General features: G+C 36.4%; 3 protein-coding genes and 1 long non-coding RNA gene across 4 annotated transcripts; 2 read left to right on the top strand and 2 right to left on the bottom strand.

Moving 5' to 3' along the window:
• Nucleotides 1–8,630: 8,630 nt before the first annotated feature.
• On the bottom strand, nucleotides 8,631–20,637 carry LOC113121062 (desmoglein-2-like). The gene is made up of 14 exons (XM_026291290.1): nucleotides 20,355–20,637; nucleotides 18,446–18,574; nucleotides 17,264–17,425; nucleotides 17,007–17,148; nucleotides 16,049–16,212; nucleotides 15,638–15,769; nucleotides 15,373–15,558; nucleotides 14,026–14,396; nucleotides 13,784–13,926; nucleotides 12,651–12,872; nucleotides 11,799–12,047; nucleotides 11,352–11,479; nucleotides 10,932–11,237; nucleotides 8,631–10,762 (listed from the first exon to the last, which is right to left on the bottom strand). Exons 1-14 carry the CDS (start codon nucleotides 20,406–20,408, stop codon nucleotides 9,740–9,742), a joined length of 3,411 nt encoding a protein of 1,136 aa, XP_026147075.1. The 5' UTR covers nucleotides 20,409–20,637; the 3' UTR covers nucleotides 8,631–9,739.
• A 12,112-nt stretch (nucleotides 20,638–32,749) lies between these two features.
• LOC113121061 (desmocollin-2-like) lies at nucleotides 32,750–44,677 on the top strand. Its single transcript, XM_026291289.1, has 16 exons — nucleotides 32,750–33,055; nucleotides 34,949–35,051; nucleotides 35,778–35,968; nucleotides 36,057–36,170; nucleotides 36,325–36,480; nucleotides 36,590–36,731; nucleotides 37,447–37,601; nucleotides 37,698–37,832; nucleotides 38,046–38,231; nucleotides 38,717–38,964; nucleotides 39,233–39,375; nucleotides 41,333–41,554; nucleotides 41,710–41,943; nucleotides 42,881–42,996; nucleotides 43,091–43,381; nucleotides 43,505–44,677. The coding sequence occupies exons 1-16, from the start codon at nucleotides 32,972–32,974 to the stop codon at nucleotides 43,715–43,717; spliced, it is 2,733 nt and encodes a 910-aa protein (XP_026147074.1). The 5' UTR covers nucleotides 32,750–32,971; the 3' UTR covers nucleotides 43,718–44,677.
• Nucleotides 44,678–46,822: 2,145 nt separating this feature from the next.
• On the bottom strand, nucleotides 46,823–48,427 carry c1ql1 (complement C1q like 1; the record flags this gene model as incomplete). Its single annotated transcript, XM_026195265.1, has 2 exons — nucleotides 46,823–47,118; nucleotides 47,816–48,427. Coding segments are annotated over 2 exons (792 nt in total), but the record flags the coding sequence as incomplete, so codon positions are not given.
• Nucleotides 48,428–68,811: 20,384 nt separating this feature from the next.
• On the top strand, nucleotides 68,812–111,928 carry LOC113121060 (uncharacterized). The gene is made up of 5 exons (XR_003294664.1): nucleotides 68,812–69,761; nucleotides 98,940–99,039; nucleotides 101,410–101,668; nucleotides 105,959–110,237; nucleotides 110,816–111,928. It is a non-coding gene; the product is annotated as an uncharacterized LOC113121060 (long non-coding RNA).
• The last annotated feature ends 32,251 nt before the right edge of the window (nucleotides 111,929–144,179 follow it).

Here is a 144,179-nt window from a genome sequence, read left to right as displayed (position 1 = left end):
GAAAACTAATGGCAACTTTAGAATTCCAGAAAACACCGTTTTTTTCTTTTTTTTTTTTTAAAGCCTTTTGTTTTACTGGAACACAGGACATGTCCTCATAAACCATGTTTATGTTGTTGTACCCATGAAATTATACACATTTGTGTTCTCATAAACCATACATACACAAAATTAAATAAATATATAATAAATAAATAAATATAAATATAAATATAAATAATCTGCTGTAGAATTTAAAAACAACAAGGAGTGTACTACAACCTTTAGAACATGAAAAAAGTGAATTAGGTGAATTAGTTTTTAATGAAAATATTTGTGTACTGTACAAGCAATGAATGTGTTATTGTGAAAATGTAACCTTTGGTAAGTCAGTGTGGTCAACCTTTGTAACAAAACTGACTTGCCACAGGTGAAATTTTGACAATATCTTCCTTACTGTACGTACAGTACATAATTATTCTTTGAAATACAATTACTGTAAATCACCAAAAGGGTTTTTTCATGTTTCAAAGGTTGTAGTATGGTTGTAGTTACAAGAGTGACCATATATACACAAAATTAAATAAATAAATATAATAAATCAATAAAAATGAATATAAATATAAATAATCTGCTGTAGAATTTAAAAACAACAAGGAGTGTACTACAACCTTTAGAATATGAAAAAAGTGAATTAGGTGAATTCGTTTTTAATGAAAATATTTGTGTACTGTACAAGCAATAAATGTGTTATTGTGAAAATGTACAGCAACTACGAATGTACAGCAACCTTTCAAAAAAAAAAAAAAAAAAAAACACTTGGTAAATTTAATTTTTTTTACCCACTAATAATTATGCACTGTTTGTACAGTAATGGAGATATTGACAAAATTTCACCTGTAGTAAGTCAGTCTTGTAACTACAAACATACTACAACATTTGGAACATTAAAAAACCCTTTAGGTCAATTACAGTAATTATTTTCTAAGAATAATTATTTACTGTACATACAGTAAGGGAGATATTGGCAAAATTTCACCTGTAGTAAGTCACCTGTGTTGTTACTACAAATGTCCTACAACCTTTGGAACATTGAAAAAAAAAACTTTTGAAGAATTATATATTTTTAAGAAAATAGCTTGTGTACTGTACATACAGTAAGGGAGATAATGTCTGTAGCGACATATTGGTTAAATATTTTCAGTCAGTTTGCCCAAAACGCATTTACTGTGGCATTGAAAACATAATTTGTATTAATTATTGGACTTCGTTATGTATACTGAGAGGTAAATTTGCAGACGGTCCCTAAAGCAAGCCTAGGCGAATATCCAGCGAATATCAAACCTAAAACTAACTAACCGCGCTGTCTGAGTATCTGGGGCATGTTCAAGTTCAAAACGGTGCGCAACGTTTTGCTACGGTTTCCGTGTTGAACGTCATAAGTCGTCTTAAGTCGCCTCACGTCTAACACCCACCGTTCACTTCTCCGGTCGCCAAGGCCCCGTACGAGGTGTTGGTTAGAGGCGATATGTGCGGCTTGACTATGAATACAGTGATGCACTGGAGTTTTTCCACTTGCTCGCTCTTCCCCACTCGAACGTGTTAATCAGAGCAGATTTGCTTTTTCTACAATGTTTGTCTAACTGTGGCTTCGAACTCAGAGTAGGCTCCACCAAGAGGTTTCGAGGTCCTGGAAGCAGCCTTAATCAGCGCATATCACGAACGCCGTGGGTTTCGCCACGATTAACTGACATGGCGGACTGCTATTATACAGTGATGCCGTTTGACTATCTCTCTAGCCAAACGGATCGCGCCGAACTCGGCCGCGGCCTAAGTCTCGTCGAAGGCGTATCGAGTCGTGTCTAATTTAGGCAAATTTAATTCTCTTTATGGCGGTTCTTAACGGGAAGCCTCTCTTTCTTAACCCCCATGCTCTAACATTGACTGTGTCGCAGCACAGTCACCTCGAGCGTCATTGAACTGAGCTGTCATTTGAGCGCCCCCTCAGACACTGCACAATTCAGTCTTCAGAGTTTGAGGGACGGCATAAGAGGCTGGCAAATATGGCCAGTTTATGACGGCTCACACAGCTGCCGCGTTCTCGCTAGCGGCGTGGCCCGATGTTTATATTGTTGGATTAAATCCTGCCGTGGACACGCTTCAGGATTATACACAACGAAACGCAGCGAGTTTGACGCATGCGCTTTCCTTCAATGTTTGCCAGGGTCTGTGCCCTCCACTAGAGAGTGCTGTTGGACTGCTAATGCACATCCAAACCTCTCACTGCAGTCCCCACGCTCTAACATTGACTGTATCGCAGCAAAGGCACCTCGAGCATCTTTGGATTGAGCTATCATTTGAGCGCCCCCTCAGACACTCCGCACAATCCAGCCTTCAGAGTTTGAGGGACGGCACAAGAGGCTGGCAAATATGGCCAATTTATGATGGCTCACACAGCTGCCACGTTCAGCGTGGCCCGATTTTTATCTTGTTGGATTAAATCCTGCCGTTGATACGCTTCAGGATTATACACAATAAAACGCAGCGAGTTTTACGCATGCGCTTTCCTTCATGTTTGCCAGGGTCTGTGCCCTCCACTAGAGAGTGCTGTTGGACCGCTAATGCACATCCAACACTCTCACTGTCGTCCCTATGCTCTAACATTGACTGTCTCGCAGCAAACAGCGCTTCGAGCAGCATTGGATCGGGCTGTAACGCCAAACGTTCCCTCAGACACTCTGCGCAATCCAGCTTTCAGAATTTGAGGGGGGATTCAAGGGTCCTACACAGACGACCCGTTTATGACGGCTCGCACAGCCGCTGCTTTTTCATTAGCGGCAGAGCCCCAATGTTCAATCCGTTGGCCTAATTCCTGCGGTGGACATGTTTCAGGATTATACACAACGGGACGCAATGGCTCTTATGCATACACTTACCCTGTGCACGAATGCCTCAGGCTTTTCATGCCTGGACATTTTAACGTGTATGACAGCATTGCAGAAAGCGGAAATTTTGAGACCGCTAGTATTGTTTCGGGCCGTGTGGAACGCTTGCCCGGCATTTCTCAATGAATCATATGAAAAATGAAAATGAAAAATGAAAAATCGTAATGTGGATCCAGTTTTATGCCCAGTGGCTTCAGTGCTGGAGTTTTTTCAGGATTGTTTTTCGAATAGAGTGACGCCAGTCACTCTAAGGTTTACGTGGCAGCTATTTCAGCTCACCACGAATATATAGACAGTACCTCAGTGGGCCGTCATCTACTGGCTTCTCATTTCATACAGGGTGTGTGACGGCTGAGGCCTTTCCGCCCCGTGCGAGTTCCTTCATGGCATCTGTTGAGCCCTTGGAAACTGTACCGGATAAAATCCTGACACTTCTTCTTATGGCTTTATCCTCCCTCAAGAGAGTTGGGGATTTACAGGCTCTCTCTGTCTCACCCTCGTGCATGGAATTTGCACAGGGATCTGTGAAGGTGTTGTTGCGACCGAGGTCTAATTATGTTCCTAAGGTCGCATCTAATCCCTTTCGCTTTCAGCAAGTGGTCCTGGAGGCTTTATCCCCTGCTGAGGTGGGGTCAGAAGATCTAAGTCTTTGCCCTTAGAGCTTTAAAGACTTATGTGGATCGTACAGCCCCATGGCGTGAGTCTGACCAGCTGTTTGTCTGTTTGGACATAAGAGTAAAGGCCATGCGGTTACAAAACAGCGCATGTCCCATTGGCTGGTGGAGGCAATATCTTTAGCCTATGATGCGCGCGGACTCGCTTCACCTTTAGGAGTTAAAGCTCATTCCACGAGAGCAGTGGCTTCTTCTCGAGCTTTTCTCAGTGGATCTTCTATGGATGATATCTGTGCTGCGGCAGGATGGTCCTCACCGAGACTTTTATCAAGTCTTACAGTCTGGATGCAAGGATGGCTCCTGGCTTCCGGGTTCTCTCCGCTTGAGCAGATGCTTCCTTGGATCCCAGCTATCAGGTACGTCAGGCATTATGGTATAGCGTTCCCATAGCAGGTAGGGCGGTGCCAAGCGCTATTTGGCCAATAGGATTGGCGGGATGGTATAGGGCTTCAGACATTCGTCACACCGAAGGTGTTCCCATAGCAGGTGATGTCACTGCAGCATCTTCTCGTTCCCTATTCAGGGAACCATGGTTACATATGTAACCCAGATGTTTTCTCTTGTTTGGTGGGTGTGTCAGAACTGCAATGGGTTTGGGGGTCAATGAGCGCTTCAGAACTCCTGACCTGATATATTTATACTATTCTTCAATAAATATATTTGTTTGACAGGGAAGCTGTGCACAAACAGGAATATATGTTATAAAAAAAAAAAAAAAAAAAAAAAAACTCCCCAGAAAAAAGGGCACTTTCTCTCCAGGAATAAAAAGGGCAGGTGCTCAAGCCCCCTTTGATGTCTATGTGTGCACATGCCTGCTCAGGACAGTTGACGGGCCACTGCTGCGCATCGTCACAAAAGCTTATCTTTTTCGCTTGCTTTTAAGCCTTACCGCTTGTCGATTTAAACATTAAAGCATCCAAACACAAGACGCGGAAAAGCTGAACAGAGAAGCTGGTTAGTCACGCTGTGTTCGGTGCGGAGAAAGATCGAGAGCCACGTATCACGGACAGCGACACTGAACCGAGCTCTCTTCTGCGAAGTTCTCCTCGAAGTCCCTCCTGCACCTGAACGAACAAATACAAATCGCAGTTTGAACAAACAAAAAGATGTGAAAGAGCCCAAATCAGTACTCGCGGTGTTCTGTTCTTCAGGGCTCACGCAGAGAAAGGCGTCTCGAAACACTTGAACATCGAATTTGCTTATTTTTGCTCTTGTGCCGACAAATACATACAAAATATGTCAAAATATCCTCCTTGGAAATTATGCTCAAAAAAACGGTCAGTTATTTCTTAAGTGAAAGTAAACAGTTGAGGAAAAAAATGGGATGTGTATTATATTGGATGCGTTCATCCTCTCTTAAAGTGACTGCGCCTAATTTAGCTACTGGCTGCTGTAATGTTAATCCAAAAAAATGAAAATCACTCACTGCTCTTGACTACTTTGTAGTTTTAACAGTAAAACCCCAAAATTATTCAGACACCAGATATATTTTTTGATATATATAGCAAAACTGTAATAATGTGAGAAATGTTGAAGGTGTCTGAATAAATGTAGGTTTGATTGTATATTTCATGTTTACACTGAAGACTATCCAGTGCTATTTCACATTTAATTATTTGGTTTCTGTACCTTGACACCTACAAACTTGAAAAAATACTTAAACATTGTGTAAATAGCACAAATAAATAAAAATAAACGAACATACAAATTAAACAATTTCAAACAGGGCCCACTGGTACAACCTTCACCGGGTCCCTGCTGACCCCAGCTACGGCCCTGCTCACGCCTGTTTCACACTTACTCCGTGTGCGTTACGTATGTGGTGCAGCACGGCATGGGCGTAGGTTTGGTCTCAGCTTTGGTGGGGACACCACCATAACCCCTCCCAACCCCCCTATTAGTTTGTTGAAAGATACCAGTGATTAAATGGTCATTTAAAATAACTGTATAATCTCAAAAATGCACTCTCAAAAAAAGAAAAATCTGAGACTGTGTAATGCTGAACAAACAAAAGTTTTATTAAGATAAATTATTATGTACATTAGTATTTACACTAACAAAAAATACTCTGCCACAAGGAAACCAACCTAAATAAATAATATAATAACCTTTTTCTATTATAAACACTATTTAACATCCAGTACACTCATGTTTATGTTGACTGTAAGATTCTAAGTTAAGGTAACTTACAGGCTAATTGACATTCAGTTACTTGCTAACATAGCATTCTATCATCCTGGGTAACACATACTATCACCAGTTAATACTATTTTCCACAGTAGAATCTGCATTCGAAAGCCTGGTCAGTCACTACTGCTAATTTATTTTTGTGGCTAGCTAGTTATTTTGCCTACTTGCACTCTGACTCTGCATTATGAAAAAGCTTCCTATGTCCCCTTTCTTCTTCTTGGGTGGCATCTACAAATTACAAAAAGGGGCAAAAAACAAACAAACAGAATATTAAAATGTTTTTACTCTGGCCTTTGTATGTGGCAGAGAGACAGCCCTTGTAACTTACCGTCGGCGTCGTCAACATGCGCGCGCACACAAGCCACCCACTCGCTGCTAGTGCAAGCACAAAAGTAGTCCCGTCCCGCGCGTGTAGCCAGTCAGATACCCCGCCGCCAGTCAAATTATGGCGTTTCTTGTACTGTCGTCGTCCTGGCCGTTAGAATTGATCCAAATAGCAGTTCAAAGGAGCTTGCTAAATATTGGTGGGGACAAATTTGTCATCTCAAAATATAGATAGGGACTAGTACCTAGCGTCCCCCCCTAAACCTACGCCCATGCGGACTCGATGTTCTAATGCACCACCTAGCTTGATATACCCATTCTCAAAGACTTACTGTTTGTCAATTTTATTTGGGTAACACACATATTCTGAATGCCTTCGGCAGAATTCGAATGAGCCATTTTAATCTAGATTAATCTAGATTAATTTCAAGATCACATTGAGATTAATCTAGATTTAAAAAAATTAATCTATGCCCACCCCTAATATATTTAAATATATAATATATTTATAAATATATTTAATATAAATTTACTATGAGTTACTGAACAAGCAACACATTACTAAGTAATTGTTCTTTAGAAATGTTTGGGTGTTTTGAAAGTTGAGTTATATACATGAGTTATTAATAGTACAGTTCTAAAGAATTACTCTTGTTAACATCCAACCCATAACAGCTAAAGGGGAAGGTTTGCCAAGAAACTATCTGAAAAACCTGATCAAATTAGATTCGTTTTTTATTAAACCAGTGCGAGGAATGCATCACATTTATGTCGTTGAGTTCTGAAGAAGAAGCCCTAGATACTTTCTTTTTCCAAGGTAAAAGTTTTTAGATGTCATTAAAGAAATTACACGTTTTCTTTAGCAGATGTCTGTCTTTGATTTGAACAGCTTTCATAACTAATAGGTTCAAACACACAAAGCAGTTTCTTATGAAGTTACCTGACACTTGAATGTATTAGATTTTATTTAACATTTATTGACTCATCAAAGCCATAAAAAAAAAAAAAATCCCTTTCACTGAACTTATGAAGGCCATCCGTAAAGTGACCTTTTAAAATCTCCACTGTTCATTTCTAAAATATAATACAGTATGCAAAAGTATATTGCGTAAGTATATATGAAGAATATATTTTTGCATTATTATTGCAGCTGGATGCAGTCATCGCATGGCAATGTGCATTGGCTAGTTTAGTTTACACTCAAAGTGGATTGGTCTCTCTAAGGGAGATCCCATTACTGACATGACGCCTCTGTTCCCTTCTTCAGGGAACGACGGTTACATACCTAACAAGATGTTTGTATCTCACAATTCAGACTTTTTTCTCAGACTTCTAAGTTTGTTATTTCAAAGTTCTGACTTTATATCTCAAAAAATCTTAATTAACTTCTAAATTATTATTATTATTATTATTTTTATTCCATTGTGGAAATGACTTCAACCCAGGATATTATCACATTAAAATATCTATTTTCCCAATGATAAAAATGAAGCATGGCAGAAAGTGTACATGATTGATAAGGATTACTTACAGTGAAATTATTTGATAAGATGTATTATCTGATAAGAATACATTTCTTTTGAGTGGCAGTTCCTAAAAGTATTTTAAAATGCAGTAGGCTTGTTTGGAAAAAATCTGATATTCAAGTGGAATACTAATGTTTGGGGACAATTACAGTGATCAAAATGCAGACAGTCTCACATATTGTTAGCTTGATTCAGGGCCCTGCAAGTCATACGCAAGTCCCACATTTCAATATGTCTGTATTATTTTTAATGACTAGTCTTGTTATCAGTGATGGGAAAAGTTACTTTTAAAAGTAATACATTACAATACTGCGTTACTCCCTAAACATTGTAACTAATTAAATTTTCTTGGAAAGTAATGTGTTACTTTTGAGTTACATTTAACATTTGAGAAGGACTCACTTGTTTGTTTTTAATATAAAAATATAGTTCTTCTTTTACAAATGTAGAATGAGATGAAAGTTCAACACTATTTAGCAATGACCAAAAAAAATGTAACACAAATGTGTCATTTTTGCTTATTAATATGGTTAAATTGGATCATCAAAGGTCTGCAGCAAATACATTAGTTAATAAAATGGGATAAAATCCATAATAATATTTGTCTATTTAAAAAATTTATTATTGCAGGTTTGTTTAATATTCTGAATTTGCATTTTGAGGAATACTGAATCTATTTTTGTGCAAATGAGTAAATACATGTTCATATTTAGTCTAGAACTACAGTAACGTCATGTTCACACAGCGCACACACTGCCTCGATTTCTCTCAACATGGCAACATGAGAGCTGTCAGTCAAGACATGGGAAACAAAGTAACTGGTGCTACTGTTTTGAAAAAGAAACCCAGCCATGGGTTGTTCTTGCCAATTTTATTGTCTGAAACTGAGCTTGTGAAATTGCTGGAGGAATGGCTGGCCTCCCTTGAATTACTAGTTTACAGATTCAAGTTTTTGTTAACACTTGTCCAAAGACACAGTTTTACACAACGGATGGCATTTAAAAGACTTTTTATTGTCTTTTGGAATTCTGTTCTACAGTGAAACATATGAAACATTTATAAAATCAGCATTAAAAAAAAGAAGTTCTAAACAGTTTTACGCTGCTTTACAATATTGACCCCTGAAAAAAGTTTCTATGTGAAAAGTAGTGACACACTTTCCCAGCATGTAGCTGATGAGTCGGTTTCTGGGAAAGTTGGAAACCACTAGCCAACCCTTCAAAAAAAAAAAAAAAACTTCAAGAAAATAAAATATTTTTTGTACCAAACCAGAGCTGTGAATAGAAAAAAAACCCAGCACCAATGTAATTTTTTTGTTTTTAGCATTAAATTCCAACGACTAAACAAAAGAAATGTGCTTTAGCTACTGTATTCTTAATACAAAAGCATTTTGAGAGAAAATATAAGACATTGTTACATTCATTTCATACATATGATTATTATTGCTTGGAATGTGGGTTCTTATTTAACCACACTGCAAAGAGAAACCACAAGCTTCTAAACACAGACTTACTAATCAGACTTCATATTGGATTACAAAAAGTAACTAAGAAGAGGAATGAAAGGTAGTGTAAAAACTGGTTAATATAACACACTGATCATTTTTATAAACAGCTACCCGAAATATACATTGCCACAACTGATTCATGAATTGTCTTTTACATCACTATACTTTTCTAAAACAAACAATCAAAATCAAATAAAAACATCTGTCCTTCTATAGTCTTTTGAATTGACTCTTTCTGGCTGTGTTTATGTTCTCATATATCTGCACTTAGCTTTCTGCTGATTTGCATGAACTGAACAGGAATGGCCTCAGGACAACTTGTGCATATTTTCCGCAAACAACAGACTTTACAGAGGACACACTGAATACACACATACAGTAACATATAATTTATAGGCATGGGGATAAATGAAAGGAAAAGAAAATCAAGTATAATGCACTACACATACAGAGAAGTAAACCTCAAGGTAGTTTATTAAAAACCAGTTTTCAAGCATTATTTGCATATTCTATGTAACCTAACATGGTAACAGCATGAAACTCTAATGATTTGCACGCATGAGCTCTGAAGACAAGTACTGAATGAGTGTTATATTATTGCTTGACACTTTGTGTTGTCACAACCTTTCTCTCCTGAACAACGACTTTATGTGACGATGGGTTTTGGTTAATCTGGACAGATGACCCACCTAATCCGATGCTACTGAACGACCCTGTGGACATCATCCCCCTTTGAACCCCCCCACCTGATCCCCCTTTGCTGTCCATATAAAGGACATTTTGAGATCCACCCTGAGTGGAAACACCTTTTTTGAGGGACCCCTGAATCACCTGACCCCCTTGTCCTTCCATGACTAGCAGGCCCTGAGATCCAGCAACCCCTCTCCGAAGCGTCCCCTGAAGGACTTGACCGCTCGTGGCTCCCCCATCAACCAGGAACATTTGTGACCCGGACATATTACCTGTGTGCAGCATCCCAGCCTGAGCAGGTGCCCCCCCGTCCACAAGCACCATTCTCTCGCCGCGGGTCAGGGTATTCGTAGCTATGTTGGCGCCCTGGACTACAACCCCCTCGGCTACCGGGCCGCTGTTCAGCACGTACATGTTCTGTCCCACGGCGGGCCTTTCAGCGAGCAGTACCGTGCTGGGCTGCGGCTCCACCATGTAGTACATTGGCTGCTGTTGCACCAGGAGCGTTTGAGCCGGTTGGACACTTGTAAACACTGTGGGCCGGCTGTCTGTGACCATGACGTTCTCCACACGGGTAGATGATGTCGTAGCCGTGTTGGAAGCTACATTCAATGCGTTTGAAGATATAGTTCTGTTAGTGGTAATATTCACAGGATTTATAACGTTGGTTGATGAAGACACCACCTCGGTACGGCCCCCCGTGGGTTTGGGAGGAAGAGGAAGAGGAGCAGGGACCTCGCTCTTTTTACCTCCACATATTTCAGCGAGAGTAGTGAACTTGGGCCCGAGGTCATTGAGAAACTCTAGGTCATTGTTATCTTCGAGGATGCTGCAGCAGCCCACAGAGCCCACAGGAGAGCCCTTCCCTTCATAGTCATACGCCTTAGACTCGTTCTTAGCATATCCATCCTCCATTGCATGGCTTTTCTGTAACACACATAGAGCAATACATATATATATACACGTGAGCTACATAAATAATACAATACAGCAATATAATAATAGTATGATAATAATGATAGAGTGATAGATTGAACAATGAAACGATAGATAGAATATGATAGAACAGTAGATAAAAAATTTTTTTTTTATTAACCTGTGAGTAGTATTCGCCCAGGAACAAATCATTCACGGCCATTCCATCAAAATCTCCAGCCGCTCCTCTACTCCTAAGAGTCTCACTTCTTCTGATTGAGTCTATGTAGGACATTTCCATTTCATTGTAGCCATTGAAGCCATTGTAGCCATTGTGGCCACGAACACCCATTGTGGAAGTGGATTCCATGAAGCTTGCTCCTCCTGCTCCTCCTGCTCCTCCAGCTCCGATAATACGCATGCCACCCACATCTCTTGATGCAAAACCTAACTTTCCATAATCAATAACATCGAGTGGTGGAATATCCTATCAGAGACAAAAGGGTTTGATTCATTTCGCTTTGAGATCAAAATAACATCTTAATCAGATTTTGTTCCTGGTAACATACATTGCAGTTCAATCAGAAGTTCAAGATCTTACCCTGTCCTCTCCCTGGCCCTCGGTATGGTAAGAGATGAGATGCTCTTTAGTGTCATAGGGCATTTCTGCGAAAGCGCCTGCCATCCCAGCAGTTCCACACTGACACAGCAGCATCAGGAGTGGAATGACTGTAACAGAGGAGAAATACAGCAATTATTTTCACACCATAACTATCAGTCATAACATCTTCTTTGTGTTCTCCAGAATAATAATAGTTGTTAGGAGAGCACAATAAGGTTAAAGGAAGTAAGGTGCAGAATGTTTTTTAAAAAATATGTCAAAATAAATTGTACTATAAGTATGCCATTCATGGGTTTATTTCTAGTGACTCTAGTTCTGCAGAAACGGCATACTTCAGTTTTTAGAAAGCAGGAAATTAACTAAATGTTTAGAAAAAGTCAATAAAGTCAGATTTACCTAGTAGACTAAGATATTTTACAAACTTACGTAATAATGAAAGGAGTCCGAGGAAGAGCAGGCCGATTCCAGCTGGTCCAAACCTGGATCCCTTAAATGTTCCTGATTGTCCCATTGGTCCTGCTCGGGCACAGGCTCCCTGGTGGGTACAGGTGCAAACATCCACCTGGATTTTCTGAGGTTCTGGACATGACAACCCCTGCTCGTCCTTGACGTCTACCGTCAGCTCATATTCTCCTGGCCACAGCTTTTCATGTATTCTGAAGATGGCTGTGGTATCTGATTGGAAGAAAAACAGAAGATCTCAACCCCAAGGTCAGTAATGGCAGGACGCCAGCTCGTGTGTCATCAGCACCAGATGTGTGTGTTCTGGTAGTTTTGTGTATGTGCGACGAAGACTGAATGGATGAAAATAAATCGTTGAATAAAGTGGTTGTTTTTGTTTACTTTTTGCACAAAAAGCATTCTTGTAGCTTCTTTAAAATTAAGGTTAAACCACTTATGTCAGATGGATTATTTTAAAGATGTTCTTACTATCTTTCTGGGCCTTGAACTTAGTTGTCTATGCAGGGTCAGAAAGCTCTCGGATTTCATTGAAAGTAACTTAATTTGTGTTCTGAAGATGAACAAATGTCTTGTGGGTTTGGAACCACAACAACACATCTCTGACTAGTACTTCACAGTTTTGGATTCTTACAATAGTTAGCTTTTAACATGTAGGCCAACACCCCCTAGTGACACATGGAGGTACTGCAGTAGTATTTTTCTATAGGTATTCATGAAAATATTTTAAATGAGATTTAACTGCAATGCAATTTTTAAATGTTATGTCAGTGAAGTATTGTTGTGGGCCAAACATTAACCTTGAAACATCTGGCTTACCGTTTAAATGCTCGACTGTCCATTTCCCATTAGTTCCTTCTGGGACAACATTGAAGGTGAATGGAGCTCCATTGGGTGGTGCATCCTCATCCACTGCAGTGACTAACACGGCATCCTTGTCAGTACAGAGTGTCTTAACTTTGCTCGTCAAAGTTGGGCAGTGGTCATTAAAATCCTCTACTTGGATAGCAATAGTGCCTGTTGCTGTCTTTGAAGGCAAGTCTAGGAGAGAAAAGGAAACTATTATATAATATACATACACACACACACACACACACACACATATACATACATATACATATATATATATATACATATATATATATATATATATATATATATATATACACATGTATATATATATATATATATATATATATATATCAAAACACAAATATTAATGTGAGACAAATGTTATGATACTGTAATATATAATTAAAACGAATGTATCGTAAAGTAAACTAAAAAAGTAAATAAAAGCTTTCGGTCTACTTTCACTTAAAAGGTTTTTAAAAAGTACTAAAATATATATAATAGAATGCAATGTAAACAAATGGATTAAATCAATTAAATCAAATAATTTTTACATCATAACTTGCAGATAGTTAAGCATCCAAATATTGACCAAGTTTTTAATTGACAATTTTAGCTGATCAGTGTGAAGATGGCGCTATCTTCAGGAAACGTTACGTACCTGCAATATCCATTGTATTGCATAATATTGCATACTGGAAGTATGATTGTTCTTTAAGTTATTTGAATAACTTAAGTTGATTTTTTTTTTTACTTTTTATATTCAGTTTTTTTTTTTTTTATTCGATTTCTTGGTGATTGTTTTATGTTTTCCATTTATTTATTTATTTATTTATTTATTTATTTATTTATTTATTTATTCTTAATAATGTATTAAATAGTTTCAGTTAAGTACTTTAAATCAAAATGAAAAATGTTGCCTTGTCAACTAGCTGAAATAAAATCTAATTTAAGTTTTAGTTATATTGTTGGTAACAAGTAGCAGGTAGCTATTGACATCCACTGTATGGAAAGAAAAGACTATGGAAGTCCATGGTTATCAGCAACTGCTTGGTGTCTGTTTGGAACACCTTAGGGTGAGTAAATGATCTTGAACTTGCCTTGAGTTATACTGTAAATCTGGGCGTAGTATGTGCCGTTAACTAGATACTTGGACTCGCGGTCAGGAGCCTTGTTCATTCTAATGGCTCCAGTTTTCTCATCGATGGTCAGCCAGTTATCTGGGTCAGATCCTTTAACATACCTGTAAGAAATAGGAATTAGTTAGCTAAAGCTCATTTCTCATAGTTGTATATGCCATTTCCTCTTAACTGTTGACAGAATTATTTCTATGTAAACGTACTTTACGTTGGTAGCTTCCTTTCCTGTGTCTGTATCAATGGCGGGGTATCTTGCGATGACCTCATTGCTGTTAAAAGTCTTGCCTTCTGAGATGGGGATGGCTTTTGTTTGGGGCAGGAACCTGGGTCCTTCAGGCTGGTTTTTCACATTGATTTTCACATTGTATATCTGACCCCCTGACCATGACCATGAACCGCCTCCTCCTGAGCTGCCACCGCCACCCCCGCCGCCCCCGCCGCCTCCGCCGCCTCCGCTGCCCCCAAAGCTTACACTGGTTCCTTTTCCTCCTCCAGTCACAGAGGGGTGGTAATCAGCAGCGTTTTTTACAACAATGCCAAGGTTCAGGTCTTTGACATCCTCATAATTGACAGCCTGCAGGGAAAACAGACATGAGATCATTTTTCAAGCAAATATATAATCTGTGTATCCCTGTCAAAAGTACCAGTACTTTTAAAGTAAGTTGATACTATAACAAGGTAACAATACTGGCCTTTCTTCTGTATCAGTATAACCAAGAACCCATTCAATTTATCATCTGAGTGATGTCTGACTAACATGTTTTTTGATGGTAAAAATGCTGTGTAAATTTATGTAAATACAGTAAATTATGTCTCTTGTGAATGTTAATAGAATCCTTTTTGATGAAAAATCTAAGTATATTACTATTCAAATGTTTGGGTTCAGTATTTTTGTTATTTATTAACAAGTAGAAAATTAATTAATCGAAATTTAGAGTAAAGACAAAATTTCTATTTCAAACAGCTGCTTGAAAAATCAGCTTTTCCATAATAGGAAAAATTACATTTGAGAATTTATTTTTAAGTATAATACTATTTCACAAAGTTCACAAACTTGTTAATCAAACAATAATACTGAAAAGAAAAAGAGAAACAGCCATGTTATACTTTTAATTAATCGAAATTTAGAGTAAAGACAAAATTTCTATTTCAAACAGCTGCTTGAAAAATCAGCTTTTCCATAATAGGAATAAATTACATTTGAGAATTTATTTTTAAGTATAATACTATTTCACAAAGTTCACAAACTTGTTAATCAAACAATAATACTGAAAAGAAAAAGAGAAACAGCCATGTTATACTTTTATTATCGACTGCTTACTTGAATAATTACTTAAAATAATTATCTGTTTACCTAATTGAAAATTTATTTCAATGTACAGTACATGATAAATGAGTTATTACAGTTTCATAATGAAAGTTTTTCCTGTGGTGTCGAAATTGGCATTGAGAATGGAGAAATATGAGCAATATTGGTATCAATACTGACATTTTGGTATCATAAAAAAAAAACATACTCTGATTATTATGAAAGAAATATCATTGCACACCTTGTCAAGCATAATGACTGCCTCATTGGTCTTTTCGTCCGTGTGAATGCTGAAGTATCCAGCCTCATTGCCCGTTGCAATACTGTACTCAGCCTTCCAGTTGTCTGTGTTCTCAAGATCCAGGTCGCTTGCTTTGAGTCTCATCACCTCTACTTTCTCTGTATTTTCCTCAATACTGGCCTCCAACTATGGAAAAAAAAAAATTAAGGGACCACTATAACAACATAACTGTGTGGATGTAAACATAGTGAAGATATTTTCTTACTGGGCCTTGCAGTGTAGGCACATTATCGTTGACGTCATTGATCTTGATGGTGACCGTCCCTGTGGCCGCATTGCCACCTGGAGCTCCATTCAGGTCAGATGCTTTGACAAGCAGGACATACTGATCGATGGTCTGAAGAGAGAGATGGCGTGTGAATAAAAAGGTGGAATCGTCTACATCTTGCTTATTATGCTAAACAAACGCCGTCACTGCGTCTTTATCTGTTCATGCATTACTCGTTTAAAATGAAACAATAACAGATTAATGAAGCTCATATGTGCTGTAACTGAAGAAGAGCCAGTGCTGTGCGTGTGTGAGTGTGTGTGTGTGTGTGTGTGTGTGTGTGTGTGTATGGTATGTGGCATGTTAGACACCAGAAGCACATTTGATACAGTGATGGTGGCCTCTCACCTCTCTGTCCAGGTTAGGATTGACCACACGGACTGTGCCGTCACTGTCTACTCTGAACATGTTGTCCCCAGCTGGCTGCTGCTCAACAATCTCATACCTGATCTGAGAGTTTGGGTTTCCTGGCTCATCGTCATCAAAGCAATTAATCTTCATTACTTCAGTTTCTGTATCAAATAAGAGAACCCACGATAAATGAAAGGACAAATCTACTTTAAAACATGTGCTATGCATTAAACTGACATTAAAAACATTTGCAGTTGTAATAGATATTTATATTTCAAATACATGTTGTTCTTTTGAACTTTCTATTCATCAAAGAATCCTGAAAAAAATATATATTTCCACAAAAATATATATTTTTTTACATTAATAAAAATATTTATTGTAATAATATTTTAATAAACTATATTCATATGTTTATAATTTTAATTTTTATACTAATTTTTAATATAAAAAAATGTGTTGGTGTACATAAGAAACTTCTTTCAAAAACATTTTAAAATCTTACAGACCCCAATTGTTTGAACTGTTGTGTATATGTAAAGTACCACATTTTACAGCTAACCTTATATTACCAAATATTCATAATATATAAAGGGCAGCTGATTTGTTACCGTAATTAATTTCTTATTAAACTTTTGTTAAATAATAATAAGATTTTAATAAATAATAATAATAATAAGATACTATTATTTATAAAATAATTAGCAAACCTACCATATAAAAGAAAAATGAATTATGATACAGAAAAGTATATAGTATATCAAAATTAGTATATGAAAACATTTAAAATTAATTAATTAAAGATTAAAGATTAATTAATTAAAAGATCCAGAACAAAAACAAAAAGTGTTGGTTTGAACCAATAACCTGCATATTATCACCATTATGTATATTGTACAAACTTCGTCAACCTTTTTTTATACATATGTATCTGTAATAACTTCAGATGACATACCTGGTGGACTGAGCTCGTCTACAGCCCCAGGATTCATCAGACCGAAAACAGGCGAACAATCATTCTGATCCTTCACTTTGATTCTCAGCCCAATGTCATTTTCTGCAATCCTGCCATCTGTGAACGTAGCAACGCCTGAAAGCTGCAGAGGAATACATTCAAGATCACCATCCATCATAATCAAGTGTAGGTGTTAAAGCCACCTTCATCATCATCATCATCGTCGTCGTCATCGTCATCACAGCCATTTCACTTACATTGTATTGTGCGATTTTCTCTCGGTCAAGGATCCCCGTTATCCTGACATATCCATTTTCAGGATTCACCACAAATAAATTGAACGGCGATTGGTCTGCACCGACGCCCTTCAGTGAGTACCTCACATTTTTCACTTTGAGGTCTTCCTTATCTGAGCGAATCTAAATAAATAAGACACACATTTATTTAACACAAAATCCGATCCAGCCTACAGTGACTGGACGCATGAGGCATTGTAAATCTTACATGCTTACATTTGTTGATGATACTGTTGCACTGTATTTCACACATGTGAACTACTTTTGCAATAATGATACAGCAGACATCAGTTTTATATACAAAGTTTGAATTACAAGACGTTAAAGTTGTCATTTTTCATGTATATTCTACATGCAATGTCTATGCAGAATTTCTATGTCATTTCTATGTGTAAGATAAATTTAAAGGAACAGCTCACCCAAAAATGAAAACTTGCAGAAAATGTACTTTCAAAGATGAGATTTAGACAAATTTTAATATGTCACTTGCTGTGAATATGCCAATGGATCCTTTGTAGTGAATGGGTGCCGTCACAGAATGAGAGTTCAAACGGCCGATAAAAGCATCACAAGAATCTACAACTAGCCCACACGACTCCAGTCCATCAGTTAATGAATTGTGAAGTGAAAGGTTTGTTGTTTGTAAGAAACAAATCCATCATTAAGGTGTTTTTACTTTGAAACATTGCTTCTCCTCTCAGACAGTGGGTTAGTTCATGAGTTCCTGTTTCGTGTTTGAATCTCAAATCTCTTTTTGCTTCACAAGCCGTTCATTCAGTTGAGTCATGTTGATTACTTGTGGATAATTTTGATGCTTTTATCAGCTGTTTGGATTCTCATTCTGACGGCACCCATTCATTGCAAAATATCTGTTAGAAGCAAGTGACTTAAAGCTAAATTGCCTGCAAATCTGTTCTGATAAGAAACAAATTCATCTTGGATGGCCTATGGGTGAGTAAATCTTCAATAAATGTTTACTTTTGGGTTAACTATTCCTATAAATTGCAATTACATGAGATTTTATTTTTCCCTTTTTAACACCCCGGTGAAAAGGTTGATGCCTTGTTGTTTTTACACTTTGATTGTGCATTAAGATTGATGTTTGCATATCAATGTGTTTGAGACAGGAAAACTCTCACTCACTTTTGCAATGAACTCTCTCTTGGTGTAATCCACATTCTCCTCTAAGATTTGGGGAGGGACAATCCATTCTCTCTTCTGCCTGTGGAGGTCCACAGAGCGCTGGAATCTGGCTTCAACCTCAAACACATGCTGTGGGAAAACAGAAATGCACATCAACAATTTATGATGAAAGACTTATCCTTCCAACCTTCTCATACAGCAGGAGAAAAAAGTGTATTTGTAAAAGATTCACTGGGGAGTCATTATAAATGATCGAATCTGCGGCTGCAACTTGCACGCATACATATTTTGACACTAAGCTTTTCCCATCTGAACATGGACAAAATTAAACAGATGCTGTAATTTATGTTAAATGAGACCAGAAAGTGATATAATAATATAAACTTGAAAAGATTTGCAACCACAGAAAAAAAAAAAAAAAAATCCCTATACAGGAGTCAACAACTTTAAATTAGCAAATCTCTAATTAAGAAAGATAAGATAAAGAAATACTTGGCATAAGCGAAAGTCGAGATCACCCTTATCAGACCACACATCTAAGATAAAACATGCACAGGGCAGAAAGGAAATAAAACCTAAAATATGTCTTAATAAAGTGGCTTCTTTGTGGCTGTGCATTTCTGAATTGCAACTACAGAAACTTTGTTTTAGTGTTTAGAGTTACACATGGAGATTTCACATTTTGTGAAGTAATTACATAATGTTGGATACATGCATTTTACACAAACTGAAGGCCCAATGATCGTCGTATAAAAAAGTTGAATCTTTTCATTTGTGAACAGGAAATAGTAGGTGTTAAAAACTGTGATTAAATGTGCTATTCGCTTCCTCATACAAACTCTGTGTATGACATGTGTATGGGTATAATGTAAGCAAAAATATTAAAATCGAAAGCCAAAACAACCATGGCTGTGCTCTTGGCACATCAACCCAGCACGTACTGAAAAAAGCAGTACAGTTCTCCTTCACTGAGATTGTCCCGCGTAAACTATTCCAGATATTTCACCATCATTTATGTAACCATGTTAACCGACTGTTGCTAGGTGACTCATCTTCATTAGAATTTGAATAATTATTACTGAGAAATGTAAAATCGTTGAGGTGCCGCAGGGTGGGGATTTCAACACACCTGTAATTGAATAGGATAGGCTAGGCTATACTTTCTCACCCTTGCAGATCCAGTTTGACTGCTGTAGTCTGTCTGTTTATTCTACACAAAACTGCTCTGAAATGCATTTTACGAAAATACACCATGGTAAATAGTGGAAGTTCCCAACAAAATACTAAATTTACGATGATAACATATACATATACATGTGTGTGTATGTGTGTGTGTGTGTGTTTGTATTATTAATATTTATCTCCTGATTGACAATATCATTAACAAATAATATAATAGACTATCATAATATTGTATATTTTATATTTTGTATAGTAAATTATAAATAAGTCATAGGTTACACTGTAAACAGACAATTCGAAAGACATACAGACAGATAGATAGAGAGAGAGAGAGAGAGAGAGAGAGAGAGAGAGAGAGAGAGAAGTTGAATAGATTAACAAAAAAAGAAGCATAATGTAAAGTTTTGACGTCTTTTTTTACATTTAGTTGTACATTTCTGTAAAGGGTTGGACAATTGACGCGATTGCTTCCGGTATTTTAAGAGTTAAAGACAAAACAAGGCCATTTTTTACACTAACTTTAAAAAAATAAATGTGGTTGTTATACATATCGAGAGTGCTACAACCGACCCGGCTCCCAAACAAACGAACGTAAACAGTTTCAGTTTTGTGTGCGACATGATTGTTTCGGTTTACAAAACGATACTTTGTTATACAGAAGAACGACTCAAATGGAGTAAGCTACGTTGATATCTTTTGACTGACATGTTTAAAAACACAAACTTACCGTAAGTCCAAAGCAAAAGAGAAAAGCGACAGCAGGCGATATACGCCGGGCCATGGCCGGAGGAGCACACGGTAGTTCCTGATCACCTGAGAGCCGCTGCTGTCACCAGCTGCGTGTGGAGAGTTGAATAGATCCTGCCCGCGTGAGAAGTGCGTCCGGTGCTGTGTGATGCGCGATAATGAGAACGAGATCGATCCGAAGAGCTTTACACTAACCCCTTATTCATTGTTTCTCCCACACCCTTACCTAACGTCACAAATAGGGTGTGTGTGTGTGTGTGTTTGTGTGTGTGTGTGTGAGAGAGAGAGAGAGAGAGAGAGAGAGAGAGAGAGAGAGAGAGACTGCGTGAGCGTTTGTAGCCTATGAGAGAGAGAAAGAGAGAAAAGGGTTGGTAATATATAATTTTCATAATTACATTTCATGTATCATAAGGGGTGGCAAGTATTCTCACCCAGTAAGTATCAACATATATTCATAAGACCCATTCTTAACCCTCTATGTGATGTTCTATGAGTAACACAACTTGGATCATAAAATAAATAAATAAATAAAAATAAATAAATAATAATAATAATAATAATAATAATAATAATAATAATAATAATAATAATAATAAATACAAAATATAAATTATTATGATTATTTTATGAATATATTATTAAAGAAAATGAAAAATAAAAGTGAAAATGTAAAAGAAATAAAATGAAAGTGATAGAAGAAGAAAATTTTACTTGTGTTGAAAAGTTCAAACATAGTTTTTTTAATGGGTTTCTGCAATTTTTTTTTTTTTTTTTTTTATAAAGGGTATGATGTGTTTATGTATGCATTTATAAAACCCTTAATAAATGTATAAACAAATGGTGTACATAACACATATTTGCTAATCAAGAATTTGGAAACACAGGTCTGGGTCAAAAGGCAAAAATTGTATCCTCATGGGGAAAGACGGACAAACAATACTGAAAAGTATTAATTTTTTGGCATGCTAAAATACCTTTAAAAACACATAGTATCACTATTAAAGTCACTCAATTTGCACATACAGTATGTTTGTGACACAAAAGGTATGTGCTATTGTAAAATGCATCCATTCACAGTGTGCTTACATGTGCATGTTTTGACACCACCGGTTTTATTTTGTTTAATACATCGTAAAATTATTCTGAGATCGTTCATATTTAAATAACAAACAATGTATTTGCTTTTCAATAAAATCATCTTAAGATCCTTAAAACAAGATACATTTAAATGAGAAGCACAATTATGTGAGATACTGCATTAGGAATTATTTTTATATTTCTCCCTGGCATTGTTAAATAATAAAATTAAATATATATTAATGAAAAATATTATTATTATTATTATTTTATAAAGATATTATTAAAGTTAATCAATAAAGTAAAAATACATATTTATATAAGTTATCTGTAACATTTTAAATATTATGTAAGAGTTAATAAATTGCATTGTGTCATCTTGAGATAAATTAATACATTTTAGCATATGATGGAACTTGGACTAGCAATGCTTTAAAAGGTGACAGGTGAAAGGGTGGACAGTTTTATATTTCAGGATTTCACAGTAATGTTTTCAGTACAAGGTGAATCTAATGCTGCTATTTCTGTAAATATCAAGTTATTAATATCGGTAATCAAATGGTCAATTTCATTTCTTTAACCGTTTCTTATACTGTCATACATAATAAACATTAAACAAAATACAAAATAAAAGTGATAGGAGAGGAAAATTGTACTTGTTTTGAAAAGTTCAAAAATATTTTTTTAATGGCTTTCAACATATTTTTAATAAAGGGTATAATATGTTTATGTATCCATGTATAAATGCCTTGATAAATGTATAAACAAACAGTTTACTGTACATACACAAGTTGTAAATAAAGGTCTGGGTCAACAAGTCGAAAATCTATCCTCATGGGGAAAGATGGACAAACATAATACTGAAAATTAAGATTTTTATTTATTTTTTTGGCATGCTAAAATACCTATAAAAACATGTAGTATCACTATTCACACAATTTGCACATACAGTATGTTCGTAACACAAAAGGTATGTGCTATTGTAAAATGCGTGCATTGACAGTGTGCTTACACGTGCATGTTTTGACACCACCAGTTTTATGCTTGTTTAATACATCTTAAAATTATTCTGAGATCGTTCATATTTAAATCACACAAAAACCTTCGAGCAATCATGTGTAGTTTTGCTCAAATCTATTGTGCTGGCCTAGAGATTAACTTCATTAGCAGATCAGAGGCAATGCTCTTTAAGGTGCTCTTCTTTAGAATTAATATTAATCACAATTAACACGAATCGATGCCTCACAAGCTCACACCTTAACATCTGCTAATTAAAAGTTGGTCATACTTAAAACAGCCTAACTGAAACGTGTCTGAGGGTTTGCCCAACTAAACAATTAATCAGCAAACAGTTTTTCTGCTGTGTTTTATTTATGAAGGATATGTGATTGTATGCTATATTATTTCTGGAAATAGTTTTTATCAGTAGTCTTGCATGAGATTCATGTATAGACTTATTTGACCGTGATAAGACTACCAAATATATCCTGTTGTGTTCTGTGACAAAGCTTCAGCCGAAAAGAGGGAGCGTTTTGAGGAAAGATAATGTCGTGGAATGACTGCTTGCTTTAAAAGAGGTGTAAGAAAAGAGAGAAAAAAAAAAAAAAAAAACACAGAGGTTGGGCGAGAAAACTTTAACAGCTTATCCTTCTCTCGGTCGATCTGTCTTTCACTTACTCACTCCCGTTCTGTTTCTCGTACTTAATTTGTTACTTTGCTGACTTGTCTCAATTTGAAAAATATAATAAAATAAATCAAAATCATTGTGTCATTAAGAGTGAGCACAATACTTCAGCATTAAATATGCTTTTCTAGATGTTAATAAGCCCTCCGGGTCTCTCAGACTGGAAATAGAATATGAGGGCTAAGAAAATTCAAAGGGTGATTCAGAGGCCCTTTAGATAGGCTCTCGATAGCACGTCTTTGCCATTTGCACACATTTAGAGAACATCCTGAATGTGGGCTCCATTCAGATGAAGCCTGCGCTGTCTGAGCCGCCATAAATCTGTTTCTCAGACACAACTGCTGAACAAAGACTCTGAAAGAGACCAGAAACACAGAGAGATTCCATGATGTTTACTAGGTCAAACATTCTCTAGAAACATTCATTCAGAAACATAGAAATAGACTCATTTTTGATTAGATATATATTGGATTTTACTCAGAAGTTCGTAGTAAATTTCACAATTTATTACATATAAACAGTAAGGAACACCATTAATTAAATGTTACATTTTAAAGTAGCAAGACTGAAGCAGTAAAAAGCACCAAAAAAAAAAAAAAAAAAAAAAAACATTTTCAGTGTAATAAAAATAAAATATAAAATGTTTTATTTGTTTTTCAATAAAATTATCTTAAGATTCTTAAAACAAGATACATTTACACGAGAAGCCCAATTATGTGAGGTACTGAGGCTTTTTAAAAAGAAAATGCATTTAGAATTATTTTCATTTTTCTCCCTGGCATTGTGAAATAATATTTCTCTCGCCAAAAAAAAAAAAAAAAAAAAAATAGAAGAAGAAGAAGAAGAAGAAAGAAACGGCAATAACAAACTGTATTTATAAGTATATTAAATCATATTTAAATAAGAAATGTTAAAGTTATTTAAAAATATATATTATTCTTATAAAATGTGCTATAATAATTTTTGTTTTACTTAAAACTTCTTTCAAGTTCTTAAAATAAGACATTTACTTATGTACAAGATAACAAGACTTATTTTAAGTAAATGTATATCTTATTTTGTTTTTTGTATTTTGTATTTGTTTTACGCTACATTTAGTGAGGTTTAAACTTAAAACAGCACTTTGCCAATAGTGTAAGAGAATAAATTAAATTCAAGATATATTCTTAGAAAAAGTCTTGATCCTTATACACAGTTTTTATCTTCTTTTACGAATGTTTGGACATTTTTGTAGAGCGTGCGTTACAATTTTATCTGCTGGTATTCTTGGACGGAGAACGAGAATGGAGAGTACAGAAAACCAGTCGTGCTGGAAACTCCCTTGAGTTTGGATGGTAAACAGTCACGGGTTTGTATCTGTAGACACTGCATGCACACACTTATCACCTGTGCACAGTGATTGTATGATTCATGGTGAAATCAGTGAGAGAGACTGGGAGGGTCTGGCTGGCTTAAGCTGGGTGTGTTTAAGGAAAGGGTTGTACAAGCAACACCCAGGTTTTCAGCACTCACATGGCAAACCACCGGATGCAGACCTAGCTGAGATGGTATATCCATGTGCTCATATTTAATTAGCAGTTGTGGAGGCACACTTCTTTCACACCCCTCCTTATGTATGTTTGCCAAATATTTAAGATACAGTAACAGTACCAGGTTAGTTTCAGTGTTTTGTTATGTATCACTGAAAGTTATTATCACTTTTCTAGATTTTTTTTTTTTTTTTTTTTACTATAATAACCCTGGTTAGTTTTGGTGTAGACCTTAGGGCTCTGGTGAGATTTAGAGTACAGGTTAAGATTAAGTGTGGTGCTAAACTTAGGGGTGTGTATAGTGAGACAAGGTATTACGCACACTTTTGTAAAGGCTGGGTTGGGTTATTTTATGTTAGGTTGGGTTGTGGATTTTCATTTCCACTGAATCTCTACCAGTTTGCTTATTCTGAGAAGAGGGTGAAGCATGAAATATTTCAGTCTTCTTCTTAGGTTAAAGAAACTGAACACACGTGGTGCACTTGTTTCCTCACAGTTGTGAGTTTGTATCTCACATTCTTTTTTTTCTCTCTCTCACAATTCTGAAATATAACCTAAGAACTGCAAGATACAGGATATTATTGTGAAATGTAAACTCACAAATCTGAGAAGAAATGTCTCTATTGCAAAATATAAATTCACAATTGTGAGAAAATGTCTTTTTCAGTTAAAATAATTCCTTTTTATTAAAAAACTAGAATTGCAAGAAAAAAGTAAAAAATTCATGTTTGTCACGCAATTCTAAAATGTCTGCAATGTGCAGGTGCATCTCAATATCTTAGAATGTCATGGAAAAGTTCATTTATTTCAGTAATTCAACTCAAATTGTGAAACTCTTGTATTAAATAAATTCAATGCACACAGGCTGAAGTAGTTTAAGTCTTTGGTTCTTTTAATTGTGATGATTTTGGCTCACATTTAACAAAAAGCCACCAATTCACAATCTCAACAAATTAGAATACTTCAGAAGACCAATAACAATAAATAAATAAACGTTTTTAGTGATTTGTTGGCCTTCTGGAAAGTGGAAAGTATGTTAATTTACTGTACATGAACTCAATACTTGGTAAGGGCTCCTTTTGCTTTAAATTTCCTTTTAATTACTGCCTCAGTTCAGTGTGGCACGGAGGTGATCAGTTTGAGGCACTGCTGAGGTGGTATGGAAGCACAGGTTTCTTTCACAGTGATCTTATGCTCATCTGCAACTGTTAGATCAGCAGTCTTCCCCATGATTGTGTAGTCTAGTGAACCAACCTGAGAGACCATTTTGAAGGCTCAGGAAACCTTTGCAGGTGTTCTGAGTTGATTAGCTGATTGGTCACCATGTCACCATATTCTTGTTTGATGAGACACATTTTGTTAAATGTGAGCCAAAATCATCACAATTAAAATAACCAAATACTTAAACTTCAGTCTGTGTGCATTTAATTTATTTAATACACAAGTTTCACAATTTGAGTTGAATTACTGAAATAAATGAACTTTTCCATGACATTCTAATTTACTGAGATGGACCTGTGTGTGTGTGTGTGTGTGTATGAATGATAGCTCAGTGCAGACTGTGGATGTGTGCCTGAGTTTATGAAGATCGCTTGGCTTTTGACACACCCTTGCATTTCACTGACATTCCTATACAACTCTGCTCTCTTTTCACCCCATAATCAGTGTCTTTCTCTCTGTCTCGCTCTGTCACTTCCACTCTGTTTGTAATGTTACAGTTCTCATTCGCCACAATCTCCATTTGTCTTTCTCTTCCTCCCTCTCTCTTCTCTTTGTATGAGGGCATTCTTTCTTTAAGCTTCTTTCTCATTCCCTCTGTTTCGAAAGAAAAAAGAAAACAGCTCCATGACAACGGCTGGGAGTGAAACCTTAGCTCAACGATAAAGCCTGAGAAACGGGAGGCGTGTCTAGAGTCTCAAATAAACAGTGATTCCCAGCACTCGGTCATGCGGAGCTAAAACTTAAGCCATCCTTTTGCTATTTCTATTCACTAAAGGCTATAACGAGTAAATCTACACTTATATTTTTTGATCCAACATGGTTTCTGTTAGTATAGCATATTAGCCCAGCTTTGTTTGTTTGAAGTGCCTGCATGGGGGCCCTCAGCACATTATAAATTGTTTGGCATTTAATTTAAAATTCACATCTAAACACACTAAACAAGAACATATATCCACATTTATGGTAAATGATTATTTTTTTTATTTTTATTTTTTTTAAATTAAAATTTATAATTGAATAAAATAACTGTTATAGTAACAAATAAAGGACATTCCACACATAAAATAATAATTATTTTTATTTTAAATAATTTTGTTATCACTTATATACAGTAACATAACAATAATTACATTAATAACAATAACAGCTAGTGTTAAGTTAATGTTTACCTTTTAAATTTTGGGGACTGGTAAGATTTTTTTTTTGTTTTAGAAAGACGGCTCTTATGCTCATTAAGGATGTATTTATTTGATTGAAAATACAGTAATACTGTGAAATATTATTACAATTATATATATATATATATATATTTTTTTTTTTTTTTTTTTTTTTTTTTTACAATATAGATGTCATACAAGTGTAAATGTCGTTTCTGCGACCTCTGATAAAATTATTGTGTCATAAATAAGATAATTAAAATTATAAATTTTAATTAATTTGATTCAAAACTTTGAAAACTAGAGCAAAAGGCAGATTTTGGTTTAAACATATTGGTATATTTACATTATATCACTTAATGAAATAATTAGTTATACGTTTTTTTTTTTTTTTTTTTTTTTTTTGTAATTTACTGAAAATTCGTAAAAAAAAATTGTATTCGACTGTATTGACGCACAGAGATAGAATCCGAGAGCTTGTTTTGACATGGATTGAATGCCATGAGAGGCCAGTGGGGGTGAAACCTCTGACTCACTGTCTGACTGTCATCAGATGTACCTATCTGTCACACGTCAGTAAAAATACGGCACACCCAGAGTACAAATGACGCTTTCATGACAACTTCCAGTGTCCCCAAATTACATTTGAAATGCACTAAAAATGTCATATTTAAAAAAATGTAGAAAATATCTTGTTGCGATACATTTTTTGTACATACTGTTACAATGTTTCACACATACTTGATTGTTTACATTAGTTTCATTTTAGAGTTTACTTTGAGGTTCCAAAATGAGGGAAAGGAAATGAGAGAGAGTGGGTCACACACCTTCACTCTGAAAGCGAACAGACCAAGCGCAAAGTGATCTGTCGTGTTGAATTACATGCATGCATCAGCGCTCATGCAGGCAGAATGTATTATCCTAAACAAGATGTGTCACATAAGTATGTTTGTAAGCTATCTGAAAATAAATCTGTTTGAGAGGGAAAGTGTGGTTTGTGCTTGAGGTGTGGATGCATCTGGGACATTTGCTGTCAGTGTGTATCAATAGCAGCTGGACCGTCACTGTCAGTAGTTATACCATCCCATCTCACACTTGATTTAGTGACTGGTATCTCTTTCTCTCACTATCTCAGTATCACTCTCTCTCTCTCTCTTATCTTTTTCTTTTATACTGGGATTTCGCACCATTCAGAACTGAAGTATGATTTGAATTGAGGCAGCAAACTGACTCAGTGAATTTAACAGAGTAGAATGAAAATGGGATGAAATTCATATAACTGCTTTAACGTGTACTGTAGATTTTAATAATACATAATTGATGGTAATTTTTTTTTCTACTTAAATTACACAGAAACAGCTCATCATATGGGGCATCCAGAAACTGTTGAACTATTTTTTTATTATTATTATTATTATTTTTTTATCTATTATTAGATTTAATAAATGATCTTCCATTTTTTATCATCATAAAATTGAAATATTTCAGGTCTTTTATTGTTTTAATAGTGATGATTTTGGCATAAAGCTCATGAAAACCCAGAATTTCAAAAAAATTTGCATATTTCATCCGACCAATAAAAGAAAAGTGTTTTTAATACAAAAAAGTCAACCTTCAAATAATTATGATCAGTTATGCACTCAATACTTGGTCGGGAATCCTTTTGCACAAATGACTGCTTCAATGCGGCGTGGCACGGAGGCAATCAGCCTGTGGCACTGCTGAGGTGTTATGGAGGCCCAGGATGCTTCGATAGCGGCCTTTAGCTCATCCAGAGTGTTGGGTCTTGCGTCTCTCAACGTTCTCTTCCCAATATCCCACAGATTCTCTATGGGGTTCAGGTCAGGAGAGTTGGCAGGCCAATTGAGCACAGTGATACCATGGTCAGTAAACCATTTACCAGTGGTTTTGGCACTGTGAGCAGGTGCCAGGTCGTGCTGAAAAACAAAATCTTCATCTCCATAAAGCTTTTCAGCAGATGGAAGCATGAAGTGCTCCAAAATCTCCTGATAGCTTGCTGCATTGACCCTGCTCTTGATAAAACACAGTGGACCAACACCAGCAGCTGACATGGCACCCCAGACCATCACTGACTATGGGTACTTGACACTGGACTTCAGGCATTTTGGCATTTCCTTCTCCCCAGTCTTCCTCCAGACTCTGGCACCTTGATTTCCGAATGACATGCAAAATTTGCTTTCATCCGAAAAAAAGTACTTTGGACCACTGAGCAACAGTCCAGTGCTGCTTCTCTGTAGCCCATTTCCTGCACACGCCTGTGCACGGTGGCTCTGGATGTTTCTACTCCAGACTCAGTCCACTGCTTCCGCAGGTCCCCCAAGGTCTGGAATCGGTCCTTCTCCACAATCTTCCTCAGGGTCCGGTCACCTCTTCTCGTTGTGCAGCATTTCTTGCCACACTTTTTACTTCCAACAGACTTCCCACTAAGGGTGCCTTGATACAGCACTCTGGGAACAGCCTATTCGTTCAGAAATTTCTTTCTGTGTCTTACCCTCTCGCTTGAGGGTGTCAATGATGGCCTTCTGGACAGCAGTCAGGTCGGCAGTCTTACCCATGATTGCGGTTTTGAGTAATGAACCAGGCTGGGAGTTTTTAAAAGCCTCAGGAATCTTTTGCAGGTGTTTAGAGTTAATTAGTTGATTCAGATGATTAGGTTAATAGCTCGTTTAGAGAACCTTTTCATGATATGCTAATTTTTTGAGATAGGAATTTTGGGTTTTCATGAGCTATATGCTAAAATCATCAGTATTAAAACAATAAAAGACCTGAAATATTTCAGTTGGTGTGCAATGAATCTAAAATATATGAAAGTTTAATTTTTATCATTACATTATGGAAAATAATGAACTTTTATCACAATATGCTAATTATTTTAGAAGGACCTGTATATTTGATTTTATTAAGTGATTTGAAAACAATGTGTTTTAAATTTTGTGGTCCTGTATGGCAAAATCAAATCTCTCTTAAAGATTGGAGACTGTATTTAAATAGTTCAAGAATATAAATATTAGAGAAATATTAAAGTTAAAATATTCTGCAGTTCAACAGATTATTCGGTAAATTTAATTATGTAATTATGTTACAAAAATACAATACAATTTTTTTTTTTTTTTTTTCAGTATGCTGAGCAAAGCCAATTCAATTCAAATTATGACTCATACATTGATATCAAGCCAATTCTCAGATTCTGATTTTGCCTCACCTTGTTTCACACACTGATTTTCTCATGATTCAGCTATAATGACAGATTTTCATCTGTCAGTCTGGTGTTGGGAGGGGTAGCAGGTGCTCACACCCAGAATCAGGAGAAGCTTCAGGGCTTCAGCATTACCCAACAATCAATGCTCATCATCACATCAAGAAGATCAGGATTTTTATTTCTTATGAAAGGGGAGTTTTTTCATAACACAGTCACCACACCAAAAAGATTATTTACAATTACAATACACAAAGTGAAATAAATAAATAAATAATAATAATAATAATAATAAAAACATAAAAATGATTATTACTCAATTTTAAATGGGAAACCTGATGAAAAACTATTCCTATCTTAAAATAATCAATGCAAATATATATGCTGTTGAAAATCGTTCTGCTATGTTGAGCAAAAATTAAATGTATGCTAAATCAAGGTACAAAAGTTGTCACTAGGGTGGTACACTTTGTACACTTTTCAGTACTAATATGCACACTTTCAGTACAAATATGGACCCTTTAGGTACAAAGGTTTGAAAAGGTACCACCCCAGTGACATTTTTTGTACCTTTCTTCTGGAAGTGTACATATCTCAGCTGAGAAGAACTTGTGCAGTTTTTTAGCTTGAGTGAAGCACTACTTTTAAGAAAAGTGTAAAATATCATCAGTGGGTGGGGACTGGAAATGTGCACATGCTGTTCACCTGGGGCCTGGGTGCTCCTCGGCACAGGTGTCACGATAAACATAGCTATTCAAGCTCCAGGGTGGGTGAACCAGGTGGAAACCATCCACCTTTGCTATTTGAGTCATTGCCATGGCGATACAACATAATTTCTGCAATTTCTGTTGACTGGCTTGATGTACTTTATATGGCCTCCGTTGCTCTGATTTCAGTGTTTTACATTAGTCAGGCATTACAAGTAATTAACATTTATCATTTGATAATAAACACAATTCCACCTATTTAATGACAATGAGCTGTTCTTTTAATTAAATGCCTTTGAAGATGATTAAGGAATGTGCTGTTTTTAGTGATTCAGACCTAAATGTCCCTATATAGGCCAATTATCCACTAACTAGTTCTAATATCGTTAAACTATTTGCCTAACTACAAGATGTCAACGGTTTCTCTTCTTTGTTGATCGTGGATGTTGTAGCACTTCTTTAACAGACATCTATTTGTGCTTTAGTAAAATAAAGGTTGTAAATGTATAACAGTTCAGCAGGCTGTGCACAATAGTTCACTGAACACTCACTGACGGGGCTCTGCCAAATTCCTTTCCACCCAACCCAGCCCATCCTCCACCTCCCCTGCACACAAACACATCATATTGCAACATTCTCATCTCTGGGCTGTTGTGCTCTAAACTACTACATCAAGACATAGACGGGTCTCAAAACCTGACAAATGACCTCCAGAAGAAAAGAAATGCAACTTTTCTGTTAAAAACAATACCTGACTTTGTCCATTGTTTGCCACTAATCCCCTTTATCTGTCTCTCTTATCAGTCTTTCTGCAAAAAAGGAAGACTAGTTTAGAAGCTGACGCTGTCTGCTATGTGGCCCGAAATGAGTTAAGCAAATAAAGTTGCATACTTTAAAAATATGTTCAAATAACATTTTGTGCTTTACATAAAAAGGTAGAAAATAGGGCCTAAAATGAATAGAGTCAGTAAGAAATGATGAAATTGACTTTTTCATGAAAAGACAATTTTATGATCAAATAATTTATCCTATTTATCTTATAGTTTGCACAACAAAAACATTAGATCTGAAGCTTTAATGTAAAATAATAATAATAATAATAATAATTTTTTACCACATTTAAAGGGCTTAATATTGTCAAATTTTGAACACTTTTCTAGAAATTTGAACCCTTTTCTTGTGTTGTTTGAATAAATCAGTCTGAGTCATTCTCTTATCAGTTTAAGTGTTTTGGTCGAAGCACATCCTGTTCATTCCTCTATATTTTTGTTTAACACCCATTCCCTTCCAATTCCTCACAGCAAAACTGCATTCTGCTGAACTTTTGGTCAACAGTTCGCATATTTTCACTTTTAAGGCCTAATGCACCAAAGTTATCAAGCGGTTAAATACAAAGCCACACTCTTGACCAGGTATCAATTCAAAACGAATAAATCATCCCACGTGAAAAGGCGTGCACATGTGAGTGGTTTCAAGCTAGGGTTTTTTTTTTTTTTTTTAAATTGGGCTTAACGGGTGATTAAACCCAAAAATTGTAAAAAAGTTTCTTTCCTTTGCTAAATGTGTAAATGTGATGACTGTCTGTATAATCACCAGTACCTCCTACACTCCACCCAAACAGATGAAGATTAATTTTGGCATGCATTAATCATGTCTGAAAAGTCAGATGGTATAACGGGTAAAAGTCTGTTCTGTTAAAGTATAAACCCAACTCCCCCTCTCTCTCTTATCTCTCTCTCTCTCACACACACACAAAGTCAGAGGGAGTTTCAGGGGGCAGTCTGAGGTGGAGTCTAAGCCTTTCAGAGCTTCCCAAGCTAAGGAAGTCAGGGACAAAGCATAGTTAAGTATGTTTAGTGTACTCAAGACTAAACATTCAGTCCTATTGGTATAGAAAGTGAGAGGCTGGGGCTGCCACACCCATGTTAAAGACTTCAATCGCATGAGAGCCACACCGAACCCAGAGGACTTTATCTGAGCACTTGTGTCTGTTACATGCAGTGTAATGTTAGTGGAGTCCAGAGAAATTCATCACACACACAGCAGGATGTTTGAACGCGCACTGTTCGCTCTCTGCCTGCTTACTTTGGTAAGTTAAAGTTACGGTTGTCATTTTTTTTGTTCCTTCTTGTCATTTTATTTTAGATCATTTAATATACGTTTATCATAGGCCTACCTGAATCTTGGTAACCATGGTTTCGGTCAAATTGATAGTTAGTTGTTATAAAACATACAAAATCTGAGTTATGAGCATGTATTGTGAATAACATTTTATTAATCGATATTATGTCCCACCCCCATTAATACTACTACTACTACTACTACTACTACTACTACTAATAATAATAATAATATCTAAACACCTTTAAATCAACATGAATCAGAATCAGTTTTTTTTTTTTTGTTTTTTTTTTTGATTATAAGAGAAGTACTTGCTTTTATGTTGGCATAAACGTCAATGAATTTTAGGCTAACTGAATACAGCTCAATACACTACTATAGCCTTCTCATTTCTTTTTCTTTTCGTTTTTAAAGAAAAATAAATAGGGCTGGTGAATTGAATGAATGAAATAAATTAATTAATATATATTTCTGTCATTTTAATGCCTTATTCTGTCATGACAGTTTTGGTTAGTCAATAGCTACTTTACTATGGTAATTTGGTGGAATCTATGTTTACCATGGTTCATTTGTTTTCCCCAGTGATAATATTAAATTACCTTTTTCCAAACTATTTGGAAATTATTTAATTGGTTAATTGTGTGTTGTGGATTTCAAAGGGATGAAGCTACTTGAAGATTAACTGTTTAGAATAATGAAGTTCTCACTAATTATTTAGTCCATCTGCATTTGAATAGCCTTATTGACTGTTTTGTTTTGTTTTCCATCTAACGATTGTGTTGCTATGCTTGCTTAGTGTCATCAAGGGCGAAACTAAGCAGCTGACCAAGTAAATCAGTTATAAAATCTTTTTTAATTGATTTGTTTTAAAGAAACCATAGGGCTATTGTAAATGTCTTCATTCACTGATCACTAATGTTGACTAAAAAGAAAGTTGCTATCACTGGGTGGGTCAGTTATTCAGATTTTCTTTTTTTTTATTGATGGACTTGTTAGAACCTGCATGTAAGTTTTAAACTTTGCGATTTCCTGATATTGTTCAGGTTCATACACTGTTGTATACTCATGTTTCATTGCCGTATGTTTATTGACTCCAATGTTGGTGTCTGTAAAAGACGCATAAAGCCAAAATTACAATAAACCTTAAAGAATTAAACTATAGAAAAACATGTTTTCACATATTATTTTCAAGTCTTTAGTTCTACAGGTTCTACTGGGCAGATTAGTCTAGTTCGGAGATAAGAAGAGCTGAAATGATTGTATAACCGAAACCCATAACATTACACAATATAATGAGACAGAATATCATATGTAGAGTACTTGAAATCTGCTTTATGTCTTGGCTTGTGGTTAACATTTCCTGATTTTGTCTAGCTAGGTTCTTATTATATTGTTATTAGCCACAGTTTCCTATGTTGTTCTTGAGGTATGCGAGTCATTGTTTCGTTTCACCGTCGTTTGTTTGCCGCACACAAAAAGAGGCACTGGTTTAATGCTTTCTTGTAGCTGTTTAGAACTGAAAGTAACAATCAAGAGATTATGTGATGAGGTTTTTGCTGTCTAAAACAAGCAAATAAGATACTGATTAATAATGTTTTTTGCAAGTCAAACACCCCCATTAAAGTAACCTATATTACAACAAAAAGGATTAAATAGTCATATTTTATTAAATATATTAATTTCATACAATTAACATGAATCTGATTATCACACAGCCCCAATCCTCAGCTGAATTGTTAGGATTAACATCTGAAGTCATATGTTGTTTCAAACTACATTACTCACGTTTTGCTCGGTCACAATGGGGAAATGCAATGCTCCATTGATTCTCCCTTTCACTCGCTTTCAATTCCTCCCTCAGGTGCTGTTTCAAAGCGCTGCGTCTTGTGAGTTGAGGCCTGTGCTTGCTCAGGTTCCTAAGAGGCTGCCCGCTGGTTATGTCATCCCTGAAACCAAGGATGGATGTAAGATTTGTGGTTTCACTAAGCCTTTTCATACCGCATGTCATGACATGAAATGACCTTTTATGCAGACTAAGCTTTTCCTTCATTTGATGTTGGTAATTAGGCTACATAACATGACGTTTACATAAAGATAATTAAAGAAAAAAATCTGTTCTACCAAATATTTTACATCCCATCATCATTTATTCACTCTCATGTTGTTCCAAAGCTGTGCAATTTTGTTTTAGCTTCTACGGAATGAATAAACACAAAAGCAGCATAACAATATCATATAAGTCAAATGAATGTGAAGATTATTAGTGAATAATGATAACACAGGATGTTCAGGTCTACTGGAGCTAGTAAATGAGTGGAAATTGTGTGTACATTCACTCAGTCCTCATATTTTCTTGGCCTGCTATTAGTGGTTGTGTGTGTGTGTGTGTGTGTGTGTGTGAGAGAGAGAGAGAGAGAGAGAGAGTCTTTAAGAGTGTGAGTGTATGTGTGAGTTTCCATTACCACACAAGATTGTAGGAATTTAATGTTCTTTTTCAGATTTTTATTGTTTTATATTGATAGTAATTTCTGATACTGCTGATACTTTAATGGCACTTTTGCATTCTTTTTAAGCTTGAAAACTTTAGTGATGTGAAAAAACAAGCAATGTATTCAAACTGCTTTTGATTTTGGAAAGGCGCGAGGCTTAGTTGTGGAATAATTACCGGACATTGTTGTGTTTTTTCACAGTGAGTCTCAAAGGCTGTGCGGCCAAACCTGTGGCCTATACTTCCAGTGACCCTGACTTCACTGTGAATACAGATGGAGCCATTATCACAGTTCATGGTTTGGAGATTACGACAAAGCAGTTTTCTGTACTGGTGCAGGATGAGAATGGAATGGATTGGAGGGTGGACATAATCTTGTCCTGTAAAGATGAGGTAAAACTACAGCCTGTAAGTCTTAACTATAAACCGTTTGATCTGGTCAGCAGCGTGACAAATGCTTCTCTATATGTTCTGGCTTCAGGCATCTCAGAAGTCTAGCAGTGTGGCTCTCAAGCGCACTAAGAGAAGATGGAGACCGTTGCCTTTCAATTTAGTTGAGAATGACAAGCCTCCATTCCCAAAGGATCTGGAGACGGTGAGACCGAGAAACATTAGCTATATCATTACTTTAGTCATTCCTTTACTCCCTTCCTGTTTCCTCCTCCATTCCATGAACTCAGTTTGACCTTTTGTTATATTTCCTGTTTTCTTATGCTCGCTGACACATTGCTGTGTTCATCTTTTCTCAGATTGCATCTGATTCTTCAGTAAATTACACAGTGTATTATGTAATCAGTGGGCAGGGTGTTACTACAGATCCTGTAGGCCTTTTCACCTTAAACAGGAACACTGGCTTGCTGAAGGTGACCAGGACCGTCGACCGTGAGCAGTACCCACAATTCAATGTGAGTCTGAATATTTGAGGCCTTATACAGAAAACAGTGCATGAGCTGATGGTCTGGAATATGGTTATAGCATCAGTACAACTAAATATGTCTCTTTCTCCTGTTGTAGTTTATCGCTCGTGTGTTTGACATGAGTGGCAGGGAAACAGATGAATATCTGCCCATCACTGTGATAGTGCAGGATCAGAACGATAATGCCCCTGAGTTCATAGGAGGTCGATTCTTCACTGTAGAAGAGCGGTGCAGGGCAGGTATGAAAGAGAAGGACAAAAGATGCATTTTCAAGTATCAAGTTCAGGCCATATATCACACCAAAATGTGCATATTATTTTCATAACAACTCACATTACTATAATTATCAAAAAGATAATTCTTCTTATATTCTTAATACTGTTATGCAATAAAATTATTATGCATATTTTATTTGTCCATCATGGTAACATTTGTTTTACAACCTTTAATTTATGTAGATTTTTATTAGGAAAAATCTGTTGTACAACCATATTTTTTTACTGAAGTAAAAATATGTTATATTACAGTAATGAGAAAATATATATATTGTTATTGTTATTGTAGTATTGTTTATAAAATATTAGATTTACATTTATTTATAAATGCATTTATATTTACCTTTATTATTATTAATTAATTATAAATTATAATTTTATATTATAAATTATATTCATGTATGTTATTTAATAATATAGCATATATTTTTTAAAACTTTAAATTAACTTAAAATTAGTTATCTGCATACTGTGTAATTTCTTTTATATATATAGCTTTGTGTTAGCAGTGCAAAAGGTCATGGGTTAAGTTCTCAGGAAATGCACATACTGGTAAAAACAAAAACAAAAAAAAATGCGTAGCTTGAATGCACTGTAAGTTGCTTTGGATAAAAGTGTTTGCTAAACATATAAATGTATTTTGTAGTGTATTAAATTATATTTGCATTTTGTCTTTCAGGTACTGTAATAGGAAAAGTGAATGCCACAGATAAAGATGAGCCAAACACCCCCCACACCTTGATCAAGTTTACGCTGCACAACGCTACTGACATGTTCTCCATCGATTCTTTTACCGGAGTAATAACTTCTAAAACTAACACCTTAGACAGAGAGGTATTTTTCTGGTTTGGTGTTGTCTCTACAAAGCCTGTCTGTTCAGATGATACAGTCTGCCAATAATTCAAATGTTTATTTATTTATTTTTCTCAGACCCAGGACAAAGTCTACGTTGAGATAGAGATCAGAGATATGGGCGGTGCTCCTAGTGGGCACTTCAGCAGAGGAACATTTGTGATTACTCTCACAGATGTTAATGACAACCCTCCTACCTTTAAAGAGAAGTTGGTAGGGCCCTTTTATTGTCAATCCAGCAATAAAACAAAACAAATAACCTTCTAAACCAGTCAGGAGATAAATAGAATTGTATAGCTTTCATCTTGAGATATTAACATAATTAACAAACATCTATAAGTGAAAGGCTTTATGTTGGAAATTGTGGTATTGGAACTTTATTTTTGATTTATTTATTGGATTTTTTTTTTTTTTTTTGGTAAACAGTACAAGGCCAGCGTTCAAGAGAACCAAGAAAATGTGCTAGTTACCAGGATACCGGTGGAAGATAAGGACTTGGTGAACACCCCCAACTGGAAGGCCCTGTTTGAGGTCACAAAAGGAAATGAAAGTGGGAACTTCAGGATGGAGACAGACCCCAAAACCAACGAGGGGCTTCTGTATGTGATAAAGGTGAATGGTTTTAAATGCATTCAAATAAAAGTCTGCACAGGAAGTTATTTTGTGGAAGCATAACCTTTTTGACAAGAAATAGAAACCAGATGTCTTTGAAGAATTCGTTGGAATTTCGCTGAATTTGCCCTTTGCTAGTACATTCTTAGCAGCGATAGCTTCCTCTGAGGGTCACAGTCATTATCTTGAGAGCTCTCTTCACTCTCTGACAGGGTTGTGTTGGTTTTATTTATAGAGGCATTGCAGGGTTAGCTCACCATTTCAGAGCTGTGTGTGAAAACGTCTGTTCGATAAGCATGTGCGGTTCAACCACATCCTGTTATTTAAAGTACATCCATCAGGCAGGCTGGTTCTTCTCTTCGAGGAGCTTTTGACTTCTCTTCACACATAGTATTGGTGCTTTTGGGTTAAATAAGCAAGTTTTATGTAGATGCACTTGCGTGAATTCTTAGTGTTCTCATTCCCCTTCAATTCTTTTCTTTCAGGGTTTGGATTATGAAAAAACTCCACTGGTGAAGCTGGAAATAACTGCTCGTAATGAGGCTCCACTGGTTGGTCCTGAGAATAAATGGCTGTCTGTGCCACTCGAGCTCAGTGTGGGAGATGTAGATGAAGGACCAGAGTTCAACCCTGACACTCTATTTCTCAAAGTCAAGGAGAATGTGGCCAACGGAACTGTCATTGGAACCTATAAAGCTCTGGATCCAGAAAAGAAGAACAGTGACGGAATAAAGTATGTTCTTTGATGAAGTGGGCTTATTTGAGGTTAACTAAAAAAATATTTTTAAAGCAACACCTTACACATTCAGTTGGTCCTTGGTCTTCTGTTCTGTCATGCTCTGACTAGCTGTTTTTGAAGACAAGCAAGAGCATGTCTTATGTAATTTTTTATTTATTTATAGCATCTAGTGTACTGTGGTAATGTACTTGTACATGATATATACCTTTATACTGTATTTTGAATGCACTTTCTCACTTTTTTGACTTTATTTATGTGTAAGGTACTATAAGATGACTGACCCAGGCAACTGGATCACTGTGGTGGAGAACACTGGAGAACTGAAAACAGCCAATACTTTAGATCGAGAATCACCTTTGGTCCGGAATGATATGTACAACATAACCATCAGAGCTGTGGATGAGAGTGAGTCTGGACTTGATGTCACACATTCAACACCATAATTAGATTAAATCTGAGATCTTAATTTAATAATGTGGACATTCAGCACATCAACACTGAAACATTGTTGTGTTTCTGAGTAGACACTGTACTCTATTGTTCTATGAATGGGTGTGTTTTCTCTTACTGTTAATGTTAATGGTTGGGTGCGGTTGGGTAGACTAGAAACAGCTTCAGGCCTCTGCAAAAATGTCAGGATTTTGTGGTGTGATGTAACATTTCTTTTTGATGATGATCAACGTTCTACCTGGCACTAAATGTTCAGTTAAAGACTGAATGTTGTTGAATGGCATTCCAGGAAGTACTGAGTACATTTGTCCTTGTTTAACTCTTATGCAACTTTTAAACACTTTTTTTTATCTTTGGAGATCAGAAGGTTGCAATGTTTTCACTGCTAATGGGCGTTCTTGCTGTGAAGTTGGTCATAGCTTTTTAAAAACTGATCACAAACGTATGCATGTATGTAAAACCTGTTTCATGAACGGAGGTTTTTGAGACAAAGGAAGTATGCATTTGAGATGTAGTTGCAATTATAATAAACTGTAAAGTCACAGTTATGAGGAAGCTGCAATTACGAGATAAAAAGACAGATTTATGAGGTGTGAAGCTTGTTAGAAAGTTGTTATTGTGAGAAAGCTGTCAAAATTTTGAGGTTGCAGCTATGAAATATAAAATAGCATTTGTGAAATGTCTCACGATTGTTACTACATACACAGATTAAATTATCAGATGTAGTCATAATTGTGAGTTAGAAAGTTGCAGTTATGAAATATTTATTCACAATTTCGAAATATTGCAATTGAGTGAATTATTATAGACAAAGTTGCAATTATGAGAGTTTCAATTAAGAGATAAAAAGACGCATTTATGAGATCTGAAGCTATATTTGTAAGAAAGTTGCAACCGAGATATAGGGCCCTATCATACACCCAGCACAACGTGGCACAAGTGTTTTTGCTAGTTTTACTTCTCACTGAAACTGAAAATAGACTGCTCCATAGACCACCTCAAACCTGGTCTACAGTTTAAAGTCAATGGTGCAATATTTAAAGGGTGCATTATTAGAAAATGCACAACTGGATGGGTCCACAACGCGTGTTCACTTTGCTTACACACAGTAAATGACTGAAAGAATAAAACATTAAAATGTAAAAGATTATTATTGTGTACATAAATATAAAAATGTCATAATGGATAATCATTACATGTATCAGAATTAGGTTAACTATATTTGCTCTCACACAAGATGCTCCGTTTCCTCTATGGAGATGCATTCAAAATTGTGAGAATTGTGCAATTGTAAATTCACAATTATGAGATACTGTATGTAGTCACAATTGTGACAGCATTGCAATTGTGAGATGTAGAAACTATTATGATATGTCACAGTTGTTAGTTAGAAAGTTGCAGTTATGAGATAAGTAGTAACAATTGTGAGATATTAAGTCGCAATTATGAGATCTAGTTGCAGTTGTGAATGATAGTCACAGTTATGAGACATGAAGTTGTAGTTATAAAAAAAGTTGCAATAAAGAGATTAATAGACACAATTATGAGACCAAAATTATGCAAGAAAGTCTCAATTGCGATAAAGTTGTTGTAATTATGAAAGAAAGGGTTGCCATTGTGAGTTATAAAGTTGCAATTATGAGCTATTTAGTCATGATTTTGATATATATATATATATATATATATATATATATATATATATATATATATATATATATAGTTGCAATTATTAGATATAATTTCACAGTTATAAGAAAGTTGCAATTGTGAGATGTGAAGTCGTAATTGTAAGAAAGTCGCAATTGAGATAAATTTATCACTATTGGTAAAATTGTGCATTGTAAGCAAGTTGTATTCTGGCAATTTGTTTCTCTAACGTTACATTAAGCTCACTGAATCTCTCTTTCCTCAGGTAAGAAGACAGGAACAGGGACAGTTATAATCAAGATACAAGATGTTAATGACAACATCCCTATGATTACAAATCCAGATCCGATCTTGTGTAATAAGGGTGATACGCTGAGCTCTGTTTTGGTTGAAGCCATGGACCTGGACAGGCCACCTTACTCTATTCCCTTCATTTTCGAACTTGGAGCAGATCATGATGGGAGCTGGAAATTGAAGGATACTACAGGTAAGGATAGAGGGTATGGATGTTTCGGATGGGGATTTATCAAAAATGTGTACATTTTATTTTACAATTTCTCAATTTAACAATAACCATAAAAGGCTGATAAACTGAAAGTGTTGCAGTATGATCACAGACATCATGTCTTTCCTCTGATGCAGATTCTTCTGTGGTGCTGGAACAGACTATGCCAATGCCCAACGGTCTCTACAGCGTTCCTCTCTTGGTGAAGGATCTGCAGGGATTCGGGAAAGAGCAGACTGTGAATGTGCGAGTGTGCACTTGTGAGAGGGAGGATAACGGAGGAACATGTGGGGCTCGGAGCGCCTCTTCTTCTTTGGGCAGTTTGGGAATCCTTGCCTTAGTTCTCTCTGGCCTGCTGCTGCTACTTTTAAGTGAGTGCCCACTTCTGGCTATGACCACCATATAATGCATACATTTATTTACATACGTTTACATATTCATATATTTGCCAATAGACACACTACCATTAAAATGATCATTACAGAACTATTGTCCTCACCAAGGATGCATTTATTTGATAATATTAATATTATGAAATATTTGCAATTTAAAGTAATTTTTTATAGTTTAATATATATTGAAATGTTATTTATTTTTGTGATGGCAAAGCTGAATTTTCACCATCATTACTCCCGTCTTCAGTGTCACATGATCCTGCAGAAATCATTCTAATATGTTGATAATGAAGAACATTTCTTATTATTATCAAAGTTGAAGAGTTGTGCTGCTTAATAATTTTGTGGAAACATTAATACTTTTTTAAAGATTATTAGTTTGATTTGTTCAAAGAACAGCATTTATTTGAAATGGAATTGCTGCAACAATTTGAATGTATTTACTGTCACTTTAGATCGGATTGATGCATCCTTGCTTAATAAGGTCCATAAACTACATTAGTCAACATTTGAAGCGGATCAGAAAAGTTGTCCTAAAACGTCAAACCAAAATGCGTTCTTGTCTTTTGAGCCACTTCAAATGTCAACTAGTGTATGTATACACAGGTCCAAGAGTCTGAGAACACCAGTTTTTATTTTAACATTTAAAAAATATATCAGCATAATAATTTGAAAGATTAAATTGATTTTTAATTAATTTCTAATGGATTTTTAATGATTTCAGAATTTCTTTAGTATTCAGCATTTGTTTTATGTATTTATTTTGTCAAAACCTCTCAAAGCTGATAGGTTTAAAAAAAAAAAGAAAAAAAGAAAAATTCAGATTCTTTTATAGTCTCAGACTCATTTTACGCTCATAAATGATTATCAGAAACACCAATAAATTTGCCTTCTGTTTTTCTTGCCGTATCAGGTCTGTTGCTCATCTTCATATGCAGCACTAAGAGAGACAAGCTTTACATCAACGATGACACAGGAACAGGTGGAATGCTGCTGAAATCCAACACTGAGGCTCCTGGTGAAGAAGTGGTTAGTAAAACACCTCTTTTAAATGCTTAAATGAATCCGAGAAACCACAAGAAGAGGTTGACCATATTTGGCTGGAATGTCTTTCTCTTTTTAGAAAGAAGGTGCTTTGATGATAATTCCTGGGATAGGGCTAGATGTAGTGGACGGGTCACTGCAGAGCGGCCTCATGGAAAGTAAGAACGTGACTACAGCTTCAGGGCGCTACGGGCAGTCGTTTTTCCAGGGAGGAGGCGTGTACAACACCACCACTCAAGAGTTTGGGACAGAGAAGTACTACTCATCTGGACGCTATGATAACAACTTATACGGCAATGCCACGATGCAGAAACTCACCAATGCGAGTGCTCTGGACACATGGAAAACTAACGGACGCTACTTGGACAGGGTAAGCTGAATTTATACATTGATTGACCCAGGAAACTCATATTTCACATTGTCCCTGTTTTACATTCAAGCTTCACTGAAGTTATTTTCATGTGACCTAACTTGCGACCTTATTTTCTGACAGAAACTGGCTTACTTCGGAGACGAGGAGGAGGGGAGGTACGCGGATGACCTGCTGAAGACTTATGGGCATGAGGGGATGGGATCTCCTGCAGGCTCTGTAGGATGTTGTAGCATCGTGGGCGAACAGGAATCGTTGGAATTTTTGAACACTCTCAGCCCTAAATTCAGACCACTGGCGGACGTCTGCTACACCACAAATCGAACCGGAAACTAAATGCTGAAGGCTGTTTGCCAGAGGCCTTCAATGCAGAAAATCATGTTCCTAATCAGTATATTTGCCTCGTGTTCTAGTTAAAATATCAAAATGTCCTTAAGATCCATGATACATATTCTCTAAAATGAGTCTTAGCATCTCAGTTTTGCTTCTTATGTAAATTTACCAAGGATATTTTGAGGATATTAAGCTATTTTTACTGGAAAAACGAGACAGAAATGCTGATTTAGAAAACTATTTTAGCAGTACGTGCCTTTCTGATGGATTAATCAAGTGCCTGCGTTTGTTTGTGTCTGTTAACTTTTGTAAGTTGAGTTTTTAAGTGTTTGAACGATGCAAATAAGCTTTTCTGTGATTGTTTTGCTTTGCTTTGCAAACCTCTTCCTCACAGAGCTGAGGAAGGACAGTTTCAATATAAGTATACAGAAGAGACATTATTTCCTCCCCGATCGATTGTAATTCTCAGCCGTGTGAAGTATTAACTGAGTCTATATTTACAAGACCATGATGAAGTGTGCTCATAAACATTTTTTTTTGGGGGGGCGTGTGGAATTTAGAGCGCTCTTCAGCTCCAAAAGCACTTACACACGACATCAACTCTGGACACTGAACTCATCCTTAGGCCATGATGTATTACTGAGTTTGTGTGTTATTTTCTTACAACATTTAACAGTATAGTTGCTGAAGGGATTTTTCATTTCAGTTGAAAGAAACCAAATATTTTGTATGTAAGTCACTTTATGCTTTAAATGAAGATAGAGGTGAAAGGGTGAAAGAACAGGTAAATTTGGGGAAAAATATGTTTTGATATTAGTTTTGGTCTGACAGCACATTTTTGTTTAGGTTTTTTTTGTATTTTTGGTAAATATTACCAAAATAGATGTTTAGAGGATTGTTCTGATTTTACACTTAAAGGGATGCTCTTTGTAAATATTTGAATAAAATTGATTACAGACCCTACTTTGTCATTTTGTGAGTTTGTATGAACTGGAATGCCGTCTTAAGCTGGAGTTCCAACTCAGAATCTCCAAGGAATCACAACAACTCCCAACTTCAGAATCCAGTATGGCTGCTCATCGCATCAGCAGAGGAGAAACAATAGAAATACATTGTAAATTAGCACATGTTGTTGTTGTTGTCTCAAAGTGAGTGATGCACACAGTTCTATCAATTTGTATGGCTTGCATGGTCCTGTGGCGTTATCTGTGCAAAATAACACTTTTTATGTGCTTTTATGGTGTTGCTAACAATGGACACGTCTATCTTGGTTTTATGACTTCTCTACGGGAACATGGTACACTTGGGTGAGTTTTCATTCACAGCTCTGGCATCCGACTTACCCAACACTAACCTGGTCTGAACAAGTCTCCAGTTAACCCTCTCCAGGGCCCAAAAACACCCTCAGATCCCAGAGGGTTAGTGAATTAGTTAGTGAACTCTGCTTCCAAATGAGCCATAAACCGGAAGCAATTATAACAAATGCACACAGGAAATGAGAGATCCAATTGCAGTGTTTCAATGGGGTAATCCAAAATCAAAATACCAAAAACACTCTAGAGGTCAATAACAAGAAAAGCAGTCCAAAAACAAAAACGGTGACTTGACCTTGCCCATGAAGAACACTGGTGACTTGACTCCTGAGGTCTAACTGTGGTAGTACTTGACTCATGAGTGTAAATGGTGACTTGACCTGACTAGACTCTGGAGGGTCCACGGGGACCTGACTCGACTTTGGAGGGTCACCTGTGGCTGCCATCTTGTGCAGTGGCGCTGTGCCGACGGCCACCTTGTGCTGTGGCGCCGGGCTGGCGGCCACCTTGTGCTGTGGTTGCCACTGGCCCGGCAGCCATCTTGTGCAGTGGCGCCGGGCTGGCGACTAAATTGTGCTGTGGAGCTGGGCTGGCGGCCACCTAGTGCTGTGGCGTTGGGCTGGTGACCATATTGTGCAGTGGAGCTGGGCTGGCGGCCATCGTGTCTGGAGAGACGGGTGTGGTCAGTGTATCCCTTTGACTCTGATGGTGAAGGTAACTGGTGAACCCCCAAAAGTCCAGGACCTTCAGATAGATACAGAGCGGTTTATATAGACAGGTGAAAACGCTGAAAGTCGAGACATCTGAGTGCAATTAACAGATGTGCAATTAACCGTGATGAAAGGGACACAGGCTTTGTAGGAAATGAAGTGCCTGCAGTGGGTTGACTATGGGGAAGTGAGACCACTAGTGGACACCCAGGGAAACACAGACCAGACACTGTGACAGGAATATCTGTAATATAATAAATAAATATCTTATAATAAAGTTATAAGGCTGATTTTTAACCATGTGTAAGAAAATATATTTTGTTTTCACGTGTATACTGCCAGTCTTTTTTTTTTTTAATTATCTAAAAATAGGCTATTAGGCAGCTATAAATGATAATTGATGATAATCAGAAATGTTTCTTGAGCGCCAAATCAGCATCAGGATCATGAGGCACTGCAGACCACAGTAAAGGCTGCTGAAAATTCAGCTTTTTATTCTAGGAATAAATAACATTTTGAAGTATATTAATATATAGAACATTTTTATTTTACCTGTTGAACTATTTGAACTATTTCACAATATTACTGATTTTGTTGTCTTTGTGTAAGACTTCTTTCAAAAACATAAAAAAAAAAATATATATATATATAATTATCATTCAAACTTTTGACCGATAGTTTAATAGTTAGAGAACAAAAAAAAAACTTAGATTTAATTATATTTGTCTGTAGTGCATTGCACTTCATTTTTATTTAGCCGTTAAAGGATGTAAAAGTATTAAGTGTATTACTTCCTGCCTGCTGTAGGTTAAGTGAAATCAATAATCCAGGGCTGGATTTGGTCCCACTAGTCTCTTACAGTGAATCTGATCTGAAGCCCTTAGCTTTGTGTGAGACAGGGCTGTTAAAGCGCTGTGACTGAGCTGCTGTTGCTGAGTGTATATGTCTGTTGTGTCATTCTCAATCTCCCTGAAGTCCAAGTCTAATATTTGTGCCAGTGCCCTGTGAAGTATCTCGCCAAGGTCTCGGCCTTTGAAAATGGAAGAATTAATTTGATAATCAATGAAAAGTCATAGGCAGGCAAATTGCCAGAGAATTAATTCTTTATTCAAGGAAACGCCCACAGTCTGAATGCAAAGAGGCCTCTTTAAACTAACAGAAAGAGGTTGAAGCAGAAAGAAATTATTTTTGTCTGTTGGTATCAGATCTCGTAGAGCAGGTAACCAGAAAAGATACTGAAGCGGCTTTGTGACTCCCTCTTGCTTAGTTCACTGTTGCTCAGCCGAATAAACAGCCGATCTCCAGCTTTAAGCTGCAGGACTACATTGTTGCTTGCGGTGTCTGTATGAAGAACATCCACTGCCACCGCACTCGCCACAATCTACAACACACGACAGTGGAAATGAGCAGATTTATCAGACTTAAAGTATAATGCTGCAAAAGATGTGAGTCCTTAATATTTTATTATGTAGCAGCTGTTTTATTAAAGCAAAAAAGCAGTAGTTTATTTATTTATTTTAATCAAATCTTATTTATTTATTTATCTTGATCAAATCTATGAAATTGTAAGGCTTACAAATTAATGTATTAATTTAAAATTGAATTAAATATATTCAATCCAACAATTTCTGACCTGGTTTCATCAAACCAATTATAAAGGTTTATTTTTAAAATTATTGAATAAATAAACTTTCAGTTGATGGATGTATTGTTATCATATATAGATACAATAGATACATCTATTAAAAAATCTGGAACTTTTTTTTTTTTTTTTTGCTGGCTTTGTGGTCCAGAATCACATAAATAAATAAATAAATAAATAAATAAATAAATAAATAAATAAATAAATAAATAATGTTTCCTTTTATATTCTTGTCAAAAATTAAGGGATTAATTACAGTTATACTAATCCCAGTTAGCTTTTTTTTTTTTTTTTTTTTTCAGAAATAAATACATCTGCATAAGCTTTTGTAAAAAAATAAAAAAAACAAGAAAAAGAACAAAAAGAAAAATTCCTCATACTTAGATGTTTTTGTTTGAAAATCCTTGCAAAAAACATCATTTTGAGGTAAACTCACCGTTTGGTCATTAAGAATCAAGTCCACTCGTAGGTTTTGGCCGGTCTTCACAATGCTAAAGATGAAGTAGTACACTCCCGCTGTCTTACAGGTGAAAGTCCCGGTCGAGGGGTCATAACCTCCTCCCAGATTAGTAATCACGTCGTTAAACTTTATCACATCATTCCTGCTGGAGGCGTCCTGCACCGCAGCACTGAACGCGACACCTCCCTTAGTCGACGAGCCTATACCTGAGGGCCCGGCTGGGCCAGGAGGACCTGCTTTACCTGGAGGTCCAGGTGGACCAGGAGGTCCTGCTGCAGATGAGGTGAGAGGGATGACTAAGCCATTGCTCTGGTCTTTAGAACGATCTGAGGAGGGGTCACACACGATCCTGCAGGAGCCAGGGAGGGTCTCGCAGACGCCTGCCCTGGTCAGAGACAGAAGTGTGAGGAGAACTGCTATCCAGTGCTTGGTCATGGTGAAGTACCAGTTCAGAGAGGTGAAGGGACTCAAATGTAAAGCCCATGGTAAGAAGTCACACAGATTTTGGGCTGTGATTGGTTGAGTTAGCTGGTAACGTGATGAAGTTGAGAAATTGTTTGTCACCTGACATTTTAAAGCATCAGCAAAAAAATAATATCATGCTTCTTTAAAATGAACTTATGCTTCCCTATGAGTCTTACGAAACTGTTGTTGTGCAACAATGCTGTCAGAATATTAGACCCCTGAACTTCATGTGATCAACCAACAAATATTAAAATAATGTGAGTGGGTAAAAGCTTTGCAACAATCCACAAGTAATCCATGAAAAGTCTTAACGATGGATTGTTTTTCTTACAAACATGCAGCTTTTCATTTCATAAGGCGTTAACTGATGAAGTCGTGTGGATTACTTTTGGATTATTGTGATGTTTTTATCAGCTGTTTGGACTGTTTGACGGCACCCATTCACCGCATCCATCCATCCAATGCTAAATTTCTCCAAATCTAATCTTGGAAGGCCTGAGGGCGATATATTATTATATAGGTACATATGTTGCACAAGCGTCAGACTATTGCAGTGATAATTTTGTCAGGGATGTAAATGTTGAGAATCCTTACGCTCAGATTCACAGGATATACCCTCAACACATCTTTCAGGAAATGTCACTGCAAATAAAAATTCCCCAAATGTCAACTTGAATGTCAAGATCTACAGTTAACGTATTCAAACACCTCCGCACACACACAAACCAACACAGTTACGTCTATGTCTATTACAGCTGCATGGGTTATGTATATGAATGAAAGGTGCCTTAGACCTCCCAGGGTGTCTCTTTATGACCAGCAGTCCCACGCACAACCACCAGAGGTCTGACAGACCTCATCATCAGTTACCCTGAACACACAAACACACACACACACACACACACACACACACACACACACAACTCCATTTTGAATGAGTTAACAGCTTGTTTTGTTTTTTTCCTGGGGAACAAAAAGTGTCCTCACAAGGGATTTGGATATTGCCATCGTTGTTTAACGTTCAGAACAAAACTTAAGGTTGGGGTTAGGGTTGAAGTTGTGTTCATTTTCCACTAAGGGTTTTAAAGTGCCTGACATTATTTGGATCATGTTTGCATTATTTATTTATTTATTTATTTATTTACCGGTTGCAAAGTTTTTGAAGTAGATTATAGGCTTGCAATTTATAATATACATAAAACTAAAGCTTTTTGAGCTTAGCTTTGTCTAAAAAAAAAAATGTATGAGAAAAAAATTATACGCCAGTGGGTCAAGAAATATAACATAACAATTGTAATATAATATAATATAATATAATATAATATAATATAATATAATATAATATAATATAATATAATATAATATAATATAATATAATATATACAAATTTACACTTATTTGGTAACAAATTAATTATTTAATAATTCCTTTCACAAAAAAAAAAAAAATCTGCTCTGCTTTCAAAGAAATAAAACTATACATCCATACATAATCTTTTTTTTTCACCCATATTTAATTCACTAGGGAAGCAAAATTGTTTTGGAAAGTTAAACCTATTTATCTTGAATTAAATCAATTTTTAACCCATTGAAAAAAAAATGTTTTCATTTTAAATATTACTATGTTGTATTAAATAAATAAATACATTATAATAATAATAAAAAAATAATAATAATAGTAGTAGTAATAATAATAATAATAATAATATAATAATACTAGGGACTTTAAGCAACAGCTGCGAATGGAACGGCTACAGCGACCGGAAGTTTGCTGTCACACCATTGTAGCCAAGAACGTAAAAATCACTAAGCAGCGGTAAACAGGACAGCGCAACGCGGCATTAATTCACTTATTGGGATACAAAAAAAAAAAAAAATGCAATTTAAAAAGCAAGAGAAGGATTGCTTTTGGCGTTAATTGACAACCTTTTGTCAGAAGAGGAGGAGTTTGTAATATTGTATGATGTAAATAAGTCTAAAAACCTAGATTTACCATGTAAGCAATACTTGCCTTTTAACCTTGATTACATGGAGGAAGACGAATGCTAAAATGAATTTCATGTCAGAAGTATGTGACCTACCAATTCTGGTAGATGTTCTCGGGATTCCCAATGAGATCGTTTGTGATCAGACAATCATAAACTGATGCAAATTACAGTGTCATATGCCATGAAACATAACATTTATTTACCTAACCTCTCACGTTGTAGCGACTCCGGCAAATCAGCTGTTCTCCCGTAGTACACCGTTAAAGTAGAACGTCACAAAGTAGCAGTTAAATTTGCGCATGCGCAATACAACGCCAGACTGGCGTTGCCGTTCCACCAGAGGCTGTTGCTTAAAGTCCCTAATATCTCTTAAATTAAATGCACTGACAGTTAGGGCTACTTCTGCTTCCAAAACCCCCTCAAGCTTTCAGTTCTGTATTGCTTAATGCATTCTGTTGTATTAACTTCTCTTTGTGAGCCAAAAAGGCTAAGAAATGCTACATTAGGAGAACATGCCCTTAAATATTTTCACAATTAATACATGTAATAAAAAACTAAATAAACCCAGTGCTTTGTATACATATAACAATCACCACAATTCTGAATTTTGTTTCAACAGCATTTCTCCATAAGATTTAATTATCTGCCATCGATTAAAGGCCATTTTTTGTAAAGAGTGCTTTAGGGAAGACGCATTAAACGTGATCACTTTAACAAAACAGATCTTTAGTGAGGAAGAGTTTTCTGCTACTTTAGACTCCCAAAGGATCTCATTAAGAGCTTTGAAGAAGGTACTTTTAACATTCACTAAAACGTCCTGTGACAATGTGGCAGGAGAGGGAAAGTAAAAGATAGAACCTGTTTTAAAAAAAGTCTTTTTGCACAGAATTTATAGTTATGTTTAATAAAATGGATATGCAGTATTGGGTCTGACAGAAAAAGCTGCAAGTTTGTCAGTAATAAAATCCATCATTAATACCATTTTATGTATTAATTGTGGATTATTGTGATGTTTTTATCAGCTGTTTGGACTCTCATTCTGACGGCACCCATTCACTGCAGAGGATCCATGCAATGTTAAATTTCTCCAAATCTGTTCCAGTTAAGATACAAACCCATCTACATCTTCGAAGGCCTGAGGGGGATACATTTTCATGACCTTTTCGTTCATAAAAAGTAAAAAAAAAAAAATTGTGTCATGGCCATTTTGCACCTCGACCCAATTGCACCTCAATTTGGCACGAGAGTAGGGACGCATCCAGTTAAAATGGTCCTGTGAATGTCCCCTCAGTGGGATGCTTTCAAATCCCTCAGTGGGACGGCTGGATTTGTCTATAAATCTGATTTAATCATGTTCCTCTCCATCCACCCTTAGCACAGCGAGACACATCATTTTCTTTTTACTGCCATGTGCAAACATTCAAAAACATCTCCAATGGCGGCTGTTCATGCCAAAGAAATATCTGCTTCATTGAGATGATTTACACAGACACTGGGAATAAATTTGAGCGGGATGGCAACTAACTAGCATTTTATTCTCGAAAGAAGATCTTTTTTGCAGTCCATAATAAAAATGATGTAATCGATGAAACCCTTATTTAATGTGCTATTTCCGCCCCTAATGACTAAAGAGTCTTCATGGCAGCGATGCGCCTTATTAAAACAGAAATGTTACCAGAAATCTTTATTGCTTTGAGACTATGAGAGATGTTTTTCTGCATTAAAGGGAGCGAGGGAGGCTGGTGTGAGCTGTACGGAGGCATCATCAGATGAAGATCACATTATCGCTCTGCTAGTCTGAACAGTCTGCTTCAGCCTGTAGGCCTCTACTGCTGTAGGCTACAAGCTCTGGATAAATGCAAATGTTTAACCAGATTCTGGAGTCTCAGGTGTAACGAAAGTGTTTATAAGCTTACATCTTGTTCTATAAATTGTGCAATCCTTCATAATGCTTTATTTGCACCTGAGACTCTAAAATCATATTGAACATTACACTGTGGAGTTCACTAGGTTTGTTTTTGTGTACAGTTAACAAGTAAGCTAACAAAGTACCATGGTATGTTACAGTTTTATTTTAGTATCATTTATATGCTATTATGGTTTTTATAAAATTTTTGAATTAGATTATATTTTTATATTATCTGTTGTTTTTTTTGTTTTTTTTTGTAGAAATGTTATGTTTCTCTATTCATTTGTTTGCCTCTGTGAACAGTTACAGCATATGATGATGATGATGATGATGATGATGATTTTTTTATCTTCTTTAAACGTTGACACGAACATTACTTTTTATTTCTAAGTATTGTATTGTAATGTGACATTCAACCTTAGGAATTTGCTGCCACTGTAAAACAAAACAAACAAACAAACAAACAAACAAACAAACGAAAAAACAAACAAACAAACAAACAATAAATTATATTCTTTGAGGAAAACAGGCATGTTACCAATGTTGTTTTCACTGCCAGTTGTACTATATTAAGGTTTATCAGTTCAGCACCTTAATATTAAAACCACTTTTTACTGTATAGGGCTTTGGAGTTGACTGTGATTTTTATTTTTAAAGTATTGGTTACATTATAGGTTCACCAGATCTGTGTATTAGGGTGCTTTAAAACACTTGTACACTGATGGCTTCTGACTACATAAAAAAATAAATAATCAAAAATAAGTCGACACTCCTGATCTTCGTTGTTATCAAGTGGCAATTGTGTGTTTTGGAGACAGATGTTTTTCCTTGTATGGCCACCTGATGGCACTGTTGTTCCTTCCTGCGTTTTTTGTCAAACTGTAGTTACTGCTGTGAAAAACAGATCAGATGTGTCATGGTATGATATATTTTCACAAATAGGTGTTATAGGCTATTTATTTGATTGCGAATGAGCTTGACGTAGCACCAATGATGAAATCCAAAAACAAACCCTTCTTCCCAGCATGTGCGTCATTTGCTGTCCCTATATTCATTCTCCGTTATGCATTTCTTAATATATTGGATAAAATATTAACCATACACTTTTTAAATATGGAATTCATATTACTTAACTTTCTTTTTTAACAACTTAACCATTTTTAATGAGAAAATAATATGTGTAAGTATAGTATGGGTTTAATAAAACCTGTGATGTACTACTTAATTGGTTTGTCTCAATGTAAAACATTTTATCCTGTTTTAAAATGAAATTACAGACAACTGCTTTACATTAACATTTCAAAAGATGGTTAAAAATACATAATTAGATTAAAATCGACCTCCTTGTGTAAAATTACTCTAAATTCATTACAGACTTAATGTAGATCTTCTTTCCATCCAGGTTATAATCCTGTTAAAAGGTGTATTTCCATTTTCCTGGCAGGAATTAAATTCATTTTTTATTATCAATGTGGAAAAAAAAAACACAAAACAAAACAAAACCCTCTTTTACACATACACACACAACAAAGAAAAACACAAAACAAAAAGAAGTCTGATTAAAGCATTTCTTTTTAATCTTTTAAAATACGAAATGACAACGCAAACATTTCTTTTTAAAAGTTACCATTTTTAGAAAGATAACATAACAGAAATGGCATGACTTCATCCTCATACACATCCATCTCATACACAACATGTCTCTCTCTCTCTCTCTCTCTCTCTCTCTCTCTCTCTCTCTCTCTTTCACATACCACTGTTTGATTGAGTACTCACATTACAAAAGCTAGGATGACTCTCTACCTAAGATGTCTGTTTAAACACAGCCATTTATTAAAATCAGTAGGACTGAATATGTTATTAAGTGATATCAATCAAGGTGACATCAGTCTGAAACCAAGGTACGATAAAGGCTTCCTCTGATGCTCTGTCAAGTCTATGGGATGATCTCTGCATGCGGTATTAGGATGGAGAAAGACAGTTGGCAGCACCAGGACTGCTGCCGGTGTTCACACACCATAGTTGTACATCAGATGCTTTCTCGCTACTTGAGAAACTCAGGGAGTTTATTACTCTCACTGGCTGTTCTTTTGTTTGTGTGTGTGACAGTGAGAGAGTGAGAGCATACAAGTGCTTGAAGTCACAGCACAGAATCTGTTTACTTGAATGTGTGTTTGCACAATGACACTCTATGGCAAGAATCCACAGTCAGAAACAGAAACAGACAGAGAAAAAGACCAGCTTCAGTCTGTGCCTGCGAGCGCTGGCAACAAGGTCATGTGCTGGAATACACATTTACTATAGGAGTTCTTTATATTCTGTATGTCTCATATGCTCACCAAGGCTGCATTTATTTAATACAAAAATAATAATAATAATGCATACATATATATATATATATATATATATATATATATATATATATATATATATATATATATATATATATATATATATATATATATATATATAATAAAATATTAATAATAATAATAATAATAATAATAATAATAATAAACTTAATTTTTATTAAAATAAATAAATAAATGCACACACAAACACACAAACTCTGCATTGTTACTGTAATTGCATATGCACAATATGGATTTAAACAAGATGAAATGAAACTTTAGAATTGCACTTATATTATGAATATATGCTATTTAACTCATTTGTGAGATGTGTCTAAATGAACTACTTAAATGGCTATAGTAAAGCATTAAGTTAAGTTTAGTTTAAACTAAACTAAACATTTTCCACCTACTTTCTACTACATAGTTCAGTTCAAGTTAAGTTGCTGCCTTAAATTTTTTAATAAAATCAAATTGGCTGTGCATGTTAATTCTTCTTAAATTATATTAAATTGACTCAGGAAATTTATCTAAACCTGTATAGCATTACAATATTACATCAGTCCATAAAAATTAACTAATTGCATTTGTTATTTATTTTTGTGAAAGTAATGCATTTGAAAAATAAAAAAGTAATCTGATTACGTAACTCACGTTACTTGTAATGCGTTACCTCCAACACTGCTAACTACAGACTGAGCACTGTCTCTAATTAAAAACCTGACTTGTTTTGTAGTTAGTAAGCATTTGTTGCATTTATGAATTGATATTACAAGTGGATGATATCCCTAAGTGTCCCCAAAAGAGTTTTTGTCAGATTTAGCTAACTTCTAGTGACAATTTTGTTTTGCCCTCACTAAAGTAATAAATCAGCTCACACATTCACACAGAGAGGTCCACTTCATTCCTGTAAACACTGGCACTAGGACAACACTAGACAGGCCTTCAGGGACACATCTGAGAAAATAAACTGCACACACTTAACAGCATATTTAACCAGTAGAGGCTTAAAACTGGAGATTCATTTGGAAATAGCACAGGTTGGGTCGACTTTGGAAACAGTGTGTCAGTCACATGTGCACTTAAATGTTAAATCATTGCAATCTGTCCCCTTTTTTTCCAGAGTCTGACAGAGTTCTACATTATGGTCTCTGCGAGACAAATGGCAGAGAGAGCAAATCAGCAGATGAGCAAGTTTCATCGCTTGGAAAATCAGTGTGAGTAAAATGTCAAACATTTAAATCGACAGGGCAAATGTAGCCTACATCAGAAGGACCCTATAAAATCACACAATGCAAGCTACAAATGTCTGGCAACAGAAATATGGGATATAGACATGTCATTTAAATCTGAATAGTCTTAGGGTACTGAACATGTTTAAAATATGAAACATTATGTAATGTAATTCATTTTCTTTCCTTGCTTATCCAATAAGCACATTTATGCCGTGACTCTTTATGTATAGAGTCAGATATTTTTGCTTACATAGATGCACAAGATGCTCTTTAGATCATTTCAGAACATGCCGGTGAACAAGATCATCAGGTGGATCTCAAATGCTGGGCCCATCAAAGAAATAGATTTAATCATTTTAACTTTTCTTATTTAAATGTTCAATTAATGGGGGATATTGATAATAAACAATCTGTTGATTACTGAAGATGAAAATTCAGCAAAATAACAATGAAAAACCTTTTATTCAACAAAAATAGAGAAATTCACTTTTGTGTCTTTATGCCCTCTTTGGCAGAAATAGCCTCTTAGGTGTTTCTAAAAGCCATGAAAGTAACCAAATGTACAGTATGTGAGATATGATTAAATATTACAGTTAATATTTTTTTCCCCTTGCGTTTGAGAGTAATTAGTTTTATGATGTTTTTTGTCATTTTTATACCTTAACAGCCTTGCCATCCACTTTAATTGTAAGGCTATAACAATACATCATGTCACAATATATTGTTTCAAACAAATCAAATGGAATATTTATAACTTCTCAGATGCATTTAGTCAGGGACAGAGTGCAAGCACATGTATTTTTAGTTAAGCACATGAATATTTCATGATCTGCTGTAAATCATTAACCTGTGCTTGAAGAAGGACCAGGTCCAAACACATTCAAGTTTGCAGCTTTTGTAAAAATCAAATTTAGCATCTAAAATCTTGTTAACTGTTTAACACACGTTGGAAATAATACTTGTAAGAATTACTCTACTTACTTAACGTTGTATTATTTGCTTTGTTCAAAGTTTCGTCAACCGTATCGTGAGATCAGTATTGTGACTTTAGTGTATTGTTACACTGTATGGAAAAAAAAAAAGTGGCATGAACATTGGGCTAAACTTGTTCTAAACTTCACTTTCAAGAAAAAAAAAGTAATTTGCATTTGCAACAAACATGAGGGAGGTTAAATGAAGACAAAAGCATTACTCATACTCTCAAAACGGATCAGGGTGCGCACACAATCTCAAATACACCATGAAATCTCTTCATCAAAAACAGACATGTATGGATAAACACATGCGCAGATCCAGGGTCTACATGTAAAAAATAATTTATCTTTCCACAACTTTTGAGTCCAATAGGCAAAGTCCATATTAACGATTGCAGTGCTTCTTTCCAATCCCTCACCCGCATGACAATAGGCTGACTAAATTGATTGCATTGTAAACAAGTGAACTTAATGAAAAATCTCTTATCAGGGCCAATGCACTTGCCAGCGGGGACCCCGCACCCTTAATATAGCAATTAAATTTTTGCAAATGAATTATTCCAGGCAATATTTTCTCCCAGTAGCTCAGTGGTACATCCATTATGTGTCTGATAGCAGACGTGCCGATGCTGAGGCCACTACCTCTCTCAGTGCAGCAAAGTCAGAGAGAGCCCACACAAATTAACACAATGTAAGATTAATTAATCAAATGAAATTCTAAACACAAACACAACGACTTTAACTAAAGCAAAACTCCACAGGCTCATGCGGATACCACAGATACTGGTATATCCAACTATTGATCAGCAAATCATTTTTCATTTTATATCTTACATTCATTTGAAAGTGTACAAAGGGGAAAAGAACAACAAGGTTGGTGGCTATTTTTCTGACTCAGTATCTGTGGTAAGTGAGGAAGTCGTGGCATAATGGTTAGAGATTTTGACTCCTAAGGTTGTGGGTTCGAGTCTCAGGCCGGCAATACTACGACTGAGGTGCCCTTGAGCAAGGCACCGAGCCCCAAACTGCTCAGAGGGCACCGCAGCATAAATGGCTGCCCACTGCTCTGGGTGTGTGTTCACTGCTGTGTGTGTGTGTGTGTGTGTGCACTTTGGATGGGTTAAATGCAGAGCACGAATTCTGAGTATGGGTCACCATACTTGCCTGTATGTCATGTGGCTTTCAATTTATTTCTGTTAAATACTGAACACTACTTTTAGATGAACAGAAACTGAAAATAAAGACCAAATATTTTTTTTTTTTTTAATTGCTTGTAGAAAATCACATTAAATTAAATGTGAAATTTTGAAGTAGAAAATGTAAATGTACCCCAAAAATTTTTTATTTATTTATTTATTTATTTTTTATGTACATTGATCATTATTTTACGGTGTATGGGTTTCTCATAATTATGATGAACTTTCTTGTAACTATGACCAACTATCTAATCATAATGAGACATATTCTTGTAAAGTCGCATAATACTGTATATCGAAAATACCTTTCATTTTAACTTTGTCTCTCATAATATTGAGACATTCTTGCAGAATCTCAAAATATTAAGACGCATTCTTATAAAAATGAATGTCATAATAAAGAAACGTTGTCATAATGATGTAGAGTATGATCTCATGTTGACATTTTTTTTTCTCACAGTAAACTTTATATCTCATAATACTGAATAAAGGTTCTTCTTATTATAACCTACAGTATGCAAATGGAGTGCGGCCATGCAAGAATCTTTATCTGCATTACAAATATGATATTAATCTTACGTATAAATAACTCAGAAACAGAAACAGCTAAATTGCTCTGAGAAGAGCAGAATCATCCAACGTATGTATTTATACGTTGCAAATAGAGATCTGTCTCCAAAATCCATGTAATTTCTATTCTGAGAACAGATTGCATATAGATTGCACCAGAACACAAAACAAAGTCAGTTATTTGTCATCTGTCTTGGAGTGTAGAAGCCGTCAGTCGAGTTATTGATTTCCGCTGCTTGGTCCAAAGTTGACACAAGTCGAGTTGTGATGTGTTCCATCACGCAGAAATTTATGCATCTCTATGACATAAACATCTCTATTGCAAGATCCAGTTTCACTATAATTCGAGATCATTTAAGATTCTGAAAAGGATAGGATAACAACTACATATACAGTGCCAAGAAAAAGTATGTGAACCCAATGGAATTGGTTGGTTTTCTGCATGAATTAGTCATACAATATAATTTGATCTTCATGAATGTAACAATGTTACAAATTCACAATGTAACAACAAACAGTTATCATTTTTTTTATATCTTGCATTCACAGAGTTGTGGAAAAGTAAGTAACTTTACCTGATCGTTGTTACCTGGATGATCCACAGCTGTGTTTGTGATGAGATTCATGAGTTGTTCATGAGTCCCTAGTTTGGCCTCAGCGTAAACTGCACACCGGTCTTTCAGAAAAATCCTTGATTTTCCAGCATATTTGAAACCTTTATAACAGTATGATTTTGAGATCCTTCTTTTCACACTTTCACACTGAAAACAACAGATGGACAATGGACATTCACTGATGCTCAAGAAAGAAACACAATGCATTTAGAAAGGGGGGGGGGTACCTTTTGAATACTTCTGTGTGAACAATTGTGACTTTGATGAAGATCAGATTAAATTTAAGAACCATAACCCCTTTTTTTCCAACTGAGACCGAAATCTATATAGTGCTTAAAAGCACAATATGTAAGATTTTTAAGCTAAAATATTATCTAATTATCATTAGAAGAGTGTTATATATTTTGTCGACTTTTGTACTTACATTATCCCTTGTTATTTCTAACAATGTTTAAATCCAGAGAAATAGCAGTTTTAAATAGTGGCTAGTCCCTGGTCATTGTGTCGCTTTGTGTGCTTTTTCCCCCAGCGGTCGACTGTGGCATAATAAAATCGTTGCTGCTTTAGAGCCATGTGTCACACTCAATCAAGCTTGTTTCACTTCGACAGCTTTCAGCCTCACCCTGCTTCATACTACGACGTTATTAAATATTTAATACATTAGCTCATCCATAAACATGATTTCTGCCCGAGTCCCGTTGGATTGCATTGGCTGTGGGGATGAAGACCACAACTCCCATGATTCCACACTCTTCCACACATTCTCACGGCGTCATCAAACTATGCCTTTGTTTCTTTTTTCTTTTTTTTGAATACGCGCCCTCTAGCAGAGAAAACTTAAATATTATCCCTTTAAATCTTAAATTGCTAAATATTATTGTGTTGCCATGAGCATTGTCATGATGTCATGGCATTTGCAGTAGGTTCAAGGGTTGAGCTCTAAAACTGCCAGCAGAACAAAGTGCATATAAGCAAAGATGGCAGACTTCAAATCACATTTTTGGGAAGTTCTGCACCAGCTGAGCATGTGGCATTGAGAAGAATGGGAATGCTAACAGACAGCTTTCTCCAGGTATTATAGAGCTCCTGGCACACACAGATATATATGCTGCCACAGAAAATAAAAGAGCATGTCAGATGAATAGAAACAGAGGACAGAAGCATTGCTTTCTATTTTCACCCTTCACATGCAGTAAATGGTGGGAAAAGCTTGAATAATGTATGCAGAACAGCACAACTATCCAACTGAACATGTACTTGATTAAATGTATGACAGCCCTTCACCCACACTTACTCTCTATCCTTGAATGATTAGAAGTTCCTTAAGCTATCCTGGCAAGTGAAATGTATTTTTGTTGTGACAAAAGGTGAAATGAAAATCTCACGGCTTCATTAGGCAATAGAAACATGGGGCGAAAAAAATATATATAATGGAATGTCAAAAAAAAAAGAAAGTCTAACAATGTGACAGTCAACCATGAGATCATATCTGCCGGCCGCTCTTTTGTTTGGATTTCTTGACTTAAAAACATAAATGGTGGTGGCCTAAAGCAACAGAGAGCTGTGGTTAAGAATAAAGAAACAACAGATAATTCTCACCATTTTTCTGCATGTTTAAACACCAGAGAAGATGTAGAGAAAACAACCTTGACTCAAAAACATCTATACAGGTTGTGTTCAGTGGCAAATGAAGCTTCAAGTAGCATACTACTATGGTATTAAGTGAAGTTGTACCTAAAGTGGGCCAGCAGTCACCTAAAAACTAAAAAAAAAACTAAAAAAAAAACTAAAAAATAAAAAAAAAATATATATATATATATATATATATATATATATATATATATATATATATATATATATATATATTGGTATTTAGATGTCTTTAACGTTAGCTGAATTTGTTCACTAACTGCAGGTGTTGAATTTAGTGAATGAACAGACATCTCTTCCACCCTCAACATCCACGGCTTAAGTGCCCTTGAGCATATATATAAATGTTATATGTTTTATTATGTTATATGTTATATAAGCCGTTTGCTCAATCCATAAAAATGAATTGAATCAAAATAGTCATTCACGAATTGAGCATTGCTAGTTCTGATTCTACACAGAAGGCGTAAACATGGGACATAAAAAAAAAAAAATGATTCTCAGGTCAGTAAATGGTGGAATCCTTTCTTTCATCAACTCGAAATTCTGCACGTCATCACTGTTGGATTAAAGAACTATGAGATACAGCTAGGAAATATTGCATTTTCTTGTGACTGTGTCTTATGTTCAACAACATTTACAGTCTATACATCTGAAGGTAAAATAGGCATTCAGGTGTTGTCCTCAACATGCTACAAGTTTGCAAAGTAGTCTTGTTTCCATGCTTCAAGTTTTTTACCAGGCCTTTAGGTCAGTCTTGCTCTTTATTTATCATTCACTTTCTCCCATCTTTTTTTTTTTTTTTTTTGGTACATTTTTAAAAACTTTGCACAGCATTGTTGTCCTTGTACTGTGTGTCCATTAATGTTAAGAGTGATGGTTTGAACATGGAACCTTTTCAAACAACAGCCTTGAGCAACAAACAAATTTATCTTTGTGTGCTTGGCTCAAAGAGAGAGCACTTATCCTCTTAACACTGTGTGCAAACACACATACAAACAGATACAGCACCTTCAAAACCATGCTGTAACCACATAGACAGGTGAATACACACACTATTTTTACTAGGAAAAAACACTAAAGGTTTTTCAGTCAAGAGTGCTTTCAGCTTGTTTATTTTCATATAACAAATATGAAATGCAGTTCATCATTGGATGTAAATTGTGATAATTGTCATTAATAATCGGGATTACAATTTCAAGGGAATAATTGTCAATTGTGATTTTTGCTATAATCGTGCAGTCCTAGAACACACACACTTTCATGGTTCAAACAGAGCTGTTCAGTTTGAAGTTCCAAAAACTGAAAGAGCATTAGTTGTTTTTCATCATGAGTTCTGATTCACGATGTAAATTATTTTGTTCTAAATTAACAAACTTTAAATAATGAGTTAGTACATTATAAATCCATATTCTAAACTTTATTTTAATTTTATTTTTTTTGCCTTTCACTTAGTCAGTCAGGATAGATTCTGTGGAAAACTTTAAGTGTTAGTTCACCCAAAAATGGTGTCAATAATGACTTAATGTCATTATACTTAATGCCATTATACTGTCCATGTTCAGAAAGGTAATAAAAACATCATCAAAGTAGTCAATGTGACATAGCGATATGGTCATTTCTAAAATCGGCATATCATCAGCCCGTGAGATCGATGATACACTATATTATCGTGCATGGGTGGCAAAAGAGACTCTTTGTTCTTGTCATTGCATAACTATTTGGTGTTTTAAGCCGTGCAGGTGTGCGCAAGAGAGCCTATGGAATCACCAATAATTGAAAAATATATACTTTTAGACATACTGGTAAATTAACGTTAAATATGAATTTATTAATACGCATGGAAGTTATCAGTCTTAATGTCAACGGTTCATTTAAAGCCCAACAGTTTAACACTAATATTGGACATAATTGAAAACGTTATATATAGTTATAATATAAAGTATTCAAAATTTCAATTGAACTGATGCATTAAGCCTGAATTATTACACATCTGGCTGTCTTTATATTCTTTTATTGACGGATTGCACAGGTTCGAATAGCAATGGATTTCTTCACATTGCCTGCACATGTGCAATTGTGCTTTTGAAGCCTACTTACCGCGCGGACAAAAATGGGAGGCTTTATGGGGCGGTCACACTGCACTTTTCTCTCCATTGACTTCCATTCATATGCATGCGAATGCGTCAGACCGGAAACGCTTATGCGAAAAATTTCATATTTTGCTTTGTTCCAAAGTTCAAGTTTGGTGAACTCTGACCTGTGAATTCGCATCACTTGAAGATGTGGGACCAGTAGAAGATCGATACCTCACTGCGTGACATCTCTGTACAGAAATTCAAAAATGAAGGAAAAGCTATATAACTTTAGCTGTAGCGCAGCGTCCTATTTTATATAATCCATATTTAAAAGATTATAAAGCTGCATGGTTTGTAGTGTCAACAGGAAACAGGAACAGATGGTACATTTGAATGAGGACATTTTATAATTTTTTATTGCTTAGGGTGTATATATTTATATAGAGAGAGATACAGAGAGTACAATATAATAAGACGCTTTCTACACCATCGCAAAAGACACAGTACAAGCACATATTAATCCATGTTGTGTTAATTGAGGAGAGACCGTTTTATCTTGCTCCCGCCCATATTCGCAGTGGCGTCTGAAATAATTTTGCACATTTAAAGTCTAGTGTGACCCCCCCCCCCCCTTTAGTCATTCAGCGCTCCGGACCATGCACCCCATGACGAGCCCGATGCACCGCCACAGAAACAAGAAGGAGATGCATTCTAACATAACTGTGGCTTTAAACTCAGTTAGTGAGGGCTCGTTTAAAATATTGCGCATATATAGGCCATTCAGATTACTTGTTAAAGTGCAATGAAATACCTTATATCTGCAGACGATGTATGTCTGTTAGTGGATGGAGACTTCTTCACCGCATTCAGGCTCATGCTCTTTTGCGCGCGCGTGTGTGCGTGCATGCGTGTGTGAAATGCGGTGCTAAAGTGAAAAAGCTGGGCAGTTTGAGAGCCGAATTATAATAGGCCGCCTAATAAAAAGTTAAAAAATAGTTTTTGTTGTTATTATTATTATAATTGAATACATTAATAGGAGAATGAGCCTATTATTGTCTTGACATTTGCTATCGTCTCGCAACAGAACACACTCACAACAGACCCAGAAGAGAAGGCAATGCTGAATAAAGTCATGATTTTTTTAGTTTTAGGACCAAAATGTATTTTCGATGCTTCAACAAATTCTAACTGACCCTCTGATGTCACATGGATTACTTTGAAGATGTTTTTTATTACCTTTCTGGACATGGACAGTATACATGAAAATGGTCTCAGTAGAGATGTGCAATAATGATGTTAAACATACATTTTAAATGGAGGGACAGAAAGCTCTCGACTAAATCTAAAATATCTTAAACTGTGTTACGAAGATGAACAGAGGTCATGAGAGTCATTAATAACATAATTTCCCAGCTAACCCTTTAACACTGGCATTTTTTTTGTCTATGCATGTTTTAACCTCATATTTATGAATAAAGAAAATAAGTTAGGCTATTGACATAAACTCAAAATTGTTAGACTAGCTTGAAGTAACAAATCTCAAACATAAATTATTTTGTAAGCAAAAAGGAAAGCGGCAGAGCTGTAATAAAACATGAATATCTTTGGAGGTAAATGTAATCTACACAATTATAATTATTTGTAAAAGAAAAAAAAAAAGGAAAAAAAATGGCCTGAGATTTTTGTGCCTACATCGCTGAGCTTAATCAGAGAAATGTAAATCTTTCCATGAATTTTTTATAATCTTTAACATCTTATTGCATTTGCATTTACAGTCATGCCTGTAAAACACAACTGAAAAATTCCCTGATTTTCCTAAAGGTTTCCCATGACTGTTGAACCTTGTATAGGGGATGAAGCATGTTCATTTAAAAGTTTTACAAACAGATTTTACTAATAAATAATAATAATAAAAAGCAAAAACAAACAAAAAAAAACATTATTATAAAATCCACAGGGAACCAAATGGTGAATTCGTTTTCCGAATTGGCCTACAAAGTAACATCATTATTGCACATCTCTACTGAGACCATTTTCATGCTAAAAACTGATTTCAGATGCTTTGGAACAGCCCTTTAATTTTCATGCATTGTGTGTAGCAGCATATTGATGTGTCAAAGTAAGAGCGTGTTTGATTGGGGAGGTTTTGAGGAGCTCCCACTGCGAGTTGGGATGAGTCTGTCGATCAGTCTGGCTGAGGGGAGTCTGATGTTTTTGATGTCATTTGTGTCTAAGCTCTGAACAACAAGAAGAAACATGCACAGCAAAGACTCCATCAGTGACACCACCCTTTGTTTTGTTAACCAGTCACAGGAGAATCAAACACCAAGACATGATCCTTGTCACTTTGCAGCTTTCTGTCATCTCGCTCTCTTTGTTTATCCTGAAGCCCCTTTAGGACAGTGTTGTAAGGTTTTTGAACCCTCTACCAATCTCTGCCTCTGTCTTTCTTCTTCATCCTCATTCTTCCTCCGCTTCACTCTTTCTCTCTCACATGTAGCTGGAAGGCCTCACTTTGTAGCTGTTGCACAGATTTTTGCCCTGTTTATTTTTCAGTGGAATCATAGAAAGTAGAAATCAAAAGTGGTTTAAAACAACTCCAAATTTCAACTCCTGAAGAACAGAGAAAAGTTCATTTTGTTATAGAAAGGTTCATATTGAGACCTCTTTTCAAATTGTGTATTTTGAACTTTTATTGCAGTCTTGGCAGACAATATTGAGATTTCTGCAGAACCTCCAGTTCAGGCACATGTGAGATTACTGTGGCCTTTTTCTTAATATGAAAAAAAGAAAAAAAAAAATGTAATTTGCGGCAGGCTACAGCAGACATCTACATTGGCTTTCCATTTATTTTCATAGTTGTGTAGGAGAAACAGTTGAGCTATTAAGAGATCTCATTTGTGGTTTTATATGGTGCCATTAGATAGGGCTCAACAATAAGGAATGGTTATCTGATATATATATTTGAAACTGCAAGAGTGACTTGTAATGCTCTTAGCAGAGGCAGATTGTATAATTGACACTCTGTTACTGTAAATTTTTCCCTTGGAAAAATATGTGTGTGTATATTAATAATACAAAAAATAATAATACATGTAAAGATTATTTGTTTTTATATTTTAAATGATAATCATATAAGTAAAATGATAAAACTAGATGTATAATTTTACATTTGCAGTTTTAACAAACTTGGCTATTCATTTTCAAATTCAGTTTATTAATTAATTTATTAAGTAACGTATCTACAGGTCACCTTTTATGTTTAGATGGCTCTTAAAAGCATGGAATAGACTTACATATTTCAATTTCACCTGATCTAACCTTAAATTTCATGTAATATTACAGTAGAAAACTGTTAAATGTTATTTTGGAAGTAAAAAAGAACAAGTCCGATTTTTTTCAATGGCACATTTGTGCTTTTTAAATGTCTTAAGTATCAATTTATTTAATTATTCATTGACTGCCAATTACAATTTTGAAACTGTAAATCTACAGTTCTAAGTAAATCTAATCTCTGTAAATATGTTAACATTTTTACTGAATTTTTACAGAATTATTATGGCAACCACAGCTCATTTCAAATTATGTATTGTATTGATCAAATTACAGCAAATTGCATAGCAAATACAGTGTTCTGGCATGAAGGTCTGATGCAGTCCAATAGGTCTAACTCAATCTGACGTAATGACATCATTTTTCACATGGTACAGCCGATTGGTTCTCTCCTGTATTGGTAACCAACAAGCTCACTGCTCAACATTCAAACATGTGACTAGAGCTCACCACAGCAGTGCAGCTAGCTTCAGAAACCCTCCACCTTCCCCAGCTCCACCTGTATGCTGCCCTACAAAGGCAAAAGACGTTAACTCGCTAGAGTATGAAAATGAAAAAAAAGGGCCTTTAAAGTTTTCTACTTGTCCAGCCAAATGAATCATAGGTAAGACACTGGATATTTGTTTTAATAATTAAATGTTTTAATAATGAAAATGATCTACATAAACAAATTGTGAGCTCAAACAAAAATTTTGCCCCTATTTTAAAGTTAATGTATTTGCATTGTCTCCAAAACGTGAGAAGTCACACCAAGGCAAAATTAAGTAACTTCCATAATATCAATATCTGGTTGAAGATTTGATAATTGTTATAGTAACACCTATATAAAATCTAGTGATCATGGGCTGTCTCATATAGGCTGTTGCATGTATTAATGTGACTGTATTAAGTTTTTTTTTTTTTTTTTTGACCGTAACAAGCAGACTAGAAGTTAAACATGAGTAGATACCGTGGATACCATTTTTTTTTCTTTTGCTTTGCTCAATAATGTTAAATAAGCATAATTGCTTTTATATTGACTTGTATGAAATAGCCTAACTTACAAGAATGACTTGAGGATTGATGCGAACACCATCAAGTAGGAATAATGCTCAGAATGCATAAGGATTTAACATCTCCGATGATGTTCATTGCCATGGACTGATTTTATCTGGTTACAATAAAAGGTAGGATATGGATTTAATTGCGAACTGTTAGTAGGCTACTGATTTTATGATTGATCATGCTAGCAATGGCATTCGAGTCTACACATGTCCAACTAGAAGTGACAGCCTGGTGAATAATCTGAATTACGAAAAGAAAAAGAAAAATCTTCAAAGGTTATTCACAATTACATATTGCTGACAAGGTATCTAGTCTTTACAGTGCTTTGTTATATGGAGTGGTTTGTTAGATCACAATCTAATTCATTTGTTTACACTGTAAATAAAATGCGGCAAACTTTAATGGAAAGTAAAACAAAGGCAGAACACAGTGTAATTCCAAACCCAACACTGTAACTTCATACTGACACATGGCTAAACAAAGTAAGAATGTCGTAACTCATTTTGAGCATTCCAAACAAAGTGAAAGAACAGTATGTGTTACACTGTGTTCTGCCTTGGCTTCTCCAGGGCTTATCGAAGTTACGGTTGATATGACCCATTATTTTCTCAAAAAAAAAAAAAAAAAAAAAAAAACTAAATTGATTCAAGATACTTCTACACATGATAAAGTATGTCTTGAATGTCCCAAAAATATCATTAACTCATTTTGGACAAAAATCAAAGTTACGGTCTTTTGCCTTTGCACGGCGGTATAGATGTAATAAGAAGTAATTCATGTATGGTATATGGGGTTATTTCATGTGTTATATTTGCAGCAGCAATAGTTCTTACATGCTCACAGCAGCGTATTGTGGATGTATTGGTAGTAGCAAGTCTCAGTACTATTCCAATATCTATTCCACCAAGACCAAATCCATTAACATTGTCATATACATTACCATGCCAAAACCCCTGAGATATGTCATGAGAGGACTAATATTATTGAGATCATTGGGAATGCTAATGGATAGTTTCTCTATCTATTCTCTATCTATCTACTCATCTTTAAGACAAGTCTAGCAAAACAAATAAAGGGAATCTGTGAACATACTGTTACTGTATGTAACTTTTATCAACTTGTTTAAGAAAAAGACTGTTCTTGCCAAGACAGCTGAATGAAAGCAAAGCTAAATCAATCAATAAAACAGCAAAAATGTTGAGCTCTTTATACCCTTTGTGTTTATTATTTTTTCATCTTTAAAAATACATTCTTGCATGTGTCCTCTCTCCTTTATCACGCATTTCAAGCAGCTTCATTAACGTTCACAAACTCGTTCCCCTGGATTCTGATCATTTCAAAGAAAGCACTATTTTCAAACATATTTCTGTGTCTTTTCTTATGCCTCTGATTCTTTGTACTCAGACTGTGTCTGTCAAGTCTGTTGCTTTTGAAGGTGTGTCACAGATTTTATCAGCCGCTTTGATAAGCCAATCTGACAGTTTTTTGCTTTCATTTTATTTGAGTGACTTGAGTGAGTTTTGTTAGTTTGATTGTCATAATGTTTGCCGTTTGCAATCTGGAGTATGTTTAAAAGAGACAAAGCGAAGCTGAGACTCAGGAAGCGCCCAGAGGCAGGTTGGCCGTCGGTCTTACAGAGGTTCGACAGGGAGTGTTTTTAGTCATTTCCAAAATTCAAACTTTTTTGTTTTGTTAAATGATTGTGCCAGGAATGCTTTATTCATAATGTTCCTTTGGGGTGTTTTTAAGCAATCTTACATACAGGATGCCAGTTGGATATTTGTCACGCTCAAAAAAATCTTGGAAAGAAAATAAACCCCACACCCCACCGGTGTCTGTCATCTCTATCTCTGTTTCCGCATATCTTGGCGCTCTCCATTCCTGTTGTTTTGACAGGCATCTTTGTTACTTTAAATTATAGCTGCTGTTCTCCTGAAGTTCATTTGCTTTCTGTCACCTGTCAATCATTTTTCAATCTCTGAGGAGTCATTCAGTTAAATTACAATGCAGCAAACGCAATAAAACCCAGCGGGGCAGCTGTCTGCAGGGTCGGTGTAGAGTTGTCAACCCTGTAACCTCTGCACTGTGAACGGAGCCTCACTTCCTGTGCTATTGTCAGCAGACAATGCATCTAGGAAAGAAAGCAAGACTGTAGGATGAGTTCACTGATGGCAAGCCAAGTTTGTCTTTGTCTCAGTGTCTGGCATCTGTCCATGTCGGACTTGTGATGGTGAAAGAGCCGTCCTTTTCCTTGCTTCCGTTTCCATCCAATCAGCAAGTCTTTGCCGGTCTCTCTGGCCTCCAGGCACATCTGCCCTCAAAGACACTTCAATCCCTTGATGCAGCAGTCAGCATGTGTGTGTCCCCAGTACTCCATCAAACGGCTCGTTTCTGCCCCGAGAGCACTGATGGCTGCTTCCACGGTGCACAGACTATTAATTTGCACCAAATACATGCAGAATCTGCTGAGAAACAGACTGAATGTACTTGAGTGAGTGCATCTGCTGCAAAAAAAGGTATTTTCTCTGTTTTGCGGTTTCTTACATAAACTGTATGATTATGCTAGTTGAGAAATGCTATTGATTATGAACTGATTAGATGTTTTTTTAAACAATTGTTTAAAAATTAAGATTTAATTATTATTATTATTATTATTATTATTATTATTATTATTATTATTATTATTATTATTATTATTATTATTATTTGTTTAACCCCCAATTTCACAGACTAGGTTTAAGCCTAGTCCTAGACTAAAATGCAAATCTTAGCTGTTTCAGATGAAATAAACTTGCACTTACTGATCTTAAAACATGCCAATGCCTTTGTTTTGTCTTAAGATCAACATCAGTTATGCTTTTTCTAAGGCATGCTTAAAAAAATTACTTCAATGACCTAATTGAAGTATGGCTTAATTCTGTTTAAGGCTAAGCCCTGTCTATGTATTTATCTCTCTCTCTCTCTCTCTCTCTCTCTCTCTCTCTCTCTCTCTCTCTCTCTCTATATATATATATATATATATATATATATATATATATATATGTATATATATACACACACACACACACACACACACACACACACACACATATATATATATATATATATATATATATATATATATATATATATATATATATATATATATATATATATATATGCAAATAATGAAATTAGAAATTTCATGAAAAAGAAAATTTTTGTTTTGCCGAATTTTATTTTTGTAAAATAATGACTTTTTTTTTAAGAATATTAAATCTATTTTTTAACAATAATAAATGTTTGTGTAAATTATAAAATAATTTTATTGTTTAATTTCTTTCTTTTTTTCTTTTGTAAAATAAATAATTATAAATTGCAGACTGTATCTCTAAAAGTAGGAAGTTTTGCGTAAATTATTTAATGGAGTCTTTGTGTTTTGCTTTTTATTTTAAAAGTAAACATCCATAAGCTTAAATGTATGTTTTAAAATAGAACATGCCTGAAAAACTGAAAAACTCAGTCTGTCAAAGTGATGCATTATGATCATTTGTAGGGAAGCCTCTGAGTGAGTGCTCTTATTCTCACGGTGTTATAAACTAAGCTATTTATATGATTTTCAATCATTTTGCAACTATAATAAACATTTGTAGAAGGTTGACATGTGAAAGTGTGGGTGTGCCAAGCTTTTAATCACAAGTAGTCATTTTCCTTTTTATGAGCTGGGTTGTAAGTTTTCCATCTTATGAATTTTTCTCCTCTCTCCGTAAAAAATAACCATTATTATTGTTCTTTTTTTTAAGAATATTAAATCTATTTTTTAACAATAATAAATGTTTGTGTAAATTATAAAATAATTTTATTGTTTAATTTCTTTCTTTTTTCTTTTGTAAAATAAATAATTATAAATTGCAGACTGTATCTCTAAAAGTAGGAAGTTTTGCGTAAATTATTTAATGGAGTCTTTGTGTTTTGCTTTTTATTTTAAAAGTAAACATCCATAAGCTTAAATGTATGTTTTAAAATAGAACATGCCTGAAAAACTGAAAAACTCAGTCTGTCAAAGTGATGCATTATGATCATTTGTAGGGAAGCCTCTGAGTGAGTGCTCTTATTCTCACGGTGTTATAAACTAAGCTATTTATATGATTTTCAATCATTTTGCAACTATAATAAACATTTGTAGAAGGTTGACATGTGAAAGTGTGGGTGTGCCAAGCTTTTAATCACAAGTAGTCATTTTCCTTTTTATGAGCTGGGTTGTAAGTTTTCCATCTTATGAATTTTTCTCCTCTCTCCGTAAAAAATAACCATTATTATTGTTAACCCCCCCCCCCCGCCACCCCCCCCCCCCCCCCCGACATTTATTCGATAAAGAAAAATAAGGAATCAGATCAGGAAAAAACACTGTAACAATTAGATAATCTTTAAGAATGATTCATGATTCACATGACAGTGACAGAGTTATCTGATAACAGCCAAGCCTAATGAGAACACTTGCTAAATTAGCCAACAGTGAGATTAATTACACCAACAAACTAATTCATGCTTTCCGCCTAAAGTCTCTCTGTTTGTGTACATGTGAGTGTTTGCATCTGTCTGTGTGATGTCTCAATCATCTCTGATTGATCTTAAGAATGTTGTAGAATGTGATACTGAATGCTGCTAATGCTCAAAGTGTCCGGAAGTGGGTGAGAGATGAAACTGTTATGGACTCGCAGACATTTATAAATACTGTAAATTAAGCACTCCCATTGACTCAAATGAAATTACAATGATGAAGTAAGTTGAGTTTTCACATGGAACTGTCAATCATGTTTTCCCCTGCTCACAGATCTGTCCGTTGAGATCTGCCTCTTTCATATAACATTGGGTTCTATAGAGGCCTGTCAGTTATCAATAGTAACAAATCTGTTTAATGTTAAATTGCTTTCTAACCATGCCATCAGTAGCACAACACGTCTAAGCTGAAGCATGTCTGACTGTCTCGCCATGTTGGCTGCTTGTTCATTTTGTCAGTCTTTTTAGATTTAGCACTAAAAGGTTTTTTTTTTTTTTTTTTTTTTTTTTTTTTTTAGGAGTTTTAATAGTGTGTAATAGCTTTTATTGTGTTAAAGGAATATTCCACTTTTTTTTGTTTTTTTTTTTTCTAATAGGCTCATTTTCCAACTTTTTAGAGTTAATCAGTTAAGTTTTATGATTTTCAAATCCATTCAACCGATCTCCAGGTCTGGCGGTAGCACTTTTAGCTTAGCTTAGCATAGACCATTGAATCAGATTAGACCGTTAGCATCTCGCTGAAAAATGGCCAAAGAGATTCTATATTTTTTCTATATAAAACGTGACTCTTCTGTAGTTACATCGTGCACTAAGACAGTGATATTAGAAAATCACAACTTTTCCTTTTCCGTCAGTCTTAGTACACGATGTAAGGAAAAATATACATTTGAGTGAGATGCTAATGGTCTAATCAGATTCAATGATCTATGATAAGCTAAGCTAAAAGTTATACCGCCAGACCCAGAGATCGGATGAATGGATTTGAAACCAGTAAAACTCAACCATTTAACTCTAGGTATCTTAAAGGGGGAGGGAGGGGGGGGTGAAATGCTCATTTTCACTCAATCTCCTGTTAATCTTGAGAGTAGTACTGCATCCTTCATATCTCCAAAAAGTCTTTAGTTTTATTATATTTATAAGAGAAAAATAGTCTAGGCGGAGCTAAAGAATCACGAGCGCGAGTAGGCTTTTGCGTTGAGAGAGTTTGGAAGTTGTGACATTACCATGAGGGAAAAAAAAAACATCATCCAAAGCAAACCATGACTAACAATCAGATTCAGCCATTTATTTATGATCCAGAATCAGATCCAGATGCTGAAACTGAACGAGAGCAGCAGCAGCAACGACTACAACAGCGTCTCTATGTGTTATGTATTGAAACTGTATATATTTGCTTATGTATCCCCTCTCTCCCGGGTCCTTTCTGTGACTTCTCGCACTCTCTCCGAGTGGGGCTCGAACCCGGGTCTCCTCTAACATGGAGGCTAAATGGCTACAGCCACTAGGCTCTGTTGCTAGTGCATCTCTTGAGATCGGGGAGGTTTACCTGCACAGCACTACTCGCTGGCCTCCGTTACACTTTTGACTAAGTTCCACTTTATGTCGTCTTTTTTTTTTTTCTTTAAAGGTGTACAAGGTTTACTTGATGTGCTTACGCGCCGATAGCTAAGTTAACAACACAGAGATATTTGAAGCAGTTTTACTCACCGCATGCGGTTCCAACACACGATCGTGACCCTTTTGTTTGGACTGCATCATCCTTAAGAAATAAACGATATGCAAATCCGGCGTCAAACTGGGCCTTGTTTGTAAAACAAGCATCTTCGAAATGCAGGGAACAAACAAAAACACTTGCACAACTCTGTCGATGCTCATTAAAAATAAACTCTGTCCACTGGTCCCTTGATGTTTTTTTTTTGGTAATCTGTGCAGGTTTGTCTTTGCCCTCGCAACCAAAAACACACTTCTTTTGTGACATTTCGCTCTCGCTCTGGTCAGTGAATGTTGTCTCTGCTCTGCTCTACGGGAGCGCGTGCTCTTCTGGCAGAAGTGCTCTTAGGACCCATATAAGGAAATTCTGCTCCATCTAACGTCACACAGACCCATACTCGAAAAAAACTTTCCGAAACTTGTGACAAACCGGAAGGAGTATTTTTGGAACAAAAATACTCCTTCAAACGTACAACTTAATTTTTGAAACTTTGTCCATGTTTAGCATGGGAATCCAACTCTTTAACAGTGTAAAAAACCTCAGTATGCATGAAATAGCATTTCATCCCCCCTTTAAAGGAATAGTTCTCCCAAAAATGAAAATTTGCTTAAAAATTACTCTGCCTCAGGCCATCCAAGATGTAGATGAGTTTGCGGCTTCTTTAAATGGATCCTCTGCAGTGAATGGGTGCCGTCAGAATGAGAGTTGATAAATGAAGTGAAGTGACATTCAGCCAAGTATGGTGACCCATACTCGGAATTTGTGCTCTCCATTTAACCCATCATAAAGTGCAGACACACAGAGCAGTGAACACACACACACACACTGTGAACACACACCCAGAGCAGTGGGCAGCCATTTATGTTGCAGCGCCCGGGGTGCAGTTGGGGGTTCAGTGCCTTGCTCAAGAGCACCTAAGTTGTGGTATTGAGGGTGGAGAGAGAACTGTACATGCACTCCCCCCACCTACAATTCCTGCCGGCCCAAGACTCGAACTCACAACCTTTCGATTGCAAGTCTGACTATCTAAATGACTAGTAATCCACATGACTCCAGTCCATCAATTGATGTCTTTTGAAGAAAAATACACCATAAATGTGTATTATATATACACACACACACACACACACACACACACACACACACATCAAACCATTTTATCTAGCTGAAATACAATTCCTTTATCCATAATTATTTCTTCAGTTAAATTTCTTTGCTTTCTCATCTGCAAAAATGAGTCTAAATAGTTCTAAACAAGTATGTGGTTGATTTTAATATGAAAGGACAACAGGAAAAGCACTTTTCCACCATTGGTTTGGATTATTGCTATTTTAGAGAGAAGTGATGGTAGTTCTAGATTTTTGTTTTTACAAGCACTCAGCTTTATCCTTTTTAAGATGTAAATTGATGTACTGGAGTTGTGTGTGTGTATATAATTGTGTGTGAATTATTCTGATGTTTATATCAGCTGTTTGGACTCTCATTCTGACACAGCACCCATTCACTGCATTAGAGAGCAAGTGATAATGCTAGACATAATGTAGAATGACCCGAAGGTTTTCAGCTAATGGTGAACTATTCTTTTAAAGGTAATATGTGATTTTAGCCATACCCCTAATAGCAGTTCATCTGTGGCCTTCCTGACTGCATTCATAGATGATACTCCATTTTTATTTTTATTTTCGTTTTGATGATAATAAAATTCTGCCATGCAGACTGGTGCATTTGTGCTCTCACTAAAGTTCAGACTGTTCTGAACAGGTTTTAAAAGAGAACAGAACAAAATATAGCAGTCTTAACATTGTAGTCCGACTTTGTACTCCAGTGAATATTTCTCAGGGTGAGTATATTTTTGGAAGTCAATCTTTGTAACTTAAAAGTCTCTGCTACAAAAGGGCTATTGAACATTTCCACCATTATTGCTCAGGATAAAAGAGAGCTATATCCCCATCTCTTCTTCCTCATGAACATTCAGGAGAGTATTTTGATTGGCATTTGGTCCGCTGCGAACCAGGTACACTGCTCATGACAGATGTTGTGTTCAAGCTTTCTCTAATAGAGAAACAAATAAATGAATGTTTTCAGAGCAATGAAGCAAATCAGAGAAGCAAAGTACTACAGACAATTCAAGTCTAACACTGCAGCAATTATACTATTTTAATGAATACCTGCGGGAGTTTTAAAACGGAACGTTTATCTTTGAAGACACAGATTCATTCAGTGTTAAACTCATACCATTTCATACCAAGTGAAAAAATATTATTACCTTATGTGAAGAATCATAAGATTTCTACCTAATTGTTACAATGGATGTTTTGCAGTCACAGCTAGAACTGAATTGACTGGCAACCTTCTTTTTTTCTTCTTTTTTTTTCTCACTGTACATATTATTAATGTTGTGTGAGAAGTTTGTGGCTAGTGTAAGGTGAGTACTACAATAAAAGATACATTTTCTAGCACTGTTCATTTGTGTAGTATTGTTTTATGTGCTTGCCCTATTATGTAAGCATACTATATGACATTACCTATGATAAACTTAATGATTTTGCGGTATTAATTCCATTTATTTATTTTTTGTAAATAAATATGTAAATAGGAAAATTTAGAAGCTTCCATTTAAATGTTTACTGCAAAGGTAACTGAATTAGTAAAACTTAAAACAAGACTACTTAAAACAACTTGTAAAAATATGTAAACATTTTTTTTTCTTTCTCCAATTCCAAAAGACAAATAAATAAATAAATTAATAAATGTTGTTTCAGCGATTACATGGCATACCATACTATATATATATATATATATATATATATATATATATATATATATATATATATATATATATATATATATATATATATGTATATATATATATATATATGTATATATATATATATATATATATATATATATATATATATATATATATATATATATATATATATATATATATATATATATATTATTAAATGTATTTATTTTCTTCATTTTCAGATTGTTTATTTTTACTTTTAACCATAAATTTAACGAAATGTAGTGAGGGTTGTGCTTAAAACAAGAAAAATCAAGAAGAAGAAAATGGAAAACATGTGCGAAAACATGATAAATGGTGATTTTCATTCTTCTCAAGCAGAAAAGTTAACAAATTTCACTGAGGCTCATTGAACAAGTTGATAAGTACGTTTCACTTCATCTCCTCCCCCTGGCAAAGGTGAAGCCCCCGACACCTACACACACACACACACACACACGTGCAAACACACCAATTCCAGCCCTATGCATGAACGCCTCTTGACACGAGCACCATGTGCCACAGAGGCACAATGACAGCAGCTTTAAGTGCAGAGCTAATTAAAGCACTGAAAATAGAGGAGGTGATGAATGTGCTGTCAAAACCTGCGTGTGTGTGTACGTGCTTGAGAGAGAGAGAGAGAGAGAGAGAGAGAGAGAGAGAGAGCGTATGAAGGTAGAGGTGGTGTGAGCTGAAGGAGAGAACAAGGCAGCAGAAATGTGAGAAGCGTGTTCAAGGGAATCGTGTGAGTGTGTGTGTGTGTGTGTGTGTGTGTGTGTGTGTGTGTGTGTGTTTGTGTGAATGAGTGCATCTGTTGGGGCGTGTGGCAGCGGTGATCAATAGCGGACATCAGGAGCATGACACAGCATTTTTCAGTAATGAGGCAGACATTGTTATCAGTTTAATTAACTAGAGTCCTGCTGCAGCTATTCCTGTCCATCAGTGCTAAAGCCCTCTGCGGGAACATCCTGATGATGACACAAATTCCATCCTGTTTATGTTTTAACTTATTAGATTAAAACAAGCTAATAAGATTTGTATGATGCTACATTGTGGTGATTCAGGAGACTTCAAAGACTTCTAATAGTAATGCAAGAGTCATTGTTTTCGTCTTGTTTTCCAGTAAAAAATATCTTAACATCATTAAAACAAGATAGAATTTGGTAGAGAAGCAACACTGTGCGAGATATTAAGAGCTGTTTTTAGATATTAAGCACAGCTTTTTTTATTATTGTTTTAACCTTTGGCCATCAATTAGAAAACTTACACAGTCAAAAATATTCTATATATATATATATATATATATATATATATATATATATATATATATATATATATATATATATATATATATATATATATATATATATATATTTAAATTTTTGATTTCACTTTGTTTTCCAATATTAAGTTTGATAATAGCAACCAAAACAATATTTTAATGCTTTAAATGTCAGTATTGTTTACACAATGCCACTGCTGATTTTACAAAGAAAAAATTCAATTAGCCATATTAATTTTGATGCATTATAGGTTATGAGTGTAACTATTTTTATTTTTATTTTATTTTTTTGTATCAAGTGAAAAATAGATTTATGAAAGGAAATTATGGTGAAATATAAAAAAAAAATCCAATAAAAATACACATTTTATGGTGGTCAGTATTGTTTTAAAGAAATTATTTTAATTGAAGGAAGCATTAAACTGATCCAAATTGACAGTGAAGGCATGTTAGTTACTGTTACAAAAAGGAATAATATACTTTTATCATAGAATGGTAAAAAAGAAAGAAAGAAAAAATTATATTAAACATTTCTTGACAAATGAATCATTAATGTATTGTGATGTTGCAAAAAGTTCTGATTTGCATCAGAGGAATAAATTTTACAATGAATGAAAATAGAAAACAGTTATTTTAAAATGTAATAATTTCTACAGTTTGTACTGCATTTTTGATCAAATGAATGCAGTCTCTGTGAACATAATATATGTTTAAAAAATGTACAGACAATAATCTTTTAAACGGTAGATTATTTCTGTATAGAAATATTTTCCACCACAGCTAATGTACTTTAGTTTAATGTCAAAAGGCCAAGTGTATCTGCAGCTCTGATAACAGTGCATCGTGATCTATTTTAAAGGCCAGACTCATTACTGAGTCTTTATATAACTGTTACTTCCATATCACATTTGCTGAGGTCACTCCAAGGATTCGCAAATTGAATTTCCAAATTTGATCCGGCCTTTATCACTTCAGCCTTAAAATGATTATACGCATTAAATCTTGTAGATTTGTTTTAGCATTACCAAGTGGCAACACTACAAAAAAGTCTAATGTTCCATGTTTTTTTTGTATGTGGCATCACAGTATTAACATGTTAGTATGGATATGTTTCACAATAATGCCTTTTTATCCTTTAAAGTTTCTTGCGAGCATCTGATATTATATGCTAAAAGAAATAGTAAACAATGGCCCAGTGACAGCTTTTCTATTTTTTATTTTTATTTTTTAGAAATATTGTTTGGTTTGTCCAAAAGCTATGATATAATATCATGTCCAGAAAGCCATGTTATTCTCAATCTGGTCTTATGAGAAACATATATATTTTTTTAAATACAAAAAGATAAACATGAGGTTAGCATGAAGCTTCAGAGGTGTAAACAGATCATGTAAAACATGTAAATGAGATGATAGAGTATGTTGGGTGCATTTCTGTTAGTAAAATGTCAATGAATTGCTTTGACAGTGCACACAATTAAGGCCATAGTGTTTCAACTACTTAATAAGGCATTAAGTGCTATTAAAGTGTAAGAGGGTGCAAGAATTGCACTAGAAACCACCATCATCCACTGCAGAGTAGAGAGTCCCTCAATAGACCTTGCTAAGAGTGTGTGTGCATGTGTGTGTGTGTGAGAAGCATGACAGCTAACTCCCCATTGTACTGCGAACAGTATTTTTAGTCATTATCACACTTTTAATGGAACTGGTGGTATCAGACTGTGGAACTGCCACACAAAAGGCCACATTCTGCAATAGACAAAGTGAAAGTTATTTGTGTTCATTCTCTGTAAAAGCCTGATGTTCTTTTAATTCACCTCCAGACAGTTAGATGTTCTTTTAGCTTTCATTTCCTTCCTCCTCAATCAGCGAGACACATTTGGAGATAATTGGGGGTGCAGGAATCAACTCGGGAAGTATCTGAGGTGGCCACGTAACACTAAAGTCCCACATCAATATGCATCAGCGCTGGGTTTACATTATGCATCCCTAATCAAACCTCCACTTCAGGTTCCGAGACCTTTCCTGCTCCAGAACCGTCATCTAATTATGATGGCAGATCGAAAGCTTGAATGCAGCGGGCATTTGCAGTTCCCCTCTAATCACGAAATGATATTCTCCAGCAGCGCAATAACAGTATTTATGGGGGTTAATATGGTGGTATACTTCATGTTAATTTCACTTCTCATTAGGTTTGTTGTATGCGACTGTTTATCAGTGTAGTCTGGTGGATGTATTAGGATGTGGCCAGTGTGCCAGGCTTTCATAAATATCAAAATATGATGTTATGATTGAAAAGAAAGTGTATATGTGTGGAGTATACGTTATTACCCTGAAGGTAGTCGTATCCCGAGCTGTACGAAGTTTGACCTGCACTGCTTGCCAAAAACCCTTCCGTTATAAGACTCACATGTGTCTGATTAATGCAGACAACTTCAGATGTGGTTGGGTACGGCTGCAGTAACTGACTGACTGCATTAATGAAGCGGAAGGAGGGAGTATGGCCTCTTTATTTGTCTCTCTCACTTTCTCTCTACTGTATCTCTCTGTCCTAGATATTGAATTAGTTTATACTGTACAGTGTAATGTATGTTAGTGCTCTACATTGTTTCTGTGAGCAATATAAACTGGATAGATGTCTAAAAAACAAGTTAAATCTGTAGTTAATCAGTAAGGCAGGTCATTTTAGTTGGTTTTGAAAGGGTCTTGGACACTTGGACACCAGCTGGTGGTTTAAAGTTTGAAGTGTGAACTGCTATTTACAATCCTATTTACTTCTGTGACATGACACATTTCAGAGTGAAAAGAGACATTCAATGAGAAAAAAATGTAGGGCACGACGTGATGCATCAGGTATTGATTGGATGGTGAAAAATGAGAGTTACATATCAGAATGGAGGGAGAACAAATGCATGTTTGTGATGATGGTTATTGTATGGTGGTGTAAAAAAAAAAAAAAAAAAATTAGTAGGATGAGCAGGTTATTATCATGACAAAAAAAGATATTAAAAAATATCTAAATGTTTAAATGTAATCTGTTTCTTGCTGGTCTCGTAGCTTTATTATTAAGAAGAAGTGTTTTTTTAATCACTTTCTATAAAAAAAAAGACTTAAAAAAATATTTGAATACTTTTTAAATATACTGTACGCCTGACCTGAAGGCAGTATAGATTTTCAAATAAATAAAATAAAATAAAATAAAAATCACCAGTTTTAGTCACCAGTTTAATTAATTAATTAATTTTTATGATTCTCTAAAAAAAGTCTCTTTAGTGCAGAAATTGAAAATGCATTTAAAAGAAAGAATTTATTTTATTTATATTTATAGCATTTTTAATTAACTCTTAAAGGTGCTGTATTTGCAGATATTTCAGAAACATGCTAAGTTAACCTACTTGTTTATCTGAAAAACAATGCTATAGTCAGTTATTCTTCTTTGAAAATGGGATCTCTGTTTTGGTTTGTGAAACCCTCCCACTGGCAGTTTACCCAATTGTATTTTGGCACCCCTGATAGCCAGTTGGCAGAAAATACAGTGCATTTCATTTCATTCTTCTTCAAGTGCGCTTGTTCTTGTTGGTGTAGTCAATCTGGCATCCTGCATGTGTCAAGTCTGAGGAGAAGGGGCCAGGTGAAAAAAACATCTCCAATATTTTGAATTTGGACTGCAATACCTAGTTCAACCACTCGGTGTCAATCCTACATACAACACCTTTAAATAAATCAAAAATTTAATTAAAATAAAACCCTTGATTGTCAGGCCATTGACCCTGTTATATTTTGATAAAAGAATACACAGACAGACATTTTTGCACCAATGAATCATTCACATTAAATCCAGGGATGTGCGCTGGGAAAATAAAGAGGGTCAAATTTGATTCGATCAAGTTGCTCTCTTCAAAGGGTTTGTGAAACTCTGTTTACATTCACCCCAGTCGAGGTGGAGCGTTCAGTCTGCATGTTTCTTTGTGTGTCTGTTTTCACACAGAGCATCTGCATTTCAATTCTTGATGAAGTTCTTAAGCGTGCACCATGCTGGCACAATCTAAACTCTGCACTTTTAAGGCTGTAGCTGCCATCGTCTTTGAATGCCTCCACCTCACTGTCTGTTGCGTCAGCCTGCGGCGAGGCAGCACGTCTCTGCTTTTGGCATTGTGTGAACAACCCTCCTCCCAGAGCTCTCCGCGTTTTTCTCGCTTTGTCTCCCCTTCTGTTTTGCTCTCTCCCTCTCTGTATCTTTCCACCTCTATTCTTGAACGCCTCGGGAAGCCACTCTGCATTTTGTGGAATGGATACGTGTTTGTGTTCATTTGATTTGAGGAAGAAATTGCCTACATTTCTCATTCTCATATTTCATTTGTACAATAATTGACTGTTTTCGTCCCCATGCAGATGCGTGGCATATTGCAAGTGTTTGTTTTGAGAGCTTAGAGCGGACGAACACACACACTCACACACAAAACCATTACAGAGCGCACACAAGCGGCTCTGTCGTTCAGATGTGCCGTCGTACTTATTGACCTGCTAACTGTGATTTGCGTGCTCTCTTTCTGTTGACACAAAGTGATCATCTTCATTGCACCGCGGGCAGAAAAAGTTGATCTATTCTGTCATTACGGCATTAGTATCCTCTCGCTTCTCCGGTAACAGTCTGTTCTTTCAAATTATGTTTTTTTTTTTGTCTTTTCTTTTTGCGTTTTCTGCCCTGGTTCTCAAGAACCAAGCCTACTCTTTCAATATGGTCTTCTATTATGCACCGTGGTGCTGTGCGCTCTTCTAAAACTGTAGGATTGCAATATGACTAAGCATGAGATCGCTCTTGCTAATTTAATCAAACCACTGTAAATGTACACAAGCTGTCCATCAGTGATTGGTACATTACTGAGCTTATTACATTAGCACTACTGCATGTTCAATCTAAGTCATAGGCGAAGTCATTCGATACATGTGTCTACATTCTACAATAACATGTAAGACTGTGGCAAAAATGTGCCGTATGAGGGTGTTTACTGGCGATCAGATGCATACTGCACATAAAAATGGCAAAAACTTACTTTAATGACCAGTTCCAAACTTATTGGAAGGCTTTAAACAATTGTAGGTGTTTTGCCACTTTTAACACATTATAATAAGGTTTAATTTGTATTAGCTCAATCAGTTTATTGGTGTACATTTGTTAGTTTATACATACACTTTCTCATTTGTTAATTTATGTTTGTTAATACATTAATGTTCATTTATATTTGCTAAATGGTAATTTGCAACTTGAAGGATTCAAAATATATTAGTTTCCGTAGAAATTAACATTTACCTAGATTTTAAATGTTTACTGATGTTTCACGTTTCACAGAAACTTAATGTTTGGGTGTAAGTTGTATTTTTCTAGAGTATTTCTTCTTGCCATTGTTGCCGTCAACTTTCTCGCTGGCAATATTTTCTGTAAAGGAATAGTATTTATTGTGATCATTTAAACTGAATTAAAGGGATTCATTTATATAGTAGCTTTACTTTTTTTTTTAAATGGCCATCTGTAATAATGGATTCCAGCAACCAGCATCCAAACCCGATAAAAAAAAAAAAACAACAAGCTGATGACCAACTATAAACTCTTCAATCAAAAGTTTTATACTGTGAGAAGACTGATGAGGAAAGTCTCAGTGTTTTGTAATTAGGACTGTTAATGAACAGTCTTCATTAAATTTTAAGCACAGAGGAAAACTGAACGAATCGTACAAACATCCATCCACTCCCACATCCATACACACCCACCCCCACACACACATAAACGGAGGCAAAAACTAGCTGATTTAGTCTATTAGCTTTTTCATGGTGCTCTCCAAATTAAAATCTAATTTAGGGGGCTTTTAAATTAAAAAGTAAATTTTTTTCACTGTCCTCTTCGTCGTAGAAAGCTTCCATTCCATTAGGTATCTAATTTTTACCTGTCAGAAATAGAGCTATATAATCTTCCCTGAGGAGAGCTATTGCATGGCCCTGTAATTAGGCTGGGAGTGTTGGGATGTGTTTTCAAAGAATGTGTGTGCGTCTGTGTGTCAGCAAGAGAGCAAAACTGCAGTCAGAATCATCTTTTACTTCATAATTGCTGTCTTTATCTTTTAATGCATCTCAATGCAGTATAGACTTATATTTAGCCTGAGGTAAGTCATTTGAAACTCATTTAAGTTTAGCTAATGTCATGTAATGTTGCTATATCTCAAAACATATAATATCCGACAATCGTTTGGGCTCCAGTGATTAGCATTGCATTTGAAAACATATGTGCAGTGTTGAAATACTATTAACTGCTTCATATGAGGCGTTTAGAGAGTCCTTAATGTCTTCAAATAAAGCTGACTAGCCATTCATGGAAATAATCCCTCCCTGTACTATAATAAACTCAGAGGCAATGCAATCAGGTCTTTATTTGATGTGAAAGTGACTTGCATTATATCCTAATAAGGCAAAACTTGGCAAGATTCACACCAAGCAATTTGTCTAAATCATACGTGAAAATGAAGAAGATTTTTCTTTAATCAACCACAAAAGACTATCAGATAATTTCTCCTCCATTCTCTTTCAAATAGTGACTGAAAAGTGTTCAACTAAAAACACATATCTTGTTTGTTTTTTTTTTTCAGAAACTCTGCATTGCTTATCATTTTCCTTGTGGAACTTGGGGGATTTGTGGTTAATAACTGTAACTCAGTCAGTGTCCACTCATCCTTGTTTTCTGATTTATATGTATGAGGCAATGTACATTGTTCCAGTGTGCTTGCTAGGTGTGTGTAGGGTACGGTGGCCGAGAAAGCTCAACACGCTGCAGCTTGAGAAAACACATGCAAATTGAAAAAATGAAGAAAACATCTTCAATCATCACAACACATGCATATAACGAAATGTGTTGCAAATCATCACAACACATGCATATAGCGAAACGCGCTGCAAATACTTCACAACACATGAAAATTAAGAATCAATTAATGAAGCATTGCAAATTTATTTTCATTAACCTTGCAATTATATTTAGCTGAGGATATTAAAGTTAGCCATCTTAAGTAAAGTTTTACATTTAATCATTTAATTACTTAGCTTATTCAGGCTAATAATATCCCAAAGATAAAGGAATCATTAAAAAAAACACCATGAAAAAAAAGAAAACCTCACCTTTCAGTTCACCAACAACTCCACTGACCAGTAGCTACTGCACGATAAGCAAATCCCAGCCGGGTCCGACACTTTTTGAGGTTTCCTCGAAACATTTCCATTGTGGTTAATGCTATTTGCAGCGATTCTGTTAATTGCATGTGTTGTGATGATTTGCAGCGCGTTTTGCTATATGCATGTGTTGTGATGATTTGCAGCACATTTAGTTATATGCACTTGTTGTGACGATTTGCAGCGCGTTTCGTTATATGTACATGTTGTGATGATTTGCAGCGCATTTCGTTATATGCACGTGTTGTGATGATTTGCAGCGCGTTTCGTTATATGCACGTGTTGTGATGATTTGCAGTGCGTTTCGTTATATGCATGTGTTGTGATGATTTGCAGCGTGTTTCGTTATATGCACGTGTTGTGATGATTTGCAGCGCGTTTCGTTATATGAACGTGTTGTGATGATTTGCAGCGCGTTTCGTTATATGCACGTGTTGTGATGATTTGTAGCGCGTTTCGTTATATGCACGTGTTGTGATGATTTGCAACGCGTTTCGTTATATGCACGTGTTTTGATGATTTGCAGCGCGTTTCGTTATATGCATGTGTTGTGATGATTTGCAGCGCATTTCTGTCACGTTTGGTGATACAGAAAACACAGGAGAGATCCAAATGCGGTGTGAGACTTTATTAAGGGCAAATCCAAAAGAGTAAACAGTCCAGGCAGGGTCAAAACCAGAAAATCCAATAAACATAAAAAACAAAACAAGAACACACGGGAAGAGCAGACTCTGGGCGGTATCACACATAAGACAAGGACTCCGTGACAAAGACTCAGACAGACCGGGTTTTTATACAAAGAAGGATAATGGGGAAACAGGAGACAGGTGGGGGAACAATCAATTAACTAAAAAAAGGAGGAAGGTGACCAAATAAGGGAACAGGAAGTGATAAGATGACAGACACCGTGAGAAAGGAGGACATCTAGTGGAACCCCAGGGAACACAACCCAGACACTGTGACAATTTCGTTATATGCACGTGTTGTGATGATTTGCAGCGCGTTTCGTTATATGCATGTGTTGTGATGATTTGTAGCGCATTTTGTTACATGCATGTGTTGTGAGGATTTGCAGCACTTGTGTTTTCAAACTGATGAAGATGTTTTTTTGATTTGCTGGTGTTTTTTCAATTTGAACGTGTTTTCTTAAATTGCAGCACGTTGAGCTCTCTCGGCCACCGTAGTAGTGGCTATGGCACAACCTGCAGAAATTAAATCCAAACAAGAGACTAAATGTAGTGTTTTTCATTGACGCAGTTGAGGTCAGAGTGTTAGGGTATGTTTACACAACAACAAAACTTTTTCCTTTGTGTTTTTGAGATGTTTTGCATACGGACGGCAGCGTTGTCAAAAACAATCATTCATATAGATCTGCAAAAATGAATAAAAATGCTGTAATGTGCATGACAGGCCAGTAGTTGGCGATGTCACTTTATGAAGACACACTATGTACCTGCACACATAACTACATTATATTTTGAACATGAAATAGCCATGAGCACCATTTTTACAAATAATTATTATTATTGTTTTAAATTGCATTTAATATTTTAGAATGGCTGACCTCTTTTTCTTGCCAAGGCTAATTTCATAGCATTTAATGTATCTAATTTTAATTCAATAATATTTTCGCATTACTTGCAAAACTTGACAGCTTGATTCAGAATGGCACAAAAATGTTCTGCAATTTTATAAAAAGCTTGTTATTTCATGAATCATACCTCAACTTTTTCTTCTTTGACATGCTTTTCTCACTCACTAACTTAAAATATATTGGGGCAAAAAAAAAAAAAAAAAAAAGAGGTGTAGTAGAAATAATAAATCAGCTATTTTTTGAAAATACAATTGAAAAAAAAAATATAGAAATTGTATCAGTTTGTATCAATCTTTGTATCATAGTTTTGAACAGATATTTTGTTTTTGTATGATGGATTTTCAAAGTCTGGCTTTGGGATGAGTACATAAAAAAATAAAGTGATTTCCCAACGATCAGAAATAAAGGCTAAGTAAAAAAAAAAAAAAAAAAAAGGCACTGTTTTAAACTTACCCCAATTAAAAAGACCGTTAGTTTTAATAAAAATCAACCTATCTGACACAAGCACATTATCACACCCACACACACACACACACAAAAAAAAAAAAAAAAGGTACAAAAGCTGTTACTGGGGGTGGTACCTTTTCAAAATTATCTATTTGTACATTTTAGGCACGAGTAAGCACACTTTAGGTATTCACATTTATGGACCCTTTAGGCACACAGGTGTAACTGCCCCATTGACAGCTTTCATACCTTTATTTCTGAGACTGCATCTGACAGTGAATTGTTGCACATAACAGAGTAGCTTACCATGTATCTCACGTCATCTTTCATCAGGCTTTTAGGGTTAGTAATTTCCTCTGATTTCACAAGCACACAATTCAAACTTTCATTCCAGGCTCAGGAAACGCTACACAGTGTAATTTTGAAATGTTTTCTACGCCCTTGAAATTGCTTCCCCTTGATTGTCTCTGTCCACTTCCCTCCTCTTCGGCGCAGAAATGGAACTGCCCCCAGATTACGTTGTTTAATTGAATTTGCCTGCGTTTGGTTCCTCGTAGTGAGAAAGAGGAATATTTCTCTGAGCCCCACGCTGACCTTCAGGCACACTGTGATTACATTATGTTCTCATTAGCAGGGTGCACTGACTCGGTGGATGGCACTCTGCCTCCCAATGAGTGAGGCTGCTCTCCATCAGGTCCTCTTTGACCTTCAGTGCGCTGCTTTATCATACTCCTCTCAATACTAATTACTCACTTTAATCGCTAATGAATTATTGAATAATCTATTATGGGTATGCACGATAGGTTCATGAATATGGCATTTGTTGATTTAATTGGACTCTCGTTGTTTAGGCCATCGTACTGGAAATGACTGAAAAACTCCACTTTGTAAGCGAGTGTGACTAAAAGGGTACATCTGTCATGAACAAAATGAGAATTTCGTTTGAGAAAACAGGCTTTTACAGTGCAACAAATGAAATCAAATATAGTTAATTTACTGGTCGACTGATATATCGCCAGTGCCAATATTTGCCATTTGTATATTATTTTTCATCTGCCAAAATTTCTTTGTGGAAAATACTATAATAGAATTATATAATCACGCAGTTTCCATTTAAATAAATCTATTTCATTTTACAGATTTATTTATTTTCTATCAAGTTCTTTTTTTCATATTTATTCATTGACTATATAATTAAGGTTAATATGTTGCTGTATACTGTTGTTGTTCTCTTGTTAATCTGATTGCTTCTATTGTTGTCATTTGTAAGTCGCTTTGGATAACAGCATCTGCTAAATGATTAAATGTAAATATGTCAAATCAATATACATTTTATTTCAGCAATTGTTATTATACAATGTGCATATTGGCTTTACGTCAGCCCCCCTTCTCTCTAAGAGACTGTATTGGTATCAACCATTAAAAACCTATGTATCAGTTGACCACTAATAATTAAAACTCTGAAATTGCATCAATATCTGCATCTTGGTGATAGCATCTTTCCTGCAGTTGAAGTTTCCTTTATTTAAATGCCCCCTGACAAGGCCAGAGAAAATGAAATCAGAGCACCTCCTCCCCGTACTGACTCAAATTAGAGCGCTGCCTTCCTATCATAACTAATGCAATCAGAAACACAAGATTATGCTGCGTTTGAAGTAATGCAGGAGCGACAGAGAGAAGGAGGGAGAGGGAAGGGGAAGGATGGAGAGGGAGGGGTTTGGGGATTAAGCTGTGGAAAAATTTGTTATTAAGAGAAAAGGTCACCGAATGATATTACCCACAACCTGATTAGCGAAAGGGCCTTAGGCCAATGCATCATTGCCTTCTTCCCAAAAGCCCCTTGGTTGCACAAACCCACGCACGCGAAGACAAAAACAGTGACAACGAGGGAGTTGCAGAGTCAGTTGTGATTTGGTATTTCAATGTGTCGTTCTCGACAGTCTTTACAGATCAATTACCGCAGTGTCAGCCATGTGGCGGGCCGGGGGCTACATTAGCTGTATCTGACACAGAGAGGCAGACAGTTCAGCTGCAGCACCGAACCATTCCCAGCATGCTCTCCGGCCAACACGGGCCACTGCCACCCGCTCCCTCAAGCCAGCTGAACTGACAGACCACACAAACGTGCTAGTGTAGATTAAGACTACAAGCAGCTCATTTACTCTGACACTGCTCGATCCCTTTAAACTGTGAAAGACTGGTGGAGACACACTGGTGCTAATAAAGTCAGCTGCAAGGAAATACCAGCACAGCTGATGTCTCTCAAACTAGTTCTATTACTGTGTTTCGGTAGTGACAAATTTGGAGAGAAAAACTTTCAGAAAATACAATATGAGATTTAAATACACAGTTACTAAAAATGTGTATCTTGGATCAAAATCACAAACTGGAATAAGTACATTTCTAATAAGTTTTTACAATATTTTTTCTATTCTTTATTGAACACACTCGTATGCATAACTCCTGTTCTAGTAAAGAAGACTGTGGTCGATTGTTTTGGAAACAGGTAAACTGCTCAACTTGCCTTTGAACTGTTCTCTGTCTTTAGTCTCCATAGATTTCGGCGAGACCCCTCTCTTCAGTCCCCTTCTGTTTGAAACAGATGTGAATCCTGACCCAGTTCTATCTCGCCTGCTTCTCTTAGGCATCCATTGTATCTACAGACAGACAGACAGATGCACAGACACACAGACAGACAGAAGTTATAAAACTTTTATTCCGTCTGCAAGCAGGGAGAACAAACAGCAAGAACAAAGCAAAGCCACAAAAGGGAATAATAGACAAAGAAGAGACTGCGTGAGAGAAAAGACAGCATGCTCCTTTACGACTGACTGATGTGCTGTCCAACAGAGCCTTTCAGTCTTTTGCCTCAGAACAGATTTGTCGCCAGCCTATTGCAGTTACTGGTGGAGACAGACACAGAGAGACCGTCCTGTTGTTAAGGCTGCATATGTTTGTTCCTGTGAGTTAAAATGCTGAAAACCGTCTCTGCTGTTGTCCTGTTAAGCTATGGCTAATGAAGTGGTAAATTAAAGCGGATATGTCACACTCTGACACAAAACTCATTTTCGGATGATGTAGGACTGAAGTGTTTTACATTGAAAATGTCTGTCAGAGTCGTGGCCTGTTTAGCACAAATTCTCTGAGGAAACGTGCTTTTTTTGTTTGAGGGAACACCACTGATTACTTTTGGCACAGATGGTGTCCCAGACAAGTTAAGGCATGATAAAACAACACTTTTTAGTAGTATGATTTTTGTACTTTGGTGTGTTTAAAGTTTTTGGATAGCCTCTGAGTTCAATTCCGGTATCCTGACATTTTATCCAACCCTTTCAAAAAAAGCTGTAAACTTTAATAAAAACGCAATCTAATTGGTATAAAAGAATATTAATTGTTGGTTTCCTGTAGTTGTTTCCCTTCTAGCTACAACCGCAAATATAACACATAATTACTGTATTTGCAGTACTGTAAGGTTAGGTTTAGGGTTGTGGTAGGTGTAGACGTTAATAAACCATAACTTTACAGTAGCAATTTTTAGTTGTCGAATTGTACTACCCACTGTTTTAGTGGAAGGTAGGAAAATCTGACAGCGTAGGACAAATCAACAGAACACCGGATCTGATATATAATTTGTTTTCAAACTCACCAAGCAAAAATTGCCTGAGCGAGACAGCCATACATCACCATGCATTTTCAAATGTATGGAAAAGAGCTTTGACATTTCGATAATGGCTCCTTTGCTGTACAGAAAAAAGTCATAGGAAATTTGAGTGACACAAGGGTGGATGATGATAGAAGAAACTGCAAATGATCTTTGGAAGGTGTGACAAAGGTGTGATAAATTTAGACTTGCACTTTTAAACTATTTTCTGTCAGATATAGCATCTGGACCAATCAGACACACTTTTATATACATTTAACAAATACTCAAGTAAAAGTAACAAGTAAAATCCCTCATTTAACAGACCAACTATGAATATAGTCAATGGACCCTTTCCCCAAAATACATCTAACACCTCAGAAAGGCAGAACAGTCCCTGGTTCTATAGCAACTAATGTTATACTTTTTGTCCAAAGTATTTTTGGCAAAGCACAAATAGCAATTAAATTACCCTTAGTAAAGCCACACAATGCTCATAAAAATTGACTCTTTCCTAATTAGTTCATAGGAAAACCTTACTTTGAATGAACACACAAATCCTTCATGCGTGAATCTTCTCAGACCTTAAAGGCCTCACATCAGTGACCCACCTTTGGTCTGCGGTTCTTTTAGATCCTAAGAGAATGAGGAGGATGAGCCTACAACTCTCTTGGACTTCTAAGCACGTACCAGGCCCTTGGCCTTGACTTTCCATTCACCAAAGATCCTAGGATCTCAGCTGATGTCTCTCTTAGCTCTTTTTCACTTTGCACTGCGAAGAAATTCCCAATCACCATCGAGTCAGAACATCTTTGGAATTTATCACTCTTCAAACTCGGAAGAAAGTGATCATGACTCCTACATCACCGAACCTCCAAACCATCAAGACTTTCATCCAAGACTTCTGCATCCCGACGCTCGTTCCAGGCTAAGGCAATGCAGGTATCATACATTTAACTAAATTAAACAGATGTTTAGTATAACCTGTAGACCCCTTTCTAAAACAGCAATGGTGGTTTTACTCTTGGGGTTAACTGACTCTTTTCATGGCTTAATTCTGTTTTTCCTGATGATTTCATGAGTGCATGTATGTTTGTTTGTTTGTTAGCCTAGTTTGTATTAGTGTTTAGTTAATAAAACCCTTGTGCACAAATTGCATGAGTTTCTGATTCTGCCTTGCAAATTAATTGTCCCTTTACAATTTGATCCTTACTACATGCTCTAATGCATTATTAGGCTACTGTAAGAAGGTTGTTTTCTGTGGCCACAAATATATCCTTTCTTAGAGTTTATATGAAATTACGCTAAATGTTTGCTGGACAAACAGATAAGTTGATGGCAATTTAGTTCTGCTACAGCTACTACAGGCAGCTCATATAAATAATTTTAATTAATCATAATTAACTGTAATTATTTATATACATGCCTCTTTTGAGCTTAATTTACTACACAGAAATTGCTATTCAATTTCACAAATGATTGCAAAAAAATATCAAGTAACACACTGTAATAAATGTTTTATTAATGAATACTGAAACAGTATTTAGGCTTCTTGTAAAATATACATATTCTTTGTTTCAATGGGTGATTTTTTAGGCTGTGTTGGTCAAGTGGATAATCTGAGTTTGAATCTTGCTTGCAACATTCTCATTCTTTTATCTTTTTGGTCTTGTTTCCTAAATCATTTATATTGAGTTCCAAAGAGCTCCGTGCTGACTGGCCCAAATTTGGTATGGAATGGAGCGGTTAAGCAAAGAGAACTGTTCGGCCCGATTGTAGAAAGGCTGCTTATGAATCATTTATGATTGAACGTCATGATTCAGTTCATCTGGAAGAGAAGACAAAAATACTGAAGACCTCAGCTGTGTGGGAGCACTTTAAATTGAGTGAAAACAAGGCAAAGTCAGTGTGTCAGATATGCGATTTGAAACTGGCCTTCCACAACAGAACATCAAGTTTGAAAAATCACCCAAGTTCTGTAAGTAGTTTGCCTATAGTATATTGTTGTTGTAAAAAAAAAAAAAAGAGCTGCATTTATCCGCCATGTTAATCTGTAATTTTACACATGATAAAAATGTGAACTTAATTTGCTTGTAAAATACTTGCGAATATGGCAGCCATAAAAAAAAAGAAAAGAAAAAAGAAAGAAAAAAAGTACAGTAGCCCAGCCTAATAATAGTTTGTCTATATTAAAAGTATTGCTCTTAACAGACCTATGTGTTTTGTATTATTAGTGCAATGTCCGTTCTCGGAGCATAAGCCCTGTCCCTGTGAGGCGCTGCTCTGTAGTTTATTAAAAGTTTATTAATTCTGAACGTGTCGCGTGTTCATACTGCACCAAAATGCGACATTGCACTCCCTTGGGAACGCAGCAACATAACCCGCCATGCGTGGAGTCGATTGGATGAATGCTTCTCGACATAATAAAAATGCAAACAGACAGACAGACACACAGATTCCTGCCTTTATTAGAGGGAATAATATGTTCAGCTCCCTGAACATGTATGATGTAATGCTAAAAAAAAAGGTATTCGGATCAGCCCTGATTTGTAGCAATAGCCAACAATACAGTATGTGGGTCAAAATGATCAATATCAATTTTCTCAATATATTCCAGATTTAGTTATATTTAATCCAAATATTGTCCTATCGTAACAGATCATATATCGTTGGAAAGCTTATTTATTGTCTCAGAACTGGTTTTGTGGTCTAGGGTCACAAATGAAGATATTCAGAAAATAAAATATTGGGTTTTGACTATACAGTGAAAGACAGTGAGTTCCAACTGGCTTTTTGCTGATCTGTCCCATCCAAGACAGATATTAAAGTCAGGTTTTATTACATGATACCAATTGATGGCAGTGTGATAGAGGCTTCAAGTGAGAGTTGGGGATGAGTTAGTGAAAAAAAATATTTTCAGTTTTTGACTAATGCAAGGTAGAAACTATGAAATATTGAAACACACAAGGAGTTAATGATTTTATGCAGGTTTTACTAATGTGCCAGTGTGCATGAGGCCTTTATGTGTGTGTGTGAGTGCGTGCACTTCAGCAAGAGTCCTCCCTCTGGATTTGATATGATGAAGCAGCACAATGAGGACACTGATATTAGAGAAGAAATCCTAGGATGCACAAAAAAGCATTTATCTTAAGAAATGAGAAATTTATTTGAAGATTTTTTGCTCCTTTCTCTAAGGACATCTCTAGGGAAATAACAATTTTTAATGAGCCATGTTTAGATTTGTGAGGGGAAAAAAAGTTTATCTGTCATAAAAATAGACCCACTTTTTTCTTAAAGACTTTTTTGTCTCTCAACGATAGCAGAAAAATGAGCAGTATTAAATTGCACCAAGCTATGAAAGGAAAATGATACAGCACATAAGAGAAGCCAGATTGGTACTGTGAGAGCCTGATAACAGCTTTGTACCAGGGCAAGACCTCTTATTTTTATTTCTCTTTTTAGTACAACTTAAATGTAGGGCTTAAATATGTTCAATGAAGTGTTGAGGAATAACTAACTAAAAGTAGAAAACCTTATAGAATTATTATTATTTTTTTACTCAGATCCACTTTCAATTTTTTTTTTTTTTTTTTTATTTTCATCATTGAATTCAGTGATGTCATCATCTCAGTTCAAGTTTAAATAGTGTCTGTGCAATCATTTTCAATCAAGTCAACAATATCGCTGTAAATGAAGTGACCCCAAATAAGCAAGCCAGAGGCGACAGCGGCAAGGAACCGAAACTCCATCGGTGACAGAATGGAGAAAAGATCTTGGGAGAAACCAGGCTCAGTCGGGGGCCAGTTCTCCTCTAACCAGATTAATCCAGCAGTTCAATTCCAGGCTGCAGCAAAGTATTGTCCAGGTGGTCGTCTTAGACAAGGCCTTTACATGGGATCTGTATCTGGGGCTCTAGTTCTCCTGGTCTCCGCTGTCTTTCAGGGCAGTAGAGGTCCTTTCTGGGTGCTGATCCATGATCTGGTCTGGATACGTACTGGATCCAGGTGACTGCAGTGACCCTCTGATCTAGATACAGACTGGATCTGGTAGCTACGGTGACCTCGGAATAAGAGAGCAACAGACTAATATTAGCGTAGATGCCATTCTTCTAATGATGTACATATCTAATCTAATCAAGTACATCTTGTGTTATGGGAAGTGTTGCCGGTTCCGGTTTACCTAATTAATGCACCCTAAAAATCCTTTAACAGATTTGGATATTAGAAGCACATTAGTGTTTTATTTGTAAGCCAGGTTAAAGAGATGGGTCTTTAATCTAGTTTAAAATTGCAAGAGTGTGTCTGCCTCCCAAACAATGTCAGGCAGTTTATTCCAGAGTTTAGGCGCCAAATAGGAAAAGGATCTGTAAAAGGAAAAGGAGCCAGTGCAGTGTTGACAGGACCGGGCTAATACGGTCATACTTCCTGGTGCTGCATTTTTGAGCTATAGTTTGTTTACTAAGCGTGCAGAACAACCACCCAATAAAGCATTACAATAATCTAACCTTGAGGTCATAAATGCATGGATTAACATTCGACATTGAGAGCATTGGCTGTAATTTGGATATATTTTTGATATGGAAAATGCAGTTTTACAAATGCTATAAACGTGGCTTTCTAAGGAAAGATTGCTAACAAATAGCACACTTAGTTTCCTAACTGATGACGAAGAATTGATGAAGCAGCCATCAAGTCTTAGACAGTGTTCTAGGTTATTACAGGCAGAGTTTTTAGGTCCTATAATTAACAATTAATCAAATTCAACAATTAATCAAAATTTGTTTATCTTTTTAATCTGTTAACAGTATTTCGTGGACTTGTATGGAGTCAAAATAACGCCATACATACACAAAAAATTACGTTTTGCAAACGAAAATTAAAGTATTGAGGAAAATAAATTTGCTCTTTGCACACAAAAATTAAGAATTACAAAACATAAATGAAACAGCGCGGAAGCAATGATTTTGCAATACATATTTTCCATGGTCATATCTATTAATTTATCTGCAACGCTGCTTTTATTTTGCGTGTCAGTCTAGTTTGAGCTTGCAATACCGTTTATCCTTTGCACTTCATTTTTCTGCACACCTCTCTTTGTGGCACTGTTTTGATGTGGGGGTGGAGTCAAGGGATGGGGGCGTGTACAACATGCCTCCCTGGAAGTGACGTCATCGGCCCGAGAAACAGCTCACTGATCCAGGTCCTTTCATGATGAGAAGAGACTTTCGAGTGGACCGTTTCTTTTTATTCAATAGCATTAAAACATTCATGTTTTCGTTTTATTAACTTTATTAACACATTTATGTGTATTAGCATTACTCAAGTTAAAGAATTTATTACCGTGAACATCTGCTGTTTATTTCTCTCGATGTGCACACTTTTATAGCATTAAAATGTGTATTGTTTCATTTGGTTAACTGCAAGTGTTTGTTTAAAATCTCTTAATTTGTGGAGGACGCCAGCGCACAGAAGCGTTCTTTGTTTACATTAGTTAAGAGCAAAATGCAGCCCTGCAGAGTTTTGTAAATAATAGCCTATAAAAGTCCGATATGCCAATAAAGCTTTGATTAGATGATAGAGCTTTATTGTGTATTGTTGTCCACCCAAAGCGCTGTACAGTCATGTGTGTCTCTCCTCAAACACCAGTGTGCAGTATCCACTTGGATATATTATATATACCTTATTTTCCCGACTATAAGTCTCATTTTTTTTATAGTTTGGCTGGTCCTGCGACTTATAGTCAGGTGTGACTTATTTATCAAAATTAATTTGACATGAACCAAGAGAAATGAACCAAGAGAAAACATTACTGTCTACAGTCGCGGCTGTAGACGGTAATGTTTTCTCTTGGTTCTTGGTTCTAAATAAATATGATTTATAGTCCAGTGCGACTTATGTTTTTTTCCCTCATCATGACGTATTTTTGGACTGATGCGATTTATACTTAGGTGCGACTTATAGTCCGAAAAATAATAATAGCCTTATATGAACATATATTACATAAAAAGACACAATCAATGGACAGTGGGATTTTATTAATCTCTGATAATCTCAGGTTGTTCTGGTCACCCTGGTTTGTTTATTCATTAAGACATTATCACGTTCCCAAGATTTATCCTCTTGGCCACGACAAAACTAAAAAAAAACATTTTTTATCTTACAATGACAGTCATTTATTAATTTATGCCAGTAGTTATGTAAATGAAAAACGAATTCGCAATCGATATGAAACTTGAGTCGTAGACCTCTTTAATGATGTAGGTTATAGTTTATGAAGTGAACTGCATAATTTTACATTAAACTAGCTGTAACTCTGAACTAATGTAAGCAAAGAACGCTTCTGTGCGCTGGCGTCCTCCACAAGTTAAGAGATTTTAAACAAACACTTGCAGTTAACCAAATGAAACAATACACATTTTCAGGCGCGCTGGAAGCTGTTTCATGCAGGGGGGGCTGAGGGCTGGGTTGGAAAATATGTGACGTCATTATGTTGTGACTGACGACATGAAATTTCTCTACTAGTCTTCTCCCCTGGCGTGATTGTTACTGTTTTATACACAAAAATTGTAATTGATGTACTTGTACTTTGATGTTTAATAAAAATAAATAAATAAAAAGTAATAATAAAAAATCTCTGTACTGTTTAGGCTATGTGTTGTAGCCATTAAAGAAAACATATTTGGTTTCATATTTGTTTAAATATTATAGGCTAATGTAATTTTTTTATTTATTTAATCAATGTTTATTATGAAAGTGAACATGCAGCATGAGAAAGATATGATACATCATGCGCAATAGCCTATGAGACATGGAGTGGGTAAGACATGATTTTGACCACTTTATTGAGTTTTGTTTTGTAGAAAGACTCTGTTTAAAAGATTTTCATTTTGTATAAATTGTATCTTAATTTTGAGCCCCCGCAGCACCCCCCTTCCCGCGCCATTGCACATTTTAATGCTATAAAAGTGTGCACATCGAGAGAAATAAACAGCAGATGTTCACGTTAACAACTTCTTTAATTTGAGCAAATGCAGCTAATACACATACATTTGTTAATAAAGTAAATAAAACGAAAACATGAATGTTTTAATGCTATTGAATAAAAAGAAATGATCCACTCAAAAGTCTCTTCTCATCATGACAGGACCTGGATCAATGAGCTGTGTCTCGGGCCGATGACGTCACTTCCGGGGAGGTATGTTGTACACGCCCCCATCCCTTGACTTCACCCCCACGTCAAAACAGTGCCACAAAGAGAGGTGTGCAGAAAAGTGAAGCGCAAAGGGAAAACGGTATTGAAAGCTCAAACTAGACTGACACGCAAAATAAAAGCAGCGCTGCAGATAAATGAGTAGATATGACCATAGAAAATATGTATTGCTAAATCATTGCTTTCGCGCTGTTTCATTTATGTTTTGCAATTCTTTAGTTTTGTTTGCAAAAAGAAAATTTATTTTCCTCAACACTTTAATTTTCCTTTGCAAAACTTTATTTTCTTTTGCAAAACATTTTTTTTTGCGTATATATGAGGCGTTAAATTGACTCCATAGACTTGAGTTAGCATGAATTAGCAATGAACAGTTATATTTTTATTAGCTATCATTTAATAACAATAAATAAATAATATAATAATTTTAATGAATGCATAAGCTAACATTATTGAGACCTTATTGTAATAGCCACATTTTCTTTTTCAATGTACATTTATGTAGGTTTAATGCATTAACTTATAGACCCTCATAGATTAACAGAAAAATACTGTTTTAATTCAGTTAAAATTGAATTTCCCCCTTTGAATAGATTTGTATGTTAGAAAATGTTTATTTATTTATGTATTTATTTATTTATTTATTTATTTATTTATTTATTTATGTGATACAAACAGTGAAAAAGTGCTTTAGGACTGCATATTAGCACTAATGCCATTCAGCCAATCCGATTCGAGGACCAGAATTAATTGGTGTATAATTCTAAGGATTTGGAAAGGTTTTGGGTTGTTTTGTTCATAGGTCTTCCCCAAAAGGTTTTCCCTTTTGTCATGATTAGTGTAGTTTTATGTCCTTTTATTTTTATAGTTTAGTTTCTAGTTCATGTCATGTTCTTGTTCATTGCGACCTCCTTGATAGTTCCCAGATGTGTCAGGTTATTATGCTTCCTTCAAGTGCACCGTGGAAACTCGCACCTCCGAGTCAGGCATTTGTTATTACAACAGGTCACTCATTTAAGTGGGATGCATAACATGGCAGTAGCTTTAACATCCAAAATAATGAACATATTATTTATTTATAAGGAGTATCAACTAAATGCTTGATAAATAAAGCAAGATGAAGATGGACCATTGCAGAAACTTTCTGCATTAAAATCTCTCTCTCTCCTTCCATCCATGTAATTAAGGTTTTAAGAGTAATGTTAGGGGAGCAGTGGTGATTTCTAGCAACTTGGTCTAACTACTTCATCTTGATGCAGTGCTTTTGTCATTTAGGCAGACATATGCCCTCCTGAGAGTTGTGGACTGTGCCTGGATGTGTGGAGTACCGGAGCTGATCAGACTGTGTCAGAGACCTGCTGAGAAATAGATTACAGTGAGTCAATGCAGCGAAGACTGCTGTGAGTCAAGATGTCGAGTATTAGAGGATGTCAGTTGGTGTAAATGTGTATGTGTGTGTTTAACGCTAGAAAGAGAGGGGAAGCACGCACACAGCCTATGGCGATGATTACAAGGTTGGAGTTTTCCAGTAACCTTGTATGAAAGCATTTTCAATCAAATTTTCTTTTTCAACGGGCTAAAGAATATTGTGCGCATTGCTAAATGTTATAACAATCTCTTAAAGGAATAGTTCACCCCAAAATTAAGAAATAAATAAAAAAACCCTCATGCCATCTGAAATGTAGAAGTGTTTGTTTGTTAATTGGAAATATGAAGCACTTGCTCAGTAATGGATCCTCTGCAGTGAATGGGTGCCATCAGAATGAGAGTCTAAACAGCTGCTAAAAGCATCATCACAATAATAAAGTATAATCCACACCACTCCAGTCCACCAATTAGTCTTGTGAAGTGAAATGCAGCAAGTTCATTATACATTTCTCATTATGATATATTATCATTTCTAACCATTGCTCCAGCTCTTATGCATAATTTTGCATAAATTAATTTATGCATGAATTAATTCCAATGGTGAAAATAACAAACTTTTGTGAAATGAATCAATAAAGAAATATGCAAGAAAAAAATACTATTTACAAGCAATAACAACCCAAACCGTTTTTTAGTTAATATGTTGGTGGATTTTGGTGTGAGATGACAACATGGCACTGTTTCAAAGTTAAAATACCTTAATGGTGGATTTTGTTCACAACTTTTCAGTTCACAAGATGGCAATTGATGGACTGGAGTCGTGTGGATTACTTATGGATTATTATGTTTCGAAGCTTTCATTCTAACGGCACCGATCAACTGCAAAGGATCCATTGGTGAGGAAGTGTTGTAATGCTAATTTCTCCAAATCTTGCAATGAAGAAACAAACTCATCTTTATTTTAGATAGACTGAGGGTGAGTACATTTTCAGCAGATATTTATTTTGGGGGAACTGTTCCTTTAAAGTGGCAGTTCATTTAAAAATTATACTCACCCTCGTGTCATTACAAGTGGCAGTTTTTATTTAAAAAAAAGGTCCTAAAATGTGGGGAAGATCTTCCTTTTTATTCTTTTAAAAGTACTGTATGTAGGACAGTTCTTTAGAAATACAAAATATATTTATCCTCTCTTCCATTGTTAATAGAGCCTTGGATCAAATAATTTTGGAAGATCCTGCATGTAGATCCACTGAAGGCAGTGTATGTGAGTGGTTGTATGCAAGTGTGTGTCACTGGGCTGTGGGAGTGGGATAGTGGGTGGCAGGTGGATGAAAAGCATTGCATGCTGGTCTGTATGGTAATAAGATATAATTGCACAGTACGTTCAGCCTGCCTGTCGCCTCTAAAATTCGAAGGGAATTTGCATCGTTATGTACAGACTTTTCAAATATGCAAATGTTTTTTTTTTTCCTCACCGCTCACAGGCATCTTTCAGTACAATTAGATCCTCTCAGCTAACTGTGTAATCACAAGATTTCCAAGCAGAATGGGGAAAAACACTTAATGTTTCTGTTAACTTTAAATTACACATGGTGAAGTGCCCTATACAGAAGTCTCTGACAGATTTTTGTAATCATATCCAGAGGAAATAGTCCCAGAAAATGAATGTCATTATAATTTTGAATTAATTATAATGTGTATTGATTTAAATTGTATGTAACACACATTCAAATTTAACTTTAAACAAAATTCAAGAATGAAAAGAATGAAGTAGCTTAACTCGATTCATAAGTTGGTTCATAATTAGTCCAAAAGAGCATTCAATCAATGTTGCAGGCCAAGACCTTCCACTCAGACAGAGACTAACCATATGCTGCCATAAATAATAACTAACCATATTTTGTTTTAACATGCCACTCAGTGGTGGCTTTTTCTGAAATAGCTAAGAGCACATTAATAGCCTGTGTGGGAAAAAAAAATCATTTATCTGATAATATGGCAGTCTCAACAAATTATTACAGAAGGGTCAATGACAAGACACTGGCATCTTTATTTAACTGGTTCAGAAATACAGGCATAATGAGGCCACTCATATTTACAATGACTTGAGAATGCATCTTTGATGAATGTTTCTATTTCTTATTAAAATGGCTAAATTAAAAGACTGAAATTCAGTGCGTTGAGAACGCTTCAGTTAAAATGCAGTGAAGCTGCTAAGGGGTCAAGAAAAGCATTTTTCCTGAGGTGCACTTATAATCTTTGTATGTTTTTTTTTTTTTCAACAAAATTCTAAGTTAGATATAAATTATTATTATTTTCTATACCTCTGATTTAAACACTCTGCTGAGACGTCTGTATAAAAACTCTGCTTTGGCAGGTCAGACCAAAGGAACCCAAAGCCTGGTAGCAAACCATAGCACAGCAGGTCCCGACAGTGCTGGGAGGGCAACCTCAGCATATGAAGGTTGGGACTCTTCGATTGGTGAGAAGAGAAGGAGGCAACCCTCGAGGGCGAGAGGTGCACTGTCCACTTACAAGTCACTCGACCAGGAATCCAACACAAGCTTCCTGTAAGGCGCATCAAGATCAAGTGAACAAAGGCAAATATGCAAGAGGACTGATGCACCAAATGACTAGTAAGCCAATTCTCAAATAACTATTATGATTTTTTTTTTTTCACACGCTCACATGATAGAAGTAATTGCACTGTCCAAACTATTAAGACTGTGTCTGTTCACCGAATAGTGAGGTCAAAATATACATTTAATGTAGAAACTAGAGAAAATCTTTGTGATTAAACCAGAAAAATATGGAGCTAAACGAGTCTCAAAAAAGATAAATGTACACACACTACATTCACATATGCACACACAAGATTCGTACATGCACACACATGATTCATAAATAGCTACACAGGATACACAAATGCGGACACAATTCACAAATGCACACACAAAATGTAAAAAGCACAGAAGATTCACAAATGCATACCAAATTCACAAATGCACACAAAATTCATAAATACACACAATTCAGAAATGCAAAAAACATTTACAAATGCACTCATGATTTAGAAATGCACAGGACAAGATTCAGAAATGTATTTCTGATGCACACACAAATATACCTTGATTTACAAACTGCTGTATCGTCATACACTAGATTTAATTATATCGCATGGAATCGATCTTACTGATATAGATATTACACCTCAAAGTGATGATGTTACATACCATTTCCTTGTATTGTGCATGCTGCGTATCACTGATATTAACTTTATGGCTCAGCGTTATCATCTGGGCAGAACTATTGTTCCAGCCAGCAAAGACAGATTTGCAAATAACCTGCCTGATTTATCTCAACTGCTATTTGTACCCAAAAATACACATGAACTAGATGAAATGACTTGCAACATGGGCACCATTTTCCCTAATACATTAGAAGCGGTTGCTCCTATCAAATTGAAAAAGGTTAGAGAAAAATGTACTGTGCCATGGTATACCAGTAATACTCACTCTCTCAAGAAAGAAACACGTAGTCTTAAACGCAAATAGAGAAAAACTAACTTGGAAGTTTTTAGAATTGCGTGGAAAAACAGTATGTCCAGCTATAGATAGGCTCTAAAAACTGCCAAGGTCGAGCATATCCACAAACTCATAGAAAATAACCAAAACAATCCAAGGTTTTTATTTAGCACAGTGGCTAAATTAACAAATAACCTGACACCACCTGATTCAAATATTCCATCAACGTTTAATAGTAATGACTTCAAACTGCAGTGCTTCACAACTATAGGACAGGAAGAGCTAAATAATCTTATCACTGTATCTAAACCAACAACATGTTTATCAGATCCTGTACCCACTAAATTACTGAAAGAGTTGTTACATGCAGCCTAAGAACCACTTCTCAATATTATTAACTCGTCGTTATCTTTAGGTCACGTCCCAAAACTATTTAAGCCGCCGGTTATTAAGCCTCTTATTTTAAACCAAAACTAGATCCTAGTGAACTGGCAAATTATAGGCTTACTTCAAATCTTCCATTTATGTCCAAAATTTTATAAAAAGTTGTGCCTGCTCAATTGAGCTCCTTCCTGCAAAAAAAAATTATCTGTATGAAGAATTTCAGTTTTCAGGCCCCGCCATAGTACAGAAACTGCACTTTTAAATTCTACCTCTCCGATCGCTACCATTTTGTTTATTTAAATGGGGAGTCATCTCATTTATCACCAGTAAAATATGGAGTGCCACAAGGATCGGTCCTAGGTCCCGTTGTATTTTCAATATACTTATTGCACCTTGGCAATATGTAACAGGTGTTTAAAGAATTTAACAATTAATTAAATGAATTGCTGTTGGTGCAAAAATAGTTTTATCAGAAGATTTTAAGAGTCGTAAAGGAGGTAGCGGGTTGTAGTGAGAAACAACAGACAACACAAGTTAGATGCAAACTGGTATGTAATTAGATTTCCAGTGAGAATTATAATCAGGTTAAATACAATATCAGGCAATGATACAAATCTCAAGCATGAAAATCCCCTCTTGAGAGTGCACGCTTTTTTTTTACCCCAGAAACAGAAAAGTATCGTACAGACGGGTAAATGAAATGACAAAAAGAAATAAAAAACAAAAATACTCAATAAAGGAGTGGTGTCTTTTCTCTTTTAAAACACTTTTCTCAAAATATCACATATCAATTTCTTTCAACTAATGGCTATGGGTAACCATACACCAAGAGTGTTCAATGCTCTTCAAAGCACGGATCAGTTTCTCAAAAAAAAAAAAAAAAAAAAAAAAAAAGTATTCAATAGTCTCTAATAGGAATTGTCTTGCTTAAAGCAAGACTGGAGAATGAAAGAAAGGATATTGTCCTCTTCTTTATGAATTTTAGTCTTTTCTTCTCTGTAGCAGATTCGGGTGGCTCGCCATCAAACGTGAATTTCACAGGATATCGCAGATCATCACAATCCAGAACCAAGGAAAAAAATAGAAATACAAGGAAGAAGAAAAAAAAAGAAAGGGACAAAAAAAAACCTGGCCTGATCACAGACCAGAGCATTCATTTAGTGATTTCAGAAATAATTTCACATCAAAGATCGAAACAATCAAAATAAACAATTAAACACACAAATATGTGTTTCAAGACATCATATATTACACTAATTTACCTCTAGAACAATCCTATCTGTCTTCCTCACACAGGCACATGTGACCAATAATGGCGCCGGTGAACTGAAATGGAGGAATAACCACGCGGTTCACTATGACCACACTTATACTCATTTAGAGTGAAATAGTACAATTAAACGATAGAACATAGCAATATTGATTTTTCACAAGAACTTTTAATCCTATATTAATCATTTACCTCTATATTTAGCGTCTTTTGCTTTCACCCAAGCACGTCTCACAGACACGCGTCGGCCAGCAATGGCGTTGGTGAACGAGGAATACCCACGCGATTCACTATAAGCCTGGAGTGAAATGTGACTCAACAACATTCACTCGGCTTCTCCATATGCTGCACGGTATGAAATTAATCAAATTAAAGGTTTTCTACTTTTCTTCAACTATATACTTCTAAATTTTGATCGCAGAGATCGACTCGCATCTTCTCTCCTCTATGCTCAGCTCTCTTCTCATTACGCAGGCGCGTCCAACCACACACACACACAGTGTTGCCAACTTCTTTCAATGAAAAGTAGCTAAACCCTGCCTGAAAAGTCGCTAGATGACGGCATATGCTAATTAGCATATCCATGACGTAAGTGCGTCATATTATCTTGCCCTTTCTATGCTCGTGTACTGTGTTTTAAGGCAGCCAAAATTCTCAATAAAAGTTTTTTATTATTATATTTTAATGTTTCTGTTGTCCGACAACGGAATTAATATTATAATGACTGAAACGCGGTCCATTAAGAATACATAACCAGCTCTCAAAGATGTTAATCTCTGCACTAAAATCCTATTCACGACATTGTGTACTGTGATTTCGGCTATACTTGTATGTAAAATAGAGTTAGAAGCAACAGAATATATTTTTTTAACTGAAAGTGCTGCTCCTCTCTGCTCGCTGAACATAGCAGATGCAGAGAGAGAGAGGCGTGTGTGCACACTGGGAGAGAGCGAGAGAGAGTCGCCAGATTTGTCGCTAGTCGCTTTTTTGGAAAAAAGTCGCTATGGGGGTCTGAAAAGTCGCTAAATCTAGCGACAAAGCCGTTAAGTTGGCAAGACTGCACACACACACACAGCGCGTGATGATGGAGCTCGCTCATTGGTCAGTCACAAATCAAATAATAATAACTTAAAACGTCAACTGTTTGAGTTAAATCTTTTTTTTCCCTTTTTTTTAACAATCACTTTTCAACTTTTATTAAGGGAAAATCATATAACTAAATTGTTACAAAAACTGCATTCTTCCATCTTAGAAACATTGCCAAGCTATGAAACATGTTACCTGTTTCTGATGCAGAAAAGCTAGTTCATGCATTCATGACCTCTAGACTAGACTATTATAACGCACTTCTATGTGGTTGTCCTGCATCTTCAAAAAACAAGCTACAGGTAGTCCAAAATGCAGCTGCTAGAGTCCTAACCAGGTCAAGAAAATATGATCATATTACCCCAATTTTACGGTCTCTGCACTGGCTACCTATTAAGTTCCGTATCACTTCCAAATTATCATTACTTACCTATAAATGTTACAGACATTCCAGGTTCCACCTCCTTCAAATACCACAGCACACTCCCTCACCTGAATACTTATCACTCCAACCTGATCCTCATCCACCAGCAATCACCTCAACACTACAAATACACCACAAATACGTATCCATTCTTCACTGCCTCCAGCACCATCACTTTACCCAGCACTATCCGCTCCCCTGCTTGTGCCTAAATAAACTGTGTTTCTGTTACCCACAGCCTCCTGTATTGGTATTCCATAAAAATGGAGGGCCCAGCAGGAGGTCGACCGAGCTATTAACAGGTTAAAACACAAGGAGGTCATGGGAAGAATCCAACACAACTGAACAGAGTTGGGCTGGGGAGAGCCAGTCCAGTTCTGGGCCACAGCCACATGGGAGCAGAGTAAGACCATGGTGGTGGTAGAGTTCTGGCGCACTATGGCTGCTGTCGCATCATCCAGGTGGATGCTGCACACTGGTGGTGGATGAGGAGATACCCCCTGACTATGTAAAGCACTTTGAGTGCCTAGAAAAGTGCTATATAAATGCAATGAACTATTATTATTAATTAAAAGAAGAATTTAAAAATCCAATTGCTTGGGGGATAAAGGATAGTTTGGACCTGTTCTTAGTGCATTGAGGAATACAATATCTTCTGCCAGATGGTAATAATTCAAATGCATCTGAAAGGGGATGCCTCTTATCATTCACAATGATATTAGCTTTACTCAGCACACTCTCTTTATATATACTCTGTATACTTGGTAACTTAGTTCCCAACATTTTGCTTATCATAGTTATTACATTCCTCAACAATTTCTTCTGAGCCTCTGAAGCTTTTCCATGCCAGCAGCTCACACAGAAAGTCATAGTGCTTTCTAAGCCCCATAAAACATCAAAAGCAATCTGCTATGGACGTTAAAAGAGATTAATTTCTTAAAGAAATACAACCTTTGTTGTATCTTCTTACTAAAAAGTCAGTCCATACATCCCATTTAAGCTTATGATAGAAGACTATACCAAGATATTTATAATGTGTTACTACTTGCATTTGTTCCCCATTAATTAGTGTAGAGTGGGTTGTATCCTTTTCTTTCATTCTAAAATCAATAACCATCTCCTTAGTTTTGGAGGCATTTAAGAGGAGATTTGATTTCTCACACCAGTTCAGAAAGAAATGCAGAACAGGGCCATGCTCTTCCTCTCCATCATGTAAAAAGCTCACTATGGCAGTATCATCTGCATACTTAATAATGAATCTGTTTTTAAAAGCACTAGCACAGGAGTTTGTGTATAAAATATATAATAATCGAGCTAAGACACATCCCTGAGGTGATCTGATCGAAGTAATCATTTTATCTAAGACAGACCCTCCTAACTTAACCTGCTGACTTCTACAACTAAGAAAATCAGTCACCCACATTAGCATCCTATTATCTAATGATAATTATTTTGCCAGTGTGTCTATTATTGTTCTTGGAGAGTTAAAAACTGATGAGAAATCCACAAATACAATTTTAGCATGATTTTTTGGTTTTTCTAAGTGCAAGTGCAACAGATGTAGTACAGTTAAGATTGCATCCTCTACTCCCCTAGAGGTTTGATATGCAAATTGCAGATGATCTATAAGATGCTTTTTTCAGATACAATGTGCTTTTTTACTAAATGCTTAAATGATGTCATCACTAGAGATGTGAGTGCTATTGGTCGAAAATCATTTAATATTAATGGTCTAGAACTTTTGGCACTGGTACTATTGTTGATGTTTTCCATATAACAGGGACAATTCCAGTATTATATGAAGCTCTAAAGATATCAGTAAAAACTGGTGCTAACTGGGCCGCTCAATGTTTTTAAACATTATCACATATCTTATCTGGCTGGACCTGGCCTTTTCCGAGGATTACATTTCTTAAAAATTTGACTAACCTCTATTTCATTGATTTAGTCAAATATGGTGGTAGAAACACTGGAATAGCATTACTTTCTCCCTTATCAAAATGACAGAAATGTAAGTTAAGCTGATTAGCCATCTCTAGCTCCTCACATTTTCCTAACAACAGAGGCTGTTTGCCTCTTTCCTTATTAGGGATGTTTGTCATATTCTTAATCCCCTGAAAGGCATATCGTGAGTTACCACATGGCAGGGATGCTTCTATTTTTTGTCTATAGGTATTCTTATCTATTTGTATTTGTCTTTTAATCTGCTTCTGTATATGTCTCTGAGTTATCACATCCTTATTTTTAAATGCCTTCCTTTTCTTATTAATAAGTTTCTTTAATTCTTTAGACACCCAAGGTTTATCACTGGGGTAGACTGTAAAAGTCTTAGTAGGTACAGTATAATATTATCTACACAGTAGTTTATGTACCCATTAACTGTTTCAACACACTCATTGATGTCACCACTATCAGACACCTCCCACTGGGTACTTTCAAAGCACCCCTTTAAAATCATTGTATAATCATTATCCCACACTTTAACACATTTTTTTTTCTGGGGTTTCTCCTTTCCAAGTAACCTATACGAAGATATCGAAGATATACAACACTATGGTCATACACCCCCAATGGTGGGAGGATAGATGATGTATAAGTATCTTTAACAGTTCCATAGCACATATCTAAAGTCTTGTTTTTCCTTGTCGGACAATCAACATATTGATAGTATGTGCGCAGACTCTTCTTAATGTTGCAATTATTAAAATCACCCAAAATAAACTTAGGAGCATCAGGAGAAATTGACTCAAGTCTCTGAGATAGGTTGTAAACGATCTCTTGAGCTTTGTTAAAGTTTGCTTTGGGGTGAATGTATTCTACAGAAATAAAAAATTTGAGGAAACTCCCTCTGTAAATAGTGCGGGCGAAGAGAAACGCACAGCAGTTCAATGTCCGGAGTGCGCATGTTTTCTCTGACCTTTACTGAACATCACCATCCCTCTCGAACAAGAAGACATACGCCTCCTCCACGAGTCTTTCCGGTGATGTTAAAATCTTGGTTGGTCCTGAACGACGCGAAGCCTTCGGGTTCCACCTCGCTGGGCAAGACGTTGCTGTCAGGACACAGGAGTTCTGGAACTCATGTAGGTAGCAGATGTTAGCTGTTAATTCATCCAATTTTGCTCGCAAAGATTTTGCGTTACTGAGAAGGGTAGTAGGCTTGCAGATTTTGTTATTTTCTTTCAACCGTCTTAATTGGTGATGTTTGCCTCCTCTACATCTCCGTTTCCACTTAGTATGAACTTTGACGCTTTTCATATTGGTTTTAGGGTGATTTGGAATTGTATCCACTACTGTAGAATGTTCTGGTGAAACTGAGTTGCGAAGCAATAGTAGGAACTTCATATCGAATTTCATTAAGGGCCATGTCGCCAGCAGTATGGCCCAAATTCAGGTCATAGGAGAGATAAATGTTTAAGAACGCCACCAACAGTCCAAACATGCTCCACACTATAGTATCCATGATTAATATCCCCCAAAAAATGCCATCCACAAACTTAAGGAGGCTCCTAGCACTAAAAGAGTCTTAGATAAAGAAATGATTTATCAATGTAATGTCATGGGAGACACCGCTTGGCAGCAACAGAGCAGCACCACCAAAATGAATATACAGCTGGCTCAGCTTCCTTGTGAGGGCAGTGTGTGAAACCCTTCCTTGTTACTGAATTCTCTCCCAATGGTTCGGAAGCGAGGACATTTGCCCCCTGTGCAATTAAGCAAATGTAGGCTTTGGACATATCCTGTCGGAGTGTAATGTTGCTTTGATGCAGGGCCATTTTTGATGGAAAGTTGGAGAAAGTTGGAAAGATGTAGATTCTGGGCAAACAGCTCTTCAGATGTCCTTCGGCCAAACATCCCATTCTCCAGACCAGGAGATGGCAGGAAATACAATGTCTGCTCACTCCTGGAAAGGCATAGGAGATACGTATTGACCTGGGCAACCAGCTTATCTTTCCAATCGAGATCACCCAGACAACATTAAGGCCAGATGACGTGGTGTGGCCTGCAGGGACCAAGAATGTCCTCATTATTGAGCTGACTGTGCCATGGGAAGGGGGAATACCAGTGGCGCACATTTTCAAGCAGCTTAAGTACTATGATCTGGCGGCGGAGTGCAGAGATGGGGGATGGACCCAGACCATCCATCCCATAGAAGTTGGATGCAGGGGCTTCGTTGGTAAGTCAATCAAGCTTCTCTGAACTGCTGGGACAATGGGGATAAGCCTGAGGAGAGCTATCAAGGAGCTGGCAGAAGAGGCAGAGAAGGCAAGCTACTGGTTGTGGCTTTGGAGGTGGGACAGGAATTAGGGCAGCTGCAGGGGGTGGCGGTGAGACCCCCACAAGCCATTGCCCTGCACCCCCCCCCCCCCCAAGAGAGATGTATTGGATAGGGGGTGCAATGTCCATGAACGGTGGCACCACCAACTGATGACCCTCCAGCTGACCCAAAGGTGCACTGGAGGAGGTGCGGCGGGCAGAAATGTCAAGCAGGAAAACACCACCTATATATTGAAAAGGTATATTTATATGTGTGTGTTTGTGTGTGTGTGTGTTTGTGTGTGTGTGTGTGTGTGTGTAAATATACACATATGAAACCAATAATAGCACAAATACTACATATCTGTGTTTTAAATTAGATAATAATAAAACAAAAAAGTCTTCATTGTGGGCATCTAGTTTGCTTGCTATACTTGCTATGCTAATTCCACTGATTATTTCATCATTATGAAAAGCACTTCTTGTCTCATTCTGGTACTGTGAAAAACAAACTCCACCCCCCTTATTGGTTGATAAAACACCTGTTTGTGCTTAATTTCAAAACAAAAATTGTGGAAAGCAAGCCTATCAGATAAAAGTTTCTCAGATCAGACAGATTAAGTCTGATTTAAAGATAAACCTCTTGTGTGAGTCTAAAGTGGTCGTGCAGCTGAGGTCAACAATAGTTGATTGGTAATTTTTCGTTTGTTTGTTTGTTTGTTTTTTAATCCATGATCAGCATGTACGAAGCCCTTCAGCTTGTTATCGTTATATGTATATATATATATATATATATATATATACAGTACACACTAATTCATCTTTTTTTATTCCTCAGGAGCTTCAGAGAGGATAAGACATGCCCATAAACCCATTTCTTGCAAACCTGTACCGCCTCAGAAAATCTGAAATGATCATTTTCTACAAAAGGCCATTGTGGGCTGTTTCTCTGCTAGAAATCAATGATTCTCCCAAATCTCCTTGAACAAGGCTGACTGCGTGAGGCAGATCGAAGAGCACAATAGACTTTCAACAACAGAGCTGTTCTAGCCAGGGACTTGGATTTTTTGAGTTAAGATATCTTTTGACATTGTTTTTTATTAACAAGAAGAGCTGGAGAAAGTGTTTTTTTTTTCTTCACAGATCTAAATGTCTGCTCGTTTTGCATCACTGTTTTCACCTCGCATACTATGTCCTTCTTAATTATGAAACAGCACCAATGGCCATTTTAATTTAATGCTTTAATAGTTTGTATGTGCAAAATTAAATGAAAATATTATTTGCTGCATTTAATCACACTGATGACGTGCCATGCTGGATGCAGACTTGCTGCTGTGGCGTCTGTTTGTCGATCTGTTTGACTGCATTGCTCATTTAGGTCAAGTGCGCGGTGTAATCAATGATGCCTCTGGGCAGACGAGTCAAAGGCGATATTTTACTTTAGAGGAAAAAAGAACAGAGAGAAAGATCAAAGCCTGGCATGGAAAAGCGGTCCACTGGCCTTGGCTTTGAACTTCGTGCTGATATAAGTCCATCCCTCCACTAACAGAAAAAAACTACAACAGTGAAATAACAATAATCATACATGTCCTACAGCATGCTAAATAATAAGACTTGAAGGGGTCATATAAAGTGATTAAAACTTATCCTTTCTCTTTGGAGTGTTACAAGCTCTTGGTGCATGAAGAATATCTGTAAAGTTGCATAAAGACTAATGTCTCAAATACATGGAGATATTCTTTATAACAGTTAAGACTCTGCCACACCCCCTTTATTTTCTATTTTATTATTTTTTATTTATTTTCACAGTTATACAGTTTACACTTGAAGCACCATGAGGATAAAGGATTAGTTCACCCAAAATGTTTATTTCTGTCCTAATTTACTCACACTCGTTCCAACACTTTTCATCCTGTGGCACACACACACAAAGATATTTTGAAGAATGTTGGTAACCAAACAGTTTTGGTGTAATATCTTATTTAAATATATTATTATTATTATTATTATTATTATTATTATTATTATTATTATTATTATTATTATTATTATTTAATACGTATTATTATTGTTATTATTTAATAAGTATTGTAATTGTTCACAATATCAAATAAATCAATGTATCTCACATAAAAAGCAGAGGTCTTCGAGAATGATTTCTATGTCTATTTTATATCCATCTCATGCTTTTTACGTGTTATTCTTAACAGCAGAGGCTGGTTTTAATTGCAGGGAGCAACAGCTTTGGGTTTAATTGCAGGAGAATTGCCAGAGTTGCTTTTGTCCATTCTTGTCTACCTGCTGATCCCATGTTCCACCCCTACCAACAGCAATAATAGTGCCTTTGATTAAAAAACCCACTAACCACAACCGTGAGCTTTAAACCAAATGAAGGCCCGCATTCAGAACAATAGAAAGCCATTAATGGCCACTCGTATAACAAAATGCAGGTTTTGTAGCAAGAATCTAAAGAGCATCAGCGCCTGGAAAAAGAACAGTGATTTTGCTCAAGCCCTATGTATTGCATTGTGATATTCTGTGACATTTAGCAGTTGTCATTGTGCTGTACCTATGTGCTGAATACTGATTGATCACGGGTCTGTGGACAGGATAAGCAAGTGGCACTTACCAAAGGGTTCAAACCCAGAGAATCGTCTGTTCTGCATGGTGGTATGTATGTGTTTTGTCTACAGAAATCATCAAGAACTTAGTGTTATTTTCTTATTATTCGTTTAAAGTTTTCTTTGCATACTATTTATGACTGGTCTTTTTACTGGTTACAGTAAATGTTGCTTTCTTCAAACTTTCTTTGTAGGCTTGAAGGTCAAGACTAACAAACCCTGTTCTATAGTCAGGTTTATTCAAAGGTGCCAATGCCACACGGTCTTGCTGGATGCAGCAGTGTCAAAACCTTGTCATGAGTCATGAGAGGTATGTGCTAAAATAACACTATAGCCTTTACCTTGGAAGTATTGTTATTCAATTAAATTTGTGATTCCTAACACTTCAAATCACAACTTTAATTGCTGTGTGATGACGTGTTGTTAAGATTATAGCTGTATGGTTTATAATTTAATGCAAAAGTCATAAAAAAAGCCAACCCCAAATAAAGTGCCAACAGCCCTACGATTTGATCCTATATTGAGTTCATGTTTGGTATAACAGTGAAATATCAAAAAGAAAAGAGCATAATTTAACACCTCTTTAATTTAGACACCTCTTTAACATCCAGTCCTACTAAGAATCCTAGACCTGCTGCTGCTTTGGTACTTTTGTGTGCTGTTGCTCTAACACATTTCAGGTTTTTAATGTACATACTTAGTCATTGGCGTAGTAGCATAGTACAATGTGGTGCAAAAAAATAAAATAAAATAAAAATAAATAAATACCTTCAGGCTACAATAATGATTTTTAAATTAATTAATTATTATTTTTAATTCAGTGTTGTACCGTATTACAGCCTCAATGAACCTTTTCACAAAATATATGAATTGAATGATTGACTGACTGATTGGTGGGATACTGACTAAAAAAGATTTCCTAGAGTCCCTGTAGTGTATAAAACAATCTGATATTTAATTTTAAATAAAGGTAAATCTAGGTCAACATTAGGATATTTTAGGATAACCTCTCTATCATAGCAATAATAACCAAAATGATAACGATGTTGACTTGAATTAAAAGCAAAGGAACTTCTTTTAGTTTTGCAGGTTTATTTTATTATTTTATTTATTTGCAGGGAAGAATTTACTTTCTGCTGTGCACATACATACTAAAATTATCATCCATCTAGTGCTCTCTCATAACTGAACGGCTTTATGGGGAATGTTCTTTAACCCCTGTGCACTCCTCATTTTAGAGTCACACTCATGGTCTTCACAGTCAAAAGTGACCGGACACCTGAAATTTAACTTTTCTTTTTCTTCCGTAAAATCAGTCTAATATATTATTTTCAATAATATTATTTTCTTTTGTATTTTTTAAGAATTTCATGGTACTAATTAATATTTATGCAATAATTATGATACATTTTTCCTACTGAAAATAGTAAAAAAAAAAAAAAAATGTATATATATATATATATATATATATATATATATATATATATATATATATATATATATATATATATATATATATATATATATATATATATATATATATATATATATACAAAACGAGCCAATGGTACACCGAGTACCTTGGTCTGCGGAATTTGCATCGCGAGATCTGCCCCACAGAGAGGGTATATAACGATCGGGTCAGTTCTTTCCTTTCTTCACCAGGGGTTGGAACGAAGACTGTCTCCTTCCACCCTCAAGGTCTATGTGGCCACCGTTTCGGCTCACCATGACCCTGTTGAAGGTAAGTCTCTTGGGAAGCATGATCTGATCATCAGGTTCCTGAGAGGTACTTCGGCACTGCAGAGGGCTCCCTTCGAACCCCTGCTCTCAGTAGAGCTAAAGTTTCTATCTTTGAAAACTGCACTCCTGAGGGCTTTGGCTTCTGTGAAGAGGGTCGGGGACCTGCAGGCATTTTCAGTTGACAAAGCATGCCTGGAATTCGGGCCGGCCAACTCTAACGTTATCTTGAGACCCTGGCCAGGGTACGTGCCCAAAGTTCCCACCACTCCTTTTACGGATCAGGTGGTGAGCTTTCAAGTGCTGCCTCTAGAGGAGCCAGTCCCAGTCCTGGCGATCCGCATCTACGCAGACAGAACTCAGTGCCTTAGAACCTCAGACCAGCTCTTTGTCTGTTACGGAGGCCAGCAGAAGGGAAAGGCTGTCTCTAAGCAGAGGTTATCCCACTGGATAGTGGATGCTATTGTCCTGGTTTATCAGGCTCAAGACTGCCATGCCCCTAGGGGTGAGAGCTCACTCAACTAGGAGTGTAGCTTCCTCCTGGTTGCTGGCGCATGGCACCTCGCTAACAGACACCTTTAGAGCTGCGGGCTGGGCAACACCTAACACATTTACGAGATTTTATAATCTCCATGTAGAGCCTGTGTCCTTCCGGTTACTCACCCCTTCGGGCCAGTAAGGACTTGCTCGATGTTAATCTGCTTGCTGATTCCACTCCAGCACCAGACTGTCCTTGCAAAGTTGGAACTGCCCAACTTTATAGAAAAAACCTTTGTGCCGCAGATGCATTGTAGGCTTCTAGTTCAGGAAACCGTCCTTATCCTTCATAAAATGAGAAGCACTGGACTCAAATATGAAAGAACTGACTGGGGTTCTTTTATTTGTCTATTAAAGGTTATGATTGGTGTGTGATCAATTTTGACTCTTAGTGTTTCCAAGTGGGTAACTGTGTGCTAATTGAGCTCAAGCTATGGTGACATGAGTGGACAATACTGAATGCTAGTGCTTTCTACTGTAAATGACAGCATGGTGCAGGCAATGAGAAATGAAGGGATTTGTATGTAGAGTTTTGCAGTGACAGTTCAACAAATCTGATTCATGTGTCAAAAAGGGGAATAGCATTTACAGTTTAGGGAAATGGGTGTGCTTTATAATAAATGGCATTATGGTCTTGAAATTTTAGTTCAAAAGCCTGGTTATAGTGTTTACTATAAAAAACTGTATTATCGTTCCAACTGGTGAACAGTTCTAATAAGTTCTGAATATGTTGGCTTAACATTAAATATCACATATGAATCACTGTCTACAAACTACTTAGATACCATACAGAACTCACTAGTAACCATTTAGAACACCTTAGCAACTGCCTATAAATAATTAATTAGATGTTTATATAAACTATGTTTTAAACTTCCAGGAAAATCTTTGTCAAGCCAATATTTACGTTTTGAAAGTTTAGGTTATTATTCTTAATCAAATTGGCATTGAAAGTTGCCAGGTAACTATAAATTAATGCATGCAAAGAGATATCCCTTTGGTAAATAACATATTTGCAGTATAATTAAGTGGGATCCTTTAGGAAACCATCAAAGCATTAATAAAAATGAAAGGGCAGTGTTTTGAGATATGCTTTGTTTAAAACACAGCTGTTAAATACTAAAATTAGTTGTGGTCTTCACAGTACTGTACACTTCGTTTTCTGAATTTTACGATGTTAGTGCTTGCACACAAAAATATGTAAAAATGAATAATGAACAACACTTCTGAAATTAGTTGCAAACATGATTTCATTGTTTTCAATATTTAAAATTTAAGTGGAAACAATTCTTCCTTATTTCCCAGTAAACCCATATCTCTCTCTTTTTTTTCTTTTTTTTTTCTGTTGAACACACACACAACAAAGATATTTTGAATGTTGGGAACCAAACAACATTTGGGCCCATTGATTTTCATTGTGTGGAAAAAAAACATTTCCTAAAATATAATATTTCATGTTCAACAGAAGAAAGTCAAAATATTTGGAATGAAATGAGGGTGAATATATAATGATAGAATTTTCCTTTTTCTTTTCTTTTTTTTTTTTTTTTGGCTTCCTTTAGCTATTCTTTTGTTTGCTGTTATTGAAAAATATATGTAAATTTTTCAATGCCCAATGCAGCAGTTCACCAGTCAGAATCAAGTATTCCAGAAATAAAATTTGTAAACACTTCAATACACTCTTAAAAAATAAAAGTTCCAAAATGAGGTTTTTGCAGCAATGACATTCTGGGTTCCTAAAAGAACATTTCAGTAAACACGTATTTAATTCTATATTGTTTTTCTTTTGTGTCTGTGTGTGTGTGTGTGTGATTAAAGAACATTTTAAAAATCTAAATAATAATCTAAATAACCTTTTTTTTTCCACTATAAAGAACATTTTGTGGAATTAAAGGTTTCATTGATGTTTAAGGTTCTCCATGGAACAACACACACCAATAAACAACCTTTAATTAAAATAAATAAATAAAAATTACAATACTTTAGGTTGTGTGCAAATGTTAGCACTTACTGTATGAGAGACTACATTGTACTTAGTTTCTCTCTCTCTCTCTCTCTCTTTTCTCTTTAGCTTTCATTAATATTGTTTTTTAATTAATTTATTTTTATTTTCAGAATCCACGTTTATATCTGAACTTTGAAATACAAAAGTTAAAATAGTTTGAAATGTGGTAATATCTGACATAAGATTATGACTGTGACATGATTATTCATAACACAGTGCTACAAATTATGTGATGTGTTCTCTGGAGAAAGTGAACACAAATACAAATGTAAGTATAGACATTTTCATATGCAATTGTTTTGCAATTGTGTGTGTTTGTGTCTTTGTGTGCACTGTCTGCGTGTCTGAGCTGAGCTGATGGTGTATTTCTTACAGCTGGAACTCTTCGCACGCTGCATCCGACAGTATCACTTTGCAAACTATTCAAATCAAGTTAAAACAGGCGCTTGCATACGCTGCAGCTGCATTTAATCAAAATCATTCATAATTCAAACCGCTGTATGCGACTCCTTCCTGTGAAGATAGAATAAAAAGCCATTTATGATGAAACGGCATTGATTGGCCAACATTACTTTGAGCGGCCATTATGGTCCATCTTTTATTTTAGCAATGTTTCTGCAGTGTCTTTATATAATTGACATGCCTGCTGTTGAAATTGGATTGGGCTGTTTTGGCAAAGGGTTTTTGTATTTGAATGAGCATAAGGCCAGTGATTAGCTGGACTAGAACATTTACGGAGCCATTCTCTGAAAATTTGAATGCCTTGAATAGCTCATCCATCTTTATCATTGGTCAATTTATTAAAAACAGCTAATTCTGGTTTTATTGGAATATCACAACGTGTGCATACTGTAAAAAAAAAAAAAAAAAAAAAACGAAATGTGATATTTTGACTTCATGTTATGATTGATAACTTGAATATATCCTATAAGATTTAAGAGCAGAGGATGATCTGATATCATTGAACGACTCACACTTTCTATTGCACTGCTTTTGAGGACGATATTAGATTCTGTATAAAACAAAGATTTGGAATGTGAACTCAAAAGGGTATTTTGATTTTTTATTTATTATTTCTTTTTTTATATTTTGTTATAGCTATACAATAAAAAGTACAGCTTTAATAAAAAAAAAAATGCCTGAACAGCAGATTAAAACATGAATCATAATTAAATGTTAATTAAATGTTAATTTAATTATTTATTGTATTTCTCAGTCAAAACTGCCACTATCTGTCAGTCACTAAGAGTTATGTCGAACAACATATCGAGACCAATCATCTCTGAGTTTAAGAAAATGAAAATTGGCTAGTGGACTAATGCTGAGCCACAACCCATGCCTATGGGTATATAAGGTCCACTCATTATATACCTATGCCTATGGGTATGTACGGTCCACTCATTATACATCCACTCATTAGAATTTTGATTTGGAGCGAATAGTTGATGTTATCTATTCACTTCAAAGCCATTCATTTTTGTGTTCAGAGGGCTGTTCCCGGTTGGTTTTACAGCTCATTACAGCGGAGTCTCTGTCATCAGTGATTCCCCTAGTCACTTCAGCTAAAAGAGCAGCTTTGTCTAAAATAGCAAATCACAGGATGATTTGCGTCTTTTTCAAGATAGCATTTTTCCATGTCCTTCTGGATGTGGTCGTTTCCTGTCCTCTGTCGACAGCCATGATCACTCTCTTCAGTGTCTGGACATTCAAAATGCTGAAGCGGCGATCGTGGATAAGTAATGCACCTATTGTGGGTGTATGAACATGGCATAGCTGCGATCAAGTCTCTCCCTCCTCAAGGGGAGTGGAGCAGACCCCTTTGTCACTACCTATAGTGGTTTCTCTGCCATGAGCAGAAGACCAGCGGCTAGTGTTCTGGGAGATTTAAGGGTTACAATGAGAGCTTCTCTCAACCCCAGTCCTCAGTTCCTTTCTTCCCGGAGGTGCATGAAGAGGTGAAAAAGTTGTGGATGGTACCTTTTACGGCCAGACGCCAATCGTCCCCATCTTTCATCCTCCCTACCCTCGATGGTGAGGCAGCCAGGGTGACATTCTCCATGTGGAGAGAACTGTTTCGGTGCACCTGTGCTTGCAAAACGCCGTCACTTGGAGGAATCACCCTTGTCTCCCATCAAAAGCTTGTAAGTTGTCAGTGGCACTCGCTGCCAAAGCTTATTGTGCTGTGGGCTCCAACCCATGCTGACACTACATTGAGGCTGGTGCGTCGAGCCCCACGCAGGAGAATGGCACCCCTGTGTCACATTCGGCCACTAAGTCCTCTAAGACGACAATGAAGTGGACCTGACACGGGCAACCTGGAGATGTGGGAGACTTCTCTTCAGGAGGTGGTGGAGACAGTGCTGCTCCTTCCCCACGAGTAGGGCCAGATAGAGAATCTACTTTTTCCTTTCCTTCTTGCATATTCGATTGCACCACATTCTCAAAAAAAGAGCAGTTTTCGTTTTTCTCCTGGCTGCAAGGCTCATGGGTTGACATAATGCTTCCAAGGTTCAGGGAATCTTTATTAGTAACTGAAGGTAAATTTGTTGTGCAGACAGAAGATTCAGCAATCCATCCTTAAAACAATCCATAAGACATACAATATTATAAATATTTCAACATAAAAAGCACATCCTCTGTACCCACCTAAAATGCATAAAGTAAACATGCATAGTCAAGAGTGTCATCTCCTGCTTTTTTAATTTATTAGTTCTATAGCTGCAGGTACAAAAGTATTTCTATATCATCTAGTTCTCTATGTAGGAGCCATGAACTGAGGGGAGGAGTGTGACATTACATCACCTGAAACCCAGGAAAACCCAACAGATAAAGAGGTAGGAGGGAGGTGGAGCGGCGGCAGACTAGGGGGAGGGACGGAGGGTCAGAAAACAGAGACAGGAGAACCAGATAGAATGGAAAGGCAAAGACAGGAGAAGTGTAACACAAAACAAGGAGTCCAGGAGGGTGGTGGACTGGCGGAGGATCAGGGGGAGGGACGGAGGGCCAGGTCCAAAGAAGGAGACAGATAGAAAAGCAACAGAAAACAAAAACACAAAAACATGGGTCCCTAAAGGAGCAGAGGACCACCACCTCCTCGTAGTCCAGGCCGGAGTCCCCCAGGGCGGAGCGGAAGACCACCACATCCGTGTCGGGAGGACGAGCCTCTGGCAATCCCATGGCACCTCCACCGGACTTCAGATGACCGGTGCCGACCCGACACCACTCCCGAAGACCACCAGTGACCCGTATTGGTTCATGAGGATCCCCGGTGACTTGACTCAGTCCTTGAAGGTCCCTGGTGACTTGACTCAGTCCTCGAAGATCCCTGGTGACTTGACTCAGTCCTTGAAGATCCCCGGTGACTTGACTCTGTCCTCGAAGATCACCGGTGACTAGCCTTGTCTCTGGAAAGTCCATGGTACCTAGTCCTGACTCTGGAAGGTCATCAGTGACTAGCCCTGACTCTGGAGAGTTCACTGGAACCTGACTCGACTCTGGAGAGTTAACTGGAACCTGACTCGACTCAGGAAGGTCAACAGGAACTAGCCCTGACTCTGGAGGGTCAACGGTAACTAACCCTGACTCTGGAAGGTAGACGGTGACTAACCCTGACTCTGGAGGGTCCATGAACACCTGACTCGACTCTGGAGGGTCAACCGGAAACTGACTCAACTCTGGAAAGTCAACGGGTACCTGCCTCGATTTGGGAAGGTCAATAGGAATCTGACTTGATTCAGGAGGATCAACTGAGACATGACTCGACTCTGGATGGCCAGCAGGAACTAGCCCAACTTGGGCATTGGCGCTGGGTGAGTAGCCATCTTGCGCTGAGGCACTGGGCTGGCAGCCATCTTGTGCTGTGGTGCTGGATGGGCGGCCACCTTGGATTGTGGCGCTGTCTCAGCAGCCGTAACGTGAACAGTCTTGGGAAACTCTAGGATTCTTGACAGATTAGAGAAATACTCCAAAAATGTCACTGATGCCATCTTGGGCGTAGGCGCTGAGCTGGCGGCCATCTTGTACTGTGGCGCTGGACTGGTGGCACCCTTGTACTATGGCGCTATGCTAGCATCCATCCCTCCTCCTGGCTCAGGGTTGGCAGCCATATTGTGCTGTGGTGCTGGACTGGCGGCCATCTTGGGCCTAGGCGCTTAGTGGGCTGCCATCCTACACGGTGGCGCTGGACTGGATGCCACTTTGTGCTTTGGCGCTGTGCTGGCGTCCATCTTGCCCCTTGATGCTGGGTTGGCAGCCATCTTGCACTGTGGCGCTGGACTGGCGGCCATCTTGTATGTTGGCGCTGAGCTGTCGGCCATCATGCACTGTGGCGCTGGACTGGTGGCCACCTTGTGCTTTGGCGCTGTGCTGGCAGCCATCTTGCCTTGTGGTGCTGGGTTGGCAGCTATGCCGCGCCGCGGCACTGTGTTGGTGGCCATTTTGGGTAGCGGTCCAGGAGTGGAGGCCATTTTGCACAGCGGCGCTGGCTCAGCCGCTTTGCGTCTCCTTTCCCCCCTTTGGTCATCATGGGAACATGGCGGCTCCCAACTGAATCCCGGGTAAACGGGAGCCCACAGTGGAGATCACTGCTGGACCTCCTCTCGACCGCTTGCTCCGGAGCGACCTCCCCTGGTCCCCCTGAACACCACTAGGCGAGAGCCCTCAAAACCATTTCTCTCCCGATTGCTGGCTGGAGTCCTTCTGTGACGTTGTGTGTTAGGAAGACACAAGGAGAGGGTAGATCCAATTGCAAAGTATGATTTAATAACAAAAAGGGTAATACAAAATAAACAGTCCAGGGAGACAAACAAAACAAAACAAAAGAGGGAACCGGATGAAACGGAATGGAAAACTCGGAGGAACGAGAAGGTAGGGGTAAGTCTCGGGAGAAGAGAACATATCACACAAAGGGTAAGGACTCCATACAAACAACAGAGAAGGACAGCTATTTATAAGGAGACTAACTACAAAGGATTGTCTGCACCTGTGCGATTAATTGGAGTGCAATTACTGTGAAGACAGGACCAGACTAGAGGAATTAAAGTGCCTATGGTGAAGTGCCTAAGGAGAAGTGAGCTCACTAGGGAACACCCAGGAAAACAGAGACTGACAGTGTGACAAGGAGCTGAAACTCAGCATGTAAAGGGTGGGAACAATCTCTAATAATAAAACTTGCCTTATGCTGTAAATGGTTAGAATAACGACCTGCTAAATTAATTTGAGGTTCACCTATAATTTTACTTGGCCACCTAACAATTTGATTCAAATAATTTTTGTTGAACAAATTACAAAACCATGCCACAAGGGAAAACGTCAAGACTGATTCAATAAAAACTAGATAAAAAGGGTCATCATAGATTTATCAGTGTGAAATCTGGACAGCTTTCTGAGAAAAAAACAGATGGTGATGTCCCTTTTAACAAACCGTCTCACATGTCTTTTCAAAAGTCAATTTAGAATCTATGACTGTCCCAAGATATTTGTAGCTTCCTACACAATCCACTGCCTGGTCTTTAATGATCATAGTGTCTTAACATAAAGCAGAAGTTTTAAAATCTATAATCATGTCCTTTGTTTTAGATATATTTAACTCCAAATAAGATTCATCACACCAGATGAACCCCTCAATAATAGGACCATAACCAGACTCATTATCATGTAGCAAACTCACGATACCTGTGTCATCAGCATATTTCAACATAGTCCTATTTGCATGCTTATTTTGGCACATATTAGTATACTAAATATAATATAAAAGTGAAAGAACACAACCCTGGGGTGAACCAGTGGATGAACATAATGAATCTGATAAAATACTATTTACTTTCACCCTCTGTGTATCCAAATCCAGTATCCAACCCACCGAATTATTGCTCAGCTTAAAATGCTCTATCAATCCCATAGCTAAAATGTGGGGTTGGATAGCATTAAAATCTGAGGAAAAGTTAATAAACGACAGTCTAGCATGAGTATTTATCCCTTCTAGATGCTTAAACAAAAGATTAAGTAGAGTAAAGCCCAATCCCAATTCTACCCCTTAGCCCTTAGCCCTTCCCCTTTCCCCTTCCCCTCCATTTCGCGCATTCACGTGAAGGGGTAGGGGTGTCTATAATCTCTTTTAGTTGGAGGGGAAGGGGTAAGGGGAAGGGCCAGATAGCCCTTCAAACTAAGATTTTTCGGGACCACACTTCAAACGAAGGGGTATAAATTATCTCGGAAACATGGTGTCAGTGTCTGGTTTGTGTTCCCTGGGTAACCACTAGATGTCCTCCTTCCCCACGGCATCTGTCACTTCCTGAACCACATTCCCCATGATCTCTGTCTCCTCATTGCACTCAGCTGTCACGGATCATTAATCATTGCACTCAGCCTATTGCCCATTAGCACTGTCATTTCCCTGTATATTTATACCCTGTCTGTTTTAGTTTGTGTCACAGAGTCCTTGTAGTTTTCACGACTATTCTAGTCTTGTTCTTGCCCGTGTGTTTAGTGTCTGTTTATGTTGTTTGGCTACTTTGGTTTTGACCCCTGCCTGGACTGGATAACGATTTGGATTACCCCAATAAAAGACATACCTGCACTTTGATCTCTCTCTGTGTTTTCCTGTGTCCCGATCGTGACACATGGCTGTTACAGGGAACAAATTATTATTTTTGGCATAAATAAAGATTTTAACGAAAAGTAATCATTGTTCGAGAGAGAAAGAGAGAGAGAGAGAGAAATGGAAGTTGCATGTATTCGCGTCTGTGCATTCATCTTTTTAGAGTGAGTTTATTTAAAAACAGTGATCGTATCCTCTCGTCGCTGGAAAATTCCTCAATTCCTCAACTTCATTCTTAAAGGGGGGGGGTGAAAAGATCGTTTTCACTCAATATCCTGTTAATCTTGAGTACCTATAGAGTAGTACTGCATCCTTCATAACTCCAAAAAAGTATTTAGTTTTATTATATTTATAAGAGAAAGATAGTTTGTACTGTCTTTTCCCGGAAAAACACGAGCGACTGGAGGCGTGACGTGTGGGCGGAGCTAAAGAATCACACGCGCGATTAGGCTTTTGCGTTGAGAGCGTTTGGAAGCTGTGACATTACCGTGAGGAAAAAAAACATAATTCAAAACAAACCATGGCTAACAGTCAGATTCAGCCGTATATTTATGATCGAGAATCAGATCCAGAGGCTGAAATTTAACAAGAGCAGCAGCAGCAATGACGTCTCTATGTGGTATGTATTGAAAATGTATATATTTGCTTAGCGGTTTTGGAAAATGACTAAGTTCCACTTTATGTCGTCTTTTTTTTTTTCTTTTCTTTTTTTTTTTTTTAAGGTGTACATGTGGAAAGTGCAGTTTGATGACAACATCGCATGTTGTTTACTTGATGTGCTTGCGCGCCGATAGCTAAGTAAACAACACAAAGATATTTGAAGCAGTTTTACTCACCGCCTGTGGTTCCAACACACAATCATGACCCTTATCGTTGGGACTGCATTATCCTTAAGAAATAAACAATATGCAAACTGGGCCTTGTTTGTAAAACAAGCATCTTCGAAATGCAGGGAACAAACAAAAGCGCTTGCACAACTCTGTTGATGCACTGTAAAAATAAACTCTATCCACTGGTCCCTTAATGCTGTTTTTTTTTGTTGTTGTTGTTTTTTGGTAATCTGCGCAGGGTTGTCTTGCCCTGGCAACCAAAAACACACTTCTTTTGTGACATTGCGCTCTCTCGCTCTGATCAGTGAATGTCTCTGCTCTGCTATACGGGAGCGCGCGCTGACGCAACGTCTGTCTACGCATCTCTGGCCCGTCCCTTCAGGGACATGGGGAGTTTTGCTGTGATGACTCCATGCAATGATTTCTAGGCACACTTGCACACAAATGCACACTTTACAAGATCTCACAGATAGTTTGACTAAGTTTGCAAGGTTTGTGAAATTACCTTTAGAACTAGTGCCCTTAGAACAAGTGTGCCTGCATGTCATTGTCATGACGGATTCCTCTAACATGAGCTGGGGCGCTACGTGCAACAGGCTTTGGCTCTCAGCTTTGAGCTACTTGACAGGACCTTGACTGCTACTGGAGTTTGATGGCAGTGCATCTATCCTTGCGGCAGTTTCGGCCACTGCTGCTGGACAAGCACGTGTTGGTCCACTCGGACAACACTGCAGCTGTTTCATACATCAACCGACAGGGTGGTCTCCGATCACATCGCATGTCCTAAATTGCCCGCCATCTCCTCCTCTGGAGTCAGACGTGGCTCAAGTCATTGCGTGCTGTCCACATTCCAAGGGAGCTCAATTGTGCAGCCGATGCGCTCTCACGACCGCTCACTTTGCCTGGAGAATGGCAACTCCATATCCAGATGGTCCAGCTGATCTGGAGTCGATTTGGAGAATCTCAGTTGGACCTGTTAGCTTCCCACAAGTAATTTTGAGCAGCTCCTTGTCTGCTTTGGAGGTCAGCAGAAAGGGAAGGCTTTCTCCAGGCAGAGGTTGGCTCACTGGATAGTGTATGTACTCGTACCAATCCCAAGGTGAGCCGTGTTCCACTTGGAGTGATGCCTCCTACTGGGTGCTGGCCCATGGTGCCTCTCTGGCAGACATATGTTTATCTGTGGACTGGGTAACACCTTACACCTTCGCAAGGTTTTTCAACCTTCGTGTAGAGCCGGTTTGTTCCACTGTGTTTGGTAACAGGTAATTGGTTGGAGGATCTGGCTCAGTGTCATGTTGCTGCACTATTTCCTCTCACACGGGGATGTGAGCGCCATTTCTTATATCAGTAGAGTTCCCCAGTTGGTGAACCCTGGTTGAGCATCCTCCAGCACCCTCGGCAGTCAGACTTGGCGGAGCAGTCTGAGGCCAGGGCCAGTACTGGTGTTAAAATGTCCAGAGTCCCGGTTAGCCCCTGTACTGGGCTAGGTGTCCATATGGCTTGATTCCCTACATGAAATCCCATATGTGTATTCTTCCATGGTAAGGTTTACCTCTCTGTAAACCCCTGTCTTTCCTTGACAGACCCACTCTGTCAGTCTTTTCTAAAAAGGGTTGGGTATCGATTGGGTTTTTTACAATATCGGTGCTTCAATGATACTCCAAACAAAACAAACATTATGTTTCTACTGTATTTCTGTCAATCATTCTGATATTTCGTTAAAATGAGTCTCTCATTGTCTTTAATAAGTTCTGTGAATAACTGTAAGGTCATCCTTTATAAAGTAGCAACAATGTAGTTTAGTATTTCCGCACATTAGTATTTTCACCCAAAAAAGGGTTTTAAGCTAGTTATTTATATCTTTTGCTGTAGTTTGTCAGTGGGAAATATCAGTTTACATTTCCAAACATTCATTTTGCCATTAATTTTAATACTAATCTAGTTAGATTTTTGAATGTACAAGCAGTCTGACAACAGTCGGTGCTCCAAACAGAGATCTGATCTCACCATCATCGAATCTGTCTGTGATTACATGAAGAAACTGAGACAAACTAAATCCAGAAGAACTGTAACAACGTCTTCAAGATATTTTAAGAAACCTGCCGAAGCATTTATTGCATCCAGTAGGGAAATAAATACTTATAATGAATTACACTGTCTTGAATTAGACTAATGAATTAGACTGTCCTTGCAAATATGGAACTGCCCGACTTTATAGAAACAGACACCGGTTTCACAAGTTCACCTTGCAGATAATAAAGTGAGAAGAATAGTATGCACATTTTACTTGCTGCCCAAGGAGAGGGCTCTGAGCTAAGCATCCGCCCGAACGCAGAGTGCTCCTCCTTAGAATGGGTACGGCGAGGAGTTGGGATGGTGGAGGGATGCTGAAAGTATTAAGAGAATGAAGGTAAGGATGCTATGATTATTTTGAGTGGTTCTCTCTCATGGTGGTTGGATAGATGATGTGATTACTGATGGTGAATTGGCCACGTTGACTATCTGTGTGTGGTTCTCTCTCTCAAGGTGGTTGGGTGAATGGTGCAGTTATTGATCTTGACTTGGCCACGTTGATTATCTGAGCGTGGTTCTCTCACGAGGTGTTTGGATGGATGGACACGATTTTGTGGATGCAGTTATTGATAGTGAATTGGCCGCATAGAATATCAGCACGTTCTCCTCCCAAAATTTGTTAATAAAACATCATGTTGTAGGCTACTCTCACAAGAAATAGTCCTCATCCTCCATAAAATATGTTGCACATATATTTGAGTAGAACTGTTCTGGAACTTATCAACTTATCCACTGACTTCTAGTTGTCCTCTTTTGAAAGGCCAAACTAAGTAGGTTCGCTTTCACAACGAAGAACACAGCTTCTACATGACATGGCGACAGCGCCAACAGCATGAATAAAAGTTACGGCTTTTTTCATTGCATGAACATTTGGGTGGCGTTATGCAAACCTTCCCGGATAGTAACATAGACATGTGGTGGCGAGTTAGAACGAGCCGTTTTAGGGGGGCTTGGACGAGTCTTAACTTTTATAAAGAATATCTCTTTGGGTTTGAGACTTTAGTCTTTACAACTTTACAGATCTTCTTTATACACCAAAAGTTGTAACACTCCAAAGAGAAAGGAAAACTTGAAATCGCATCGTAAGACCCCTTTAAACATTTTCCAACATTTAACTAAACTTTTGAAAAACGTTTGAAACACTAGTGTTACTGGAGAGTGTTTTAAAATGAAACACCATTTTCAAATGTATCCAGATTCATGTAGGAGTAGCCAGAAATTATTTAAAATGTATTTATTATTAAATTTATTATAAAAAAAAATATAAATTATTTTAAAAACTTTGTGTGTTTTCGAAGGTCATGATGATGTTTCTTATTTTATGTGCTTTGATGACACTTTAATTCCAAAAGGACTGCAAATTTGTTTTATAAATATTTTATAATGATCACTTTATTCTTATTAATACATATGGTTAAGTGATGCCAATGTTAGTTGAAATCTAAAAACATTGATGAAGGGGTACTTGAGTTCTGCTAATGGGGGTGTTTGGTCACTTAAGACAAAAAATATGAAAGAAGGCTCTAGTATACATCTAGAATACTCACAATATGTGAGTTGTTTCTGGCCAAATCTTGTTTTGAACGCTGGTTAGTACTGTACAATTACAAGTCTTTCTTTCTTATGTCAGAATTAGATTTAAATAATAATAATAATAATTTAATTATAGAAACATATCATTTTCAGCAGCACTGCCCTTTCTGTTTGTTGTAGTTATAAAGATGCTTTTATTTGGGGAACAGATTGTTATGATACATTAAAATTAACATGATTTCATTTAACATACGTTTTTGAGAAACCCAGCCTAAGGGCCTGTAGTTTAATCTTAACTTGGCAAACACATTAAGTAACCTTCTTAAAGCATAAATTGCATAACAAGAAATCAGATTTTCACTAGACAGTTATTCATTAAGATTTTCATGATGATTAAATTGTCATGATATCTGTTTAAAAACAAAAATGGTTAAAATACTGTATTTAGACAAAATAGTAAACATGCAATTTTACTATTAAAAGCAAACTTTGATTCGAAACGCACTACAAAGGAAATAAAAGACAATCATGTCCTGTATGTTGTTCCATTCCAGTTGTGATGCTGCCAGCATGTACCCATAACTAATTGCAGCTGAAATATCATATATCTTTAATACAGATATTTATGATATTGATTTTACATGAAATGTGACCCTGCGACAGTTTCTACACTTCAGTAGAGTTAACTAATGAGATTTGAGTGAGCGTGGGCTAGATAAGTGCCTATAAATCTCTTCCTCCTCCTCCTCCTCCTCTTCCTCCAATGTCAGTTACAGATCTGCTCTGGTAGCCTGTACTACCACGTCAGTCAGAAGTAGCTACTGAACGATGCTTAGACCTCAAACCAGAAGATCTATGAATGCAGCAGGCCAAGCTCGAAGACATGATGATCATGGTGTTTAAAGATGCAAATAAATGAGGAGACACTGATGCAATAGCGCCTTGATAAACATGGGTACCTGCTTAAATCGTGCAGAGCCTGTTAATTAGAATGATTAGCCACAAACAGCTCACCACTGAGTAATTAATTTAGAACAGAAGTTGTTGACATGAGGACAGCTCATTAACATAGACAACAATTGTGTCGTTTTGAGTGCATCTGCATTTCATTTTCGTTAAATAGTAAAACCCAAATACTCGTCTTGGCTTTTTCTGTTTGTGTGCAGTACATGATGCATTTCTAAATAGGACTGTGAAACTCATATAAAGAGTCTCAGAGGAAGAAAGCCAGGTTAGGATAATTTCCCAGCTGTCCATTTTTCATGGTATAAAAAGACTAAATTCTAGATCCATGCCCTAACTCTATGAAGTATAACTGATTTTTTAAGAGCCTCAGAATTATACACTGTACACTTTTTACTCTATTACTAAAGGCTATTCTCAAAACATTGTGCGATAGCAGATGAGAGGCTATTGCACAATAAATAGAAATTGCACAAGATGCTTGTTTTGAGCTCCAATCAGCTCGTAAGTGCGTAGTTTGCTTCTCACCTAAGCTTTTATGTTGACAAGAATGGAAAGAGTATAAAAAGAGAGAAAATAAAAAAGAAAACAGTCACAAAATTGTCACGGTAAACAAAATTATAAAGCTCTGAAAAAATAGTTTTGGACCATCATGAATGTGAAACTAAAAATCATCTTAATTAGAAAGAAGCTATCAGACCCTAAACTGAACATAATATCTGATCTTTTAGAAGATATTTTCAATGTCAAAGATATGAAGCAGAGAGAAATTCTTTACAAACATACACAAATGTGTTTTATTACTTCGTTTGATATTTTTACTTTGATGCAGAAATGAGTTTCCATACATGCACGCCACTATTTATCCAACATTTTTCTCAGTTATCGGAAAATGTGGTAATGGAATCCTAGCAATAAAATATGTATGTAAATATCAAACATCTGACACATTCATATCATTCTATTTGAAAGGCATACTTATTTTAGTGATATGGTTGTTTATGTATGTCTGCATTCTCATTTTCACTCATGCCTGTTCTCATTTTCATTCCTAACTGTATCGTTTTTGTGTTGATTGAATGCTTTGGCAATATTGTATGGGGAACAGTTATGCCACAGTTATGCCAATAAAGCACACTGAAATGATGTGAATAGAGAGACAGAAAGTGAGCCAGACATTTAGATTCAGCGACACCAACATATAAGAAAAGAGACATGATTTATGTTGTCTCTAAGGCTCTGTGCTTATTGTTTAATAGAGTTCTTTTATCAGGGGAAAGAAAAATCTGTCCATCTGATTGTGTTTTGCAGGTAAGAAAACTAATAATGAGTTGATTTAATCAGTGAAGTGCTGAGACAAAACAGGCACAGTCTGACTTCTCAACTAAAGAGGACTGCGAACAACCCTGGAACCAAAGTATGCGAGGAAGAAAAACTATCAAAAATGATTATGAATCCAGCTAGCGTTGTTGCTATTGATTTTCCCATCTTCTCTTGGCTCATAAACAGTGTAGTGAGAGTAGCTCGGCCTGAGCTCACAGCTTACCAACAGATCTGGGATCAACGACCACAAGCAGATCGATTGTGCCACGCAGATTTCAGTTCTGCTTAACCAATGCTGGCGTTATGAGTGTTTCACTATAAGCCATCAGTCAGCTTACATGAGCTGCTGAAGCATCGTGGTCCAAAGATAAGTGTGTGTGGACTGGGGAACAGGAAGTTAGCTAAGTATTTCCTGATGTGAACAGTGTCTCTGGAATTGTGATATCTAATAAAGTATATTTTTGTCATGGCTGTACATCCCAAAAAACAAAAAAACAAAAACAAAGATACATTTGCTTTTAAGCAAAATACTACAAGGAATTAAAATTAAGACTCATTTTCTTTGGTTTGACTTGTTTGGTTTTACTTTATTTTATTTTATTATTTTGTTTTGCTCTGATTTGTTTTTGTTGTGCTCTTTTTGTGTTTTATTTTAAACATAAAGCATAAGTTTATGTCTAAACATATTTGTGCCCAAAAGACCCAATCTTTTGATTTATGTATTTCTTGCTTGTGTATATTTAGATTTTGCTTGTTTGTTTTTCTGGTTTAGTTTGATTTTGTTTTATTCTGTTTTGTGTTTTATTTTAAGAATAAAACATAAGTTTATGTCTTAAATATATATTTGTGCACGAGACCCATTCTTTTGGCTTTGTTTGCTTGCTTATTTATTTGTTAGTTTTTTTTCCTGGTTTAATTTGGTTTTGTTTTTTGGTTTGGTTTTTGTGTTTGTTTGTTTAGGTTTTTATTCCTGTTTGTTCTGGTTTGGCTACGTTATGTTCTGTTCTTTTTGTATTTTACTTTAAGCATAAACATAGGTTTATGTCTTAAACGTAAAATATATTTGTGCCTAAGAACCATTCTCTGAAAGTCATATTTTGCACAATTCTGCTTCTCACACTAATTTATTTAGTTTTAACGGGTATTTAAATAGTTTTAATCTGACAGTATTTTTATGATTTTTTTCCCTGTGTAGTTGTCAGTTCAGTTTATAGAAATCCCCATGACTTCAAATTGAATAAAAGCCTCAAGTCTCAGCTCTAAAATAAGAGTGACAGTTCATTTCTGTTGTCTTCTATGATTATGATTTTCTTCTAGTAAAGTGGATGATGGATAGACAGAATTTCCTGTCCACTTGAAATGGATAATATTAAAACAATTTTCTTTGTCAAGGGTCAAAGCCTCAGGCTTAACCCAAGTAAGCCTGTGAAAGTGTGTAAAACGATTAAATACATAGACAGAATACGTCAGCATCTTTGAGTCTTCTGGGATAAGCCTTTTAACCCTGACCTCTGATGTAACAACTAGAAAGCACTCTGTGGCCAAACTCTCCTTATATATACATTAATGTAATTATCAGCAAACACAGTCACAGCAGTTCAGCACAGACTGCAGTGAGACACACACTGTTACTGTAACTGTCAGGTGTCAAAACATTTAGCCTAATAGTCATCAAATTCTCTATTAAGAGAAAAAAAACAATTCCTCAATGAGGGTGAAAGGTAATTTGAGATCAGCAGTTGCAGAGCTTGACTCAAAATGCAATGAATACTTTATTACTTTTCATCTTTCCAGCTCTGCATAGAAGATATACAGAGGGTGTGCATGTTATGCTGATGGTTTCATCAGGCTAAAGCTCCTTTTAAGATCCTCAATACAAGTGTCATCTCTTCATTTGATCATCAACAGAGTAGTTCATTCTTTAAAATCAACCAGATCATCTTTTAAGCTGTCTATGTAGACCACTATTAAAAGGTATGCATTCAATCCCGGTAAAGGCTTTTCAGAAATGTAGGTTTTGTAATATATTCAGAAAAAATATACATGGAAAAAAAGGTCCATTGTCAGTAGAGATGCATGAAGCACTCATACAGAAATTCAAATCAAGCAGCTTTCTATTAGACAACACTGCAAGTTTGAGGGTTATGAAGTTTGTCAAACTTTGTCATACTCACACAAAACTCCTGAGTGCACCTGTTGAAACGACTGGAATTGACCCTTAAAAATTTGCAGAATAACAGTAATTATAAAAGCAACTTTAATTTTGTTGACACTTGAGAATTCCTCAGTGCCGTGCTGAGTGCTGTTGGTGTTAGTTGCTGTCTTTATTGAACACTCCAAATTTGTCTCTTATAAGGTAACATTAGGATGTTACCTTTACACAGAGCACTTTTTTTGCATTCCACTGTGCTGCTTTTCTATTGTGTATTATGTAAACATGTACAAGGTGGACGTCATGTGTGACCGACATTCACAATGTACTAAAAATGCAGTACTCAAGTTAAAATAATCATGTGTTTAAGTCTTAGGAAGTTTGTATTTACTAGCTGTGAAGTTGAAATTATGATATCAGGTGCATTCAAGTCATTTTGGTCAGAGCAAGACGGGTGATGTACCCTCTCCATAAACAAACTAGCAATCTGCTCCCGATGCCGTGATTAGGTGATCCTGTAAAGAAGAGAAAAATAAGCTAAAACAAGTATGCAGTTGAAAACGGATGTTTACATACACTTCAGAAAAGAAAAAAAAAATCTTTACTGTCATACATTTAATCAGAGTAATCTTTTTTCTGTTTTAGATCTATAAATATTAACATATTTTTTTTGTATTTGTTAAATTTCAGAATCGAGCGAGGGAAAATGTTTATGTATTTTTTTTATCACTTTTTTTATCAAAGTCAGAAGTTTACCTACACTTCCTTAGTATTTGGTGGAATTGTCCCGAAACTGTTTCACTTGGGCCAAGTGTTTTGGGTATCCTTCCACAAGCTTTATTTAATAGTTTTAATAATAATAATGTTGGCCCACTCCTCTTGACAGAACTGGTGTAACTGGGTCAGGTTTGTAGGCCTTCTTGCTCGCATTCGCCTTTTCAGTGCCGCCCACAGTTTTCCTATGGGTTTGAGATCAGGGCTTTGTGATGGCCACTCCAATACCTTCACTTTGCTGTCTTTAAGCCACTTTGTAACTAATTTGGAGGTATGCTTGCGGTCAATATATCAGCATAATTTTCATTTCTCATGATGCCATTTATTCTGTGAAATGCACCATTCCCTTCTGCAGCAAATCAGGTACATTATACTACCACCCCCATACCTCACAGTTGGGATGATGTTTTGATGCTTCAAAGCTTCGCCCTTTTTCCTCCAAATATACAGTTTATCATTATGACCAAACAGTAACATTTTTGTTTCGTCAGACTACAGAACATGCCATGTCCACACACGTTTTTGCCGTTCTCAAGTCTTTCTAACTGAAAATCAAATTCTCTTGGTAAACGCAGTATATAAATTCTCAATTACTGACGGTTTTCAAATATTAAATTCTGTAGTGTTATATACATGTTGAACTTAAAATAGATATAAAAGTTAATCTTCTCTTTAAAATGGGAAGAATATTGTGTGAATGTGCCAAATAACTAATGTTTCAAGGTTGAAAGCTACTTTTGGGAAGTTGACAATTGTTTTTTTTTAATTGTTACTTCTTCTTATTGAGCTATAAGCAAATTGCTTTCATGGCACATGTGATATGGGCATATGAGGCCTAAATGCGTCACTTGAAGATGTTATTCACACACTTATGCAGTTTAAATGTGTAAGTGTTAGCTAAGGATAGAGTTAAATTGTCTAATTGTATTTCTGGCTTTGTCTTTTGTAGACTTGGGTCTTTTTTCTTCTTCTTTTTTTGTCTATCCTTTCCCTTTTTCATCATCCCCTGAGTTGGAGGTCTCTCACTTTTTTTTTTTTTTTTATTGTTCCTTACCTATTCCTAAAGCATCCAGTGCTGTTGTGTTTCCTTTCCATTTTGTTGTCGAGTCTTTCCTTTGAACGAGTCTTTAGTTACCTGGTCCAACTCTGGAAATAGTGCTCCCTCTTCACACTTATTTCCATCAGTCACTTGGTGAGAGAGAGGATTGCACTCGTGACGTGACATGCGTTACACACATCTCTTTATTCCACTGTCCCATGCGTCTTGTTACCAAACTCAAAAAATATGTTCTTTGAGCATGGCCTCCTATTTCCAGAGCTTATATTTCCATGACAACTTGATTCTCCATTTACTCCGCTTGTAACAACTTACTTGAGTGAATTTAGCTATAATGAGTTCCTCCCTCGTTCAGGACTGACAAATGAACCCAAGTTCTGTTTGCTTTATCACGTGTTAAGTCACGAACACATGCTAATCACAGAATCCAGTCAGTTGCTCAAACACATTCTCTTAAAACTAAACACATGTTAATTACCTGGAAGTCATTTCCGTCAAATCAAACCGCAGACACTTGTAGAGAAATTTGTCCTTTCCTACACTGAACATATGTTTCTCATTCCATATAATTAGCCGCAGATTGCAGAAGTGCCATTGGAGGGGAAATATTATTGTTGGACACCGAGTAAAGAATTTTAACGGGGGTAAGGGTGGGGGATAGACTTCATTGTGGTTTGTAAAGGTTAAAGTACACAAGTGGTCTTTAAACCAAAGCTGTACAGACTTGACTCCACTACAAGAGAAGTCTGTTATTCACGCTGACTTGTGCTTCCAAAACATGGCTAGCTTTTCAAAGCTGGAATGTATTTACTTTAAACTCGTCCGAAGAAACATAATATGATCATTAAAGCAGCTCAATGTTTAATGGCAACATTTCAGCATTACAAGAAGTACAGCAGAAGGTAATAAATAACTTGGGACCTCTTGTCTTTTTTTTTGAAGGTGAAGGGCTGGAGGGCTGTTTCTGATCTCTTGTTCTTTTCTGTAGGCTTTTTACAAATGTATTTTCTTAAAAGGGATGTGAAAAATACCTGTCAGGACAAAATACTTTTTTAAGAAGGTCACTTCTTAAACATAAAAAATAGAAAAAAAAAACAGGGGTAAAAGTGAGAAAAACAAATATTTCTCTAACAGCCCTATTATTTTGTGGCCTTCACAACGTGGCTGTGTATTCTCACCAGAGGTATTCAAATATATATATAACACTTCGGAAGATCTTTGTCAATTCTATGTGAATGTAGTGCAGAAGTATTTAAAAATTTGCTACAAAATTCTTACTGTATTTACTGCAGTTGGCCTGCGATAACCTTTGATTTGGAGTGCCGTTCCACATCGGGATACAAAAATAAAAATACCATTGGAGAATTTAACTGTTTTTCAATTTGTTTTATATTGGCTTTGAAATATATAGAATATAAATACATTTTAATATACTTTAATGCAGTTAAAATGTAATATAATTTAATAATATATAATACAATACAATATAGAATAGAAAATAATAGAATAAAACAGAGCAAAGTTTCATCTTAAATGATATAGTTCTATTCTGTTCTGTTCTATTTTCATTGTAAATTATATGTTAATTCCTACTTGTTATTTAACAGAAACAAAATTTTTAGAAACATTTTTTTAGAAGAACTGAGAGTGAAATGACATTTCCTATCATTTAGCAGAAACACATTTGTACAGTTTTTCCAAGTGAAATTAAATTTATTGTCTTGTTAACATACCATTGTTCCATGCATCTGTATATAAATGTATTTTATTTATTTTTATTAATAAAATACATTAAAGTATTTAATATTATTATACAGCCTTTTAGTGACTATAGTCTTCATTGTTGTGTGAAAAGGTGGCAATATCAGCGTGTTGGGGCTACTGCGTGTAAAGTGATCATTTAAATAACTTTTCTTGGATTTTTCTGTGTGACTAACTGCACCAAAAATATGTGCTCAGGGTGCTAACAGGGTGTTCCAGACTAATTAAAGAGCAAATGTTACTTCATAAAAATAATATGTAACATATGTAAAAGTAATATGTGACATATGTAAAAGTAATATGTAACACATAAAACTTAACATGTAAGAGGAATGGCAGATCTTGCATATGATCTTACATGAATGAACAATTTATTTCAGCAGAAAGCATTGATGATCACAAACTCCTTTTCAATATCACCCTGCTGAGTTGATAAATCACAACATGCCACTGCTTCACAGATGTTGTGGGAGGACGTTGGATCATCCTCATTCCAGTTTTCCCTGCACTTTTGCCTTATCATCACACTGATAATCTTGTGCTCATCTGTCCATACACTTCTGTTCCAGAGTTTCACTGGCCCATCGCTGATTCATGCCAAATTATAATCCGAACTGAGGTTTGCATCCTCAGTTTGTGCTGTGAAATTCTGCTGCCAAGGTCTTCTGTCAACAGTAGCACTTGATAGTAGCACTTGATAGTAGCACTTAATTGTTATCATTTAATTTAAGGTTTTTTTTTTTTTTTTTTTTTTTTTTTTTGACGAAATTAGCAAGGGATCAAATAAATATTTTCCCCACTGTGTGTGTGCGTGTATACATACATACATACATACATACATATATATATATATATATATATATATATATATATATATATATATATATATATATATATATATATATATATATACAGTATTGTTCAAAATAATAGCAGTACAATGTGACTAACCAGAATAATCAAGGTTTTTCGTATATTTTTTTATTGCTACGTGGCAAACAAGTTACCAGTAGGTTCAGTAGATTCTCAGAAAACAAATGAGACCCAGCATTCATGATATGCACGCTCTTAAGGCTGTGCAATTGGGCAATTAGTTGAATTAGTTGAAAGGGGTGTGTTCAAAAAAATAGCAGTGTGGCATTCAATCACTGAGGTCATCAATTTTGTGAAGAAACAGGTGTGAATCAGGTGGCCCCTATTTAAGGATGAAGCCAATGTAAGGGAAACAGGTCAATTTAGCTCAAAGGGAATCATTTAAGATTTTAAAGGGAATTTGAACAGAATCACTGTTTCACGGCTGTTCACGGAGATGCGCCTGCGGTTCAGTGAACGAGCCGTTTAACATAAAATCTGCGCTGGATACTAATATCCAAACTATAGTGAAAACACTATCAATTAGCACAGTAACAAGATCGGCAGTTTAAGACATTAACTTGTAAGCACAAAACACAAGATACTTCTCTTTTCAATATGAATAAGGCTTTATTAGATAAATCTAAGACATATAAACTAATCTAACATAAACGCACGCACACATACATTCACACAAGTTGCAGGAAGATCGAAAGTTAGGGAAAGATGAGTTTAAGAGAATGGAAATATGGAATCCCAAGTTAACAGCAATACGTTAAATTGCATAAACATGAACAACCATCAATCACGTAATTAGCGCTCGCATTGAGTTCCTCAATGAGGTTAAAATTATATTAGATACACCAGTAAAGGTCACAGTCTGGAGGTAAAGTTACTTGCATCTCCTGTGAAGAAGGAGCCTCGGTGAAAGGGCTATCCCGAGGTCGTTGATTGGCTGGAAGTTCAGTCTCTGAAGTGACGTCTTGGGAAGCCCGTGGTTGTTGGGCGTTGGCTGAAAGTGCAGAGTCGTGTTCGCTGGTTGAAGTTGAATGGACGTTACAAAACTTAACTCAGAACACGAAACTCTCAAACGGAAAAGAAAAGAAATAAAGTTTGACGAGACTAGGTTGTGTTCCTTCTCATAGTAGCAGCAGGCAGGCACGCTGGAACCGCGCTCAAAGAACCATGATGACTAACCACATGGCTAGATGCTACAAGCTAAAGCTAGGTAGCAAATCTACAAGCTAAGAGCAGGCATGACTGATAGCACGAGCAAGGCTGGAACTAAAAGCAGACTAAAAGCCGACATGGCTAATAGCAGCAGCTAGACTAGAACTAAAAGCAGAATTTCATGGGGTCCAAAGTATTTAAAACTTCCTTGTTGGCCACCCCTCAAATGTTGCCTTGACCAATCAGATATGTTCTTGGGGTGGGTATCATAAATCATTTGTTTATCTTACCAAGCATGTGGTTCTTGCCTCACAGGGTCTAATTTTGGACATGATTCCTATAACACGATTATGATATATTTTACAAATAAATGATTGTCAGGACAATATCCAGCAAGAAAATGCGATTATTTCAATACTAGACATGACTAGGTATCCTATAGTTATCAAAAGACATACACAATAAGTGATTATACATGATAGTCAAATGTGTGGGTTACACGTAAATGAATATGGAGTTAAGCAATGGAATGATTCATTCATAAGTCTTTTTTGAGTTCATTCTGGTCCATATATAATGTATAAAAAGGGTTTCTTTGCCATTCTCTGGCAAAGGACTTTTCTGTGAAGACAAAGGTTCAAAGCCCTTCCCCCTTAGGAATTTCAGTCTGGTTTCACTGGCTGGGGGGGGGGGGGGAGTCAATGCAAGTATTTAACTTGATCTCCTGGGTTTACATGTGATGTCCAGCGTTGCATTTCAATCACGAACAATAAATTTGACAATCTCTTCTTCGAAGTAAAATTGTTAATAATTGTTCTATTGGTGTTAATGTTGAAAGCTGTTGTGTGAACAAGTTGGTTGGTTGGTTATCTTGCTTGGTTCCTGTGGCACTAGAACTGATTTATGACTTCCTGAGGAATTCAGCTCATGTTTCAGTGCACACAGCTCTGATAGACTCTTTGATTTGTCTGATTTGACTCATTTCTGCTACACCAACACTTGTTGAACATGCATTTGAAAGCTGAGGAAAATGGGTCGTTCAAGACATTGTTCAGAAGAACAGCGTACTTTGATTAAAAAGTTGATTAGAGAGGGGAAAACCTATAAAGAGGTGCAAAAAATGATAGGCTGTTCAGCTAAAATGATCTCCAATGCCTTAAAATGGAGAGCAAAACCAGAGAGACGTGGAAGAAAACGGAAGACAACCATCAAAATGGATAGAAGAATAACCAGAATGGCAAAGGCTCAGCCAATGATCACCTCCAGGATGATCAAAGACAGTCTGGAGTTACCTGTAAGTACTGTGACAGTTAGAAGACGTCTGTGTGAAGCTAATCTATTTTCAAGAATCCCCCGCAAAGTCCCTCTGTTAAAAAAAAGGCATGTGCAGAAGAGGTTACAATTTGCCAAAGAACACATCAACTGGCCTAAAGAGAAATGGAGGAACGTTTTGTGGACTGATGAGAGTAAAATTGTTCTTTTTGGGTCCAAGGGCCACAGGCAGTTTGTGAGATGACCCCCAAACTCTGAATTCAAGCCACAGTACACAGTGAAGACAGTGAAGCATGGAGGTGCAAGCATCATGATATGGGCATGTTTCTCCTACTATGGTGTTGGGCCTATTTATCGCATACCAGGGATTATGGATCAGTTTGCATATGTTAAAATACTTGAAGAGGTCATGTTGCCCTATGCTGAAGAGGACATGCCCTTGAAATGGTTGTTTCAACAAGACAATGACCCAAAACACACTAGTAAACGGGCAAAGTCTTGGTTCCAAACCAACAAAATTAATGTTATGGAGTGGCCAGCCCAATCTCCAGACCTTAATTCAATTGAGAACTTGTGGGGTGATATCAAAAATGCTGTTTCTGAAGCAAAACCAAGAAATGTGAATGAATTGTGGAATGTTGTTAAAGAATCATGGAGTGGAATAACAGCTGAGAGGTGCCACAAGTTGGTTGACTCCATGCCACACAGATGTCAAGCAGTTTTAAAAAACTGTGGTCATACAACTAAATATTAGTTTAGTGATTCACAGGATTGCTAAATCCCAGAAAAAAAAAAAAAAAATGTTTGTACAAAATAGTCTTGTTTGTTTTCTGACAATCTACTGAACCTACTGGTAACTTGTTTGCCACGTAGCAATAACAAAATATACTAAAAACCTTGATTATTCTGGTTAGTCACATTGTACTGCTATTATTTTGAACAATACTGTATATATATATATATATAGGGGATGCACCGATCATGATTTTTCATGGCCGATACCGATTTCCGATTTTTTTTTTTTTTTATCTTTAAGCAACAAACAAAAAGAAGGAAAGTGTGCATAAACAAGATGTTTATTTGGTATTTAATAGGCCAAACTGGCTTTTGGCTATTGAAAACAATAACTCTAACCATCTGAAATTAACAGCTACATTACAGACATCAGCATTTAGCTTTTGTTTTTGAATTGGGTTGAATCTACAGAGAACTGGCCTTAAATTTAAAGATTTACTGTAACCATGTGAAATTAAAGGCAATAACTGCATAGTTCTACAATCCAAACAACACAATCAACACACATTCAATAAGAGGTTTCTTGATCAGCAATTAGTATTTTAGTTTTTAAATTTGGTTTTAAATAAAAAAAAAGTTCTTTACCAGTGTCTTTATTTACAGACTAAATAAAAGTATGCTATATAAATAGATTATTCCAAAATGTTAATACAAATAATTTTGGTGTGAATAAAACAAAGATGCAAAGTGTTTTCATTCATCCAATAATTTTTTTTTTGTTTTTTTTTTTAAATTAGGGTAATGATTCACATCTATATTTTTTTTTCACTTGAGCCAATGAAAAATAAACAACTATTCTCTCAAGTAAAAAAAAAAAAATATGTAGATGTGAATCATTACCCTAAATTTTTTTAAATGGATGAATGAAACACTTTTTCTCAGTGTGCTACAGCAGGTGATTTTTAAATCAAATTAAGTCGATGTAATTTTAAGGTAAAATAAAAATAATCAACTGTCGTTTTCTTCTGGCTTTCCAAACGTGTATATGCAAGTTCCGCTTTACAAAAAAAAAAAAAAAAAAAAGTTTCGTCACAGTTTAGTCCGTTTCGTTTCTCATCCAACACGTGAGAGTTGATCTGAACCTCTCTTCACGGTCTGCTCGTGTTCAGGGCTCGGACCGGCTGATCGCTTCCTGCTGCTATATGTGCCTCAGACATGTAGCTTTGCATTTCCAGTGCTGAACGGCTGCCCGTGTCCTGCGCACAGATTCCGAAAAACTTCCACACAAATGACATAGCGAACGATTACAATGTAGTCTGTGCACGCAGCCGCACTTCCAGAAAAATCGGCCTAAAGAAGACCAAAAACCGGCCGATTGCAGATCGCGTATTTTAAGCAAAAACCATCCGGTTCCGATTTATGGCCAGTCAACCGGTGCATCCCTAATATATATATTATTAGTATTGCATACGTTAGTGAATTTTGGACATACTTGTATTGGATTCCTAAAAGAATTCCTAAAATAATTTGCAGATTTCCTCTCAGACCTTCTAGTTACAGTTGATAAGGCACTAATCATGGGAGATGTTCCTGTCAAATGTGCACAAACTGACAGTCACCACCATAAGCTACTACTAAATATTGTAGAAACATAATTTTCTGTAAAGTTGCTTTGTAACTATTTGTATTGTAAAAAGCGCTATAGAAATAAACTTGAATTAAATATATGCATTTAGCAGACACTTTTATCCAAAGCGACTTACATTGCATTCAGGCTAACAATTTTCTACTATCATGTGTTCCTGGTATTCGAACCCCCAACTTTGCACTTCCTAACACAATGCTCTAACAGTTGAGCTACGGAAACACTTAGGCAGGAAACTTTTCTTTAACTTTTCCATTTTATTGTCAAAGTACTTTACAGCTTGAAGACATTACTGTCTCAATATTTCCATGTAGCATTGTGCCTGAATCATCTTGATGTGCATTTATTTTCTGTCCTTGGTAAGATTTTGTCATTTTAATGGATTTTCTTTGTTTGTGTGAATGATTTTCTCATTTCTATTGTTTTGCCAATTTCTTACAGCTTTGCACTCTGTGTCAGAGTGGCACTCGCTAATCTGTACTTTATTTTATCAGATGAATCTGAGAGCTCTCTGGCGAGAAGGCCAACAAGGTCCAAGGTTTAAACTCCCAGCCAAGCAGTTTACTGTTTACTCAAGCAACTGTCACCCCCCAGTTTCGGCATGGAGACAAAAATGACATACCCAAAATAAAAAGGTTGCTGCCCATCAGTATTTCTGACTAGATACATAATCAACATTTGTTCACAAAGCTGACACTTCAAAGTTTCATGATCAAGAATCAGAATTACTCAGATTGTTATGATAATAGAGATATTAAAGCTCAAGCATAATATATATATATATATATATATATATATATATATATATATATATATGTTGCTGTGGTAAATGCCTTCAGAAACACAATTAAGCTAAAGCCAAAAATCAACTTATGCTTCATTTCAAATTTTAGGATATAATCTCTAAATCTGTAATCTTCAGGATGTAATCTCTAAAATGTTTATGGAGACCATGTCATGTGTGTTTTTAGAGAAGGCTAATCAATGTGACACGTCACGGAAACCAGTGACACAAGTCGGCAGCACAACTTTCGAGCAAAATGAGAAAGAAGCAGTTTTTTTTTTCGAAGCATCATTTTTTTGCAGAATCTGTTAGTTGAGATCACAAAGAAGCCTCTCCGTGTTTGAGATAGCAGTACTGGTATATTTAAAAGCATACATTTTGACGTTGAAATTTAGCTTGTTTGTCTGAGATTCTAGCATGCAGTAGGGGCGTTTCATTGTCTGTCCGTATTTCCATACTGGATAAGCTGGCTTTTGTTTCTTTTGTTATTGCCCCCGCCCTCCGAGGGAAGCGTGGCTACTTAGTATGCAGCGCTCTGGCCGGCTCTAGCTGATATCAAAATTCAATGAAGATGGACGCTGCAAAGATGAACGCAGACGAGCTGAACCGTGGCCGTTACACCGAAAATGTTTTGAAGTACTTCTTCGACAAGCCGCATGCTTATAAACAAGCGCTCACTGATTCTGAAGACGATCTGAGCGACGATGAAAGCGGCATAATAAGATTGTAATATCCCTAATCTACAACTGAGCGAAGATGACGATGAGGAAGCATGTATTGGACTGGCGTCAGAAGAGTTGGACCGTAATATATCAGAGACTATATCGATAGTAACATTTGATGGGGATAAAGACAGAGAAATGGGGAAAATCCGTAACATTTAAGTGAAAGTGACGTGACATTCAGCCAAGTATGGTGACCCATACTCAGAATTTGTGCTCTGCATTTAACCCATCCGAAGTGCACACACACAGAGCAGTGAACAACACACACACACACCGTGAACACACACCCGGAGCAGTGGGCAGCCATTTATGCTTCGGCGCCCGGGGAGCAGTTGGGGGTTCGATGCCTTGCTCAAGGGCACCTTAATTGTGTTATTGAAGGTGGAAAGAGAACTGTACATGCACTCCCCCCCACCCAAAATTCCTGCCAGCCCGAGGCTCAAACTCACAACCTTTCGATTGGGAGCCCGACTCTCTAACCATTAGGCCACGACTTCCCCTAGAGGCAAACAGACGAACAGTGCTAACTTCGGAGATAGTTACATCCACAAAGAAGACCCCGACAAAGAGAAAGTGTGCCCGAACGACTTTTTTCATTGGAGGCATTGAGATCTGTAAGAATACTTTTGTTTCTTATGGGGTGAGTTTCCATAAACATCAAAGTTGGTCATTTTGTGTTCATTCTAAGAACACTTACACGTTATCTCATGTTTAGTCCATGTTTCGACCTTCCCATATCTTCCTATTGTTATTAGCTAGCTCATCGGTTATCACAGAATCCTGTTAAAAAAGTCCTAATGCTACACAATGAAATCAATTCACCAAGTTTTATGTAGAAAACCAGCAAATAACAAATAAAATTAGCATCAATATGTACTTTTTGTTTACATAAACATTAAAATAATAACATAAAAAATGATGGCCACATTTGAAAGATTAAAGATTTTTTATAAAAAGATAAAATTCACATATTTCAGCCTCTAAATCGTTTTTATAAAAGTCAAAAAAGATAAATGACTGACATTTACAATGCACATTCTCCTTTATTATTA

Source organism: Carassius auratus, chromosome 20 (genome assembly GCF_003368295.1).
Source record: "Carassius auratus strain Wakin chromosome 20, ASM336829v1, whole genome shotgun sequence".
Taxonomy (NCBI): Eukaryota; Metazoa; Chordata; class Actinopteri; order Cypriniformes; family Cyprinidae; genus Carassius; species Carassius auratus.
Note: the sequence above shows the minus strand (reverse complement) of the source record. Positions and strands in the feature narration are given on the sequence as shown.

Bases quoted from the DNA above. Each gene is read 5' to 3' on its own strand.
- LOC113121062 (XM_026291290.1), bottom strand. From the start codon at position 20,408: ATGGCCCGGCGTATATCGCCTGCTGTCGCTTTTCTCTTTTGCTTTGGA. The intron at 15,559-15,637 runs GTAAGAAAATAT...TTTTTTCCATAG, and splicing joins TGCCTACACTGCAAGGCCCA to TTGGAGGCCAGTATTGAGGA. The intron at 12,873-13,783 runs GCAAGTTCAAGA...TTTCTCTCCTAG, and splicing joins GATTTACAGTATAACTCAAG to ACTTGCCTTCAAAGACAGCA.
- LOC113121061 (XM_026291289.1), top strand. From the start codon at position 32,972: ATGTTAGTGGAGTCCAGAGAAATTCATCACACACACAGCAGGATGTTT. The intron at 36,732-37,446 runs GTATGAAAGAGA...TTTGTCTTTCAG, and splicing joins AGAAGAGCGGTGCAGGGCAG to GTACTGTAATAGGAAAAGTG. The intron at 43,382-43,504 runs GTAAGCTGAATT...ATTTTCTGACAG, and splicing joins ACGGACGCTACTTGGACAGG to AAACTGGCTTACTTCGGAGA.